At 40.7% G+C, this 144,179-nt stretch overlaps 6 protein-coding genes and 1 long non-coding RNA gene across 9 annotated transcripts; 4 read left to right on the top strand and 3 right to left on the bottom strand.

Annotated features, from left to right (window-relative positions):
* Positions 1–32,931: 32,931 nt before the first annotated feature.
* Positions 32,932–43,449, top strand: LOC127354603 (uncharacterized). The gene is made up of 3 exons (XR_007881594.1): positions 32,932–33,025; positions 42,858–42,939; positions 43,382–43,449. It is a non-coding gene; the product is annotated as an uncharacterized LOC127354603 (long non-coding RNA).
* A 2,893-nt stretch (positions 43,450–46,342) lies between these two features.
* Positions 46,343–50,738, top strand: LOC127354328 (retinol dehydrogenase 14-like). The gene is made up of 2 exons (XM_051384186.1): positions 46,343–46,694; positions 47,869–50,738. The coding sequence occupies exons 1-2, from the start codon at positions 46,452–46,454 to the stop codon at positions 48,484–48,486; spliced, it is 861 nt and encodes a 286-aa protein (XP_051240146.1). The 5' UTR covers positions 46,343–46,451; the 3' UTR covers positions 48,487–50,738.
* A 15,572-nt stretch (positions 50,739–66,310) lies between these two features.
* On the bottom strand, positions 66,311–70,939 carry zgc:123321 (Protein YIPF5-like). Its single transcript, XM_051384284.1, has 6 exons — positions 70,779–70,939; positions 69,474–69,596; positions 68,697–68,842; positions 68,204–68,349; positions 67,919–68,100; positions 66,311–67,321 (listed from the first exon to the last, which is right to left on the bottom strand). Exons 2-6 carry the CDS (start codon positions 69,593–69,595, stop codon positions 67,159–67,161), a joined length of 759 nt encoding a protein of 252 aa, XP_051240244.1. The 5' UTR covers position 69,596; positions 70,779–70,939; the 3' UTR covers positions 66,311–67,158.
* Positions 70,940–71,933: 994 nt separating this feature from the next.
* lamtor3 (late endosomal/lysosomal adaptor, MAPK and MTOR activator 3) lies at positions 71,934–75,416 on the top strand. Its single transcript, XM_051384371.1, has 7 exons — positions 71,934–72,073; positions 72,293–72,342; positions 72,628–72,662; positions 72,757–72,815; positions 74,271–74,404; positions 74,557–74,620; positions 75,046–75,416. The coding sequence occupies exons 2-7, from the start codon at positions 72,334–72,336 to the stop codon at positions 75,117–75,119; spliced, it is 375 nt and encodes a 124-aa protein (XP_051240331.1). The 5' UTR covers positions 71,934–72,073; positions 72,293–72,333; the 3' UTR covers positions 75,120–75,416.
* Positions 75,417–76,223: 807 nt separating this feature from the next.
* On the bottom strand, positions 76,224–89,758 carry dapp1 (dual adaptor of phosphotyrosine and 3-phosphoinositides). The gene is made up of 9 exons (XM_051384296.1): positions 89,587–89,758; positions 85,179–85,301; positions 84,231–84,364; positions 82,511–82,641; positions 80,726–80,773; positions 80,524–80,586; positions 80,277–80,362; positions 78,055–78,142; positions 76,224–76,745 (listed from the first exon to the last, which is right to left on the bottom strand). The coding sequence occupies exons 1-9, from the start codon at positions 89,643–89,645 to the stop codon at positions 76,722–76,724; spliced, it is 756 nt and encodes a 251-aa protein (XP_051240256.1). The 5' UTR covers positions 89,646–89,758; the 3' UTR covers positions 76,224–76,721.
* A 568-nt stretch (positions 89,759–90,326) lies between these two features.
* On the bottom strand, positions 90,327–130,296 carry atp10d (ATPase phospholipid transporting 10D). Of its 3 annotated transcripts, none has more exons than XR_007881443.1 (25): positions 130,281–130,296; positions 129,205–129,309; positions 118,494–118,831; positions 117,443–117,637; positions 109,720–109,924; positions 108,021–108,106; positions 107,655–107,761; positions 105,879–106,010; positions 105,613–105,725; positions 105,216–105,468; positions 104,014–104,234; positions 102,940–103,131; positions 100,923–101,604; positions 100,697–100,803; positions 99,854–99,980; positions 99,580–99,764; positions 99,061–99,361; positions 98,610–98,686; positions 98,018–98,143; positions 97,707–97,907; positions 97,456–97,536; positions 96,671–96,775; positions 96,323–96,510; positions 91,901–94,998; positions 90,327–91,854 (listed from the first exon to the last, which is right to left on the bottom strand). XR_007881443.1 is itself a non-coding variant. In XM_051383616.1 (24 exons), exons 3-24 carry the CDS (start codon positions 118,778–118,780, stop codon positions 94,803–94,805), a joined length of 4,167 nt encoding a protein of 1,388 aa, XP_051239576.1. In that variant the 5' UTR covers positions 118,781–118,831; positions 129,205–129,309; positions 130,281–130,296; the 3' UTR covers positions 90,327–94,802. The 3 variants fall into 3 exon arrangements, 1 of the variants encoding a protein (XP_051239576.1); XR_007881449.1 differs by having other exon boundaries at positions 91,913–94,998; XM_051383616.1 differs by having other exon boundaries at positions 90,327–94,998.
* On the top strand, positions 129,781–134,946 carry commd8 (COMM domain containing 8). Its single transcript, XM_051384334.1, has 5 exons — positions 129,781–129,887; positions 130,857–131,012; positions 131,385–131,537; positions 132,089–132,244; positions 134,723–134,946. Exons 1-5 carry the CDS (start codon positions 129,843–129,845, stop codon positions 134,741–134,743), a joined length of 531 nt encoding a protein of 176 aa, XP_051240294.1. The 5' UTR covers positions 129,781–129,842; the 3' UTR covers positions 134,744–134,946.
* The last annotated feature ends 9,233 nt before the right edge of the window (positions 134,947–144,179 follow it).

Genomic DNA, 144,179 nt, shown 5'->3' with positions numbered 1-144,179 from the left:
TGACAAACCATCTGCGCAGTCAGGTTAGTTCAATGGTGGGATTAAACAAAAAGCCACGTAAATCAACCCAGTATCCCTTCATTCATTTAAACACATCTGCAGTGCACGATTTACATCCTAGAAGTTTCCTTCTCCTCCTCACTCCCATGGTTCTATAATACATCCATGATATCTCCACACAGATTTGAGGGAACCTTACTCACATAAATGCATGAAACAAACAGAAATGTCGTATTTCCATGTTGTTTTCCTGCTTCGACTAGCGCTATCTTAATCTTCATCTTGTTGGGCCCTCTCCTTCTGGTTTTCCATCTGGAGAACTGACACTTCGCACTGCATCTCTCGATGAACCAACTCCTAATAATCGCATAACAGCATTGGATGGAAAAAGCATTCATTAGCATTTAATTATTTAAAATTCGGTTACGGCTAATGTTACGATTGCTGATAATGGACAAAGAAATTAAAATAAGACCCAAGTTGTAATTAACCAGAATTATCCTCATGCATTGATACATTCCTATGGTGTGTTATATTTACTGAGCAGCATTTATGATCTCAGGTCAAGCCCAGATTAATTTTTAAAATGTGTATACTGGCAAGGTCATTAAAGAGCCTGATGAGCCCTGATAAGATGACCTTTGAGTCATTCAATTCCCTTTCTCTGTATCAAATATTCTTGAGATTTTTTATCCGCTGTCTTAAGGTGTACTTCCCTGTGTCCCCTTCAAGTGTACAAAGTGTTCCATTGTTGAAATTATGGTCAGGAAATGAGATGTCTTCCTTCCAAACATAGACTATTAGGCTTCCTGCCCAAGGTAGACAAACACCTGTTCAGAGGGCGTCTCCAAAGCGCACTGAAAGCCAAAGCTATCAGGATCTGAAGGAGACAAAATGTAGCATGAACAACCTTTCAGTGATTAGCTATGACATTTTACTGGAGTGTCACAGAGTGAGTTACATGTTTTTACAGGTTGATTTGATTATCAGAATCACAGACTCATATTTCCATCATCCCAGTGTCACCTCCATTTCAGTTCTAAGGCCATGAACCAGATTGTGTTTAGGAGTAGAGAGCTACACTGATGACATGTCCTTATGAGACCTCAGGCCACTGAAATGAGGGGGGAAATTAATGGGATTCCCACATGCTTGCAATCAACCATCAAAACAGGGAAAGACCATTTTCCACTGCTGAAAGTAAAGAATCGCACAAAAGACAAACTTCATGGCACGATGACTTTGGCTCAGTGCTGGTATCCCATGTGCCCTTGCTGCTCTGAGACTACTGTGTGGAGTAATGAGGTGTGACAATGAAATTGGAAATGCTTTGAATTTTTTGTGCTACCAAAGTCATCAACGCTGCTGCTGATGAGTGCATGGACACAAGAGTGGCACAAGCTTTACATTCCTGATATGGGATGTGTTTGATCGCTATTACAGGAGGAAGAATATTTTAGATTTTCTGATAAACAAAGCACACTTGCATGATGATTTGAACAGATACCATTTGGTTGCATGGATGAACACTATAGGCTTTGTGATTTTAGGAAAAGGCTTTGAATTACTCAGTGAGCGGGAGAGCTGAAGAGTCAATGAAGCAATGATGATGACAATGACAGAAATACATAGTCATTTACCTCACTGCCAAACTTACCATAAAGCTCAAGTGTGTACCATTTCATCTGTTGGCAGAAATGAAATATAATATTCATAGGTATGTTTTCATTAGTGTATAATCACCTTAAAATAAGCATTGTTGTGTTTTTCTTACCTTATATTCTACAGATGCTGCAGTTCACCTTCCATCTACGGTAGACCAGAATAAACAATCCAAACACATGCTCTAGATAGGGCCTTTCACTATTTCCGCATGTTTCTCCTTTATGCTTGGGAGAGGAGGGTGTCTTCTGACATTTTTAATTCATCAAAAGGCCCACTTTCCATCCAGAAAAAGAAAAGAAAGCAAAGCAGTAGAGCATCAGGACCAGAATCCATTTATTTGTTAAATGAATCAACATGTAACTGCAGATGAATTACCAACTTTAGCTGATGACTTATTAGTTGACTTTCTAAAGACAATGTCAAATACTTTCTTTAAAATCTTTTGACCTGCATTTATTTAGGGGAGTTTAGCTGAGAGCCAAGCTTTCTTTATCAGGACACTCTGATCACACCAACAAAGGTCCACATATTTACACCCGGGCAACACGTTCTCTCTCCTAACTCAAATACTGACACTGTAGGTGCCCTTCTAGTGTCATAGATGAGAATAAATATGAATAAATATGCAACGTCCGGCTAGACGTTGTTAAACGGATGAGTTCGGTTAGGTTTAGGCAAAAAAACTACTTGGTTAGGTTTAGGAAAAGCTTGTAAGTTACGTAACATGCCAGATATAACTTATGTACGTTACGTAAAATGCATTGTTCACTTTTGGTTTCATACAGGGCACCAACAGCAGTCTCTATTCCGGTGTTTGTTTGAGACATCCATCTACTCCCTCCATCTGCAGACTTTCTTGCTCTTTATACTACATCATCTGGCTTTGACGGTGGGCCCAAGCAGCAGTCTTTGACAACTTGGGAGTGAGGCTGGGTTGAAAATATTGATTGTGGCCCTGAATTTTTCTCTCCCATACTCGGGTTCCATCAGTCTCCATTTTGCTGTCTCTGCCATCCATATTGACACATAAGTTTAGGCCTGTATGACATTAGATACACAGAGGTCAATACTGGTCAGCGTGCTGTACTTTTCCACAAGTGTTTACGTGACAAGGCTAACTCAAGCAGCAGCCTGTTGACTGCCACGTGTGTGTTATATGTAGCTCACATTGTTGTCTGCCTTCAAAAGGAAACATGTTTGCTGAACATAAATGAAAACTGTATGTTTGATATGTAAACAAGACAAAAGAAAGACACCATCAATGAATTGTCTTTGCTTAGGAAAGTTCCAGAGTCCCAGAGCATTATTCACGTGTTAATCAGTAATGAGATTTGTGAAATGCAGCAACTGATGTCAACAGTGAGCTTTTGAACGGGTTCAACCTGGACAAATGTTGTTCTTTCACCAGGTAAACACTTGATGAGTCTTTTTTCTGTGATTCATTGTTGGCCAGTACTGACAAATGCATTGATCTGGTGGTTCCCTCTTCAGGAGGTGACAAACATTTTTACACATTGATTCCCGGCCTACCAGTACTCTGAGTTTTGTATCAGAAAACTTTGAACTTTCAAAGTGCATGCTTTTAGAGGTCGAAGAAATGCATTAAGACTAAGTCATATTTAGTCCACTGTTTGACTGGAGCAGACTGATACAGGTGATCTCTATCTGCAGTAGTTTTGAACACATAGTTGAATGAGATATGAATTTCAGTTAGTGTATGACAACTTGTCAAAACAGCGCTGATTAAACCACAGAGGGAGCATCAATTAAGAAGGTGGTCATGTTTATGTTCTATCCTGCACATGCAGCCAGACAGGAGAGCAAAGATTTTACATCGCTTAGCTGAGCTAGAAACCAATTAGGACTAGAGCTGTATCTGTAGGACGCGGGTTTAAGGGAATTATACTGTAACTTGCTTTTATTTCCACCTGTGAGAGGAGCATCTCACTCTTACTCCTGCTCCACTATCTTTATATACCAGGTCTATTTTTGTTGATGCAGGAATATGCACTTGTGAATGTATATAAATGCCTATAATTATTAATAATTTACTTGAAATGGCCACAACATATGATACAGGATGAACTGTAATAACCCAAATACCTGCTAAACTGATGACATTCACCTCAGCCTCACTGTTTGAGTCACTATTAAAAAATGAGTTGAACTGAACTGAACCTAATTGAGCTATCTCTACCACTCTGTTTAGCTCTGTTCTGCTAAGAAATTCAAAGAAAATTAAAGCTGCAAGCAGCGTTGGGCAGGACCTCGCCATCAACCTACGTTGGGGCCTGCACGGCGGTCGCCCGTCGCAGCCAAGCCGAGGGAGACCGCTCTACGCCGTCACATGTTTCAGACACTGTGCAAAAGACTTAGACATTCAAAACTTCACGTAAATCAGATCAAAGTTGTCATGCAGCGCATACTTCCTGTTGCCAGTAGGTGGCGCTATCACTATATCTGAATATCGTCATATAGTCATGTTCAGGGCGGGACTCTTATCACACGTGAAGTTTCATTGAGATTGGACCATGTACACTGAAGTTATGAGGACGTGTTCAGGGTGGGACTGTTTGAGAATATGTGAAGTTTAGTGGACATTGGACATTGTACACTGAAGTTATACTGAAGTAATCTGTTTTATGGCCGATCGGTGGAATTTGACACTTTGATCCGATAAATTCCCTAGGAGGAGTTCGTTTAAGTACAACGCAAAAAAATCACAGAAAGTCTGAGAAATGCCGGAAATGGTATCACAATTTGACATTCGATTCAACCTGGCCAACTTTGAGGGCACACCACGGACACGCCCTTCAACGTACAGTCACAAGTAGCACAACTTTTAATCAGCAACATATGTTAACTGTCCTGACCAATTTTTAAGCAGATCTGATAAATGCCCGAAGAGGAGTTTGTTCAAATACAGCGCGATAAGTTCGCCGAAAGTGAAAATTAAAATCAAAATGGCTGACTTCCTGTGGGGTTTGGGGTATGGGTCCAAGAGGCTTTTCTGTAAGTCTCGGCATGTTACACGTGCCTACTGAGTTTCATACATATCGGTGAAACATGGCGCCGGGGCTGCTTTGTTGAAATACTGTAGGGGGCTCTACAAACATGACAAACACAATTTTCAGTATGTGAGCTACAAGCACCAGTCTACACGTGCCCTGTGAATTTCATATTCATAACTATTATGGTCTCCGCACAGTGATTTACCCTGCCACCAGAGCGCCACCTAGTGGTGAAAGTGGGCGTGGCCTATATGGGGGGATGCAGCTCCATTCACCGAACGCATGGATATAAGGTGTCTGAATGTGCGCCAAACGATGCGGGAGTTATTGGCCTAAATGCACTTTTTATGATAGTAGCGCCACCTAGTGGTCGACCCAAAAGCGACGCATAGAATATCCACTTTTTCACCAGGCCTGACCACTTTGCCAAATAAAATTTCGTATATGTTCAGGGGGGCAAAAACGCAGTCAAAGGCGCTAAAAATAATAAGAAACATAACAAATACAATAGGGACCTCCAGCGGTCGCTGGCTCGGTCCCTAAAAATCAGCTTTTTCCTTAATGAGGACATTAAAGGCTTAGGCATCTAGCTCAAGCTTTGCTTATCAAATAGAAGACATTCTGTGACATTTTGTCAAATTTGTGTTTGTTTTGTTAGACAGCAGAGTTCCTCATGACCATATCACAGTGAGGAATTTTTTCATGTGAGCACAAGAATTTGGCAAACAAAAAAAAGGAAGGAATGCTGCTTCGTGTACATTCTTTGACAGTCATGTAATGTGCTCTCAGCACTAGAAAGCCACCGGACGAATATTTAAGCAGGAACAACACATAAACATTAGAGGAGAGTGCAGATGGGTTACATGTTTGGTTAATATATAATGCTTGCTCTAAGAATGACGTTTTTTAACCCAAACAGCATTATTAACCTCATAATCACTGTTTTTGTCCTGAGGAACCTCCATAAGTAAACAACCCCAGCTGCTAATTGAGGGTTAATAATTCCATAAGTAAACACAGATTAAACTCATCGCTGCTGCTGTAGCTTACACAGCTTGTGTCTGTCCGTAAAGCTGGGGCCTTATCTCCGTGGTGCGCTGTCACCTCGACCCTGAGACTCGCCCTGAGATTTCAACATGTGCTCCATCATTGTCACTACACCGTCGCCATGTTTGCTTTCCTGGGAGGAACCATGGGCCACGGACGATGACATGTGTTACTGTGCATCCACACTTCTGCAGCTTGGCCCATACATTGAGTTATAGGCTGAACGTTTGTTGAGGCAGATCATGCATGTTTTGCTAGTTTGGTCTTGTCTCAACATTAAATATAGTTTTTTCTAAGAACCACTGTTTAGCATTTTTCATTCTGCATTCAAACTGTCCAGGATAATTAGCTGACTTCTAATTGAAGAAACTAGCCTTGTGGCGTTGCGAGTCCATTCTTGACCTCGGGATCAGTGTATGTGACAAAGAAAGACTAAAGGTCCAAACGTCCTAGAAGGCGTTTTTAACTGCCTATGAGACTATCTTGGTTTAGTTCTGATGCCTCTATATGATCTACACAAACAGACAAGGCCATCAGTGTAATGATTATCAGCACAGTAATGCTTGGCACTGGGTCAAATTTGGTCAGATTCCTCTTGTAATCAATCGCTCGCATCTGCATATGACGACCTGGGAATGAGAATAGGAGTGTGTAGGGGAAATTATGATGCCGCGAAAACATGAAAGGCACTACCTTCCTTTCTTTTACAGCAACAGCTTTGCGTGCATGGACAATTTCTTTTTATGTTGAGATGAAACAGTCACTATCTTGTTGCTGCTGTTTACATTCAACTAGATTCAATTCAAAAGATGACTTGTATCATTTCCTGGCTGTATACGTGTATGTATATAAATAACTGCACATTTTGGTTTATTTTACATTATTCTATAAATGTGATTATCTTTTTCTATGTGTGTAGCCTGAAGGAACTAGAACTTTCATTTTGGAATACAATATTGTGTTGTATAATGATAAATACATTTCCTTGATTCCTTGATCTTCAGCCAGTGTTTGTACCTTCTGGGCTACTGTATGAAACAGTGGAAACATGGCAGCTCAAGATGGCAGACTCCATGGAAGGCAACCCGCGGCGTCTGTAGATAGAAAAAGCTCATTTTACGATAAGAAGATTCAGAGTACCTGAATATGGACTGAATGGAACCAGAGGCTGGAAAAAGCAGTTGTTGTGTTTGCTCTCTGGGAGCCTCTGGAGGTATTTAATGGTCTTATGATGACCTCCTGGCCGGGGCAACTATGGGCTGCAAAGCTTTGGGTTTAGACAAACATTAGACTCTGGGGAGCATTACAGCTTTGAGGGGCGCTGACAAGCATGATTGGCTACATGTGGGATATTTATTTAAAATTTCACATATTGTTAATTCAGCTCTCGCATGTAACAGCCAAGAAATGTTAACCATTTGAAAAGCAACATTCTTGAGCTTGGCTTTGGCAGAGACCATCAAAATGAGGAAATTAGCCTACCCAAAACATTACTCTGTTTAGTTGCACATGTGAGGTCGCACTTGCCAAATGACTATTTTCTTAACAATTTCTTCACTTAGCAACGTCCCAGGCTCTGCTGCCCCCTCTTTAAACACACACACACACACACACACACACACAGACGGAGAGAGAGAAGCTACTCAATCAGTCATCAATCATTTCGCTCGCCAGAAAACAATTATGAGCAAGCGCTGATGGTTCAAACATGAAACAAAAGTCATAGGAGCATATGGACTGACCACTCGCTCTCTGCATGTTATCATACTCCAGTAAGGCTTATGATGCAAAGAACAATTTAATGATCCAGAAGACTACAAGAGAAGTAAAAAAAAAGAAAGGCTTTCCAAATTGAGAGAAGAAAATACACAAAGAGGATTGGCTTGTATGCAGAACAAAGTGGAGTTGGAAAGTTGTAAAATAGAACTTACATAACAGTCGGAAAAACACACTTAAGGCTGCAGTAGGTCTTTTTTATAAAAATTATAAGTACAGAAACTTTCACTATATCCTGAAAGTGGTACACAGATAATACAAAATGTGGTTTCTCAGGCACAAGAATCCACCAGGCCTGAACAGAAACAACCAATCAGAGCCAAGAAAGATAGTTGATTGTTGAGTCTCATTCCCAAGTTGTCAAATACAGACGCTTTTGTTTTGTGGTTTGAAGCACTAGGCAGTCCTTCCAGGAAGCTGCGATGTTGCAATCACAACAATTTAACCAATCCCTGTGAATTTCGCACAACATTGCAATTTCGTCCAGTCTCCCAACTTTTCTGCAAATACAACCAATAATTGTAGTTCCATACATCACTAAACTCACTTCCTTGTTTCTGGTTGTAAAGATGCAGAGCATAGAGAAATGTGCAATCTGCAACTTCACCGCTGGATGCCACTAAATCCTAAACACTGGTCATTTGAAAACAGTGGCTTAGTTCATTATGCAAAATGGCAAACAGTTTTTGTAAATCATCCAGTGGCTGCTGAGATATTTCAGACTGGACTAAAATGGCACACCCACAGACTGACACTGCCACCCCCAGGGCCACGCTACCAGCATTAAGGATTTCATTACATGCAAAACAAATATTATTGGTTACATGATCCAGCACCCAAGTGCTAAAATATACTGTAGGTGAAACATCTCTAGAATCACAGAACACAGGGGTTCTATCAAAAGGAATGACAAGGTATTTCATTGTTATTCAGCATCACTTTGCATCTTTATTTGTTCTATGAATAGAAGTGACTGAGTCATAAATGGAAATGTCGATTTCCATGTATTCATTTGTCAAGACTTCTAAAGTCAAGCACAAATTGTTTTCATATCGTGCCACACTTAAAAGGCACGATCTGAAGGCTTTCTGTCAGTCAGGGTAGCTCCTCATAGATGCACTTCTGTTGTTTATGGACCAAGTATAGTGCTTCCACCATTAGTCACACCATTCGCCTCTCTACCAGTTTAGTAATATGACTGGCATCATATGGCCATATACCAAACCCATCCAGCTGTGAATACTGCCTTAGCTGATATGTATGTGTAAGTATATGATTGGTTATCTCTTTTTTTTTTTTTTTTACACTACCTGTAAACCAGTATTTGGCTAAAGGTTGCACATTTTAACACAGGCCTCACTCTAGGGGGTCCCAGAAGACCGTAGGCAAACTTTTCTTTGGGGGCCGTCCTTACTATGAAACAAAACTATAAAATATATATTGAAACTATTAACTTGGATGAGCAAGTACACCATTATCTGTATCTGTTCAACCAACCAAATGATTTTTGCTCGTATCCCTACTTGGCATGGGTGGTGCTTAAAGTACAGTGTAATGCAATATGTTTTTTTATTCTTTTTAAGTCACACAAACTCAATTTTGTAAGTTAAAAAACATTCCTGAATAAGTAGTTATTACTAGGTATTTTGTTTCACAGTACAAATAAAACTTTCAAAAATAAGTCAGTGTCACTTAAAATGACTAAAGCTACTTGAGCAAGAATGTTTTTTAACTTACAAAATTGAATTAGTTCTACCTAAAATGTTCAATGTAATAATTTTCAACAATTTTTTGGGTTAGATTAACTTATCTGTTTTTTTTTTCTTCAGAAGTATAGAAGTAGTATAAAATATATTATATACAACTATTATTTGTTGTTCAGGACTACATGACAACCCTTTGCTTTTGTACTACCACAATGTGGCAAGAATATTTCTGCAATCTATAAAGTGGGCATGACACTATTACAAAACACTCATTTGTAATAAAAAGGCCTTCATTCAATAGATGTTCTAAGAATTATGTCTTCAGCCCTCATCCTCTATCCTCAAGGCACAGAGTCTTTCTAAACTGTCAATGAAAAATGAGGGTGATACAACTCTTGACGACAGGCATGTTGGCAGGAAAACAACACGAGCCAGCCAACACTCAGCAGCAGTCCTACAATTCAAAATAATGTTGAAAAGAAAATTAGATCATTGTTGCACTAATAATCTGAATGGTTCATTCATATCTGGTGTTAATTTTAAGTGTGGTATGATAGATGCCTCAATAAGTATAGATTAATGTAAAGATATTTTTCAAGGTTCATGTGGATGTAGAGGGGCTTGTCAGGTATTTATTTAGCATACATGCATGACGTCTGTTGCTGGCAGTCCCTTTCAACCTCTTGACAGAATGCAGCATGAGAGCAGGTTTTCGTTACCTTAGAATGAGCCGAGAAAAAGACAGAGAGTCTTGTTTGCACAGACATTTTTAATCTTTGATGAAAAACAAAGACAAGAGACATAGTACCTGTAGTACTAATATTTTGGGATGGATCCACCCACCTTACATGCTCTCACCAACTGAAATGTTAATTGGCTTGACTCGATACATCCATTGGGCAGGAGGCCCCCTGTAAAGCCATTCATTGGCTTTATGTCTCCCTGCAACTTTCTTTATTAAAAAGTAAAAAAGGATTTGCAGGGCGAGACACAATTGCATTTTCAGAGTATGGGGTGGCCTGGGGCTGTTTTGAAGAAGCAATTTACAACAATACACATGCACAAAGGGCATCGCAAGATCATTTATGGGAGTCGCCAAATGGGTTTTAAAAGAAAATCAATGAGAGACAGGAAGCAGCTCTCTGTTATGTTGTCACTTTAACACGGGGGACAACAACTCAAAAAACACAGTATACTATAGGCTATATATTCTGTTTTTATACATGTTAACAGACCCAGTTAGCTCAGTAATATGAAAATGTATTGCTATCTACTATTGTGCTTTCAGGCCTAAAACATGTTCACTATGAAGGTTCCTTTATTTCAATAAAAAATCCAAATTAATCTAAAAGCATGAATTAGTTAGGGCTGTGTATTGGCAAGAATCTGGTGATCCAATATACATATCACGATACAGCACTGTAATGCAATGTTACTTTAACTCAAAAAAAGTTTGTTTCAATGTAATCAACCATTTGGTTTTACAGTGAATGCTGACTTACAAAATAAAGGCAACAAATTTTTATTAAATGGATTTAAAGTACTAAAATTAAAATTAAATTGTATTTAATATGATACTTGATATGTGTCATATGAACATTTTGTACTTTAGAAAGTTGTGAGGCAATGTTATTTTAACTCAATAAAATGGATAACATAAAAATGTTTAATTAATACAAAGTCAAGGTTAAAAAAGTGCCCGGATAGCTCAGTGGGTAGAGCTGGCGTCCCATGTACTGAGGCTGAGTCCTTGCTGCAGGGGCCCAGGGTTTGAATCCAACCTGCGGCCCTTTGCTGCGTGTCATCCCCTCTCTCTGTCTTCAGCTGTCACTATCATAAGCTGTCAACACATAATGTTTTCACAGTACAAGTAAAAATGACAAAATTAAGTCAGTGTCACTTAAAATTACTAACAATTACTAATAATTACTTGATCAAGAATGTTTTTTTTAACTTACAAAATTGAGTTTGTTTTACCTAAAACAAGGGGGATCATTATTCTGGTGGGCTGCAACTCTAAAATGTTGAGAAGCACTGCTGTACCAGTATTATTAATACTATGAGAGTAGTATAATAAGAATCAGTAACATATCTAACACTATTTTATTTTCATATTTCATATTTTCATATATATTTATTACATTGGGTTATATATCTGTATATCACAATATGATTATCAGGGTTCCCAGTCATTTTAAGAAACCATTTTCCAGGACCTTCCCAGGACAATTTCCAGGGGGTTTCTATTGAAAATACAGGACAGCACTTGCTCCCAGATGGTCTTATAATTCACCAGCAGGTTCATGTTTAAGTGTCTCAGGTTCATTACAGGTAGGTGGTCAGTGTTTTACGTGGGTTGGCTGTTTACCAGAGATTTTTACGCTGAGGTCTCCAGTGAACCAACTATAGTTAACTACAATCTCCTCTCACCATAACATTACAGCCACAGCCCAGAAGTAACAGTTCAAATCAAATCAAATTTATTTCAATTTATTGAAACTAGTCTGAGGAACTAAAATACAATTAGAAATATTCAGCACAAAATACATTTCCAGGTTTTTCAGGACTCGTGGGAACTCTTATTATTTATATTCTTGTGCTATTAAATATGATATTATTATACCCTCCATATAAGGAAATTGATACATATATAAATCCCTACTCAGTTATCATACATAAGCCAGATATTTCAGAAAGTGATTTCTACCTCTCCCACTGCAGCAAGAGAAAATGCTGTTTTCGTTGCCAATTAGATCATCTTAAAATCCTAAGCACTAAGTCAATGTTTGACAGTTTATACTACTATCATACATGCTGGAACCGCACAGATGAAAGGGAAAACGATGTTGCCTGCCTTCCATTATGCACCCATTCCGAGAGCAGGAGCAAATGTTTCTGCTCGAAAGAAAACCTTCTAAATTATGAGCATCAGTCAAAGTGTCATTTACCCCGTTAATGTCTGGTAATGACGGAAGCTGTGTACTAAGAAAAGCTCTCCCTGTCCACACGGCTCAAACTGTGCTGAGTAATGGCATGTTTAGTGAAGAGAATCCAGCCTCGCCCCGGTGCATTCACTGTGAGCTCAACTGCGAATAAAATGCCTGACAATTAGAGGAGTTGATTGCAGTCGCGGAGGCTGCCAAGCAGCAATTTCCATTGTTAATAACCAAAAGAAAACATTTATGTCTGATGTTGAAAATTGTTTTGCTTTTAGTGGCAGTGGCCCTCAGCCATTCATGGTATTTCATTATAATTAGCTAGAAAAACATCATATGTTTGGACCAGAGGTACCTAGAGCTGGAGTGACATATTTTTTCAATTAGGTAGTGTTTCATGAGCCCTTAGAAAAACAAATAACTGTGTACAATCCAAACACACACCATGTCAGACTGCAAACATATATGACCACTTTTCATGAGAAAAAAAAAAAAGTGGTTGCAGTCAAGGCTATCAGTTGAGTAAACAGGTGCACTCCATCTTATATTCTGCCCTATCAGTAGCCCTCTGTGTAAAACTAATGAATGTGTTGGAATAGTAGCAGTCCACTCTGAGTAGCTCTATGAGAAGTTACAACAAGTGAAGACTTGTATTCTGTACAAAAAATGACCAAAGTTAATGAAATATCATCCTTTTTTTACAGTAGTTTTTCCCATCCACCACAAACATGATAAAGCACACAAAGAAGAAGCAGGAAGAGATGGCCCACATGGGGGACCTGTGTCAAAAGTGGGCGGCCATTTTTCCTACTTTCTGTACACTGTGTATGTGTTGTGGAAATTTGATTGAGCATGAATCTAGCAAAATGTACCAAGTAATCACAATATATACTAAAATAATAAAGGCATTAACAATAGATCTTAAGTCCGGGCCTCACACACACACAAAAGCAATTTCCAGTTTTCCAAAGTCCAAATTACAACAAAACAATTACCACACTGTGAACATCACCACTTGTTGGCCTCTGAGGGTCTGGCAGTTGCCCACTATGCCTGCTTGCCAATCCAGCCTTGTTATTTGAGAATACTTACCACCTGTAGGCTTGAAAAGTGACAAGTTCGTATCCAGCTCCTTCTTGGAGGGGGGCAGCTGAAGATTCACAGAAGTTCCACTGGGAACCAGTGGTAATGTGGAATCACAGCAAAACAATCCATCAAAACGGTCCTAGAACTCTGAACTCTCTTGACGATTTGTTTTATAACCAGTGACCAACTTGCTCAAGATAAAATGCCACTTATCTTCTGGTTGAAGCACAGTTTGTGTTCTTATCAATGAGTAAGCAGTCTGTACCCCGAATATGGCAGCTTGGTCAGTGGCCCTACGCTTCAAAATCCCTAACAATATTTTCAGTGCTGTTGAATTCAGGTGATGAAATACAAAGCGTGAGAACATCTGCATACAGAGGAGGTTGGGTTAAACAAACAACAAACACAGGACTCTGACCTGTTTTAAACCAAAAGTTAATACCGACTTCTTTTTAACTTACATAAGTTACGTTACTTATGTTACGTATGTAACATATATATATATATATATATATACTCAAGAATCCGACCTGTGGCCCTTTGCTGCGTGTCATCCCTTCTCTCTCCCCCCTTTCCTGTCTATCTTCAGCTGTCCTATCCATTAAAGGCAATAAAAGCCCCCCAAAAAATAAAAATAAAAAAATAAAATAAAATGTGAAATGTTTCTCAGCAAGCTTTATTTTGAAGGTCTAACTGGACGTTGCATATTGATTTTTGCTAACTTGATCAAATGTTGCAACACTAATATATTTATCATACTTATTTTCAACCCAAACCACGATATGTTCCTTTATTTTGATAGTCCAACTGGACATTGCATATTTATTTTTGGTAACTTGACCACTGAGCCCTGCACTTGGAAAACTGACACTAGAAGAGTACCTACATCACCCCTGTTTGAAGCGTAGGGCCATTGAGCAATAAGCTGCTGTATTTGACAAGCTGGGAGGGAGAATGCGTTGGGGTAAGCGTGATCATGTCCCCATGCACCAAGAGATATTACCACTTATAGGGCAGAGTATGAGTGGCCTAATCCCTGTCTTGTCTAGACTCAGTTTTCAGTGATGCCCCCCACTTTATAGAGACAGCTGTTTTTCCTCCAGTCCAACAGCGAGGGAGAAGAAAAGCTGAGTGCTCGCGCCTCTCCAACATCAATACTGAGGCAGTATCTGCTGTCATGATAAAAGAGCGAGTGAAAGAGAAGAGCTGGAGCCTAACTACCTCTTAAGAGACTATCAGAGAGCGAGTTCCCTTCTCCTCTCCGTCTCCCCACTACAGTCATGGAGGCTGGCTTTTATCACGCCGACACACTGAGAGCTTTTAAGCAAGCTGTAAAAATAATAAATACGCCCAAAAACACCAGCTGCAGGCTCCAGAACAGGGCAATATTGATTTCAAAACAAATAGGCAAATGTCAAAGGCATTATTCGTAATTGCTTCATCAGCCGGTTGTAATGCAGGGGCTGATGGGCGGTCCGAGGCATGCTGGATGTTCTGTAACGGTAGACTGGTCAGTGCGGCGCTGCCAGTCACAGCAGCGGTACAGTTAGCAATCAAAGTCTATCACAATGCCAGCCGCCTCGTCGAGCACTTCAGGTTAGCTCATGTAACATTATACAGTTTGCTTTAAAATCTCACGAACTGCACAAACTGCTTCCACAGCAAAGCCTTACGAATGCAGGAAAAATTTAAACCGTTCCTCTCACAGAGATGAAAGCAAAGTGTTTCCTTTTCTCCAGAAACAGATGGGAAGGTTGGAAATGCTTTAAAAAATACTCAATCAAAACAAGATTTCATGTTGGAACTGCAGAGTGTGGAAACAGCAGTGGTGGGTTCGCTGGGCTCCAAGTTCACCTATCAGCTCACATCCGAGATACATGCATGTTTTTTGAAATGATTTGTTCTCCTGCTTTCCCAGACAAGATTTATTGCGCTGCATTACGCAAATTTTTGTGTCAGAGGTTAAACATGCGGCTGACAGACGAATTACACAGGCCTAATCTGTTTTCTCCTCAACCTTTGTTCCCATAGTAACGGGCTCAGGATGTCAGGGGGTGCTCTGAGGCCCCCCACCTGTACACAAGGAGGGGATATCCTCCGGTTCAGCAGCCAAGCCGCCATCAACACATCAGCAGCTTGACAAATTGTTTCAGATATGTGAAAATAATAGCCACGGTTGTAATGATAATATAGACAGATGAGTTGTAAGCAAAAGTAAACAGTGGTTGGATGCTGCACAAAGTCCTAGAGATGACAAATGTCATTCAACGGCCATTACTTCTAACTTCTGATGAAAAGTTTGATTAATTACAGAAATGAATGCATTTGAGAGTTAAATAATAATAGAAAATATAATTTAAACCTTCTGAATCTTGGGCTGTTTGTCCTCGGATGTTAATTATTAAGATGCAAAATGTTACTAGGATCCAAATTCCCTTGACTGACTTCCTGCTCAAAGTGTTTGCTCCCATAATGAAAAATAATTAGGGATCCTACACATTTAGAGAACATTTTTACCCCACAAAAAATCGAAAGCATAAACAGTGATTTATGTAGATATTTTTTTTTCTAGAAACATCTGGCAGGTCAAATCAAACTTTGGCCAGCCCTGACTTACAGCTTTCTGGCATAGTTCCTACATGTCTTGGCTACACAAGCCATGTATTTTTATCTTCAGGATAGGTTAGGTTACTCCATGTCAGAGCCGCTGTCCATGTTCTAGGATGGTTTTGTAGTCATTTTCTGTGGTCATATAAACACTTTTGATTACACTGTGGTCGGACAACACGTAATAGGAACTTTACTTTGTGTCAAGCTTTCCTTCTTTTTCTCCCTGGGGTAAGTAAGAGAGCTGTAGTAGGCTATACTTGAGCCTGTTGTTTGTTGGTGAATCGGCTTTATGAAAATTAATGCTGCCCTAGCTGCTGGCAGTTCCACTGTGAAAGAAAAGGTTTCAGAATGCTTCAAAATAACTTTTAAGGGTCATTCAAACATGTATGAAGACAAAAATATATTATACCTGTTTCTATGGCCATGCACGAGGGTGGCTGGGAAAAGAAAGGCAAGATGCATAGAATCTTACAAATAGGGATCTGGCCTCCCTTCGAAGACTAACATGGTCTTCCACTTTGCTGTACACACAAACAGTGATGGAAGTATTTGTGGTGAAAACAGAGAGCTCAAGAGAGAAGTTATGTTACTTTCTCACCTCAGCACTACAAAAATTGCATTAGATTCCAGCGTGGGTCAGGTGTGAAAGTAATGTGTTGGATTAAAAGAATGGACTTGTAATGTAGGTGCACATCATATACCAACTGTTTGATCACATGAACAATTCATATCTAAACTAAACAATTGTAATCTTACAAGTGTATACTATTCCAGAATAACATCAATAAGTGCTGTTGGACACTGCAGCCATGTTTCCATCAAAACTAACACATATATATTAACCAAATTTCAAGTAATTCTGCAAAAGAAAATACAAATGAATGCTTGTTTACATCCAGTATCGTTCTGTGATTATTTGGAGTTGGTTCATCGAGATGAGCAGGTTGTAAATTCTTCCTAATTGTGCTGTTTCCATCAAGCTCTTATAAGGGGCGGCTCACAGAGACACATTGCTAGAACCATTGTTTTCCTGTGGTACAGTATCTTGGCCATGTGTCACATTTTTGTAGCCAATAAAAGTTCAACTATCCCCAATATCTCAGTGCAAGGCACAGAGACGCCGTCTCGTGTCACACTTGGTCCAGGGTGCAAGCTTTGCTGCTTAAACACTTCCTTCCTGTTCTGATGCCGGTTACTATGTAGGTAAATAGGTGAGCTAGCTAGCTAGTTAGCTGTTGGACAGTGAGAGAGCTATGAAGCAGGGGTGTAGAGGGGGTAAACCCAAGTAAACTAGTTATCCACCTCTTTGAAATTAAGATAGACTTTACTCATCTGGAGCTCAATGTCTGCTTGAATCAGTTTTTTTCCGTTAATGATATTTGATCGCCCGGTTGCGCAGGAAGACCCACTATGCGCTTTGCCAGCTAATGCAATACTTCAAAATACGATGAAAACACAACTACTGTAGCTGTTATGATCAAGAAAAGAGTATACATAAGGCCAATCAAAAACAGCAAGAGTTATTAGTAAATGGGAGACATGTTTCAACTTTACCAAATTTATCCATTACTAAATGTTACATGATGTAAATCATTTGATTGTTGCCCTGCCTGTTTCTTCATGCTTGTCATGCAGTATCGTGACAGTTATTCTGTTTCAAACTCAACTGATGGCCTCCTACCCCACCCTCCACAGCCCCATCTCCTCTGCAGTCCACGATACATTTCCACCCAAAAAAAAGATGGTGATGAAGTAGATGAGGGAACCAAAGCCTCCCAGCCCCATGCTCTGGTGCTTTTAATGTTGTGTTGTGTTTTTTGTTCTGTTTTTGAGGCACTAGGGACATTCCTGGCACTCAGCTCTTTGGTCTCAATTGCAAGCAGCTGCCCACTCCCATTTCCAGAGAGCAGACTCTATCTCCCACGGGGATCTGCAGCACATTTATTTCTATGAAATCATTCCAACAGGGTAGCTTTTAAAAGATGTCATTTCACATTTTCGTTGCTGTCCATGGGCAGATCGCACAAGCCTACACGTAAGTGGGAGGGAAAGTCAACGTGCTGCCCCCTGCTGTTACGGATTTAAAGGGGAATTTAATGGTTTGAACATTTCAAATTACTCAACATTAAGTGTTATTATGCTTCTCATACCTGTTGAACTGGTTGTCATCTAGATTTTCACTCAGAATATTCCAAAATGAACTACAAAGGCAAACTGATGACCTCATTGCTAAGGACAAGCCAAGGGCAGTCATTTGTAAATAACCTGACGAATGAGTATGTGTAACATTGAGGAGCATCTATTGGTAGAAATGGGATATAATATTCATAGGTTTGTTTTCACTAGTGTATAATCACCCAAATGCTGGCAGGATATTCCACTGTCCACCATGTTTCTACAGTAGGCCAGAACAGACTAACTAAACGCTGGAACACTGTAGATTGGGCCTTCCACAGCCACCAGTGCAGCAGTCTGCAAAATGCATCAATATTTTCTATAAATGTGTCTCAAGAATTTTTAAAAGCCAGCCAATCCTTTTTGCTACATGCTTTAAAAAACAGGAGATACACAATCCCCTGTTGTCATGTGACAGAATACACCAGAGCAACTACATAAAGACAGAGAGATGCAGTTGAAAGGTCAGAATTGCTAGCAAGTGGACATTTGAGCTATTATGATTTTAACTGCACATAAGTAAAAGGAGGTGGTGTGATGTTGTGGGATGTAGGAGCAACTTCACTCAACAATACATGAATATCTACTGAGGTGAAAAGAAAAGACTTTCCAGTGACCAGACCCCATATATGCACAATGAACGGAATCATAAACCTGCATATGGAAAAAGAAATAATTACACAGTTGAGTAAAATATAATCGGGATCACATTCCACAGCACAGTTGACACTGATGAAAGGAAAGGCAGCGAGGCATGCAGCAGTTTTTTCAGCAGCTCCAGCACACACAAAAAATACAATTAAGTTCTAGAAAATCAAGCCAGCAGTGGTTTAGTGCTGTGTGACCTAGCAGTGACATGGAGAATTGTTTCAGGGGGTCTGACAAGAGGAACATTCTGGATTTCTGTGAGTGTAAAGCAGTGGGAATGTGAACCATCCCTGCTTCCATACCTCTACACACCTGGCCAATCACTGTGTAAAGAGGGCGTGGCTTGCAGTGGTCTGTTTCAGAAAGTTACAAAAGCTGTCGATGGTTGGCCCTTTGTGTGAATTTACACGGACTGGATGAGTCAAGTGGTCAAATACACATAAGTAAGGCAAGCTTCTGTCTGATCACTCCGTCAGATCAGTGGTTCCTTAACCAGGCAGTTGGGACCCTCACTAGGTGTGTGTGTGTGTGTGTGTGTGGGGGGGGTGCTATTTCTCACAGGATAAGAGCACAGTGATTACTTGAAAATAAAGTATAGCTTAATAGAGCAATGGCCAACGATCAGAGAGAAGGAAAGCCCTGAAATTGTCAAAATATAACCCTGTTAAGTGTGTATGATTGTTAAAAAAAATAAGAAAATACACAATACAGACAGAATCGTATAATAACTAACAATATCAGGAAAACTCATCTCATATCCACAGGAAATAACCTGCTAAAAATGTATCCAAACCGCTCCTTTTACACAAACTTCCTGCAGTTATTGTGTTCACTGTTTGGGTTCATTGTACAGTTTATCAATTTTGGTAAGAAGGGACACAATTACCAATTTTGTTTAGAGAAACAGGAAAGTAACATAACTAACTAACTAACTAACTACTGTTCGTTGGGAGTGATAAATAAATTAATATTAACAATAACTATACCAAAGTTTAAGGAAAAGGTTTGGCTACAAAAATAAACAATTCCCTTATTTAATTGTCCCGTCATAATACAGCTGCATATCACAAACTGCAGAAGAAAGGCTGCAGAAACCCCGCCTTACTGTAAAATGAGTAAAGCTAACTGCGATGGGTTTCTATACCATTTTATGCTGTAGTATTTTGTGGAAGTGTCAGTTTGGATCCGCTGCAGCAGGCAAGCTTTGTGAGGGATTTATACAGCCCCCTTCATCAGCATGAACAAGCTGCTAAAGTTCAGATACAGTCTCCAACCAAGTTCAGGTTAAAGTTGAGCTATGTGTATCAATGCACTGCAAAGAAGTCAAATTAGTAATAGTGGATCCATTTTAGACATTATTCTTGAACACCTGATCATTTTTAGAACCTGAGCAGTTGCTGTATTGATTGCTGAACAGGAAGGATTTACCTCTCTTCTCCTCTCTGCCTTTGTGCACCCCGGCAGATTTTTTTTTCTCTTCACAGAGCTTTCATCACTGTAAAGATTTACATGCTGGCAAATGTCACCATGGGGCGGCCTCCAGTTGCTGTCTACATTCTGGGTAAAATGTGGAGGGAAGCAGTAGGGAGAAACAGGAGTTCTCATCCTCAATTGAGCATCAATCTTGTGTATAAATGGAGCAAGTGAAAGGGATACTTAGTGAGAGAGATCCCCCCCCTTTGGACAGTCCTCAACAATAACAAATAAAGTAGAGTGCTGCTGGCAGCTCGGAGGTGGAGGAGAAGGGAAGGTTGGGGGTGTCGAGCTCGCTGGAGATTCTGCCGCTTCATTCTTTACAACCCAACCTGCGCAGTTTGGTTCACAACACGGTCAATTGCATTGGTCATTGTTTCTGACACTGTGTATCGGAGAGAGATGTACAGCCTCACTCAATGCAGTCAATAAGAAACAGGACTGTCCTGCCGCAGCTCTACACTGGTGTTGTCCATGTTCCCTTTCAGTCCCAGTGCATTTTGACAGCCTTCAAACTGTGGGAAAGGCTGCCCTCAGCTGTTGAAATGCAACATGCCTGACACATCAGCCATCAACTCTCAGACAGCAGCACTTGTTGATGTAGATGGAACAGAAATAGACAGAAATAGCAATAAACGGAGATGGTACACCTGCAAATTATTTTATAATGAGTTTGACTTGTTACATTATAACTTCTGTGTATTTGTCTTAAAGCATTATTCTGGGGATATTCTTCTGTCAACAAAGGGCACAACTATTTCAGCTCTCTGAAGGATGATCACGCTCCACTGGGTATTGAATAACAATAGTAATATACAGAATAAAAGAGTAAATCATGAAGCAGATAATTGTAAAAGACAGATCTATGCATACTGAACATACAAATGGCTGACAAATGAAGGGAAAGATTCAAGGATAGATTTGTCACACACCCCTATGTCTCAACATGCGCAGTGAAATAGGGGGTTTTCTGAAAGGTTAGTGTGCAATGATAATAATAATAATCCATCAACCCATGGTTTCTGAGAGAATTAGCCTTGTAACCCTGCATGAATGGAGAATAACAATGATCTACTGCTCTGGTGGGACAGATAATGTCTTGATAAAAAATACTGAGGTCCAGACCTTGGTGACGTCAGTGCTTGGTACGACCACGCTCACCGGTGGGGGTACTCAATGAGAAGTAAGGGTACTCTTGGACAAAAAGCAGAAGTGCCGATACTCAGTACTGCTGAGCATTGGCCCATTTCAGGCACTCAGTGACCTCAATTTTAATTACTGAGAATGATTTTGTTTTGATAGAGTGTTTCTATTTTAACCTGTGCAGCTCTAGCCTATACCACACTGGTTTAGCGGCCAAGGAAGGTCACAGACCAATTGCATGCAATATCATTTATCTCACGTGAAGCTACTCAGCCAATAAAGTCTGTGCATTCTGATAAGCATTGTAACGTTAAAATCAGGAAGGCCTTGCAACCCCCAGTGAAGCTTTGGCAAACCACTGGATTAAGTTAAGTGTACTTACCTTAGGGAGACTGTGGTTTGATCCCTGTACAAGGCAAGTTTTCATATTTAATATATATTTTAAGTGACAATAGGCTATTACTTGCACATTGTAGAAGATGAAGGATCTCACTATTGCAAATGCAGGTGATATATGGTCTAAATGTGAACATTCAAGCAGCACCTTCAAAAACGTTTTGAACCAATTTGTTTGTCTTTTCACAGGTGACCATAGTCGTTATTTGAACATATTTCCAACTGAAAAATGTCCTCTTGGTACCATCAATGTTTTTACTATTATTAATGCAGCTAATGACAGTAAGGCCACAGCGGCAAATCCAGCCTTTACTAGACTCAGCCTCATCACATCACACAGTCGTCTTAGAGGAGTTGTTGGTTATTGAAGCCTCAACATGTGGCCCTCAGGAACAAACACAGTGAAAACACAGCTGTGGATGTCCAGTCCGCTGACAGGCCAGACCTCTACCGCGGAGGCCAGAGCATCCGTCTGCCTGAGGGGTCCAAACCCCACGCTGCATCCCCACCTCATGCCGTTCACTTTATTTACTCTCTGGTCACATGTTCCCCGCTCGGTCGCAGCGGCTCTGGCAGAAGCAGTTAGCTTCCCCGTGCCTCCCCTCTCTCTTTCTGCAGATGTTACAGAGGTTTATTTGTATTTAGAGGGCCTTTGTTTTCTTCAGTTGCATCAGTAAGCTGTTCCTCCACCGGTGGGTTCACATGCCTTTGTGTCAGACTGTTTCTAGCGGTTGGACAGCTGAATCCTCTGGGGCCGGAGCGCTCATGTGCTCCAGCCGGACCCTCAAAGGGGTCTCACTGCCTGTGATGCTCTGATTCAAGATCTGATGGTGAACTTGGAGTAATACACAAAACGTCTCTGCACCTGGGCAATGTTTTCTTTTTATGTCAACACTATGAATGGAGACAAAGCAGTAAATCATGTTTGTACAGAAGTAATTCTTGAGATTTGTTGTTAATTATAGGAAAATTAAACTATTGCTCATTTCCCTGGGATCACTGGACCCTTCAAAGACCCGTTTTTGGTTTTTAAAAGTAGGCTTTTTTTCACCTTTTGTGAACAATAATACTTCACTGAAACTGAAAATAAGAATTAATAATACATGTGCTTCACCTACTGGTCTGCAAAAAGGAATACAATTAATACTTTACTGTGGGATGCATCGGTTTTGGTCTTCAAACTGTTGACCGGCTGCAGACCTGCCAATCCACTAGAGCATACTGCAACAAAGATTTGCCTCACTTAGATATGAAAAGTACTAGGACAGGACTAGGACAGTCACCTAGTTTCACCACAGTTTAAAAGTTACTATCAGTATAAGATACATACAGAAAATCACAACATGTGGTGGATGGGATTCAACTAAAGACTTGCCTTTTCCTACGGGGAACTGACGTCGTTATATGTTCCTGTTCTGGTCTACCGCTTCCTCAATCAGTTAGTTTGTGTTCTTGTGTGACCTTGGTGTTAACACCTTAAAACAGCTCCAAACTAATGTTAGTTGCTGCAGATCGAGGCAGCTGTAGACCAGAAACTCCTGTGTTCTGAAGTGAAATGACTGTTTTTGTCAAAGGAGTCTGGTGGCTTTGGAGAGAGCATGGATATCACGTCTTCAGTTCCCAATCATAAAGGGCTGTCTGATGATAAGTGGTGAAAATATTCTAAATTAGCGTACACTTAGATTTTTTTTATGTTGTGCTGTTGGCCTGTCCACAGAAGTACTCACAAGCTGTTTTTTCTGGCGTTTTTCTGTAAATTTCTTGCATTTTTCCCCCTAATGAACAACAACTTTTGGTACTCGATAAAAGCTCCTTGAGGTTTCTGGATTTGATCTATTTGAGAAACTGTAAATGATACAATACAGACATTTTGAGAGTTTGTGATAGTGCTTCCAATGTAGAAAATCACTTCCTGCCCTCCATCTGCAGTCTGCGCCATAGGAACGTGACGTCATGTGCAAACAAGACAACATCACTACGGCTACTAAAGGTCGCTGCCTCGCAATAAACACAAATATGGGTCGTAATAAGCTGCTTGCACAGACGACCTATATAAACGATTTTCTGGTGAGGACAGGCTGAAATTTGTCACCCTTTATGCACTCTCTCTTCCGCCTTTGTACTGTCTCAAAAACAGCAGGGATGTTTTAGTAAGCTGATACACAAACCAATGTAGGTAACTGGCTTAACACTGTACTGGCTGTACTGTAAAACAAATACAGCAAAGCTCGCCCTCACTGGATGTCAGTTGGTCGCATTTGGACATCATCAAAGACAGACGGTAAAAGTTGACCGACTAGACTGAGGGAGTCATGTCCAGTAGAGAACATACACACACACACTCAAGCCTCCTGGACCCCTCCCCCTGTTCCTCTGTGGGGCATCATGTCACTTCCTCCTTTGAGCTGAATGTCATAGAATCTTCATAAGTTTTTCCACCTGCTCCTCTGCCTCTGGTGTGAGGCCCGCCGGAGCAAACTGACAGGAGTTAAAGCCTCCATGTTGATTCAGCTTCCTCTCATCCAAAGCATTCCCTGAGGAACAGATCCTGTGTGTGGGACAGGGGGCGGGTAGGGGGTGGATGTGGCCTGCGGCGATCCAGATGCCATGTTTGAGTTCATGAAGAACTGATTAAAGTAATGCTGTTTAAAGTTTGTTAATTCAAAGTGGCGAGGCTGGTGGAACTTCGTCATCTGGAGTCAAACAGAAAACTGTATCTCGTCAGCTGCTGCGCTCTCTGTATCAGGCCTGGAAACCAGAATGAAGCAGGGCATTCCCACTCTGTTCCCACAGGACCTTTTCAAACACTACAGATGCCACGCTGCAGAGGGAAAGGGTTAAGAAAACATACACACATTCACTTTGATGCCTACTGTTTAGTCACCTATGTATAGCCACGCAGGACCACATAGGAAAATATTGATGCATCCAAAAAAAGACCTTGCTGGGTGCAAGTTACATGACATGAAAAGCTTTCTGAAGAATGAAGAAAATGGTATCTTTGTCATAATGTCTTAATGAATGGATTTATTTACAATAACTGGTACCAGTGTATAGCTCTTCTTAGATATCTAGTGTTTACTACAGAATCCAGTCTCTTTTACCAGCAATTCTACTGGTTTTGTAGACAAAAACAGTAATTTAATCTCACAGATAAGCATAACAATGTAACTTAATTCAAACTGGACAGAAACAATCAAATAATTACCAACTCTGGTTTGGTCTAAATAAATCCTAATTAAGCATTTTCAGCCACTCTACTCACAAGCAGTGCTCACAGGTCAACACAGGGAGAGGGAGAGAGAGAGAGATCATATTTATATAGCAAATAGTTGTTAGTTGCTTTATTAATGTTCTAAATCTTGTATATATAATCTTTAAACACAAGAGGGTCTTATTTGCTACACTACACTTTCTTAACAACAGTTCTTATAGTAGCAAACCATTACAATAAGTGGCTCCTCTCAGCGTCTTCTACGAGTATAAATTGAAGGATTTATAGTGTAAACATTGTTATAGCGCTTGTGTGATTTTATCAGACAGTCTGATTTTGAGGCCCACCTGTTTCAGGCAATCCTTTTGTTCCGTCTTTGTATTTTATGTTTTTGTCTGTTGTCCATGGAATTGTCAAAGCTCTGAGGGGGCTTGGAGAATTTCAACCGTCCATCTTGTCAGTGATGGATTCACTGTTTGCACAATACATGCCATTTTTATTCCAGACACTGCTCTTCTGATTACCGCTTGCACATCGTCCAAGATGTATTAAAGGAAACTTGGTATGTCATTCCTACTGGTTCATTTACAAACAGCTGCTTCCTCCATCTCATCCATCCATGGGAGCTACTTCTCATTCTTCAAGAGTTTTTTTTAGTGTTGGAATCCATCAAGTTCAACCTCTTTTGCAAATGTTTGTGTCATTTTTGCTTTTCAGAGAACAAATAAATTCATTTTTGTGTAATGGAAATAACTTGTGACCTGACACAGCTGAGCGGGCTTGGTCAGCTCCATCCTCAAGATAACATGAGTGTTTTTATGATCAGCGCTGTTGTTTTTGACAACGTAATGATTTAGTGGAGGAACAATATACTAGCCCAGTTCACATCTGTAGTTGGGAGAGGTGAGCCCTGTCATGAGGCTAGTTCTGGAAAATATGGGGTTTTCAGATAATATTTTAAAAATCTTCTTTCTTATAATGTCCTCTGTGTTTTGAGTTATTTACCCTACTATTTATGTAAACTTAGAATTGCTAGGATACAACCTTTTATTGTTAGCTGCACAGCTAGCATAGCTCTATATGGCAATGCTGGTCAGTTAATCGGTTGGTCCACCACTTTGGTCTAGATATCAATGTCTCAGTAACTAATGAATGTATTGCCATGGTATTTGGCCCCAGAGGATGAATCCTATTAACTTTGCTTAATCTTTGACTTCCCATCTAAAGCCACAAACAGTTTTTATTTTAGGCTGAGAGTGAAATGTCTTGACAACAATTGGAAAGGTGGTCCAGATATTCATGTTCCCCACAGGAATAATTGTAACAGCTAGGGTGATCCCCTGACTTCTCATCTTGAACCATCATCAGATCAAAATTTCACTTTAGTCCTATGCAGGTCCAGGACATAGTGGTAGCAGGCTATAGGCCAAACAAACATTTGAATTTTGCCTTCCAAACATGTATGACTTCATGACCTATAGGTCCTTCAAGCATGCGCATGTGCTGAAAAAGCAAGCTGGATGCTTGTTTTGTGCACTGTGTATGGGCTTTATGCTTCATCCTTCGTCCTATTCTCAACACGTTCTCACTTCCAATTCATCAAACACTGCCGCTTGGTCAGTACCCTCTGCTTCGAAATATGCTGCAGTAGGGAGCCCTCTCGCATCATTTCTGGATGCACAGGGCTATAATAAAAGAATAATCCAGTTAAATAAAGACCTTGGTTAGGTTTAGGCACAAAAACTACTTGGTTAGGTTTAGGAAAATATTGCAAGTTACATTACGTACCTGACATAATGTAACTTACCTAGCCAACATTTACTTTTGGTTTTAAGTGGTACACAAACAGCGGTCTCCTGGTCCTATGTTTGTCTGACCGATCCAGCCACCCCACCTCCTCCATATGTGGACTTTCTCGCTCATTACAGGACCTTGACGGCACATGAAACCATTAGGCTACATGGGTGCATCCAGACATGATGCTAGAGGGGTAAAATATTAGTCTTCGTCTTGTTTGCTTCTATACAGCTAAAGTGTTATTTAGACACTATTCAAAGCTTTCTTTGTATCTTCGTTTTGTGTACAAATTCCACCTGGTGAGTTTACTGGTTGTCAGGTTGGTGTTTTCTTGCCAAACAAGGCTGGTTGGAGTCAGATTGATGTTTTGTTTTTTTTTTTCTGACAGCACGCTGCTGTCATGGGAAGTGCTCTCTGGAGTATAATACATTAAATGTCTCAGTCAAATAAAAAAGGCACACACACAGGAGAGAGTGTGAGAGACAGACACACAGAGAGACAGGAGGCAAGTCTCTAGTCCACATTGTCCAAATATATGAACACCTGCATGTGATAGAGGTCTGCTTTATGAGGAAAACAGTGTTTGTAGGGATGTGGTTGCCAAGCCACTACATGGGGTGTTGAGATATAATCAGAACAGGTGGATGGAGAAGAGCCTTGAGCATAAGGTCATCACACAGTAGTCGAGAGGCAGTGGAACACGATGGTCGCACTGGAGTGTAGGGTTTGACTTAACCCCACTTGGGACTAACATCCGCTGTCTGGGAGACATTCCCAGATGCTTCCCATTACAAAGCTTGGGGAAGCAGCTGTGGTGTCCTCTTAATCAGACTTACATTTGCAAATCCAATCCAGTTAGTCATCATCCCTTCTCACTTGTAAAAATACTTCCAATAAAGCATAAATCTCACCTGTGTGTGGCTAGTGCAAGTAAATAGTCAAATGCAGCATCTTCTTTCCCTCTATCGGGTGCAGCAAACAGGAATGGGCTCTCCAGTTTGTTTCACTGCGGAGGAGAATGGGGTGGGGGTTAGCATTGTTTTAGGTAAGGCCTTGCAGTAAGGGTGTATGTTTGATAGCTATTCAGAACAGATATACACCTCTCCCTTCTAAATGTGTTTGGACGCCCTAGTTCGTGTTAACATTTTAGGCTTCATCAGAAGTGTTTTCTGACAGTCTATTTCACTTTCACAAGAGTGAAGGCTTCAAGGATGAGGACAAACTACTTGGTTTGGAAAAAGAACATCTGGTTAACATTCCCACCTCTATTAGAAGAGCAGCACACAGCCGCTTCCCCAAGAATTTCTATGGGAAGCACATCTCCCGTGCAGTGCGTGAGATTGCCCCAAACGGGGCTAGGTTTGACCATGCCTTGGAGGTAGGAAGGAGCTGTCTTGGTGCTGCTTTCATTTGAAATATAACCCAACCCAGCATGTAGTACCTCTCAGATATTAGCCACCCTCTCATCTCAGTGAGCCATCCAATGTTGACACAATGCTGCTGAGCTGCCTTGTTTGGAAAGTTACCTACTGATCACATAGACACTATGAGAGGAAACCAGTCACTGAGCTGCCTGCATGGACTTCACTTTAGACAATGGACCCACTCTCTGTCTCCTCTCATCCAAATGGTTTCAATAATCCTTGGTGGATATAAAGGGGCCTTTTAACAATCCTAACTTTGATCTAATAACATTCATCTCATGGAGCACCAGCAGCCACTCAGCTAACCGACAGACGAGAATTAAATTCAGCTGCATTTTTTCTCAGCATTCTTGGATTGCTCCACAGCAGTGTTGCAAGCAAAACTCTTGAGATTAGATGATTGTGTTCCATTGATGATGATGATGTCAGCTTGTTTTATCACATCCTCCCAGCTCCCTGCAGAGTGCCAATTTGGGATGCTCTTATAGCATGAGAACAGAGACAGAAAATCAGTCTGAAATGTTCGCCTGTCAGCCCCCTTCCGTGTGATCTAACTCTGTAGATGATAAAACCAAATGAGAAACAGCCCGACATGTGTCACTGGATGTCAGACAGATCCATTTGGCAAAAAGTAGTATTTCAGAATCAAAAAAACATCCAGAATGGACAGAATGCAGAAACCTTTTTTTACCCGAGATTGGCTTTTTCTGCCCCCAGTTGCAGATAACAAAGTCACAAACGCCGTCTTTTTCTCACCATGTACTCTTCTGAAACCTCAATTGTGAAATATTTTGGATGTGTAGGCAAAAGCTTCAGTTCGACATTGGAAGGAACAAGTGTGGGGGGTTGAGAGGTTGGGGTTGGGCTGCATGCTTTGCTGTTGAGCTGAAAAGCAACCTCTGCCATTGTGTATGTAGTGACTGTCTCTCAGCGCCAGAAATAGAGGTAGAAAGATTAGAAAACCCTTATAGGAGTAGATTTTGGACTACTGCAAGGCTGATTTACTAACTAGGCAATGTGGGCAACTGCCCTTGGTCTCAAGAACTGAGAGGCTTTTGGGAGTCTCGTGGCTTTCTGTGTGTCCACCAGTTTGTGCTATGTTTTTTATAATGTGTGTGTTTACAGTTTTTTACAGTTGTTTACACACTAAAATAAAAATTTCCACATAATTTGCGAAATTCTATTCCAAGGAACAAAACACCTCCACAGATTTGCACAACATTACACACAGTGATTTGTAAAACTCTACACACATATTCACACCTTAGACACAGATAAGGATTGTGAGGTTACTTCCTTGTCATTACAAAGCCCCGGATTGCCAATGACCACACTAATGAACAAATTGGATAATCACATCCACCAGGTGTGGAAGCACACATGTGCTAATTTGAAAACGCAGCACTCAGCCAGACAGAGAGATGATGAATAGTTACAGTATTCTTGTTGCTTTTACAGTAGTTTTTCTTCAGAGTCAAAGTGTATGTACTTCATGCAGTAATTTTTATTTGTCTACAGATTTTATTTGTTTCATTGATTTCATTGTTGGTTGATTACTGTAACTGATTATGGTAAGAAATACTGTAAGTATTGAAATAAATACTTGAAATATTCAGTCTGCAGCATCAGTGTTGTGCAGTGCTTGGTAAGTTTATAGTAGGCCTATTTGTGTACATTCTCCCTATATCTCAAAATAATCATGAAGAATGTTGTGGGTTTGTCACTATTTTTTTTTTTACATCTAAATTATCCCTTATATAACAATCTCTGGCCAAAAATCTAGCACATGCTATTTCCTAAAATTAGCTTTTTTACAAATGTGTTTTTTATTTATCACAGCAGTGTGAAACTGGCTGCAGTAGTGTCTGATCATTGAGGACTGTGTTGATTAAATGAAAACTAATTTTCACAAATATGTGTATATGTTTTGACTGAAGTGTGTCATTTTGCAACCATCCATGAATTATGCAAATTGAGTGTGGTGTTTGGATAATTGTGATTATATTTTGAAAAAAAGAACCCGGTTTTCAAAATTGCGTGTAAACAATTGAAAAAAAATGTAATTCAAATGTCAAATTACCACGTGACATAATCACATTTGCAAAGCATGAGATGACTTGGTGAATTTTTTGTGTTTTCTGCAACATACAACGTGGCAAAATTGGTCTGGCGTTGGTCTGGCTCAGTGAAAGCCCACTTACATTCAGCCTAGATACAACAACAAATTACAGATCTCACTCATAGTGCATGACATAGCCATATCTCAGCCAACTGTCTCTCACTCTCCTCTCTTGTCAGCACTGCATGTGTAGTAATGTGTAGACAAATGGTTAAATGAGGGAATTCAACCAGTGAAGACTAGGCCTGAACACTGGACACAAAAAAAGGGTGCTGAAACTTTTCTAGTACAATATAGGGCCAGAATAGGGCCAGCTATGATCATGCATTTTCCGAAGATATGGTTACGTCAAAGGCCATACTGTATGGCTAGTGTATGTGGGATCATGCTTAGGAATCAGTAAAGCACACAGGAGGTACTGGGTATTGTTTCCACCTGCCATCACAAAAGCAGAAAGCCTTTTTCAAGGTAGTGTTACCTACGGTATAGACTGGTATCAAGAAACATAAGTGGCTGTGTTTGTAAGTTGTAAGGCTTCTGAGGGTTCTAAACCTTGTTGCTCCGCGAGTTACTCTTACTGGTTGCACATGCATGATGGAGTTTTGAAACCTGGGTGGTTGGAATAATGGTGGTTTGTGTGTGAACCTCCCACTCATTACACTCTTCTAGTTAAGGTCATTGCTCGCAATTGGGAGAAAAAACAGGAAAAAAAACTTGCAATGAAAAATAACTGCACAACAAGAGAAATTGTATGGGCTCTCTCGTGTCTTTGGTTTTGGTTGATTCTCACAAACAAAATTCCCTTACATGTATAGTACCTACACATCCTGTTCTCTCACTCTCAACTCCTCCTCCTTCACCTCTACACATCATTTAACTAAACAGGAGGACTGCCAAAGCCAACAACCTGACAGGACCAAGCAAAAAATGAAGCAAAACACACCTTTAAATTAACAACGTGAGGAAAACAGTGGGAAACATTTGAAGATAATTTCTCATGAATGTTATTTAAAGAGCAAGGTAGAAGTTTAGATTTATAACCTTTGTGTTTCAAGTAATTGAAGTTTTCCCCATAAATCACTGACTGTATTTTGTGGGGTCTCCACACTCCATATCACTTTGCCATTTTGTCACCCTCTACTTGTTATTACATCTGATATGCAAGTGCAAATGCTTGCCTGGCATGGTAACATGGGAAACAAGAGCGAGCAAATGGTGCGTTCCACCTCTACTAGACTGAGACCTACATCTAAGAATCAGATAGGACTTATCTGTCAGAAATGACTTAAGTGGCTTCTTATAAAGGCATTTTTCTATATGAATGCTTGTTTGCAAAACAGGCACTATAGACCCCTGAAGGCATTTGGCAAACTCAGATTTTAGATTGACAAATGCAAGATGCAAACTAAACTTGCTCCTCATTGAGGGACACTGTTGGAATGTGTCCTTTTCCTGTAGTAAGACTAAAATGATGCAGGAGTTGTGAAAGTTTTTCTAAATAAATGGCTAAACTGTGATTTTAAGGAAGTTAGGGATTTTGGAAACTCATATTAAGCATATTACAGGGTCTAATTGTTTTTTTTCTCTGATGTCTCAGGAATTGTTTACTTCTGATTTGGTTTCCCATGTTTACAAGTTCAAGTTTATACAATGTTTAAATGGAGCTACAGTATATATGATATATTTTTGATGTTATCTAAAATCATCAATAATCAACAGAATATGAAGAAATAACAGTTTTGACGTTATGTCACAGGCCTCTATGTACTGTGTTGCAGAGATACTTCAGTTAGCATGCTAACCAGCAAGCCTCAGCCCATCCTGTCTTGTCATACCTCTCTGTACCTCAAGAGACGATAGCAAGTTGCTGTATCGCCCAGTCTGCCCTAACCCTAACCCTAACACCTAGGTGGCTTTCTTGGTAGGTCGACTCCTGCCACTCAGGGGCTAATCCCTACCTTAACACCTGCTCAGGCGTTCAGAGGTGGGCGATGACTGATGCCTGACCTCTCTCTCACTCATCTCCAGCTTCACGCCTCTCTTTTCTCTGCCTGAACCTACCATGTCTTCATCGTCCCCGAAATCAGAGACCTGGTCGGAAATCTGGTATGTGGAGTATTTGTCCACATCCTTTGTCCTGTCCATCCTCATTTGTGAAAGTGGAAGAAAACAGGAGTATTTACTTCTACAGTGAACCAGCCTGCTCCACTGGTACATCATCTATCAAATTAAGTCAAGCTGCAAAAACATGAGATGTTGAACTTGGAATGAAGGCCAACAGTAAAATTACAGGTGTAGCATGATGTGATGGTGACGTATTCAAAACTGCAGAGTGCGATTATGTGGAGGTGTTATTTTAACAGTAAGCTCATATAATGTGCACACTGCTAAATGAACTTTAAATTGTCACATCAATATAGCCATTGGCTGTATTTGTTTCCCACAGCTAGAAGTCGGGTTTGTTGTTATGATACTATTGAATTGCTACTAATTCTTTTAAAAATACATTTAGTGAGGTTTTTATTGGCCCACAGCTCTAAATGAGCATCATATATTTGCCAAGGTTGATAGGGTTGTTAATCAATAGCGATGACTCATTTACTTCTTGGCCAGGCACTGAAACTCCCCACCCACTGGAATTTCAACAGACTCCCAATTCCCCACAACCTCCTGGTATTTTCAGCAGCTCAGCCGTGGAGGACAGTGCAATGAGAGAGGGAGCTGAGTTGCAACACATGTCAGGCTAAAAAGCCTTGTTTTCTGGTCCTTATCCATCTGGATAACAGGAAGGTGATCTATGTGAGTAGGCCTATACTGTTTATTGATCAACACCATAGTCCACACTAGGCTCATCACCAAGCTCATGGACCTAGGACTTCACACCACTTTATGCAAATGGGCATATATTACCATTCCTAATAGTAATAAGCTGCTTGCACAATTGAATTATACTTCTGAGTTTCTGGTGAGGAAAGGCTGGTCATGAGACCCATCCTCTACCCCCTGCACACACGACTAAGGGGGCGGCTGTGGCTCAGAGGCAGAGTGGGTCTTCCACTAATCGATGGTTGCTTGTACATACTTGTCAAATAATCCTTGAGCAAGATACTGAACCCCGAATTGTGTGTGAATGTGTATGAATGCGTTAGTTTCTGTTCGATTGGCTTTGCCATCACTAAGTGAATGTGTGTGAAAGGCCGAATGTGGCATGTAGTGTAAAAGCGCTTTGAGTGGTGGAAGACTAGAAAGGCGCTATACAAGTACAGGTCCATTTACGACTATGTGGCCGCTTGTGACTCAACACCCTCTTAAAGTTTGCTGATGGCCATTGACCGTATATATAATGGACACAAGTCCTGGTTCTGTAAAGTGAAGCCAACGCGAAAGTGTCTTAAAACCTGCATATGTAAAGCCCAGTCGGGGGCAGCTCCATTAGCTGCAATAAAAACCGATACCATGCATTCTTATAGAGAAATGAGCAGACTTCTCAGTTGATTTATGAGCTCAGTAAACAGTTTCCTAATGAGTGTATGGTCTCAATCTCTAGTTTCAGTCTTCTTCCATACAGCGTGATGTTCATTTAGTAAATGATGGTCCCATTTAGAGTAAAATAGACCATAAAGCAGGGTATATCAAACTTTAATATTTGATATTTGTTTGGTATTTATGTAAGTACAGTACTAGATATGTCAAGTATGTGATAAATACAACTTGAAGATATTAACAGAAATGAATCCATTGGTGCCTGACAGCAGTTCCCAGGATGCTGACGACTACAGATTGATAAAATTAAACTTGAATTTAAAGCACGTCCTTAGTATATATATGTCTCCAAGGAGAATCAGACCCCTATACTGTTGATGCGCCATATTTTGTATTGCAGTGATCCATGAAATGACTCTTGTGAGAGAAATAGATCAGTTCTACTGAACTCTGTTTGGATTTTGTTGTACTCTGAATTTAATGAGAGATGCTTTTAAAATACTCTGGGGTCCAATTTCAGAGGAATGTCTTTCTAAAGCTACTGAAGCCACAAGACATGACCTAAACAACTAAACTCTACTAAAAATATACTATCATCATTTAGAGATTTCTCAAAGGTCAGCTGTCTGGAGAACTTCACCAGATTCTAAGGAAGACTGCTTATAATCCACTGTTGACCAGTTGACTTATTTCTCATGTTTGCAGTTGAAGTAAACACAGAGAGCAGCTTCTTCACAGGCTGTGAGACTGATGAATTCATCCTTAGCACTGCACCATGTAAAATAGGTTCATTTTTATAATTTATTCACCCATCTACTGTATATCATTTTTGCATATTACATCTTTGTGAGTAGCATAAAGGGAACCACAACCTAATCTCTACAATCTAAATTCTACAATCCTGTTTTGTAAAATGATAAATCTACATTGTAACCTTGTAGTTCACCAAGCAGTTTCACTCAAAACTAAATGATACTATGAAAACTCTATGTGACTTTCTTGGCTTGCAAAATTATCTTTTAAATATGTCCACTTCATAGCAAAATTCAAATGGAATCAAAACATTATTTGTCTCCCGCCACTGACTTTTTCCAAAATAAGGTCCCATGGGGGACACTGGAAGGGGAGGGACTTTGCCTCTATATACAGTGATAATATGTGAGTTTTTTGGATGATATATTTTTTTTATCATGACTTAGGTGCAGAGTTTTCGGACCTCTGCATGCTCTTTATTCTGCCTTTGAGTCAGTGTGTGTTAACAAGAATGCTGTCATGGCCAGACTGGTGTAGATCTGACACACAGCATCAAAAGCAACTCTCCTCAAAGTGACATGTATTTGTCTTTTATGAAGGTATAAATACAATAGCAACCTGATTACCATTTCTGCTGCTCCAGATGGGGAATGTCAAAATTTGACCGCACTGATTATATGACAGGGTTTAAAATGGAGTGAGTGAGCTCCAGAGAGAAAATGTAGGAAATTATAATTCATTGCTTGTAAGCCACTGGTTGTGCCAAAACAACCAAGCTTTGAGGGGCTATAAACAGAGCAGCACCAAGGGAGTCGACACAAAGTTCAGGGGAGCCAGCCAGCATCCCAATGTTTCACCCGCCGCTGTTTCATCCAACCTCAGAGCTGTGAATAACGATGAAATCTTCTCGCTAAGTGACTGTGTAGACCTTCGCGAACTACCACAGAGTCTGCACTCTCCTGGACTCCCACACCCAAAATCTCTCTCTCTCTCCTTCCCCATTTCTCTCCCCGGGCTGTAAACCTGATTAACATCAGAAGCAACAGTGAGTGCGGGGGTCAGAGTGTTAATGCGGAAAATGGCTACCACACTTTTTAGTGGGTCGCACTTCCCTTGCATTGAGCTCAACAAGAGGGAGGGAGAGGGGGGAGATTGCAGCGTCTACCGGAGGGTAGGGTGTGGGTGGGGGGGGGGTTTCAAGCGGACCGTGGCCCCGTGCATTGCATGAAAGTCAGTCAAGCATAATCAGTCATCCACACAGTACAGGAACATGCCTGCTGTTAAGTTGTTTACATATCCCTGAAATGACTCTGGAGTGGGTAATAAGTGCAAATCAATGAGCAGAGAGGGAGAGATTTGGGCGAATGCTGCAGCCCCTGATGTAGCCCAGGCTGACAGTATATACCCATATGATGGATTAGTGCAGCTGGCAAATTACATCTCTCTAATTGTGCTTTGCAAAGTGCGTTACAATATATCACTCTTGCTTTAATCTCTGCTAAACACAGGGCTGATGTCTGATGAGGAAAGCAAAGGTTGGACGCAGCACAGGGCTGAACTTCAACTCTGGGAAATTATTTTCTGGTGCAAAGTAGGATGAGAATAGGCATGGGACAATAATAATATAAATTTCATGTCACCATTATCTTATTATATTATCACGATAATCATGAAAATATATTTCATACTTTTAAATCGCACTAAAACATACTGCAATCACTTTATATTTTGTGAAGAAACACATATCTTTTGCAGCACAGATAGGCACCTCATCTCCCTGTTCTTTATTTTGGAATCTATACAATTTCCACACATCCGGTTTAACTTTATTTGTGAAGGGATACAATTGGCAAGCCAAGCCTTCAGATATCGTGACAGGATTAGGATTTTTGCCCCCCCCCCTCATAATTGATCAGGAAATCCATATAGGACTGTATGCTGACAAGCTACACAGTTTTTTTAAATCAAACAATGTGAAGATATTGACAACTATCACGATAATGCAAAATCAGTGTTCAGTATTTTTTATCACGATACGAGATAATATCGTATATGTTCCCATCCCCAGATGAGACATGCATAAAGATAATTCCAGTTTATCAGAATTGATCATAACATTGTATTATGATGTTCTAAACTAGTGGTTCTCAAACTTTTTCACATCAAGGACCCCCAAGCTGACACAAATTAGACCTTAGACTCCTGTTTTGCCCCCATCCTATAGAGTTTTTCCTTTATCACTTCATCCTTTATTACAGTGTATGAAACCCAGGAGAAAAATAGTCAAACATTCTGTCACTGTATTACTTGTGGATGGAATTATAGTGAAAATATTTCCATTTTTTGCGGGGGACCCCTGAAACCCTCTTATGGATCCCTTGGGGTCCCTTGACCCCACTTTGAAAAGCACTATCACAGTTTAGGGACCCACTTCTTTCTGCAGCTTTGACCCACTGTACTCAAGAGTATGTCTCAAACAACTCGTATTCACAAGGTGTCATCCAAACACAACTTAAGGCCAAAGTGTTTATGCTAATGACCATGCTCAGAGGTGGGGCAAAAACCCTGCCATCACAGAGAGGCACACAATGAATTGTACCTATGGGGATACCTGCAGACCCTTTCACACTGATGGTAGTGATGGTGTTGCACTTTGTTCGCACAAACACTGAGCGAATGATGTGAAGAATAAAAAAAGAGGCGGGGCCCCAGCAGATAATAATTAATAATTAACTATGGCATATATCACATACCCGCCCCTCTTTTTACCCCTCTTTCTCTCTTCCCTTGTTTCCTGTCTGCCCAGTAAATGGTGAAAAAATATAGAAATAGCAATTGTCCAGAATGTTCCTTTTTCTTTGCATTCCTTTTCCAGAACACATAAATAACAGTTTAAAATAACAGTTTTGTGAAATTTAAAGGGAAAATATGGCTTATTACATCTGGGGTTATGTTTTTATTATCTCTGATCATCAGTCCTATAATTGGTGACATCTGGCAACTTGGTTATTAAAAATAAGCGAGTAGTAGACAATCATGTTAACAGTTACGCTTACGATAAAAAAAATCCAAAGGGGTAATATGAGGTGGGAATTATTCCAGGAAAAATTCTGAGATTAGAGTGATAAATTAGTGTAGTGATCCTGACCATTCAAATGAATGCAAAAACTATGAATGTCTGCAGCATTTACTATGATGTCATTATATAGAATTATTGTTTGGTTTTTTTCAAAATATTACCTCCCTTGGCCCTGTAATTTATTTTTTCAACCTACAATTGCCCTAATATGCTGTCATATCAGCTCATCTAGACCACTTTATTTGAATGTTGAACCAAAAGTGAGTGCACCCACTCTCCTACATCTCGACAAGTATAATAATATAAAATTGTAATATAATATTATTCTAACTGATAGAAATATTGTCAAAGCTAAGAAAAACAGATTAAAGTTGTAATAAACCAGAATGTTCTGTTATACTGCTTAAAAGCACCTACTGCTAAAACATAGTGTAACACAAAGTCAGCAGTGACTCAGTATTGTCAGTTACACAGAAATATCTCATTAAAGTAGCATTAGCCACCATAAGCCTACAAGTAACATCATCTCACTTTTACAAATAAAGGGTGTTTGAAATGCAAACAAAATAAGATTTAACTAAATCAACAGTAAAGTCAGAAACATCATCATCATCATCATCATCATCAGTCAACGCCCTGATTATCCTATAACAATTCAATTCTTTAGACTCATCTTCTCTGTAAATCCATGACATCCAGCATGCTCTCAGGTTTCCAGGGGCTCCTACTACTGGATGGGTAATCACAGGCAGGGTCAGCCGAGGTCAGGCCTGTCACTGTGGCTCCCAGGAGGAGCTCTGAAGGCCAAAAATCCAAACTATTTTTGAATTCTACTGGGGGCTAAAGCTGAGACCAATTTGAGAATGACTGTAGAACAGGAAACTAATCAGCTGAATGCATTTAGGTAGAGTTTGCGCTTTCTCAGAGTTTGGTTAAAGTGCTTCACATCAAGCGTTTTATCTGACATTAAAGAACAGCATACCTCTCTGTTGTCTCATGTGAACAACACAAACTGGGCTGTGTGTGTGTGTGTGTGTGTGTGTGTGTGTGTGTGTGTGTGTGTGTGAGTGTGTGTGTTAGGGAGTTGGAAGGCTGGTACCTCCTGCAGGTGGACTGTGCGTGACAACAACTACGCATGTGTAGAAGGAAACTTTGGTACCACCTTTTGGTCATGAGTGGGAAAGTTAAATGCTAATTCTTCACAATACGATCCCTGAGCCTCTTTCGAAGGCGGACACAAAACTTTTTGTGGTTCTAAGCCCCCTCTCCCACCCCGGGCTAAAATTCTAGCACCTGAAATTTGTTGTTGATCGTGACAGCTCTAAAAGCTATTGCTGTACAGTAATATCTTTAATAACATCATTTTGTGGGAGTACGTTGGTATTTTTGTAAGCTACCTTGTTAGCTATAACAACAGTGCTGATTTCTATGTGTGTATTTGTTTACTGAGGCAATCCTTAATTTTTTTTAAAAAAAAAAAAAAGGGGGGGGGAACCCCCTTTCCCCCCCAACACTCGGCCAGTGACATGTAGAACACGTTTGTTTCAGAATAGCAACGGTGTCACTGGGGCCCCCCTCCTGTGGCCAAAAACACAACCGCAACTTCTTTCTGTTCCCATTCTCACACAGTTTATCAGGACTTTTGTTTACACTCAGATGTAACTTGACATGTGGTACAATACTTCATATAAAAAAGTACACCAAAAAACTTTGTTACAGTGACAAGAGTAAATGTCCTTTGATACTTCACACTTTGGTCGGTGGTATGAAGTGCAATTAACAAACGGCCGGTTTTCATAAAGAAAAAAACAATTAGCTGCACTGACACACATACAACAGAAGAAGAACAACTGGTGTATCTGTTTACAGTGCAGCCAAACAAACTGTGAGCTGAGAGCATTCATTGGTAGGGGCACTCTATCCATCATTTTGAAGGAGACAGATACTCTATTTATTTTAGTTTTACACAATTTGCAAATTAACTGTAACTTTACGAAAATATTACACAGATGTCATTAATGACATAATTTAATAATGTTTTGAGAAGAAATCAGTAAACATTTTTCTGTGATGGTTGTTTCTTACAGTAGTTTATTTTTGGGGTCCCCAGGGACTCCAGTCAGTAGCCCTGTGTGTTTAGTATGCTGGAAAAGACAGTTAACAATGTTGTCAGACTACATCATACTGAGCTTATAATCAAATTAAAGTCATGAAATTGCATGACAAATGCATATCGACTTTTGGTTTGTGCAGTCGTGTAGTTGTGCATATAAGGAGGGAGACTACACATTTGTAGTTTGCTTGTTTAGTCATCAAGTGGCCTTCAGTCCACCTATGCCTCAGTCTAGCTATGCTGTGTCCTAGGACAGTATCATCTAGCTATGGAGAAGGGCTGGTTAAGGTTAAAGGCTCAATATGCAACCACTTCTGTTGAGGCACTGTAGGGCAAATGGGAGTCACACAGCAGATTTTACGATATGCGCCTGAAACCTGAAAGCTCAAAGATCACCAGATCACACACAGATAGTTAAAATACAATATATCTTACTTATTTACCCTGTTTTAATATGAAACATTCCGATATTTGAGCTGTGAGACTGCTGAACACTCCGCTGTAGCTGTTAACAGCTGAGGGTTAAGGCCAGAGCTGCCTCTCATTTAAACATCATGCGACGTGTAGCCGGGGCCCGAGGCAGTCACCTGGAGGGGCCGATGGGTCGTGCTGGTCAGGGCTGTGTGCAGACGGACATGTGTCCTGGGAGCGCTTGGCTCTAAGTGTTGAGCTTCGCAGCTGAGACAGACCGATCCCTATTTCTTCACCTCCACACCGAGCGCCGGCCTCCATTTATCAAAGCCAAGCCTTGGCCCGGGCCTAGTGACACACTGGGGCTGCAGTTGTCATCTAGGCCATACATTATGTCAGTTAAAGCTGTTTTTTATTAGCTGGATGACAGATAGTTCTTTAATTGTTTTGTTATTTTTTTTCTCTTCATGTGAGAAAACACGGGCTTGAACGTGGGAATGCGTGGACTGTGCTGTTGCTGTGTTTGGATAGAAAAATGGGAAAGAACATGTGTGATAGGATTTCTATTGTGGTGATATACATACAGCTGATAGCACACTGAAGTGTATCCAGTTCTTGGGACATGGTTTTAGTTAAATGTGTATGATAAATCTAAAACTCGGAGTTGAATCTCTCAGGACTGGTGGTGGTGAGGTTATGGTGCTGTTCGCTCTGACACAAGTCAGAAGGTGAGAGGTGGAGGCGCCACCTCAGATTTTAGGAAACAAGACCTTAGTTTAGATATTTCAAAACACCAACGCAGCAGTGCTTAATGGTTTTTGCTTGTGACTATTTATAATGTATTAATGACTACTTATGACTTGCCACGGCGCTGATTGCACCCATTCTAGGGACTGCTCGTGATTCCACCAGAAGCTCCATGGTGCACCCTAGATAGGGTTGGGTACCATTTACAATGGCATAAAGGTACCCAACAGTACCTTTATGGCATCTCTATATAAACAAAAATGTAATTTCAGTTGTAAAGAATAAGTCTAACCTCCACCTACTAAAGCTATTCAAGTACTATTGGGTTCGGTAGCTAATTTATTACTTGAAGATGTTAATAAAGTTGTTGATGCCTGGCTCGTCGTTTCGTCGTACCCGGAGAGTTCAACTCCAACGCCGGCTGCAAGCGTGCTAACATTAGCCGCAGCTGCTGCGGGGGACTTAATTGGCTTAACTTAACATGGTAACGTTCCACTCTTCAGCTTGTACATATATTTTGCGTTTGACCAGGTGAGTCCTTAGGTTAGATATGTTGGGGCCAGCTTTGCACTTTGCGTTACACAGTCCACGTGCCCTGACTCACTGTGACTTGAACAAACTGCCGGCACTCTCTTTATTTCTGTCTATACCGTAATCTCTCGCCCATATGTGCTCCCATGTATCGATATTCGGAACCGAGTGATTTAACGTTAATCTGTACTCTGTAGTACAGAAGGAATTTGGTCGGTACCCCTAAAAGTACGGAGTTTGGTACCCAACCTTAGCCCCAGAAGAGTCCCTCCACTCCATGGAGAATACTGGTCTGGTCATTTTTTGACGCCACGGCCTATCTGTATCTAGCAGAACAGAGCAGTTTGCATTGGCAGGAAGTGAGACACAGAAACCGTATAGATAGATAAAAAAATTTAAATAAAATACCCCGTGCAGTCAGTCAGTGAAGATTTGACACCACGGACGATGAGAAGTTCATCTTGAGAGTGGAGAAACACACTGTTTTGTATGGTAAATGCTAAATGGACCTGTACTTGTATAGGGCCTTTCTAGTCTTCCGACCACTCAAAGCATTTTTACACTACGTGTGCGCCAAACCTCATCATAGACGCGACAACATAAAGCCGTGTCCGGTGGAATTTCAGCGGCATTGTACACTACCTTCTCAGCACCAAACAGCAGACAGACAGAGAGTTAGAGACTTATCTGATGAACATGGTGGATCAATCAGCAGCTAAAGAGTCAGATATTTTTCTCAGGGGTTAGTGAAGACCAAAACAGAGCGAGAAGGAGATTGAGCATTGGACTTACGGTAAATTTGTATTGTTTTTGCACAATATGTTAGCTAGCATAGACCCTGCGATAGCCAAACTAATAACTTGTTGCTAAATTGATGACATCCTCCTGACAACGTTTGCATGATTATGGTGCAGTGTACAGTATAGAACTTTTTTTCATCCCAAATCACCCCAAATGATCCTACACCAGCCCACACTTTATTTACCCATGCAACAGCAGTTTCACCATTGTGCTGCTCAGTATGAAAAGTGTAGCTGTTTTGAATATTTTAGAAAATGATGTGTATCGGCTGCATTATCATATAATTATTTGCGACCATGCGAGCCGGTGATTAAAGCCTGGCAAGCCGCCTGAGGCTCACGAGCCGCGCAATGAGTAGGATCACCGCCAGGACGTGTCTGGACCAACACTATGATTTTGGTGACCCCATGACCTTTGCTCTAGCACCAAAATCAATTCAATATTTCCACTAGCACGCTGAAATAAGAGGCAGATGGGGTAGACATAAACAAATGTCACTACACATTTGTACATCGTCTATAAATCAAACATATTTGCCTCCTAATACCATGTCTGTCAGTTTTCATGCAGCTCTTTGCACACACTGACACATACTATACTAGGTATTGTTAAAGAATGATTCCAATTTAATAGAACTTCGATATGAATTTTGTTGTTACATTAATCATTTTTATCATTAATAATAATACTGCAATTTTCTTAATTGTACACAGATACTGTAAGTCAAACGGGTCAAGAAACACAAGCTCAGTTTTAGTGATGTCACCATGACCCCGAAACTCAGCTATTAACTTGGTGAGTACAAAGTTATTATCACTGACAGAAATGATGAGCAAAACTATAAAACTGCAGTAACGAGTAATTGTAAGTCTGTTGTCAGGCGTCATTGTATTTGCATTACTCATTAAAATGTAATTCTGCATTAAAGGAAAGGTAATATCTTGCAGTTCTGTGCTGTTCATTATAGTGTAGAAATGCATGTACAATACAAAACTCAGTTGTCATCAAGCATGTGTTATTAAAGCAACTTTATGCTTTTTAAGGGTAGTATTGATGTTTTCAGCTAACTGTGGGTTTGATGAAAATCTGCATTTTTCAAACAGTTGGACTGCTCCTTGAAAGTGCTTTGGACGGTTTTCATTCTGCTCCCCATGCGTTCCCCTGTGCAGCCGTAAATGTGTTCATATTCTTGTGATAGTTTGTATAAGGGTATAGCAGGTTTTATTTGTCTCTGTAGGAAGCCCTGCAGCAGCTACTGGTGTGATGGGAAGCTTCATTCTCACCCGGCGCAGAGCTGAAGCGGAGGAGCGGCCTGGACCCGCCATTATTTGTTCGTTACAAGCTCGGCTTTAACTCCGATGTTTTCCAGATGTTACAGATGTTATTAACACATTATTGCTGCTGGTAGAGCCCCAGCTGTGAAACCAACCATAACAGGCCCAGCCTCAGTACCAACGCTGGAAGCTGAGGAGCTTGACTTGCTGTTGTTTCTTTTGGTTACAAGCCACCAGGGCCTCTGAAGGATTTAATTGATTTATTTAGGAAATCTGAGACTGCAGATGATGAGGTTATTCAGTAGCATGTTGAAGGTGTAGAGACTCTGATATTTTGTGTGTATATATCTGCAGTGCGACACTAATGTCTGCATAATAACGATATGTAACATTTAATATACAGCTGCTTCCAGTATGTTTATTGTCAGCAAATTGGCCTTCTGGATGCTGTTGAAGCAGCCTAAACTGTAAAGTTATTGTGTGTTGATGAAGAGATTTTAATTCTTAAGTCTCACTGATAAAAACAATTACAAGTTACAGAATAACAACATTACAGACAGAGCAAAATGCATGATCAGATTATAAATTATCCTTAAAAGCCAAACATTCCTACGTACAGTATTTAACTGTGAACACTGGATTCTGAGTGGCTGCAGTGTGTCCATTCGTCCCTCATATAGGACACCTAAGGGTGAAAATAGAAGATGCATATCAATCTCATGTCTGTGTGTTAAGATGGAGATGGAGTCAGGATGTGGTTAGACTAGCTTGGCATAAAAACCAGAAGCAGGGGCAAGCAGCTAGCCCTGCTCCGTCCAAAGTTCAGAAATAAAGCGAACTACACTGTAAAAAAACAAAACAGTTGAGATAACTTATAAGTTCAAGGCAAGTGGCTTCACTAAATGTTTAAGCTGTCAGTCAAACTTAACTTTTGAGTTTTTAAATAATCGAAAAAAGGTTTTCCCAACTTTCTTTTATTGAGGAAACATTCTACTTTAGAGAATATTCAGTGAGCCGTCGTATTAGATAATGAGATATGTTGTGTGAAGATAAATGAGGGTGGCACAAGAGGAACTTTCCAACTGAAAGATGAATCTACTCTGTAAACTTGTAAACTTCATATTATCCAAAGACTTTATTATAGACTCAAATGTTTATCCTGGGAAACCTTTGAGCTGTGTGGACCGTGTGTGAATATCTACACTACATTTGTGTTAAGATACATAGCTCTGCTTCAAAGTGTTGGACAGAGAAGACAGACGGATGGATCAGTGGACCGACATCGCCACCTCTGGGTCCTGCAGTGGTCTCTCTGTCCTCAGCAGTCCATCACACAGATGGTCAGTGCTACTACTTTCCTGGAAATGGTATCTGCATTGTTTATCTGCCTTTAAACGGGCAAGAATGTGTGTACAGTGTAGATTGTATGATAATGGCTGATATTCCAACTGATCGTAAATAGCCCTTTATTTTCTCTGTGGTCTGAGCGATGTATAGAATGTAAAAACGTTATACAGTCCTAATTGTTGCCAGACTAATGTTAGTCTGCAGTAATTCAGTTCTAGCAGGGCCCACAACTGTCCTGAGGTCTACTTTCCACTGTCCCACACTCTACAACCATTGTTTCACACTAAAGTTGTCATTTTCTTTCTAATATTGCTGCTGATTAATCCTGTCCTTATGACAGTACCTTTCAAACTGCGGGGCATTGAGCACATTTCACTTTCACTGGTTAATGTGCAGTACTTGCTTCATTCTGTCACTAATGCAATGTTTGAAGGATTCAGCTCTCAACACTGACATTATCAGTACTCATTATTACTATTTATTCATTACACTTCTGTCTGTCATATACTGTAGCATACATATACTTCTATTTTCTATGTATATTGTTGTTAGATATTGTAATATAATACATCATTATTATAATGAATAATTAATGAGTACCTTGAGCAACTGTAATGAAACAGATTTCCCCTCTGGGATCAATAAAGTATTTCTGATTTTAATACATGATCCCTTTAGGACAAAAAATAGAAAACAGTCATTTACCTTTTAAAAGCCTAACAAAAAAGCAACTTTATCTTGCCGGCAGAAAGCCCTTTACAGGCTGAAAGCATTTATATAGACCTAAGCTCTCTCCAAAGCCACCAGACTCCTTCTACCAAAAACAGTCATTTTACCTCACAAACACAAGGTCTCACTATAAGGCTGCAGGTAGAAAGGGCTGTCTGACGGCAAGGTAGAGTGGTGAAAATATTCTAAATATAGGGGGCACTTAAACTGATGTTGATCTTTTTAGGTGGCTAAATAAGTTTTTCTGCAGCCCCCCTGTCCACGGTAATGCATTACATAGCTTCTGTGCCAACCACTGTATACTGTACAGTGTACACAGCCAGCAACTGAATGTGTTCTTACAGTATGTTGTTATTTATTATGTTACAGTTGATGGTTGGTGTTTGTGCTGTATTGAGTTGTAACACTTGGCTCTATATTACTTTTGATGGTTGTTTTGAATGAATGGGTTCCCCTGGCTAAATAAAGGTTGACTCCAAAAATGAATAAGCAACCTGGAGTTTCTTTGGTTAAAATTAATTCTATAATATATTCAAATCTGACTACTTTTGAGGCCAAACAAATCAATTATTTTTTCCTCCAACAGAATTTTCGGTGTCATTCATGTTGGTTAACACTAAAGTAATTTATGGGTGCATACTTTCCTAATAATTGGGAAGTTATGTAATGAATAAATGTTTATTTTTTTTTATAAAAGAAGAAAATATATTTAAACAGCTGACTAAATGCATACACCCTCCATGATAAGGTCTACACTGTACAATGGCAGGACAAACGATAATAAAATACTAAAGTGGTTGAAAAGCCACTTTTACGAGTGTCCACGAAGGAAACGGCCGCCCGTTGTGAATTCTGGGTAATGAAGTATTCCTGCCTTGTACAGTCATGAAGCTAGTTAGCTAGCCTCTGAGGCTCAGAAGTGCGACCAGCGGCTCAGTAGGTATCTAACCCAGCACAATGATGAATGGAAAGACGGTGATAGTGACCGGCGCTAACAGCGGGATAGGGAGAGCCACAGCAGCGGGCATCGTGAGGCTCCAGGGCCGTGTGATAATGGCCTGCCGGGACATGAGCAGGGCTGAGGAGGCGGCCCGGGAGATTCGACAGGAGACTGGAGCCGACAGCACACAGCTGGTCGTCAAACAGCTGGACCTCGCCTCGCTCGCGTCCGTACACACTTTCTGTCGAGACATAATGAAGGTAGCTGCTGCAGAGGGCTTTCTGTTCCACAGCGGAGTTTGCTTTGCAGGCGTCGCTAAGAAGTGCCTGCACTAAAAGAACGGCTAGCCAAACGTCATTCAGAAAATGTGCATTTTTTATAAATCTGACCGATTATTGTAGAAAGTACCACGCGAAATTCAACTGTTTATTGTACGCTTGGGGAAAGGGGATTTGGCTTACATTCGGCTTTACAAATTTCACGCATTTAAGTAACAATTTTCAACTCAATTCTTCATCCAGTAACTTGAGATGGAAAGCTAATGTCGAGTAGTTGTATCAGGTTTGAGTAAAACAGGTGCTGCTCAGTTGATTTTATGAATGCCGAATTAAAGAACACGCATCCATTTACAACAGTACATTTAAAGCACGTCCTCCTTCACAAATAAACCAAGGTTTATCACGTTAATTTCATAGAGGCAGATTTATGAATGGCGTTCTTATAGTTTAGGACTAACAGTACCTGTCATTGTCAACATTGTTTGACAGGTTTCTGAATTCTCAATCCACTCTATGGATAACTTATTGCATTATACACCACTGAATGCTTGAATTTAATTAAACTACAGCAGTATTTCTGTCTGCTGGAATATTATGGAACACTATAATGCATCTAAGACATTTTGATATCTATTGTAATAATAATAACAGGGTTGGTTGTCACACTGCAGCAGGTCATTTATTAAAATATATTTTTGTCATATTTGCTGAAACTTTCACTATATCCTGAGAGTAGAACATGAGACAGATAATCTGTGAAACAATCAGGTTCCTCTGGTTCGTTCCAGCGCTCCTCGTTGTATTTTTAAGAATCCACTGGGTCTGAACGAAAACACAGATTATCTGTCTCATGTTCTACTCTCAGGATATAGTGAAAGATTCAGCAAATATGACAAAATATATTTTTATAAATGACCTGCTGCAGTGTGACAATCAACCCTGTCCTCCCCTACACTATGCTTTAATACTGACTGTTAGCCTATAAAATTGACTTCATGACTGTACAAGAACGTTGTTATTTTTAGAGAAGTTACCTACTGCAGCTTTAATCCCTCAAAAACAATTCAGGTAGGGATGAAGTGACCTTACTGTCTTTAGCTTATTCTGTTCTAAAGATATGGCCCAGAATCAGAATCTCCTCTGTGCTGCTGTACAGGAGGAGCCTCGGCTAGATGTGCTGATCAACAACGCCGGCATCTACCAGTGCCCTTACACCAAAACAGAGGACGGCTTCGAGATGCAGTTCGGGGTCAACCACCTGGGCCACTTCCTGCTCACCCACCTGCTCCTGAACCTGCTCAAACGGTCAGCTCCCAGTCGCATAGTGGTGGTCTCCTCCAAACTCTACAAGCGCGGTCAGATCAACTTCGAGGACCTGAACAGCGAGCAGAGCTACGACAGGGCCTTCGCCTACAGCCGCAGCAAGCTGGCCAACCTGCTGTTCACCTGCGAGCTGGCCCGTCGGCTGGAGGGCAGCGGCGTTACGGTGAACGCTCTGACTCCAGGCATAGTGAGGACTAATTTGGGGAGGCATGTTCACGTCCCGGTGTTAGCTAAGCCCCTGTTTAACCTGCTCTCCCGGGGCTTGTTCAAGAGCCCTGAGGAAGGAGCTCAGACGTCGGTGTATTTGGCCTGCAGCCCAGATGTGGACGGCGTGCAGGGCAAGTGCTTTGCGGATTGTCGGCCTCAGGTTCTGCTGGACAAGGCCACCGACCAGGAAGTGGCCAGCAAACTGTGGGACATTAGTGAAGTCATGGTGGGCATAACCACATGAGATCTAGAATGAATTCATCCAAAACAGGCTTATCATTACAGAGGCAAATGAACTGTCTGAAGTAATGAAAGATTCCAGATACTTAGTGCCTTGCAGCCACAGAGAGTGTTCCAAAGCACAATGGTGTCACACATTTTATTTTTTTTTTTCCAGATACAGATGCTTCATCCTCAATCAAGTGCTTCACAAAACAGTAGGAGTACAGCATGATAGAATAGTTTGTCTGAGGTTCTTATCTACAGTGTGTTACCTACAATAGATGGCGGTCAACACGCAACAAATTTGGAGCATACAGCATACGGGGATCCCCGGCCCAGAAGCAGAGCAATGTACTGCTGTGGACGAGGGATGCAGAAAAATGTACTTTAGCCACCTAAAGAAAATCTTATCAGTTTAAGCGTATATGCTTCATACATTAAGGATATTTTCACTGCTTTACCTCGCTGTCAGACAGCCTTTCTCTGTAACCGTAGAATCTGCAGCGCGTGCCGGCAGCTTGCTGGTGTAGGTACCAGATCAGCTCAGGGTCCACTTTGGCTAACGTCAGCATCTGAAATCTGCCTGTCTCTGTAGTGTATGGTTCCTGTATGTGTCACACATACAAGTTGGAAAATGAAGTGTTTCTGTCAATCTTTGGTCTCTCTAAAGCCACCAGACTGCATTGGAAAAAAAATTTAAATTGTGATTTAGCAGAACTCTGGAGTTTCTGGCCTGCCACTATAAGGCTTCAGTTTCCTGTCAGAAAGGTAAAGCAGTGACAATATTCTAAATATAGTGTACATTTAAACCTATATTGATTTTTTTTTTATGGGGCTAAAATATGTTTTCCTGCAGCCCCTGTCCACAGCAGTACATAGCTGAGCTTCTGTGCTGATACTCATGTCTGCTTCTTCAAACTAGAGGCTTACCACCGTATACTGCAGGCCATGCACTGACTATGTATAAGTAGCTCATACAACCCCACTTTAAAATAGCAGAACTAAGCTGAAGTGTGGTTTCCTGCAGCCACTGGTTACTGGTGCGGCTGCCATGGTATTAGCTTAAAGCGGTCACATTATGGCTGCAGGTCAGAGCACGGAGCTGACAGAAACATCTGGGAACATCTTCATCTTCACTTGCGTGATCATCAGTCATGCATCTGCTTTCAGTCAGCGCTGCCATCTTTGTATTTTCCAATTGTAAAGACGACTGACAGAGTGCCCCACTCCCTCTATGTTAGAACTGTCTCTGATTTAGGTAAGGGTCGGGTCTTTTTTTCATTACTTTGCTTCGAGTTACATAAACATGTTTTTTGACAAAACCCTGTTTTCATTAAAGGGCCTGAAAGCACATTTTCTAAATCAGCTTCTTCCAGTGAGTGGTAGGCTCGTATAAGAGCACGCTACTTCCTGCCAAAGTGTTTTTTTTCTTTCTGCTCTTTTCCCCAGTTTGTAGTGGGCGGAGCTTAGTTGGAAAATGTGATGTAACATATTTCCGATCATGACTTAGTTACTTTTGAAATAAAAATGTCATGACATTTGATATCAAATGCAAAATGCTGTCTGAACCATTGACAGTATATATAATGGACAGAGCTTCCGGGTATGAAAGGTGAAGCCAACCCAGAAGTGTCTTAAACCTGCATTCTATGTAAATTCATTTGTAGAGCCCAGCCGATATGGGATATGAGACCAGTACCGATTGTAGAGGGTAAAAATTCACGGATTACCAATATGGTAGCCAGATGAAAACAGACCTTTTCTTTGTGGATTATGCACTGATGTGACTCTGCAAAGGCACCCAGAATGCTGCTTTCTTGAACAAATAACTTATGAAAGATTAGTTCAGTTAAATATTTCTAATCTAGTCATTTCTGAAGCGGCTTCTTCTCTCTTACTCTGTGCTGCTTGCCACAGCATTTTAAATCACAGCTCACTCTGCTGGATAAACTTTGCAGTGAAACCAATATATCACCATAAGCATTCATTTCTGCATTATATACCGGGGAAAAATACCGGTTTTCATATTGCGGTGTATTGGATAGCATATATTCCGATACCGATATGTCTGCGAGTATCGGCCAATAATATCAGCCAACCGATATATCAACAGGGCTGTATTCCTTTACATAGATAACAGCTGAATGTATGTTTTAAATGGAATACTGCCCAGTTAAAATGGAGTATGAAGAGATCCATGGTCATGCCATGACACTGAACAATGTGTAGAACTGTTCTGAAGTGATTTAAATAAATGATGTATCACAATCTGAACCTCATTGATGTTAATAATACATGCTTTTACTGTAAGGAAGCAGTGCTGTGATTATCTCACGTTCCTAGAGTGCAGGAGAAACTACTGTGGCCGTGGAACTCGCCAGTGGATAGAGTTTGTTTGGCAGTGGGCTACATGGCGGACTCTGTAAAGGAGGACCTGCCCACTCTGTGGACATAAAACGTCTCATTCTAAGGTAACAAAAACACAATGATTCTTATTTTCAGGTGATTATACACTAATGAAAACATACCTTTAAATATTAAATTCCATTTCTGACAGTAGATCCTCCTCAATGCCACCTCACATTTTCTATATGAGAAAAGGAACACAATCTAAAAGCCTTTTAATAACAAGTGTAATAACATTTGGGTCAGAGCTTTAACTGAGAAGATTTTCTCTTGCGTTTCCTTAAATAACCGAGCTGTCTGAAGGGCTCGTACTCAGAGGTAGGTCTGTTATCTCATTGTGCTCTAAGCCTCCATAATCAGCGGTATATAATAGAATAATGCCCAGCGACTTGCTTCATTTACGGACTGCCTCATTTACACACAGGCTCCAAGGGAGGAAGAGGTGGATGAGGACGAGGAAGGGGGGTTTGAAATCAAATTTCTTCAGGGGTTAGTTAGGCCTCAGTCAGCCATGCTGGTTGCTCTGAGAGCAGTCATTAGCCGGGAATGTTTTCTCTCCAGGTCACCCACAGATAGAGCACTTCTCCCTACGTGAAGTGGTAGTGAGACCCCCAGGATTCATAATGACTTTCCCACCTGTACTCTTCATTAGGACATTTTCTGGATCATTTATAGAGAGCTGGAAAACAAGGTAGAAACACAGCGGCAGCCGCTTTATCAAATCCATCTCACACAAAATGCTCCTGGGGCGTTTCAATGGCAGCTCCATTCTATTTGTTTTACAAATAACTCCAATTAGCGCAATTACAGAGTTTAATGTCCTTAATCGGTGCAGTGATATTGATAGGCAATGCTAATATAGATGTGAGGGCCTCGCATGGGCTGCCCCAAAGGTCCAACACATAATGGTTCAATTAAAAGTGCATTAAATCTGTCTTTTCCTCAGCTTCTGTTGGACTGACTGCAGGTCTCCAGAAATAACCAACTAAACTGAAATAAGCACAAAATGTTCAGCACTGCACACTATTTTATAAGTTACACTGTTCTCCTTACATGTTGATATACTGAGCTGTCATACTGGCTGTTTTAATGTGGTTTATAGCCACACAACTGCTGCAGCTCGAGAGACAATGTGTCAGTCGTCCACCCCTTTGGTACGGACTGAAATATCTCAACAACTAGTGGATGGACATAACAATTTAACATACTACCTTTTTACGCATTATAAAAGATCAGAGCTGGACATAGCACATTTGGTGCCCTAGATTTAAAAAATAGTTCAACAGTAAAATTTCTGCACATTTATTTGTTATTAACAGGAGCACGAAATCAAAAACTACTGTGCTCCTTTAAATTTTAATTAAATAAAAAACATCATTACATAATAAGTAGTTAATTCATAAAAACAGCATTTTTTTTAAATAATCAATATATAACATGCAAAATAAAAGATTGTTATTAATAATAAGTACAAAATCACTTTCTCAAGAACTATCTACACTCCACTCCCTATCATCACACCTGACTTCAAGGTCACTTATTATAGCTTCTTACTTTTGAAAAGAGTAATGAGTAATAAATTAAATGTTTGAGTAATTAGCCCAAAACTGCTATCTTACCATCATGTTTAAGCTTTTAAATAGTCATTGATGTGTGTGAGTGCAACATGCATGACGTGAATTGTAGCAGGCTGCTAGTGAAACTAAATATTACAGGATGCGAAAGTTCTTTTAAATTACATTTCAGCAATGTCATAGTTCAAATATTTTCATTTGAAATTATGTAGGATTTGGTATATGTTATCCGCGTACCACTAGAGGCAGCTCACGTACCACCAGTGGTATACGTATCATAGTTTCAGAACCCCCAACTGGGTGGCGCCCTAGCTCCTGCCTATGATGCCAATAGTTCATTTAAATAAACAAAAAATAGGTATTCCATTTGGACTCTTATCAGTGGAGGTTTTGTTACTAAAGCCTTGCTTGTTTTTGCAGGTTAACATCCAGCAAAATGTCTGCCGTTTGGGGAAAGAAATCACTTTGCAAAGCATTCACTGTGGTAATAATACCCACCCAGAGACCCAGCACACGAGGCTGCTCCACAGCCTACTGCTCTCCAGTGGCTGGCCTTACATCACAGCTGATGTTAGACATGATGGTGCAACCGAGGCCACAACAGTCTACAGCAACACAATTAGAGAGGGTGATGAAAATCTTGAAAGAATGTGTGAGAAGGTTATAGTTTTACATATCAAGATGTCAGTGTTGATAGTTTCATGCCAGAACGCCCAGCTATCCCCCAGATACAGCTCCAGCAGTGCAGCAGTACAGACCTCCAGAGAGCAGCTGTTAAGATGTAAGGAGCCGCAGTTGAATATTAGACATTAAATAATGTGTAGAGTTTAAATGTAGTCTCAGGAACAGAGTCAGACCAGCTTTATGCTAACTCCTAATCAGTTTTACTATTAATTTAATCTCGCCATGTACGCTTGATGGCAAAGCATCAAACAATAACACTATTGTCCTCAAAGTGCTGCTGATAGCAGGCCTGTTAGGTTTGCTAACATTGGTGGCAAAGTGTTAAACAAGTAGTAGGAAAACATGTTAAACTGACTAAGGTTCACTGGACTGGTGGTGAAAGTGAATGAAGGGCTGCTGGCAGGTGTGAGATGTTTCTGTCATGAACAGTTATGACAACACATCCACAGATGTAGAGGACATTTGCCAGTTTTGAAACACCAATATTACTGTCATCCACTACCACAGTTGCAATGGTTCCCGGAAACCCTTCACACCAAACTCATACGTGAGGCCGGGGCAAATCACATCCAGCGCCCAGACAATAAAAACTGGCACTCCACAGGGATATTTACTCTCCCCATTGTTCTTCTCTCTCTACACAAACAACTGTACCTCAGGAGAACGGTCTCTTAGGCTCCTGAAGTTGACAGATGACAGCAATAATCAGCTTCCTCCTGGACAGGGATGAGTCTGCATACAGATGGGAGGTTGAACAGCTGGCCTTCTTAGTGCGGTCAGAACAACCAGGCAACAATAATCCAGTCTCTTATCTGCACATCCATCCCTGTTAGGATCTGCCACCAAACAGGCCAGACAGTCAGTACAGCAGAGCAAAATCAGGATCTTTATATGTCCAGAGTCAGGAAACCGGCAGGGAACATCACTGCAGACCCATCACACCCTGGACACAACCTGTTCGACATTCTCCCCTCTGATAGGTTCTACAGAACACTGTACGCCAAAACAACCGAACATAAGAACAGGTTAATTCCACAGAACATCACTCTGATAAACAGTTAAATCATACAGTCCACTGGTTCTAAAACTATGGTGCATGTACCACTGGTGGTGAGCAAACTACCTCTAGTGGTACACAGAGGAATCTCTGAAATATATTTTTTAATGAAATTAAATAATTTAAAACATTATAATAAGGGTGTGAAGATTTAATGATACTGATACATTTAGTGATTACTGATACAAGTCGAACGGTTTTAATGTTATAGTTGCAGCTGCAACGGTACACGGACCCCTGGATCGATCTAAATGTACCACAAACAGGTCAATGGTCCGATTCTAAAGTTATCAATCAGTTGACTGAAGCTGCTTACAGTCTCCACTCTTGTGAAAGGTAAAAGGTCAACGTGAGGAGCGATGAGAGTAACCCTAGCGTAACCCTGGCTCGCGATGTCGGCACATAAACAAACATGTCCAACAATACCAACACGATTTCCAGTGCACCATCAAATCTAAAATCTATAGTTTGACAGACATTTGGAAGGAAGAAAAATGGACAAAAGTCTAGCCATTTCTAAGATCTGTCAGCAATGAAGTCCAGCGGTAGCAAGACAAATCTTAACACTGAGCTGGTGAGACGGCATGGTGACACCTATGCAGGCGACGAGGGGTCTGCGGATGCTAATACAGCTAGCACATGCAAGAAGACACAGAAGACTTAGCTCCAACTGGGAGAGGTCTAAGGTAATCACTGCAGAAAATCTTTTTTGTGTCTATTGGAAAACTACATGTAATTCTGAAATAATACATTTGTTTTCCATTTTTCCTCATGCCATAAAGAAAACAAATACTTGGCATTCCCTGGTTTTTAATAAAATATATGTATTTGAAGGTAAGCAATGTCACTTTTATAGAACTGGCTTATTCTAATTTATTGTATTGTTCCATTATAAAATGCATTCCTGAATCCTATCGTAGCCCATGTATTTGGATATGTATCGGATCGTCTTAGCAGGGAGAGACACACACCCCTAATTATTATACTTTAAAAATAGTACAACATTTCAACTATGTTTTGTCTTAAGGGGCTTTGCAATCTGTTTCATTCCTTAGATCCTCAATTTGCATTGGAAAAACTCCTACAGCAGTTCAGAAGGACGAGAAAAGGCTGAATTACCACCCTTGAACAAGTCCCTGAACCCCAACTGCTGGGATGGAGCTTCTCAGTGGCCAGCAGGTGTGCTACAGTTGTCACAGGGCTCCTCATAATGAAGTTCATAATACAAATAGTGGGTTTTTTCTCCATCTATTACACCATAGGTGCTACGGATGACTTCATGGCCAGTATGGAGAAGAGGAATGATTACAACGACCAATAACTCTCTCAACTTACATATTACAGAAGACAAACAAGTAAAAATCCAAACCTATTCTTTAAATTCTCAGCTTTTCAGTTGCTACACTGTGGAGTTTTTCATTGAGTGATTTAAGCACTAACAGGTCTTGACTCCGACATCTTCTACTTTCACCAGGAACAAAGTGCCAATTCTTTATCTGCGTCTTTCATCTTTCCAAACACTGGCTGGAGCAGCACCAGGCCAATGGCAGGCTGAAGGAAAACAGCCCGAGTATTTAGTTTGGCCCAACTCTCTGCACATCCAAATGTGTTCTGTGCTGCTGTAGTGCTGCCTCAGACCACCATACTGAACTTTTCAACTTTCCCCCGAAGTCTAAGAAATTATTGCAAGCTTTATTGCAAAATAATTACAAAGCTTAGATTTGAAGCAAAGTAATTGATGAGTGATAAAGTACATATTTGGATTTGCACATAAAAAACATTAATTCTTTTTTTATTTAATGACACAAAATGGGTGAAACAAGATATTGGACAGTGGACATAACAGCCCGCATTGGGTAACTTGACAAGGTTGACACGCCATGGTGAAACATGCATTGAGGACATACATATGACAGCAAAAAAAATGTTAGGTTCAACACACACACCGCAGCAGTGTTATCATCCATTACCAGCAGTTCCCTGCCATTAACATAGGCCACTTCCAGTGGCGGACTCAGGCTGTTTGAGGGGCACAGGAAAATACATGAAAAGGGCACCAGCCCCCCATGTGCACCAGTCCTCGCATCAGTGAATACAATACCTACCATATGTGGGTTTTAAACTGTAGGACATAAACCCCTGCTTGTTGCTATACGCCAAAGTTTACATAAAAATACAATGAACATGACTTCAGTGTCCTCAATTGTAGCTACCCCCCTCCAATATCCACTATATGCCAAATCAAAACTAATTAAAACCAAACTGATGATAAAAACGAACACTTGAACATACATCAATAAGAACTACCTACAATGACAGGAAAATGTGTTTGACATGTACTTTGAGTTTTTTAGTTTGGCCCATCTGCTTACATGGAGGCAGTGGGCTGTATGACCTATACTGCAGTCAGCCACCAGGGAGCAATTGAGATGTATTGGCTTCACTATTGGCAAGCTGTCATGTCGTCCATCCTTATGTATGTCGATGGCCAAATGGCTGTGATTGGCTGGTTGGCCATTCAATCAATCTAACTTGTCCAATAGTTTGTAATGTAATGGGAATTCATTCTCTGAAGTACTACTTTGACAGATTTTAGTTTTGCTTCATCTCTGAAAGAAGTGACAGGGATGGAATCATGTTTCTGTGAAAGTGCAGGTGTCGCAACACCTGCTCTGTAGCACCTGCGGGGGCAGCACCCCTGAGTATAACCTCCGGCTCGGTTTTCAGCTCCACTGCCGGGCTGAGATAATCACTATGTTGCTTGTTCCATGACTTTAGCCTGTATACTGATGCAACCCTCCAGAAAACCCTCTGGGCCCATCAGAAGCAGGAACTCAGTGTATTCCAAGCATAACTGATCCATATTGCATCCTTGGAAAATGAAACATGAATACTGTATAAAACTGCTGCAGGGCGTAGGGAGACGGTTCAGAGCAGATTAAGCAGGTCTCGCTGGTTAATGATGGGCTGCAGTGCACCGAGCGGAGATCCCCGTCAGCCTGTGCTCTGACGAATGAAAGGTGAGCGGGAGCGAGTTGCTGAGAGGAGAGAGCCCATGAATCATCTGGAAGAGTTTAGTGTAAAGTAGCAGGAGAGGCGGGGGCCCAGGGAGCGCTTGTCTTCAGCCTACCGCTTGGCCAGAGGGATTTGTTTTCTTAAACCAATCCAAACAGTCAGGAGAAGAGAGAGTGGGCCTGCTCCTCACAGTCCCACCGTGGGACTGTCCTTCCCTTTCCCTCCTCTTTCTGTCAAACATACACACATGTTCCCTAACATATATTCTCTCTGTACGGTGCTGTAGTCTAATATAAACACACTCTTTGGCTGTTGTTTATGCTATCACTTCAGCTAACTGTCTTCTTTTCTCAGCCTGTCGGAGGGTGAATGTAGAGTCGAGAATGTTGCATGCTTCCTCGGATACAAGGGCTTGAGCAGAATTAACCAATTAAAGGGTTATGTTGTGGTTTAGGTTACACAGGGTTAAGGTTGAGGTTGGGGCCACACTTAGGGTTAGGCTCTGCCAATCCCAGCTGAGGGTTACAGCCTGGAAGGAAGTTCTCTTTGAGAGTTCCCAGCAAAAAAAAATGCCCTGTGAAGTATTTCAGCATGTACTGAAGTTCACAGTTCTTACTGAAACTATAAAATTAGATCTGTGATCACATCTACCCTCTACTGAGGTGTATACTTAGTATAAAAACAGGTGGCCTAGATCCAGGAACACCATAATACGAATCACTGTCCTGCACTGCCTCCCAAATATTTTAAAGGACCAGTGTGTAGGATTTAGTGTCATGTAGTGGTGAAGTTGCAGATGGCATTTAACTGAACACCACTTGCATCTGCATCTGATGACCTGGGAATGTTAACAGGCTGTAGGTGTGTAGGAAATACAAAATACCCATTCTGGGCTACTGTAGACACATGGCAGTTCAACATGGTGGAATCCATAGAAGAGGACCTGGTTGCTATCTGTATGCTTACCACTAGATGCCACTAAATCCTACATAGTGCTCCTTTAATCAGTTAAACAAAGCCCCACTGTTTGTAAGTACAGCCTCAAAGAGCGGAGAGCATGGTAGACTCCTAATCTTGCTCGGTTGGATGGCTGGTCTTCAACCCATCTCTGACCTTATCACCAGTTCTTGTACCCCGGCCCTCAGCCCACCCTGTTCAATGTGCTAAGCACTTAAAGTCCATCATTTCTGTCAGTCACGATAACATTTTACTCACCCAAGCAATTGCTGATCTGGGAACATAATGACGGGACAGACACTGCCCTTCCAAGAAACACAACAGCATCAGTAAGTTGTTAACTGCCTACACATGACACATGTTTAGGTTTAACTGAGAAGGACGTCAGTGGTGTATGACTAGGTGCATTGTTATAGTAGCATAAAACTAGTACTCCGAACCAAGGTTTTGTTACTAAACTTAAATTAACCATAGAGTTTGTTATGTTGGTGAGTAGGGATGTTACGAGAACTGATACTTGAGTTCTAATTGATACCACAATTCTCAAAGCCTGACGGCGCTAATTTTTTCTACAGAGGATGCAATAAATAAATGCCATGGGATGAAGAGGGCCTGTTGAAGGCCGCAGCTGTACAGGTTCTACTTACAAAACTGCCAAACTGTTGACTACTTCAGCAGCAGCTAACAGTGATATGGTTTGGCCTTTGGACTCATTGTAGTGTATCACTCAATTCTTTCTTTACATCTTTACTGCAGTTTTTTCTGTGTATGGGTAATTTTTAAAAGAAATGGAAAACAAAAAATTAGAAGTCAGATGATCAGACAACAAACTGTTTATCCACATTACCTAAACTACTTTATTTACGAACTTCCTTTCGTCATTGCATTGAAATGTTGCTAATAATCCCCCATTGTACAGGGAAACTGCACGCACAAAAACACAGTGAGTACAGTTGTAAAAATTGTTACGGAACTTTACAGGTGCCCAGGTTGAGGCAATGTTAAAAAAGTTCAACAAAAAAAAACAGTGCTGAAAGTTCTTTATTTATAATCTGTAGACATGAAAGATGGGAGAAATAAAACTGGCATAAAACTGCCATACATCTCTTCAGACTCTTTTAGGAGAAACAGACGTATAAATTGATGCATAGTGGGAAGCTGGATCAAGTGTTGAGTCTGGAACAACGGACATCTGTTTTCCTTGCCGTTTAATCGTATACAAAGCAAAAAGCAGGATTTCATAATGAGGATATAATTCTCTGCTAAATTTGTTTTTTTTTTCATGCAATTTGAAGCAAATATGTGAGTGCGTTAGCTGTCTGTAGATGGAGCTCTTGTGCCTGCTTAACCCCCCATACTACAGGAAAATTGTGTGCACACGACTACAGTAAGTACAGTAGGTCAAAGTTGAAGCAGGAAATGGGTCTGGAAACTGTGAGGGATGTTTAGACAGTCTGAATTTCACAGTTCAGCTTTGTTTTCCCTTTCCAAAAGGTTTGACCAACCAAGGTTTATTTCCAACCTGTCTGATTCAGGAATCTCTGGTTACCACACCAAAGAACTTGATTTAAATCAAGGTGTTGCTGTGCTTTTAAGGGTCAATTACAGATTAATTAGAGGTATTTTATGGATTGTTGCTTTATCGCAGCTTTAGTAAATGAAATAGGGTTGTGGTGCCACTGCAGTCTCTCACACAGAGCAGAAACACAGAGAGAGATCCCAGTCTTGGTATTCCATCCCTCAGAGGTCGACCCTGTCAGCTCACGCAGCACCTGAGGGACTGGATCCACCTGACTGATTGGACCAGGACCCTTTAGAAGTAACCCGTTGTTAATATCACAGTGAATTGTGTCGACATCCGCGCCCTCCCCCGCCCGCTCTCCCTGCTCTTAAAGCAAGTTGTCTGCAGAACATCACTGACTCTGCAGTTGTCAGAGTCTGCTCGGACATCCATACATCACCCAGGCTGTGTGAAAAACGAGTTCCTTTTCTTCCTCTGAATCCACAGCACTATGGACTGTGACTGTTAACATCCTCCTCTCTTCATGTTTACACCCACAGCTTGTTCCCTTTTTAATACTGAGCTTAGAACAAGACCCGGTACAGCAGTGTTTCTGCAGCAAAAGGACAAAGCAGTGTGATGGAAGAGGCTTAAAAGACTACAAATGTAACCATATAACAAGTTTCTGTCATATTATCGGTCCGTAACACTGTTACACATGTGGAGCTGGGGAGAAATGTGTCCTCACTCTGCCAGTGAGAACGGTTTTGAAATTGCAAAACTGTGGCTTAATGTTGTGGCTCCCTCTAGTGTAGCTACTTTGGAGTAGTGGAGCCAAAAAGCTTTAATTTCTATGAAAACTCTGATGAACTGACAGACCAAACTCTCTAAACAGAATGCAGAATTACTATCACACCCCCATCCACACCTGTCCAGTGTACACTGGGTTGCTGATCAATGAATCCTTCATCTAAATTGAAAAGATCATAATCCAGTCTGTCACTGTGAGAGCCTGGTCCACATCGCAGAGAAAGCAGATTAGTTAAAAAGTTAAAAGGATAATCTTGTCATGGTAAAGAGATCCTGAGAGTTTCTTGGAAAAATGTATGGTTCTTGTTTGTTTGCAACAGATGTTTAAAATGTAACACTCAGTACAAACAAGTGAAGGAGACAGCTGTGCGTTTAAGGGCACAACACATACTCATGCTGAAGGTGGACTTGTTTTGTTGGACAATTTGTTTTTTGATGATATAACTTGATATAACTGATGATATTTGATATAACTGGATATCATCTGCATAACAGTGAAAGTTAATGGCGTGAGAAAATCACAATAAAACTCAATATTCAGTTGTCTTCCATAAATTAGCTGTCCTGATCCCTGGCTGGATCAGGACAGCTAATTTATGTAAGGACAATGCTCATCAGACTGTTATGGCCTCCACGTAATCCACTATTTACTGATAATGAACACCTCAAAGGGCATTATCCCGCTTTTACCATCGTCACTTGCCAAAGAAAAAAAAATCTGATCATTATTTCATGATTTTATCTAAATGAAGGCCAAACTTTTCGGCTTCCTTTATAAGATAGAGAACATCGCCTGAAGCTCTGTGATATACAGTCGTTTAAAGCTGTGGTTCTTAACCTCTTTTCACCACCATTCAGTAGTATCTGCGAGCCAAATTGCCCATTTTTTCCCTAGGATGGTGAAGCCATGACCTACGCTACTCTGCCTGTAATTGGCTAGTACTCGCTGCCTTTACTGATTAGATTGGTTAACTTTAGGCATGATGAAGCCAATCGGAGGCAGAGAAGGGCGGGTCATGCCGAGGTAAATATTGCTCAAGACAAATTCACTTTTACAAGTTTACTTCAAATGATTTGCTTTTAGGATTTGTAATGAACCGGTAAGATGAAGCGAGCTATCCAAACAAAAATTTAATTTGACAATTTCAAACGTCCTCCCGAATCAACATCAGCCAGCAGCTCAGCTAATGTTAGCGATGCTACACCGGTACAGTTAAGACCAATGTCGGCGCCCACTCTGCCCCCCACCCCCGTCGGAGAGGAGGCTGTCAGTGAAGGAGATGCTGCCTCTTCGCTCACAGCCTGAAACACCATGTTTGCCTCATCTATATTTTACATTCATGCAGGCTGCCTGTGTGACCAGTAATACCTATATATCTAATATAAATATAATATATCATATAATATCTATCTATCAGCTGTTCAAAGACAGTTTACAAAAAAACTACTGACTTGTCAAGTGAGAGAATAGGTGTCATTCCAGGAATAAGGAATAGTTCACTCAAAATGCATAGTTGTCTCTCACTAGTCTGTGGGCCAGTATTGGTTCAGTAATTTCATAATCCTTCCTCCCTGAGATCAAGCAGCAGAAATTATGTGACAATGAGCAAATACTACTGACGGATTAAACTAAATAGAGTAGTCTTACATGCCACTGTTTCTAAAACAGGGTGTTTTTCTGGGCTGCGTTAAAAAAGGGTAAAAATTTAGAGTATACCCACTTTTCCAGGGACCGCTACACCACTGGAAGGGACCCCTTTTCTATCATTGACAGGGGGGCCATGGCTCATTGCAAAGGGGGCGAGGAACCTTGTAGAGCCTATTGGCTGGGAGGGTGGAACAGAGAGAATTGCAGATTACAGTGACGTGTTCTACTTCATCACCATGGACAGCCAACACAGCCTTTGATCAGGACCAAAAAAATCAGGCCCGACAGTATAATGGACAGAGCTTCCGGGGTCTGTGAAGTGTCTTAAACCTGCATTCTTTCTAATGGCCAGCAGGGGGCAGCTCCAAGGGTTGCAAAAAGAAAGTCTGATAGCATTGAGTCTTTTGAGTTTATGGTCTCAATCTCTATATGTGAAGTGTCTTAAACCTGTATTTTATGAAAAGCCCAGCAAGGGAAGCTCTATTGGCTGCAATAAAAACAAATACCATGCAGTTTTATTGAGAATGAGCAGACTTCTGAATTGATTTATGAGCTCAGTAAAGTTTCCTAATGAGTGTATGGTCTCAATCTCTAGTTTCAGTCTTCTTCCATACAGCATGATGTTCATTTAGTAAATGATAGCCCCATTTAGAGTAAAATAGACCATAAAGCAGGGTATGCTTTGGGGCGTGGCTACCTTGTGATAGACAGGTCATTCTCGGTGAGTCTGTCCAGCTCAACGCACCAAACTCAGATCAAACTGTCAAACTAGGCAGTGCTGATCGAATATGGATCCACATTCTGTTACTGCGTTGACTATTCATCTCCTAAAATCCTTTCAGAAACATATTTTAGTGTACTGTTTATCTGTAATATGAGATTGTGTGTGACCAGGCGAGCTGCCATTTTGTTTCCTGCAACAGATGAGTTGAAACATTGCTGCCAATGAGAGCAGCTCAACTCGCAGTGTGTTACCTCCACTGGGTCTGTCTGTGAGTGGTACTGTCATGGTGACGGCCAAAACACCAAACTCAAGGCTTGGGAATGGGTGACGTCAAAAAATAAAGTAAATAAATACTTTAAAAATGTAATAGTTTATTACAAGCTTAAATAAACTATATTGTGTCTATAATATAGTGGAATTTATTATCAAAATTATGAAATAACAAATTCACTCATTAATTACTATGGTAGCCAATGTGACGGAAAAAAATATTCTGTAAGTCATTATAATGAGAAACTACTCAAAATATTGACTTTGTGATACTTGTGATACACTTTTATTGTTGATAAAAGCAGCGAGGTAAACAAAAATGCAGCACACAGGCTTTTAAATCTCCCAGTGCTGCGCCTGCACCCAATCACCTCAGAGTGGCTAACGCGGGCCCTATCAAGGGGGTACTGAGGGGGTGGAATCAGCGACAATGCATCCAATGACAAAAATGTATTGTCACTAATGGTCACTGAAATGTTTTTAAGCTCACCATGTCCAGTATTCAAAATTCAAAACATTAATTCACAAATATGTTCTATTTTTTGCCAAGCGGAGCCAGCCAGTCCTGTGCCCATATGCAAATTAGCCATGTGCGCCAAACAGAAGAAAGACATAACATGGCTAGCAAGTGAAAGCTAAACCAGAGTGTATCACTCACACACTTTGGGTTCACATCCAAAAAGGTGGCACTCAGAGATGAAGAGGCACCGAAAGACGATGCTGGTGCAGCTAGCACAGTGGGCCCACTCGCTACCAGAACAGAGGATCCTCTCCCACCCAGTGACTCCCCAGAAGAACAACATGAAGTTGAGGCTGAGTGCTCCGAGGACGCAGCAGGTGCTGAGCTTAATGGAGCCGAAGTTGGTAATATCCACAAATCTGACCATGCATGCGCAGAAATAATCAGTCACATTGCCAAGGAAATGCGCTGCAAATTCGTCTATGGGTGTCAATCACAATTGATGAAAGCACCATTCATGGCAGTCCCTATCTAATAATCTACGTAAAATGTGATGTCAGCGGTAAGGGGGATGTAGACAATGTTTTCCTGGATCTAGTGGAACTTACAGATGGGGTTGATGCTGAATCCATTTATAACTCAATGATGGCAAGTCTACATAAAGCTGGAATGGATGATGACTTTTTGAAGACGCACCTGATAAGCATTGCCACCGATGGAGCTGTGGTGCTCACAGGAAAAGCCAGTGGGCTTGTCGTTAGACTCAAAGAAAAGTTTCCCAACGTGCAGTCTGTTCACTGCCTGGTGCATAGATGGAAACTACAGGGCACTGCACCGGGGAAAACATTGGAAAGACTGTGCACAGCAAGTCGCATGTATCTCCCCACGTCAGCTGAGTGCGAACAAGGCTTTTCCGCAGTTAATAACACAGGCAACCAGACGCGCAACAGGTTGCGCAAAGACAGCCTGTCTTCACTCCTGTTTGTGGACCTCAGCGGACCTCCTCTGGACAAATTCGACCCAGTTCCATTCGTCAGAAGCTGGATTAAAGCAGGACATCGCCTCTCTTCTTCCTGGAAACCAGGACGACAACCACAAGAAGTCGAGCCAAGGCATCTTTGGTCTATTCTAACTTAAGAAAAGAGGCTATTTTTTCAATCTTTGCAGTGACTGAATTGTGATGATAGAACTGATTGTTGTGCATAAGATGAGTGTGTACAACTGTGCGTGTCTCCTTTCCGGCTTCGGCATACTGCATGGTTATGTAGGCCTTGTGGTTGGTTGTGGTCTTAGTGAAGCAGCCTAGCCTTGGAGTTGGAGAAGTTGGAGTGATTGTGTGCGTGTGTGAGTGCGTGTGTGTGTATGTGTGGGCATGTGTGTGTGTGAAAGAGAGAGAGAGAGAGACAGAGAGAGAGAGAGAGGCACCCGCCTTGTTGTCTGTCAGCGTCCGCCGTGGTGCTTTTTTCAATTTCAGAGATGGCCTGTTTGCACGGTTAGGCGAATGTGCTTTGTGTATGTGTTCAATGATGTATCTGTCTCATCGTATTTGCTGTAGATGGAGGGTTAAATAATGTCACGCGGTCATACGGCTCTCATTTGCAAGTGCACTGATTGCGTGCCAGTCTCCGATAGGCTGTACCTGGCCTTTATTGAGTTGATTGCTCTTGTAAGTGCCTTATTGTTGTGTCTGCATTGTAATGCACAACTTTGCCTCTCCTTTAGCCAATGCAACCTCCTATGTCAGTGTTGCTTTACAAATACTATAGCATATTGGATTATCAAAAATTGTTAAGTGTGTGCGTGTGTGTGTTGTCATGTAGGCTATAGACTGATTGTCTTGGCTTGTATCCATGAAATTGTGTAATGTTATAGGCCTACTGCATCGGGAGATGGGGACCCCCCAGATATTGACGGGTATTTCTAACACTGCATCCAGGTGAGACATTGGGAGAGGCAGCGGCGGTAGGCTGAATGACGTCCACCTTCCCGGTCCTGCTTCCTTCCTGAGACTGGATTTACCTCAACAAGTCCGCAGTCGGCACAAATGAAACCCATGCAGGTGGGTCACACCAGCCTCACGCCGGAGGAAGCTCGGCATGTCCTGGACAACAACCTCATCAGGAATTTCCATCGCCACAACCCTGACCAACCCTCCAAGACTGCCACTTCCGCCAGGGGGGCTTCAACCGTCCAAAACGCGATAACGACGACGATGTGGGCTCCTCCTCTGACGTGGATGAAGCACAGCAAGGTACTGAGATGGATACTTCTCGGATGAGTATTATACATATTATATACATTTTAAAATAATTATTAAATAATAATACATTTTAATTTTGTCATTTTTATTTGTATTGTGAAAACAAAATACATATAAGATTAATTAGTACTTCATCAGGAATGTTTCTGTAACTTACAAATTATGTTAGTGTCACTTAAAATTACAGCGTAAGCTGCTTCCTCAAGAATCTTACTTTAAGTTTATTTACATATTTCTGTTGGTTAAAATAACGTACTACACTACAGTGCATGTAGAAATTGTAAAGTATGCAATGTTTGTATGTATGTAAACTGTAAAACTAAATAATAATAATAATTGGATCACAAAACAAGACATAAAAGAAAGTCAGACACACCTCAGTGCAGAAATGACAGAGACTGATATTAAAACCAAAGACTAATGCAGGGATACTAGTATGTAAATGTAGTAAAACAAAGATTATGTGCTGGTCTGATTCTGGTTTTTTTTTTTTTTTTTTTTTTATTGCCACAATCAAGACACACAAACAAATCTCATTCAAAATATTCAGTTAAACAACAACGATGCATGCTCAGTCAGGCAGATTGGGTCAGCCCGGGGCAGTCACACTATCTGCACCCTGCTTGCTCTGCTACAGATCACTGAGTAAATTATTACTCAGTATTGGTTCTTTTAACTGCATACTTTTCTAATGCAAGGACTGTTTAGAGTGTGAAGGCTCTGTGAATTTTGTGTTCAGGTCTTTAAAGTTTAGATCTTTAACAACAATCAAAAGTTTTCTTCACAGAAATTAACAAAATAAATTGGCCAAATGTGTATATTTGTATGTTTTCTTATACCCCTTAAAAGTACTCTCAACCCCCCGTGAAGCTTCGGCGACCCCTAGTTGGACCAGCATGTAGGATTCAGTGGCATCTAGTGGTGAGACTGCAGATTGGGATCAAAGACTCAAGGGAAGAAAAGAGAAACTAGGTCACAAAAAAATGTGAAAGGCCCTCTCTGTCTCCAGTGTTTGGTTTGTCCATTCTGGGCTATTGTAGAACAGGGTGGTTCAAATGATGGACTACAGAGGATCCACTCGCTATGTAGTGATTACATACTGATGAAAACTTACCTATGAGTATTATATATTATATATATATTATATTCCATTTCTGCCAATAGATCCTCCTTAATGTTACACACTGGACCTTATAAACAAAGTGAAAGCGTTACCTAAACAGACAAATAGAAAGGGGTAAAAACAGAACTACCCTTTAACTCTGAAAAGGAAGTGAAAAAACATTTTGAATTATAAAGATTTCCTTCTAGGTTCAATCTGGTGATAGCTAAAATACAGTGAGCAGTGCAAAGAGCCCATAGGACAGAGCGCAGGGGTACGCCACCAGCAGCTGCTGGCCCTCCATAGCCAGGGTGGAGATGAAGATCTTGGAGGCGGAGAAACTACACCAACAAATCCCTACCAAGGCCAGAACTGTACCCAGGATGCCTCTGTGAAAACAAAAAGAGCAACTTAACTATTAAAGTCAACCTGCCCTGAACTCTCTGACTTATTATTGATGAGGATGCTGGTGCTGGTTAAATGGTGGCATAAAAGCATTTTAAAGGTGCAGCTAATAGAGTTGCAAAGTGGGAGGAGTTCTTTAATGCAGCTCTGGTTCCCGATATAAAAGTCATTATAACCGAAGACAGTGTCTGTGACTCACAGTTGGACGCTTCTACAAAATGAATTTTCTGTTGTAACTCTCCTGGTTAAATCATTTGTCCCAAAAGCTTAACGACGATGTTAGAAAAATGTCTGGTTATTTGATAAAAAAGTCAAGGTACAAGTGCTGTGCACAAATTTTAAATTTCTCAGCTAGAGTGCTTAAATATTTGATTGTTCTTGGACGTGCCACGGCGCTTCGGGTGGATTAACAATAATGACCTCCAGACAGTGGAGGCATTTTCTGGAGATTTTCTTTGCTCTGAAATTAAGGGTTTAACGCGACAGTCGTCACCGTTTAATTTTTGCGGCAACTCCCCCAACACTCATAGGCCTACACATTACCATTTACCATTTAATGCACAACCACTGAATGGACTTACTGTAAAGAGTAGAACACAGCGAGTGCAGAGAGGGCCACCATGGGCAGAAGGCAGTAGCCCAGGACACTGGCCACACAGCCGAAAGACACTGCCAGGGAACTCATCAGACTCAGCAGAATGTACATCCCAATGCAGGCTGTAGCACTGGTCCCATACACATAACCAAAGTGAGCTTTACCTGCCTGAATGTATGAGAATAAAGAAACAGAGACTTGTTAAATCTCACTGAACAGGGCTCCAAGTAAGGGTCATATACTCGGTTGAGAGAGACAGTAACATACGCACCATCATTAAAGTCCCCCCCAGTGCAATGCAGAAGACGACGGGACCTGTCAGATCAGTCTCATTCATGATGCTGCCATCTGCAGTCTTAAAAGGGTTCAACACTGTCAATGCCTTCTGCCAGATGTGGTCAAAATTAATGCCAAGTTCTAGATGATGAACAGAAAAGAGAGAAAACACAAATGTGAAAATCCAGTTTTGTACTTGGTGGTACTTGGCTGGTCATCGAGTAACTCTTTCTGGTTATTAGTATGGAGTGAAGCCCCAGTGCCATGTGGCTTTTATTTGAAGTGTGTCTACAGGAATGTTGCTTTTAGTGATTAGTTCCTGGTGGCTGGTTCCCCAGCTGTTTCCTGGGGTCAGCACATCTGACCCTTTATATGAACGGACGACTGCTAGCTAGATTTAAACTAATACAACATGGTTAGTTATGATGACCCAATGAAAACATACATTGTCAAGCATTTAGCTGTGAAGAAACAGATGACCTTTTTACCCTCAAGAAGGGGAGGTTCCTCTTCGTAAGAATCTGTGCCCGTGCTTCCTACAGTCCCAGAAGGCATTGCAGGTTGGTAGAAGTGTCCAGTGGACTGTTGCTCCATGGAAGGATCCAGAGTATCTGGCATGAAAGCCTGTGATCCACTGAAAACAACACAGTAGCAAGAAAAAATATTGATATAAACCCTCACTGTAAAAGTATAGAAAAGAGTGCTTTTCAGGTAGGAACATTTATTTTGTTGTACAGCCTTGTGTTGTGTACAGTAATCATACATACTCCCTTGGTCTTAGGTGTAAGCAATCAGTAATGTTCAAGTCATTCCAGGATTTATTTAGTGTAAGAACTACAATTTTCTTCCAAAACCTGCCACCCTACTTATACCAGAATGCCTTTGGACAGCCCCAGTGAAAATACCTCAACTTCTGGCGCCCTCAAGTGGACTTAAGTTTACCACGTTCATATAAGGATTTACTTTATGATCTACAGCAGGGCTGCCAAACAACAAGTCAACACAGTACAATAGGTATTTGACTATTAAGTTTGGGCTGCCCTGATTTACAGCAAAATTCATATTTTGTATTGTATTTCAATGAGAAAAACCAACAAGATGAGAAAAATAGCTTCAGTTGCTAGGTTACTGACATAAAGATAGGCTAAGCAATATTGAATTGAGTATTTAGGATTTCCTAACCTGAGATAAGATAGGATGCAGTAAGATAAGACAGGTAAGATAAGCCACAATCTATAGCTATCCTCAAAAGTCTGAATACTTACTCATCGTAATATGCAGGACTTGAAGAATTATAGGTCTCGTAGTAGGCCACAGCCTGACCCTGGTCATCTATGAAATATCCTGTCTGGTAGAAGTCCTGCTCAAACTGCTGGAAGTCCCCCATGCTAATCAGAAGAACATAGTCAAGACAAAATAGCACACAATACAACAGAAATAAAGAAAACACTCCATTAGTGCAGAGAGAAGAACAGAGGCCTCCATCAGTCATTCAGTCCTCAGGATGTGTATAAGTAAGGAATAATGACTATCTATGACTATAATATGAATAATAATATCAGGATATAATGGACGATGTGGAGGCCAAAACCAGCCAATGCACAGAGGACCATGAAGCTCATGCTATGGTCACTTGGCAAAGCAAGAAAAAAAAAGATCATTCATTTTTATTTTCATACGTTTTGCATTCTTTTACAAGTTGTTTTCCTGGTATCACCTGAGGGTTTGACTAATACCTGGAAGAATCATTACCATCCCATAAAATTATAATGCAATGGAAACGTTGTTCACTACTCCAGTGAATAGGAAAAACCATAGGTACAACTTGGCAATAGGAGATGTTTCAAGTTCCCTTCGCTCATAGAGCATTTCAGATAGGAGACAGAGAGCTAACCTGATGCTAACAAGATTCAAAGTCAGTAACACTGCGTATGGTCGACAAAGGGTTAATATCATTTGACACTATGCTGAACAACAAGACTAACTAGCTATCAGACATGTCATTGTCCCCAAATCAATATCAAGACTTTGACAAACAAAGGACTGGCAGCAGATGGAAGTTGCGAGTCGAACAGTGAATGGGATGTGAGATGACTAACAGAAAGTATCAGAAGTTCAGTTTTCTTTCAGTTCATTCCAGCGCATTCATTTAGAACAGACAGTTTGACTGGTGCATCCTTCACAGCTGCTCAATGCTTCCTAATTCTCCCTGTTGTTAGTCTTGTTAGCGTCACAGCACTCATGTTTCTTTATCGTTCCCAAAATCAGTGAATCAGACTCTTGGGCTCACAGCAGGAACTAACATTAATGTCCCAGCAATTATTACCTAATCCTAACCCTGTGAGAAATCTCTTCTCAACTCAAGTTTCTATCCTCATTCCCTCACCCTGCAGGCACACATAACCACTGATCATCAAAATAACAGTCAAATTATTAACATTCAAAATGATTCTGACTGGCTCTGGTTGATGGAAAACAGTTTAAAAGTATCTGAGTATTAGTAGAAGTATTAAAGCATGCGGGCGTACAGGTCACACCACAACCTCTTCTGGGCTCCTCAGTAAGCTCACCTGTTTACAGGTAGTGTAGAACACAGCCAAACAGTGCGGAACACTTCCTCCCAGCCACTTCAGAGTTGTGTAGTGTCGTCAGGGCAGAGAACATGTGAGGCCCAGTCTGTTAGGATATTCTATTAATAGTTGGCTATATTTAGGCCTGGTCTCAGGGATGTGACAACTGCTCGGTTCTTCTTGGTTCTGTTTCTACAACTGAAAGTGCAAGGTCTCAGTGTATGCTTGATGTGTCTTTACTTAACAACAGGTACTGTCAGAATATATTACAATATACTGCACACAGTGTACAAGTAGAATCAACCAGCAGAGGTGACGTACCGCAAATTGAGCTGCTCTCATTGGCTGTGCAGTTTCAACTCATCTGTAGCAGGAAACAATGGAGGCTGGCCTGGTCAAACACAATCTCGTATTACATTTATATCTGATCAGCTCTGCCTAGTTTGACAGTTTGATCTGAGTTTGGTGCGTTGAGCTGGACGGACTCACTGAGAATGACCTGTCAATCACAAGGTAGCCACGCCCCAAAGCATACCCTGCTTTATGGTCTATTTTACTCTAAATGGGACTATCAGTTACTAAATGAACATCATGCTGTATGGAAGAAGGCTGAAACTAGAGATTGAGACCATACACTCATTAGGAAAGACTCAATACTATCAGACTTTCTTTTTGCAATCCATGGAGCTGCCCCCTGCTGGTCATTAGAAAGAATGCAGGTTTAAGACACTGGTTTCACTTCACGGACCTGGAAGCTCTGTCCATACTGTCAGTGTGCTACATACATAGACAAGACAATTCAATTCATAGAATAACATACAGAATAAACTAATATACAGTTATAGTATATGTAAGACTGCTTAACTTTTCCATGGCAGTCGATCATTTTTATTTATGTATTTATCATTTTTATATATTTTTATTTTATTTATTTAATTTATTAAATTATTATTATTATTAAATTATTATCTATTTTTTTTACAAGTAACATAAAGGGAACTATATCTAAATTTCATTATACAACTCTGTGATGTAAATGACAATAAATAACTGTGTTTAAATTAAATGTAACTAACGTTTGACTGTTCTACGTAGTGGGGTACGGTAGGTGGCGGTATGCACCTTAAAAGCTTAGACGGCACCAAAAAAAAAAAAGCAAAGAAGAAGAAGCAGAACACGTCAGAACACGTCAGAACACCGGAAACAAAACAAGTGTGTCATGTGATTTCGCCCCTGCCTGCTGACTGCTGTGCAGCTGTTCGATGTGAAGTCAGTGAAATAAAGAATCAAAGAAGGTAACGTATGTGAACGGAGGTCCGGTTTTAACGTTGTTCTTGTTTATCTGTTACTTTATCATTTCAAAATAAAAGCTGCAGTGAACGTACGCCGTCGGCTGACTACAGGAAGTAACGTCACTTATCTTACCCATTAGTTAGCATGTTAGCATAGTGGTCTACTCTCTATTCACTGCAGCACTTCTGTTAACACACCGGTTAACTGTGTTCTCCCCACAGCTGCAGAGAGCTCTGGATAACACGGTACAGCATTAGCCGCCATGGCGGATGTAAGTATGGCCTGTCTGCCTGTCTGCCTGTCTGTCTGCCTGTCTGTCTGTCTGTCTGCCTGCCTGTCTCTCTGTCTCTCTGTCTGTCTGTCTGTCTGTCTCTTCTTCCAGTTAACTCAGGAGAAAGCCACCGACTCACAGCCCTGTGTCCCCCACCAACCTACCCTGAGATGATATTGTACAGACTGCATTAAACGGAGAGATTGTTCAGCTGTGTCTCTGGCAGGGACACTCGTGTAGCAGCTTGTCTAACTTATTCTCTGTGGATCGTGTTTTTCTTTGCAGGATTTGAAGAGATACCTGTACAAACAGCTGCAAAGGTGTGTATGATGGCTGCTCCATAATGGCAAAGCTACCAGAATGTATAGTGTCTGAGCAGTTTGTAAGATCTCCAGTCTGTCTGTCCTCCCTCAGTGTTGAAGGTCTTCATGCCATTGTAGTGACGGACAGGGACGGTGTCCCAGTTATCAAAGGTAAGGAACTATTTCTGAGTCCTGCTGTCCTCTGTATATTGGCTACTGCCTGTTCTCTGTCACATGGCTGCATGATCTGGATGTGAACATCTGGTTGACTTGTTGACTGACATCAGCCTAAATAAGATGGTATTCACAAATATCAGTGGCGGATGTTTATCTATTGTGTCGCATCAATTTTGAGCTGGCTAACTGTTGTTGGTTATTTCCAGCTCAGATGTTAGACAAATAATCACCAACGCTCTGCAGCGCTGGCACAAAGAATCCCGCTGTGCTCCGTGCAGCAGCACAGATCTCACAGCTCGGACTGGAGTGGGAATAGGTTGAGCTGCAACAACGCGGAGATGCTTATCTTTGTAGATTTCTGTGTTTCCCTGGCACAAAGGGGTAAATAAATAACAACAAAGAAACATTGGTATCAGCCAAACTGCTATTTTAAACATCAGGATCTGCCCAGAATTTCCCAGCTGGTGATCCCTACTGTATGCATCTGCACTATAACCCCGCAGCATAGGGTAACCACAGTGATCCATGATGTTGTGTTCTCGTTGGGAGCACGGGTGTCTCCCTGGGACTGTGTCACTGTAATCTGATTTGCTTGACTTGCTGTGGATTACAGAGAAAGGTTTGTATTTTCAGGTATGGAATCAGTTGCTGGCTCCCTATGTCAAAGTTAAACTGGTTCTGTAAATATTCCACAAAGACTGAAATGTAACAGGACAGAACCAGACAGAACTGGCACCTGGTTTCCCTGAATATCCTCTAATACATTTTATTAATGCTCATACTACAGATGCTTATTAATACTTTTATTGATGTTACTCGCCATCATTCGCTGCAGACATGACATAAAAAGATGTGAAAACTTATTTTATTATTACTTATTTTGCAGAAATACCAAGTTAAATGATTTCCTGAGTTGTTGCATTTAGCAGCATTTTCATTTAATTGAATAAAGTGAGCCCACATATTTCAGCTGATTAGATATTGTTAGATAAATACCAATGGCAGTATCAGTACTGACCAGTCAGGAACCTGTGGTTTGGTTTAGTACTGGTTCTAAATACCAATGCCTTTTTATTAGTTAGGATAGATCATTTTTGTTTCCTAGCCTGCAATCCCCAGAATAATTAAAACTAGCATATGGAGACTCATTTAATTCTAAAGTATAATATCCATCCTGTAAGCAGTTGGCATTAATGAAAGCTGGAAATGTTGGGAGACTGACGGTGGGGTGATTATTTAGCTTTTCAGAGAGTATTTCCGTCTGTTGCTTTGCACTGTGAGGGTATAAACGTGAGTAAAAACACATGATCATACACTGATTTGATACGAGAAATAAATAAGTTACATACGCGTATAATGATTGAAATGAATGGTGTGGGCAGAAAGGAGGAGGAGCAGCTTTTCACCGTCTGGAGAGTTGTTGTTAACGTTACCTCCGTGTCCCTGCAGTCGCCAATGACAACGCCCCGGTCCACGCGCTGAGACCCGGCTTCTTGTCCACTTTCGCTCTGGCCACGGATCAGGGCAGCAAGCTGGGCCTCTCCAAGAACAAGAGCATCATCTGCTACTACAACACCTACCAGGTCTGACGCCAGCTCTCCAATACTGTCTGTATGTAGAATTAGCTATGATTCAATGAATTATGTAAGCGTTGGCCCTTTCCAGTCCCCCCCCCCATCCTTGAGTCTACCCAGTTTGTGTCCTAACATGTCTGCCGTGTCTTTGTGCTGAACAGATTGTGCAGTTCAACCGGTTACCGCTGGTCATCAGTTTCATCGCCAGCAGCAACGCCAACACAGGTAAAAAACATCTCCCCTTTACTCAAAGATAAAAAGCACAGGCTTCATGATGGATGAACAGGGATGGGTTCCGATAGCTGGTTCCACTTTGTTTCCGCTGGGTGATTTGTAAAGCTCTGCAGCCAACAAATCCCTTATTAAATCTTTCATTCACAATCTCTGTTAGATAGTGTCTTTTGGGTCTGTGTACTTTGTGGCCAACAGACAGCTTGTTTCCTAATTTTGGTTTTCTCTATACTATAAATAAGGGAACAAAAAATGGAAAGCAACCAATTTTCCATTTGTTTGGAAAATGAAAAAACAACCCCTTTTCTGTTTTTCTTCATCAGAAGAAAGTTCAGACATTACATTTTATCCTCGCTTTATTTTCCACGTATGCCTCTCTCACTCGTTCTAACTAACCGCTGCGCTTTGTGTGTCCTCAGGTCTCATCATGAGTCTGGAGAAGGAGCTGGCTCCTCTAATAGAGGAGCTGAGGCAGGTGGTGGAGGTGACATAAGCTCCAGCTGACAGGACAACCCCTGAGCAGGACCCCCGCCTGGATCACACCCGCTCACTGGAATCTCTCGGTCTCTGATGGTGCATTCAGTCCCGTGGGAAAACCTGTCTGGAGGTTTTTACACTTCCAAGTACTGAGCTGAAGTGTAAACATCTTCTGACCCGTTTGTACTTTGTTCTACACTTTATGTTCTTTGCTTTCTGCCATATTCTGTAGAATTTAGGTGCTCCCCATCAGCTAAGACAGTTTATATGTCAAATCAAATGTCCGAATAAATGTTCATTTTTAGCACCTAAAGTGGTCTCTGTGCTTTTTCATTGTGATTGTAAATAAAAGTATGTAATGACAATATGATCATATATCGAATGCAAGTTCACTGAATGACACAGAAACACAACAGAAGAAAAGAGCCACTGGAAAAATATTGTACTCATTAGCTAGAAATCACCCAGCATGCATCCCTGAATTTGCAGCCTTCCATCTCCATGATATCCTGATTGGCCACTTCAAGTCTATAATCGTCTTTTCATATAAGTGGCCAGACCCATATTGAGTTTGTATAGAATGTATATCAACAAATTACTTTAATTATATATATTTTCTCACACTAATATTTTATTTTCACACATCTGATGAGCAAGTGTTAAAATTAGTAACAAGAAACCTTTTGCTGTATTCGTGCCCACTTCGGGTATGACATGCAACAAAAGTCCACTCAACATTGCAGCTATGTGGTGTGCACCTTACCCATTAGGCTATCAGGGTTTGCACGTTTGCTCTTCATTACTACGTTTCCCTAACAACACTGCACATATTCAAACCCTGTATTGAGAACCAGACCAGAGAGCAAGATTTCTGTCAGAGTTTCCCAGATTCAGTTGACTCCTGCAGCCACATGGAGCTGTTAAAGGTAACTAATTCAAACCTTAGTTACATTCCACCACTTTATTTATTATTATATATTACATTTTGAAACTTCCCTGTCTTTTCCTGTCTGTGGCACAGCAGCGTTCAGTGTCGACTATAATGTGATGTGTAACCAATCAGATCAATCTGCTGTGGCAGGATACTGAGTGAGACTACAGACACAGACAGGGCTACATCTAATTTATTAAATCCATTTATTTTATTATAGAAAAATAACAATTCCTCAAATTGGAAGAATATTGGATCCGATCATCAGTCTATTCCTAGCCATCGTTAATGTAGTTTATTCTGACTCAGGAAAATTCTCCAAAATACAGTGTGACAGTGACCAGCTGTTTTTCCTCACTAGCAGCGGAGAGTCACAGACAGGGAAAGTACTGAGAGACGCACCAACAATGCTACAATCCCCTTTAAATAACTGTTGAAGTAAATGTTCATGCTGAAAGGAAAGCAACTGTTCAACTCATGAGAAATAAAGCATCTTTGTACTAAATAAATATACAGCCAAGTGGAGTCACATCCGTGTTGTTACGGCAGTCAGTCCGTGTGTCCCAGTATTCTAAAGTTTACTGTTCAGTTTAAAACGTTGCTGTTCTTCATCGTTCGCCCAGCTGATGTGACGTATTCCATGAGGGCGGGGCTTCTTTCCATCTCCAGTGTCTCCGCTGCCAGCAGTCATCGACCTTTTCTGATCTGTGACTGGAAACAAAGAGGGTGTCACTGCTGGCTGTAAACAGTGCACTGAAAGAAAATGATCCTTTAAATACTGTGCGTTTGTTTTAAAGGCCCAGTGTGTGGGATTCAGTGGCATCCAGTGGTGTAGTTGCAGATCTCCCTCAGGAGTTGGAGAAACTACAGTGGCCACAAAACACGCGAAAAACACAAACGCCCATATCTAGAATGTGTTTGGTTTGTCCCTTCAAGGCTACTGTAGAAACATGGTGGTTCAACATTGCAGCATGGAAAACGACTCGCTCTCTGTGGGTAAAAACAGCTCATTGTAAGGTAACAAAAACCCAACGACTCTTATTTTCAGGTGATTGTACACTAATGAAAACACTTGAGTTCAAGTTGTCTTCTTATGGAAGCCCATTTCAGCCAATGTGATGAGAAAAAAATGAATTCTGAATGTCATTTTGAGAAACTTTCTTAAAATATTGACTTTGTGCTACTGAGCCATTATGACATAACTGACTTTGAGTTGAACAAATGTCCCACTGAGCTTTCCCTAAACCCATCAAATTAGTTAGTTTACATTATGAGTTTATTAATTAACCTCTCAGCATCCGCATTTGGGTTCCAGAAACCTTCCGGTCTTCCGCTTCAGGTAGAGTTTAGAGCATTAGGTGTTAGACTGCATGGTATCTGTGTTTTATTGCAGCCAATGGAGCTGCCCCCTGCTGGCAGGTATAAGACACTCAAGACACGCAAATCAGTAGGAAATATGAATTGTTTCCAGCACTAGGTCTGACTGTAGTACCACTTGTCTATGGCTGAGCATCGCCTGAACTGAGTTGTTCCCTATAGCTCAATACATGTTACATTCATTCATGAAGGAATATACTTTATAAATGAAGAAAATAATACAGCAGAAGTTTAGTTAAAACACACCAACCTTTTCTTCAGGGCCACAAGGATACAGGGTATCAACTATACTACTAGAACTAAATGTAAAGTTTTACATTTCAAACTGGTGCTATCTGAATCTGAAACCAGCAGAGGACCAGCAGCTGAAGAAACAGGATTTTTCAGTAATAAGGAAGTGGGTTAATATTACACAAGCTTATCATGAAGTCATATGAAGTGTTGTAATGATCAACTTTCCCTCAACCAGCCTTGCATTCTCCTACTGAGCTTCAGTTGATTTCCCCTTTTTCCCAGAATGCTTTTCGAAAATCTCCATGAATACAGGCTCTTGCTCCAGTACGTCCAGAGCTTGGCAGCACATTATCAACAGTTCTTTAAGTGTCTTTTGAGTAAAAATATCCCACTTCCTGCCAGCACTCACCAGTTTCCACTGGAGGATCTTGATCCACTCGTCTGCCTCCACACCCGTCTTTGTACAAAGATAAAATGTTCGCTCAGGAAACACCAGGCTGTGGACACACACAGATATGGACAGTTTTAATGGGAAAGGAAGGGTGAGTTCACTATGCATCATAGTATATTATCTAGTGGCGTGTATCCAGACTGTGTCTCAGTGTAATTACATTTTGTAAGTGAGTTTAATGACAGGTATTATTGGATAAGCTGACAGTGCAGAAACCCTGTTGGTCTGATAGAAAGATGACCAGAAGACGAGGGAAGGACAATTAGCACTTCCTGTTTGGACTGATAAGTGTGCACACTAGGCATTGTGTAAAAGGTGAAGGGTGGTCAGTGGTTGCAACCTCTGTATAAAGCCACTGCTGCCCTTCAGTTCATGTGCACTTCTCCTTCCCTCCCCCTCTCTCCTTCTCTTATTGAACTGCTTGGACTTCCCCTTTTTCGAACAACACAAATGTCAGATTTTGCTTGCATGGGGAAGTAGAACCACGGCCTCAGACTGCAGTGCTGTGACTGATCTCGTCTGCTTTTTCTTCATATTGTTGCTGTCATCTAATACATATTGCACACATTGTACTTTTGATATTTGTGTCAATATCAAATATTCATATCTCTTCATTACATCATATATACATGTTTTTACTCATTTGGTGTGTGGCTGTTCATATTATGTTGTTATAATTCTGTATTTTTAATGATAAAGGGCTCAAGCTAACAATTTTTTTTATTGTTGATTAGTGTTCATTATTTTAAGGGTTGATCAAATAAATCATTTGGTCTATAAATTCTCAGATAATAGTAGAAAAAGCCCATCACAATTTACAAAAGCCTGAGCTGAAATGTCTTGCTTTGTTCAACCAAAAGCCCCAAACCAAAAGATATTCAATATACTGTCATAGAAGATATTCATGTATGAGAAGCTGGAACAGATGACCTTTTACCATTTATGCTAGTAAAAATGTAAGTATTATTGAAATTGTTGAAAAATGTAATTTCCTCTCAACATACTGATTATGTAACTCAACAAAGTGCATGGGATTGCATGGAACTTGTTAACTGTTTCAGAGCTTTAAATGTTGCTTCATTAGTCATTCAATCTGCCCTGTTAACTTCCCCCCAGCACTTGCCCTCGAGGAAATCCCCGCCGCCATCGTAAGTGTCATTCCATTCGCCTAAAAAACTGAAGTGAGATCGACCCTGGGGGAGTGAGCCAACAACAAGGGTCACTACAGGGGGGTATATCACCCACAATGCATTGCAGTTTGCAAGGTCTTGGTTGTTCTCACCACAGCCGATTTTTCCGCTTGTTAAGAAAATCAATCTCCTTGATATTTTACTGAAAAGTGTCATAACTAATTGCGGTAATATTTACTTAGATTGTTATACTGTTTTTATTGCCAACACTGAACTGAATGCATGGGAAAATTGTTATTTTGCGAAATATCATAAAACCATTTTAAATTTCTGAATCAGAAACTGATGCAGCTAATTACCAAGCTCCGTTGTATTGCAATTTTCCGCAGAAGACGCCTTTGCCATAATTGGAATTAGTCTGCAGGTTCTGATGAGTTGTAAAAAGCAGTATAGCGCTATGCTTACAACTGATCCATCAATCTTCTTTTTGACACATACTGAAGACTAAACATTAGTCTCCTGTAATTCCTGGAGTTGCATCTGAAAGTGATTAAAGCTGCAGTAGGTAACCATTATAAAAATAACTTTTTGTCATATTTGCTGAAATTTTCACTACATCCTGACAGTAGAACATGAGACAGATAATCACAGTTTGGGTTCTGCGGTTGCGTCATGAGCCAGTGTATCACACATACACCACATGATAAATCAGATGATGATTGCCATCCAAAGCTTACTTATTGTTGCCAGTAGGTGGCGCTATGGCACGCATATGTATTCAGGCCAGGGCTCTATTCCCAGACATGTTAAGTTTTGTGCTGATTCGAGAATGTATACTGAAGTTAGGCTTAGTTTAGGGCTAGGGCTAGGGCTAGGGCTAAGGTAATGTGCTGCATTTCATGAGTTTTGGAGCATGTTGCGGCCGCCAAAAATACCATTCTTTTGGATGAACACAGACACACAGGTGGTTGATTTATAATTCCCAAGTTACGTTATTGATGCAAAATGACACATCCTCTCAGCGCAGATCACTGACTGACCATCACTTACCAGAAACAGTTGACTCTGTCCTGAGAGTAGTCAAACTGGACTGCGGAGCAGGCTCTCAGATCCAGGGTTCGAATGGGCTCCTCGCACTGAAATAGAGACACTACAGTTTACACACCACAAGCTCAGACCCTGTTGTTTGTCTGGTGTGACTAGAAGCATCTGAAACTTAACTGCTCTATCTTCATACTATGATTGTGTGAAGTTGTGAAAACTGCAAATTTAGCACACAAAGCGACGAGAGACCCACCACTTTGTCTTTGAAATACTTGAGTTCGTATCTGTTGAGCGTGAACCACCTCTGTTTCCAGTTCTGAAAAACATATTTACATTTAGAATGTGTTGTAAATATCTCCTCAGTGTTCAGACAGATAAGATTTTCAGCTGAAAAAGCTTCCTGGTAACAGTGGATTTATGTGAGGTGTAACTCCCCTACAGTTCACCGCTCTTACCTTCACAATTGCTCCTTGTTTCACCAGATAGCCTTCCTTTGTGCCCAGCTGAAAAGACATGTGTTGTTTTAGTAGACACATTATTCTACATTGAGCCCAAAATAGGTCTTGGCCAAAATAATCTTAACTCAAGGTCTAGTTACAAGGTTGTTTTTTGGAGCTTTCAGCAACATCTCACGGTTCTTCATCAGTAAGGTTGCTGGCTCAGTTATTTCAGTTTAGTTAGTATGGTCTGGTGGTCCCTCTTGAGTTAGCTGTGTCATCTTTCAACCAGGGTGGGATTCTCATCGTGGCAAAGAGTGCCCACCTGACAGATGTTGTGCTCTGTGTCAGACGGTCCTCATCACTAATTTTATGCTTTTTGTGGTTAAAGTGCCATAAGAGCGGGTTTCCAGTACAATGTGGTACTTAGGCTGCTGTCAGCCTTCTCATAAACCCAGGTGCCACTCTCTTCCTGTTTATTAGTTACACTGAAGTGTGGCTTGAGGTTACTGATGAGGTTGGTGAAGCTGCCAATACTGAAGCAGTGCAGTTTGAAGACAGTGTTAAATCTACAGTGGGGTAGATGTATGACCCCATCGCTGTTCCTTCAGCCTTTGTACAAGAAACAAGCTATGTCAAGAAATAACTCCAACTGAGCCAACAACTCCATTTGATGTTGAAGACTGAGAAAAGTGGTTGAAAGCTTGGCTCCAGCTTAGGATGCCCTAGTAGCCAAATGGTTAAAGGGACAGTTTCTCTTGTCCATCTGCTGTAGATTGTTTTGGTGTGAGTCATGGACCGCGGAACGCAGCAGCAGCAGGCTGGCAGCATTTGCATGGGGGAAGTTAAATTCACGTCAAATGACACAATCAGCCAACACACGTTTGGATAGCAGAATGTATTGCTTTCTCATATGCTGAGTCAACTGAAGAATTTGAATCTGGCCCTACTGGCCCTACCAGTTCTGTGGTCCTTGATGTGAGTCGCTGAGTTTTGGAGATATCGGCTGTCTGCCTCTCTAATATAATAAAACCAAATGGCGCTCAGCTTGTGGTGCTCAAAGTGCCAAAAGAATATATTTAAAAAACTCAACAACAATGTCTTTCTAGAAATCGACTATTCCATGAGTAGATGCACATTTCCTTCTGTGCAGTGATACATAGAAAGACAATAGAATAGAGCATGAAACTGCTCAGAAGGTCTGTGGATTATCTTGAGCAACCGAGGCATACTTTGAGTGCCATCTGGTTCTATCATATTGGAGAGAAAACTAGGTTACTCACACCAAAACCACCTGAATGGATAAATAGCACTGCAGGTAAGAGGACAAGTATGTATAGACAGATAGATAGAACAGTAGAACTGTTCATTTACCTGTACCTGATGGCTGCATACATGATATAATTAATAAATAAATAGATATTTATATTCCTCCGATATCGAGATTTGCTCTTACTAAAGCTCCATGCACAATCAACATGTGGAGAAATACAAAACTTGCCTGCCGTGCCTAATTAACAGTTTTTATGTAATTGGACAATTGCTGTTAAGTGGTGGGGTTTAGCAAACAATCAGTTACACTGGTGAGTAGAGGATTTACTTAACTGTTAGAAATTATGGCCAAAAACTATAAATATAATACCCATGCTGTAATAATGTAGAATTATCTTTTAATGCTGACTTACAAAGAAAGTTGAATTTGAACCTCCTGTAGGTTATTTTGATCATATCACATCACATGTCACATCACAAAGGTACTATTAATCATCAGCTGCTTGCAGGTGTGTGCAGGAGGTGTCATACCGATGGGGCATTCGGCACCAGATCATTCTCCGTGCGGCCCGTTTGTATGGCTGTGTGAACTCGCACAGACTCGTAGATGGACGGCTCTTCCACACGCCACGGGTACGGACACTTGAGCACAATGAGGGTTCCTGGTTGAGAGGCAGAGGGGCGGTTACAGACTGACTAAGAGAATACAACACAAAGGACATGTGGGACTTTCTTCTTGTTGAATTGGAAAATGTGGAGTGGAGATCTTCTGACAATGCTGGGAAGTGTTGTAATGTTTCATGCACATTATGTCATGTGTGCTACGCAACACGGGGAAAAGGTGTGTAGCAATCCTGTAATGCCTCAGCCTGACAGCTGGCCAGCAGCCCGCACTGTGGATTGTTCCTGATTAACCTGAAATCTTGTTGTTGTTTTTTAACCAAAGACTTATCTCTGAGTTTTATAATATCTTCCTTTTTATTAAATAAAAAAACATTTCTATTTGTTTAATTATATGTGCATTAACAAGGATACTGGGCGTCTGCTAGTTTGTGTGAGGTGCTGTACATAATAAAGTAAAGAATAGACATCTTTTTCATTCCTCATTAGATATTAAAATAAATCAGGAAAATAAAAGTCAGTCAACTAAGTTAATAAGTCAGCTTCCAAGTGTGCCCTGCCTCTAGGGCAGTGATTGTTATTATAGTACAATCAACAGTGCCTATTGTGATGTCCCCCATGCTCAAGTCCATCCGATCCCTGCAGACAGGAAGATATTAAAGCTCTGTAATCCAGTTGTGAAGACATCAAAAAACAACAACAGTGAAGCTATGGAGGATCTCTGTGCGTGCTCGGACTGTACTGACTAACAGGACTGCTTCCAACAGTCTGGACGAGTACACAGGCTGTGACATCATAGATTAGCTTCTTTGGAAGTTACAACAATGACAAACCCTGGTTCACAGCTTAACTCAGATAGCTTAACTAGATAGCTACGACTGCAAAAGCAAGTAGTGTTCAGGAGTGGGAACAGAAACAGGTCAGAAGCATCAAAATGCAGGTTTAACAAGGCAGTGGGGAAGGATGAACGACTGTAGTCTGAGAAAAGTTCAACAGCAAATGAAAGTGCTTCTATCTGGAGGGGTCTCGGACACTTGGCTATTATTACTTGTGCCTGTCCAGAGACAGCTTGACAATTTTCTAACCTACTGAAAACCTACTTATATAGGCAATAAACCTGATTCTGACTCTGACTGGGAGAACAACCTACTGGTCAACGTCAGCAAATCCAAGGAGCCCTTCAAAAACGGCAGAAAGGCTGTGAGTGACCTGAAATCTGAGCCCAGGTCTTTGCAGCTCATAGTAAAGATACAGTTTCTACTATTCTCTATTTTTATAATCTATTTTCTCTCACTTTGACTAGTGTAACTATCTTTACCATGGCCTCAATCTCTTGCCTGCGGCTCTTTCAAAATGCTGCCTCTAGGCTTTAAGAAATCACATCACTCCCATTCTTGCATCTTTGCACAGACTCCTAATTTCAAACAACTTCCTGTTTATATGTGAGCCTTACCTACATTTGTAAGACGAACTTGTGCTGGAACAAGTTATTTCTAGTATAACCACAAAGGGGCTCAAAGAAGCTGTTACATTTGTTGTGTATCACTGAACCAGAAAGACAGCCAACAGTGCAATCTGTTGTTTTACAGTATGCGCTGGTAACATGCAGCATGCTTGTTGGTGAACATACCTGTGTCACTGCCCAGCAGAGGCTGGTTAGCAAAGTGGTTGACAAAGTCATGAAGGGTTGCAAACTCGTTAAACCCAAACACGTAGCCGTTGTCTTTGCGTGTCACGTGAAAATGTTTGACAGAATCCTTTGCCCTGTGTGCCAAACGACAAACATTTAATGTTGCACTTTCAATGCTGTTCACATGCGAAAAACATTATACAGTGACAGAATGCAGTTTAAAAGACGATACCAAATAATTGTTGTATTGTTTCTTATCTTGGTTTTTAATTAGTGCCGATACAATACACAAATACAACACCAAAAAAATACCACGTTCAATAGCTCCCTGTAAAAGATATGTTTTTTTTCTTCAACACTACTCTTTTTCATTCAACAAAAAAAGCCAAAGTTTGTGTCAAATGTTTTGCCATGTATGGCTCTTAACTCTTCCTTAATAAAATGCTGTCAAACGATTTAACTCTAAAACTATTTGATCAAACAATCAATGAACAAGTAGGCCTGTGAAGATTTGCTGGACAATATATTGTCCCAGAAATAATTATGAACGATCTTATTGTCATTTTAAGACCATTTCATGCCTTTATGACATTATTAAAATGTCAAAAAATGGTGATTGGTGTTTGCCAAAGAAATGTGACTATTCTTCTTAAAAATGACTCAAAATGATTAATTGATCATTGTTGGCAAATAATTGAATAGTTGACTAACTAACCGATCCATACTTGGTGCAACATACACATTTTGGTCTGTACAAATAAGGTACTATAAAGAGCCTTACACTCACTTAAGCATCTGTTGAACTGCATTAAACTAGGTCCACCATTAAGTTCTAACAACAGTGATCTATTGTGACAAGAGATGTTCATGGTGTCACCATTTATCAGTTAAATTGACCAAAATCAGTGTGTATTTCTTCCATTTAGAAAGACGGTGTTATACACTGACCTGACAGACAGGGCGAAGCAGCCTGGTCCCTCATTACTGTTCCTCAGCAGATAACTTCCATCAGTCCCATTGGACAAGAGAAGGGCCTCTGCAGCATGGCGGGACAGGTCATAGTGGTACCACCTTCACCAAAAAGAAGAAATAAGCAGTAACTCAATACTGTATCTGTTACATTTCTTGTGGGAAAAAGAGGTTCATCTAAATTGCCATCTTCAGGGAAAACATGATAGTAAAAAGACTTCATGTCGAGAGATGTACAGTATAAGGGCTGTTCCAAAGCTTTTGGTGCTCTGTTTGTGTGTTTGGTCCACATCAACCACTAGAACACTGAGAAGTGACATGCAGCACCTGGATGCTATTTGTAGATGCTATCTGCCTGAAACAGTACTGAAGAACAGACCTTATAGAGGTTTTCAGAGGAAATGGGGATGTTTTTTTTTGCAGATAAACAAACCTCAGTGTAAGACAGATGCAAAGGAAACTAGTAAGAGGATGTGAAAGTTGATTATTTGCATTAAGAGTTGCTGATAATACATTAAGAAATACTGATGTTCATAGCTCAAGAGAAGCGCAATATACAAAGGAAAATGGCAGTAAATGTGACATTTCAGTCCCTGTTTCAAAAGCAGCTACAGGTTTATCAGCTCACACCGCCTGAACATGGGGAGCTGTGTCACCCTTTGGACTCCTGGCTGAAGTGTTTCTGTGTGTTTGCTGGGTTATGAAGCTCTCATAGAAAACTGTTACACATTCTCACCGCTGATTCAAGTCAGTAATGCAGTGTAACCAGACCTGCCATAAATTCATATTTAGTAGCAGTTATTATCTAAAAAGATCTGCACTCTAGTTTTATAATGTGACCCAGGTTTAAAGTATACCTACGAGCACTGTTTATTGGCAAGAATCTGGCGATTCGATACGTATCACAATACAGGGGTTATGATTCAATATAATATTGCGATACTGTAACCAAGGTGATATATTGTGATTTGATTTTGAAATTTTTTTTTTTATGCAACCAGAACAGTGAGATCTGTATTTAGACACTGTGTTTTTGAGAATCGATATACAATATCACAATTTTCTTACACCCCCTAACAGCCACTATGCCTCTAAAATAAAAACAGGGAACAGTTAACCAGGTAGGCAGGCAGAGGCCGACTCATTTTGGTTCTCAATGTTTATCCTTAAGGCAGCCCTTTTGTAGCACTGAGTAAACTCACTTAGTGACTTATTTTATAGATATTTCATATTATATTCAGTGTATAACAATAACAGTAGAGAACAAATAATAAACTGTACAATGAACCAAAACAGTGAACACAATAACTGCAGGAGGTTCGTGTAGAACAAACAATTCATTTTTTAACAATCATACACACTTCATTTCTTCTTTTTTGACAAATTCAGTGTTTTCTTCTCCCTGATGCTTACCCTGTTGTTCTATCAGCTCTTTGTTTTAACTGCGTACTTTCTAAAGCAGGACAAGGCTATCTTCAAAGATTAGATCTTGAATAATAATCTAAACTTTTTTTTTACCCCCCCTTTTCTTTCTCTTTCTCTTTTTTTATTTCGAACATGTTCTTCTTGTTAAACCATGTGTTTGTACCGCTTTTTAAACTGGATCATGCTTGGACATTCCTTGAGCACCCAGTCTGTTCCACAACTCAACACTCAACAAACTGAAAGACAAAAACTTTTTAATGTTGTACGTGCCCACAGATGTTTTAAGTTGAACTCACCCCTCAGATTATTACCCCCAACTCTGTAAGAAAACTATTTTTGAATATTTCCAGGAAGTACATTGTTTATTGCTTTGTACATGATTTGTGCAGTCTGGAAATTAACCAGGTCAGTGAATTTTAATGTTTTTGATTTTAAGAATAGTGAATTTGTGTGGTCTCTATAACCGGTATTATGAAATCTTCTTATGGCTCTTTTCTGTAGTATGGATAGAGATTGTATTGTACATTTGTAAGTATTGCCCCAAACCTCTGCACAGTATTGTAAATATGGTAAAATCAGTGAACAGTAGAGAATGTGGAGAGATTTGTGGTCCAGAATGTATTTTGCTTTGCTCAGAACTGAAATGCTTCTTGACAGTTTGCTTTGTACATGTTTTATATGAGACTTCCAGTTTATTTTATCATCAATTGTTACCCCGAGAACCTTGTTTCCATATACTCTTTCAACGTCCATTCCATCTACTTGTAACTGTACTTGTGTATTCTTATTGCAATTGCCAAATAACATGAATTTGGTTTTACTTAAGTTTAACGATAATTTGTTTCTGTCAAACCACATTTTCAGTTTGCACATTTCAGTGGTGATCCTCCCCAGTAGTTCATGTAAATCCCCCCCAGAACAAAAAATACTAGTGTCATCTGCAAATAATACTAATTTTATTGTTTTTGAAACTTTCGTTTATGTAAAGTATAAATAGTTTTGGACCTAATACTGATCCCTGTGGGACGCCACAAGCAATGTCCAAGCATGACGATGAATGTTCCCCACAAATTGTTTTCTGTTGCTTAAATAACTTCTCACCCAGTGCAATACTAACCCCCTGATCCCGTACTGTTCAAGTTTATTGATTCATATGTTATGATTAATTGTATCAAAAGCTTTTTTGAGATCTATGAATACTCCAACTGAATGCAGTTTGTGATCTATAGCGTTTGTGATTTCCTCAGTTGATTCTGTTAATGCCAGTGATGTTGAGCTGTTTGCTCTAAATCCGTATTGACTGTCTGAAAGTAATTTATGTTTGTTTATGAATTTGTCTAATCTGTTATTGAATACTTTTTCTAGAATTTTGGAGAACTGTGGAAGTAAAGAAACTGGCCTGTAATTTGTGAAGTGGTGTCTATCCCCAGTTTTATACAGTGGCACAACTTTAGCTATTTTCATGTTGTTAGGAAATTTTCCGGTTTGGAATGATAAGTTACAGATGTAGGTAAGTGGCTCTGAAATCCCCTCAATTACCTTTTTTACAACTTTCATATCAATTTAATTTGAATCAGTAGATGTTTTGTATTTACATTTATTTACTATATCTATTATTTCTTTTCCTTCCACTGCTGTGAGGAACATTGAACTGGGATTTCTCACTATGAGGTTATCATTCCAATCCTCAGATAACAATGGATCAGGAATTTTTCTTGCCAGGTTTGGTCCAACATTTACAAAGAAATGATTAAAGCTGTTGACCACATCGTCCATATTGTACTTTTTAATATTGTTATCAATAAAATATTGAGGGTAGCTCTGTTGTTTAGCACTATTTTTAATAATACTATTTAATATGTCCCATATTCCTTTAATAATATTTTACTATAGTATTCTTTCCTACATACCCTTATAATATTGGTTAACTTGTTTTTATATTTTTTATATTTATTTTCTGCCTCTTTAAAATCAAGAAAGCCTCACCACCCCCTGTAAAGCTTTGCGACCCAACATAACATTTTCTTGCACATTGGGCAACTGTAAAGGGCACTTTATTATGTTTCTTTTACTATAGGGGCATCCCAGAGGTGGAGGATGATTTTCTGGTTGGCCGATTGCGTCCTTCCCCCAAGCCCACCAGTGGCGAACGCAGGGCTGTCTCTGGGTTGGGCCTACATTAAGTCCTGGAATATTCTTTATCAAGCTATTATCTTTCTGGACAAATCAGACAAATCAATAACAGATATTCTATAGGTCTACACTTTGCAGTGCCACAGCAGTGTTCATTCAGATATACAGTATGTATCATTGATGTAGCTGTAGTTAGTGACAGAATATTAAACACACCTCAACAAAAACTCAACATTTAAAGCTTCATATTCATGACTGAGCTGTACTGTGTTACATTAGACTGTATACAGGTGTACCTAATAAAAAGGGCCCTGAGTGTATTTGTAAGATGAATTTGTTGCCTTCAGGATTATTTATTTGTAAATCAGATTTTAGAAGTGGAACAGCTGCACAGTGAAGCAGCTTAACATTCTTTCAGACAAGGAACTTAATGCTGCCTGTGTTGTGAGACAAAAGATACTCTTTAATACAAGTTAAAACCATTTCTTGATAATTCCTAAGAACAAATTATATTTGTATATAAAAACTATGTTTATGTAATTATTCTATCAAAATCTACTCTGCAAAGCAGCAGTGGAAAAGGCTGAGAAGTCATAAGAAGTTATGGCAGTGTTACTAACAGATCATTATAATGCCGGTCTCACCATGACAGACTACAGTTTAGTAATTACTCCCAACACATGTTCTAAAGAGCGCATAGGTTTGTGAATAAGTAGGAATTCTTTTAATTGCATGATTTATGCACGGAGTCTGGTACAGGGCGTCATTAGAGCCCGGAACTCGTTCGCCTCTCGCGGTTTCCTACAGCAGGTGGAAGGTCTCCTCTTACCCCAATGTCTCCAGCTCGTCGCTCATGTCTTCAGTGGACGCATCGCTGTAGAAACTCATCTCTCCAGGAGGATTCAGCCTCCAACATCCAACCTCAGAGTTTGGGGCAAAGTGCAGCAGCCACGCAGAAGTGAAAGCTCTGTGCCTGTCAGACACGCCTAAAGAGGAAACAACGCTTTGCTGAGGGTGGATTAATGTGTGTGTGTGTGTGTGTGTGTGTGTGTGTGTGTGTGTGTGCGTGTGTGCAAATTCGGGTGGGCTTTCATTTTGTATACTGACTGGTCTGAAAATATAAAAAAAATCCAGAGGTAGAAGAAGAGTCACCTGGCTACAAAAAAAGCCCTGAAGGAGAACCGGTGACTTATTCCACTACATTAGGCTGAGATAGAGTGACTTATTAAAGCTGCAGTAGGTAACCTTTATATCAATAACTTTTTTTGTCATATTCACTGGCTCCTCCTAGTGCTCCTAATGGTATTAGCAGGAATCCACCGGGTCAGTCAGTCAATGAACAGTCCTGGACACCAAGATCATTTTAATTAACTCAAACTAAACTAAAAACTTAAACTATGTGTAAAACATTTGTAACAAGTGAAACAAACATAAATACTAGACTTTAGAACAACAAAAACTGACACAATAGTGGACACTTACAAATCTAACCGTAAATAAATACAAATATCCATGAAATATATAAAGTTTTTATCAATTTGGTCAAATTTGTCAAAACATGCACAAAGAGGCGTTGGTCATATGTTTATTGAGACTGTGAGTCAATACGTTTGTATTATAATACCTATTCTGACAAATACATAAATACACTGAAACTAATAAAAGCTCTGGAAACTAAAATTAACTGAAAAAAATAAAATATAACCAGCTAGGGGGCAGGACCCGCTGGTTTCAGGTTGTGAGTCTTTTCAATAATGTTGGCTGCATGCTGCTGTCATATAGAAACTGTTTTCCTGTAATTCTGACGCACTTGAACTGGTCAGTTTGGGCAGAAACATGTGGTTTTCCAGAAATGCGCTTCATATCACCCATCAGTCATCAACAGTCACACAGTTATTTCAGCATACATGGCACAGTCTACACTGATGTGAATCTGTTTATTACAATGTCTGAAACAGTACAGTCAAATGTTTGCATCATACATCCAAACAAACAACACAATTATTACACAATATAAAAATCCTCATCAGTGAGTGCTGCTGACTGCGCTGCAGTCTTTAAGGCTTCTCTGTGTGGAGAGGCCCACATCTTAAAGTATTGCATTAAAGTTAAGGCTTCTTCATGTTATCACCGGTTCCCTGCACAGATGTGCGCAGAGGCAGTAAGGTCACTTCACTGAGAACTACTGCTGCTGCTGCCTGCTTCGATAAAATCTTGACAGGCCGGAGTGGTTCCTCAGATTCCTCAGCTGGGCTGCTCACACAACGACGAATTGAAACGACCCAACATTTTTTTGTTTGATTGATTGATTTAATTAAAACTACATCAATCAAGTTGCACACAGCTGAACTGTCTATTAACAGAGTTATTATAATCATATGTAATGGGGCAATCGCAGGACCCAGTGTGCAACCGCTCTAGGGTTCTCTACATGCTGGAAAATGAGTTGACGTCTATGTGCCTCTAAATGGTTAAATAGTTCCCTGTGTAGATAATAAATAATTGTATAGTAATCCAGTGTTTCCTCTATGTTGACTTTGGAGCGGCGGCCCGCCACTGTTAAATTTCTGCCACCACGGTATCAGAAATGGGGCAGACGCACAATGTAGTCCCGGTTGCCTTTTAAATGATCCTGCCGACATAATGCACCCCCGTTGGCTGCCGCTCACATTGCAATTTAATAACAAGTAGAACTATTCAGAGGTTATTGGGGCTGTCCAGTTTAACTCCACATACTGTTGTGTTGATGTAGCTTATTGTCAAAACGTTCGCTTTCTTCCAAGTCGACTATTAAACTAACAGCTCCACCAAAAACGTCACCGCGGTGGGTCCGTTTTAATTGGACAACGTTCAACTTGTCAGTTCTCAGCTCAACGTCCTGATATCAAATATCTGGAAACATTAAAACGGTAAATATATTTGTTTGTGTCGCAGCGAAGTGTCACTTCTGTTTCATACGTAAAACGTTTGCCAGCGTGACGGGAGGGGTTCGGAAGGGCCTGCCCCCACTGCTAAAAAAATCCTAGAGGAAACACTGAGTAAGTTAGTTTGGAACGGTTTCACCATAAATGCGTCATGATTATTGCTGGTTCCCTCACTGCACACACACACACACACACACACACACACACACACACACACACACACACACACACACACACACACACACACACACACACACACACACAGGTGAAGCTACCATGCCAGGCGCTGTGATGCTAACTCATTAAACACCACATTGACACTAGAGGGCCATACCAGCGCTTCTGCATGTGTTAGTCTGCATATACTTTACACCATTTTGAAACCATGTCGTAGAGTTGCAGAGATGTGGATATATTTTTTCTATCATTCCAGATATCCTTAAGTTACCGCTCATTTTTATTCAATATTTTGCACATGAGGTAGTCAAAGCAGTCTCTAACTAATGCAGAATTTATCCTCACTGCACGACCCAAGCCCTTTTAAAGAATCTGCTAATTGACTTACATCGTTAGAAAGGAGTGGAACCCAACGACGCCATAGAATGACAGCAACAATACCCCCAATATGCATTTGAAAATAGTCTGCAAAAATGTCAAGTAAACACAGCTTGTAGTTATGGAGGTGTAAAGTGTAAACAGAATGAATCACAGGATATTTGGTGCATATGTTGCAACCTTGTCAAATTGTATAATCTAATCTAATATAGATGAGAATAAACCAAATTTCAATTGTATTTGGTTCAATCAGGGACTACTGGGGACAACATCACATTTAAATCCAGATTCAGTCTGATCCCCGTTAACCCTTGTTAGTGCAGCTCAGCCTAGGAAAACCTGAGAACCAGCTCAGCCTCAGCGTCTTCCATCCATGGTGTAGTACTGTCACATCCTTAATGTATAGGTGTAAACTGCAGCCTTTGTTGATTACAGCGACATGATATCCAGTCCAAAATTGACTCAGCAATTATTAATCCTTCATTTAAACCAACTGACCTGGTCTGCTCCGGTGTCAGCACTGCACACAGAGCAGCTGAGCAGGTAAACAAAAACAGGCTGCGGCTCATTGTTACAACTCTGTGAAATTCCACCTGTCTAACCCAGGACTGTAAACACATTCCAACAGTTGTAAGCATTCCTGTGTGTGTCCTCAACATTAAGCAGTGTCAGCTTAGTGTAGTTAACAGGAACTAATGAGACCATGATCCAGACATCTGGATCACACACACAACAGTGGTACTGGTACTGCTATGGCTGTATTGAAATAATAATCTGATTGTTGCTTCCTGATCCCGCCTCCTTCATACAGTGGCTGAAGGCCTTCAGCACCCTCCTCCTGCTTTGTGGCTACATCCACACTGCAGCATTCTGTCAACTGACTTAAACAACACATTATCTAGAGTTGGGACCGATCTGATCTAGTATAGGTATCAGTGGACGACACTGTAACTCACATATCGGACTGATGTCACCGATCCAGATTCCATAATCTCTTTTGATAGGGTTTTTTTATTAGTGTAGATATATATTTCTCTACACAATTCTTCCATGTTTATTTTGAAAATCACTTTATAAACCTTATGAAGGAGTTGTCAATTTGCAATTCCACTGAAATTCTCTTATTACTTTTTGAACTCACAAAATCTACTTATATCAGCTGATAATACATCAAGAGCTGTGGTGTCCCTGTCCACATCAGCAGATCTCCAAATGCAGGAATCAGAATCGGATCGGAACTGAAAAAAAGTGGATTGATGAGTCTCTAATATTAACAGTGCATAGTAGATAGTAACCGCTGTTTCAAGGGTCAATCATCTCCACGACAACTGAGCAACTCCATCCACTGAGGAAGGCCAAAAGCTGTGGTTGAAACCTTTGGACACAACAAGTCCTCTGAGTGGACGTTGCTCTGATTCATTTTTTTGTCAAGCTGCTTCAAAGAACAAGAATGAACCTTCAAGCTCAGATTTGAACATATTTTTGTCTCTGTTTTTGGTTCTCCAGCACGTAGACTGTATGTTTGACAACAAAGTGGCTTGCAAACAAAGTCATATAGCTACAGTAGCAGCTAAAAAGACAGATTTTGTGGAGTGAATAGACTCAGGTAGACAGGAGCACAACCCTGAAGGTATGCTAACGTTCTTCCTTGCTGTGCAAAGAAATAGTTTGTTAACATGTCAACCAGAAGGATATCTTTGCTGTGCTTCTGTCAGTTTGTTTCAAGTATGTCTGCCCCCTTGTGGTCAAAAATCTCTTGTTACAGCTTTAATGTTCAATTCTCAGTTTTTTTGTCTTAGTTGTTCATGACCCATAAAATAACACAATACAGCTGTGACACACATATACATCTCAGAGTAAACCAGTGAAGTTTGACTAATTCCATGCATGAACAGAACATAAAGTCTGAAAAGAGTGAGGAGGCAAAAGTGGGCCAAGATTTGAATTTTGGCTATTAGTGAGGTCTGCCACTTCACTGTCCTCCCAATGAACACCTCTATGTGCACACAGCGCAGAGCTGATCAAAAATATTAAGAAGGAATATTAGAAATAATTTCTGATTTGGTCACTTCTAGCTGCAGTGTGAATGTAGCCTCGACCAGCGGATCCTGGTGGCTCACCGTGCCGACTGCGGCACACACTGAAGGCCAGTACTAGAAGGCTGATCCTGACGAGTGCCAGATGATTGATGATTTCCTGATGTTCAAATGATACACACTGTATAGCTCCTTTAAAAATAGTATTGTCTCCAAATATCTACAAGATCATGTTTCACAGCTTCTGTTCCCATAAATGCTTGGTGGAATGTTTCAACTCATACTCACCGCACTATTCATTCAGTAAGTACATGTCCAATTAAAACATGGTTTTCTTTGGAGCAAATTAATCTCACCAAGAGTCCTTTGGCTACTGACTTGTAGCCAAATGAGCTGTCTTTCAGCAGAGCCTATAAACAGCTGGTGAGTGGAACATCCACACAGCGACATGCGGTTGAATCCAGCATGTCGACAGACTTTTAGGGTCTTTCCCTGAACAGGTCATACACCTGTGTGTGCGTAGAGGGGGGTCAGGACACCACTGAGGACGCGCTGGGCTCCAGGCCAGGGTTGTCGGCGCACACCGGCAGCCTGTTGACTCTGGAGTGAGTCTGGTTCCAGCGCTGCATTCTCCTGCGGTACTTCTCTGAATCCACTTTGTCCATATGAGCTGATTTCAGAACAGCAGCGGGGTGCAACGTGTTGTACAGAGCTCGACACAAAAGCCTGCGGAGGACAGCACACAGGGCAGTGAGAGTGAGAGAAGGAAGGAAATAACTTGACAAGCACTAACTGGTAAACAGGCCAAGCCAATCAAATCAGCTGATTTTACATGAAATCACAGTAAAATGAAAGACTGCGGATGAACAAGCATACCTGCTGCTGAACAGCGACTGCAGGTATTAAACTGACTGAGAACAAAGAACTTTAATACATTTTACAACAAAGCGTGTCAATGGCAAGGTTGGGCCTACATTAAAATGTCAATATGTGGATTAGGCAAAACTCAACATAAAGAGCTTCTCTGTGATTTTGGTGAGGTCTAAGAGTGCCAATCTAAAGCCTTTGTGTTTGAGATAGGTGCTGATCTGACAATATGAGGGGTACTTCTGCATATTCAATCTAAATATATCACTATTTGTTTCTTCCTTTACTTTTCACATTTGTTTATTTGTTTGTGTGTAATTATTTCCCTGGCTGTTGTATGTCTCTACAGTACCCTACTGCTCCTAGCATCTGCCTGTGTTTCCTGTGCTACCAGCTGGCTCTGACTGTGTGACTTTGCCAGTTAATGAGGAGCACTCGTACGCAGAGTGAACAGCACACATTGGACTTTGGGACACTGAATGCTGCAAAGGATACACATTGACATGTGTGCTTATTATTATTATTATTATGCGTTCTTATGAGCCATAAGTGCTACTCTTCCTCTCAGTACACCTGATGATCAATAACACTGATGAGGTGTGAGAAACTTACTTTGCTGCCTAGAGGAACATTATTCTCCCATCTCGGATCAAGGCTGAGATGATTTGCTAACATACACTACCCAGAAATACAAATATGCTGCAGCTTCATTTCACAGACAAAGACTTGAGTGTGTTTATATATAAGCACGTGGTTCTATACAGTGGTGTAATGCAGGGTATATGCAGGTATATGGATTATTTTTCAGTCAACATTGGTTGTTTTTTTCTTTTCTTCCTAGGATGGCGAAGGCATGACATAGTTGTACAGTTTCCATGCGTGGATGAAGTCAGGAATACAGAATACTTCACTGAAAATGCATTAAGTATGCAGCTGTATCACCCGTCTGTGGGCTAGCACTGATTGTAAAATCTGCACCTCTTCTGTGGCTAATGTTGATTTCATAATGATCATTACTGCTGTGACAATGTGCAAACACTTTTTCACTCGACGGGCCTCTTTAAAAAAAGTTAGGCCATAAATTAAGAGTCTACCCACTTCTCCAGGCACCCCTGCACCACTGGTTGTATAGGTTTTGTGTGTAAATTTACCACAGTGTACATGAGGGCGGGGGTGTGTGTACCTGGGTAACAGAGCCATCACAGTAGTGAGAGCGCACACGATGTAGAAGAGAGGCTGGGACATCTGCAGCGTCTCCACCCCCAAAGGGTTGGTGGGGGGGCTGCAGGATACACAGAACAAACTGAAGAGCAGCACAAAGCCGAAGTAGGACCCACCGCTGAGGACCAGCACCAGCATGTGAATCCACGTCTGCAAAATAACACAGAGGGTTAGAGACTCTGCACGGTCTTTTGGTATCCTTAGATACATAACATCCAGGTCACATGTGAATTAATTACTCCCATGGCAAAACAATGGAGGCAAATCCAGTTAGAAAGGAAGTGATTTTTAACAGCTTTCAGTGTCTGACCAGAGTACGGCTCTCGATAACTTGGTGCAGCAGGATGATGAGGAGAGCCGAGGCGTTGATCGGAGAGCCGAAGGACAGCGCCCCGACATCTGATCCTGCCAGCGCCTGAGACAAACATCACAGCAGTTATAACAGTGAGATGGGAGCAGGGCTGTGTGAGTCACTCTGTCATATTAAATGTGATGCTATCTGATAACAGGGTTTCTGCAGGTTTAAACAGGTTACATTTAAGACTTGTTAAGACCACTATGAATGTAATTTAAGACCTATTTTACATCCATACTGATAAGGAGTAAGGATATGAAGAAAATTGGGTATTGGTTCCATGTTGATTTCATTCTGTAGTTGTTACAGCGTGATAAACGCAAATATTTCCCAAAAACAAATTTAAAAGAGAGACAAAATGCAACTTTAATTGAACTTTTTTAAGACCTGTCAAAAGCATATTTAAGACATATTTAAGACCCCATGGATCAGTTGTAATGTTAGAGGGATATTAAACATACTACAGGGAGTTTTTGACTGGTTAAGAAAGTTTCTGCTGCCTGCCACCAGGTTGTATTCCCACTGAAATCAATGAAACAAGGCAGTAGAAACAGGGGCCGACCAATCAGCACAAAAAGAAAGTTCCTCATAGGGGTTTCATACCAGTGTTGGTTGAAAAACAGTACACAACAGCAGTAGAGCACATATAAACTCCGACACCACCACACGTAAAGTGAAGCAATGGAATAAAAACAGCAACAAAGGACCTATTTGACAGAGCAGGATGATCTGACACTTACAAAGTAAGGCACAAAGAAGCAGACCAGGCTTTGGTAAAAAGCATCCAGGACGGTGACCCAGAACATGTAGGGGACGTAGACCTGCAGACAAATAGGATTCATACGTTAGTCCTTCTAAACACAGCCACATCAACAGGAGTGACTCACTCTTCCCAGAGGGAAGAAGAGGAGACACGATGTCCATCTTTATACACAGTCTACGGTTGTAGGTTTCTGTTTGTGTGTGTATGTGTGTGTGTGTGTGCTGTCACCTTGGAGGTCTGTGCAACCCGGTAGAGCTCAGGCAGCTCCATCAGAGTGTCTGCAGGCGTGTCTCGATCCAGGACGCCGAAAATGAGAGGAGGGACGGAGGTGAAGAGCAAGTTGAAGAGGATGAGCACCCAGGAGTTGCTCATGACACTCCCAGAGAAACCACAGAAGAACTGATACCAGAACAGCAGATTCACGTACATCTGCGGACACAGACAGACACACAGGCAGCGGTGAGCGGTTGTTTGATTGATTGATTAGTGTTCCCCAAAGCCAAAGCTGGCGTCCTTAAATGTGTTGCAGCTCTACTCACCACATTCTTGTAGATGAAGTAGAGGATCATATTTGCGAGGCGAGAGTAACACCAGTGGCCGTGGACCAGCAGCAGCTTACTGAGGTGTTTAAACCTGGAGATGGCAAAGTCACTGGACATCACGGCCTGGGGAACGATAAAGCCACAAAAAGATTAACACATTAGGACAGAAAACCACAGCAAAAACATGCTACTTAACTGTGTTGCACTGACACTGCAGATATGAAGAAATACATTAAAATTAATAAAGAATCTGTGTTAGTTAGGCCCTGTTAGTTCATACTGGCAAGTGAAACCATAATGAAATCAGCTACTATAAGAACTCATAGATGCTAATATGACCACAAACTTCTTCTTCTTTACAGCTTCCAGTTGCATCTTAGTCTGGCAGTGTTTTACATCAGCAAGGTATATTTCAGTGCACAACTTGCAGCCTATAAACAGTCCTTGTCTCAACTGTGCCAGCTCATAGAAAGAAAGAAATAAGGACGACATGATGTTGTTGTATGTTCATGTGTTCATGTTTCTCCCAATGATATCACCAGTGCACGATGGCAGCGGCCGAACCCGGGATTACGTGGTGGTCACTCACCTGCATGCCCTCCTGACCAGATATCCCGATGCCCACATCCGCCACCTGAATCATGCTGACGTCATTTGCTCCATCACCTTAATGAACAAAAACAGCTTTAATTGTCCTCCATGTTTAGGTATGTACAAAGCAAATCACATACACTACCGTAAAAGGTTTAACAGTAACTGCTGCCCCTGTGCTTGGGCCTTGATTCCACCGGGTATGGCTCTGTAATGTTGTTACTAAAACACTGTTTTGGTCCGTCCTGTAAACGGCTTCATGCACTACCAGTTTCAGAAGTTGAGTGTTTTGCCTGCCAGATTTAATTCACTTGATTTTGATTTGAAATTGAAAAGAAATGCCATGGCAGAAATATACACATTCTCTTGGAATTCTTTCAAATTATTCATTAACATGTCACACATGGAAAACTTCCTGGCAGTTTTCCTACAGGCTTTGGGTCCCTTACCCACAGCCAGGGTCATGACGCCAAGCTGGTCCCGGACCAGCCTGACCACCTGGCTCTTTTGCAGCGGGGTGGACCTGCAGCAGATGACTGCGTTGCATCTGCAGCTCAGCTCCAGGAAGTCACTCTTCAGCTCCTCCTGCAGGGCCCAGTCCAGAGTGCGGCCGTCTATGACCAGAACGAAGCCGGCCGCGCTGCCCAAGGAGGATTCCTCATGGTCCCCCGCTGCAGTCAGTACCGTCAAGCTGCCTTCGCCACTCTGCACTTCCAGTTTGAGCTGCTCGAGCAGAGCTGCACACGCATCCTGATGGAAAAGAAATCCATTAGTGCTGCTGCGTAGAGTTACAGTACATTTACTGCGTTGCATTTTAGGGGTCCTGGTGTTTTGTTTTGTGATATTGTATCTTTGCATCGGTAAAAATCTGATGTATTTATAATTATCAGTAGAGGCCCTGTGCCTTTATTGTTTAGAAATGTGACCAATAAGCCCAACAGCAGTGTTACCATTCATCAGCTGCTCACCTTGCTTCCACAGCTGGCTGTCAGCAGCTGGTCGTTGGGACGGAGGAGTTTGCAGGCATAGGCGATGTTAATGGCCGTCTCCTTTTTGTCTCCTGTGAGGACCCAGACTTTGATCCCGGCCCTCTGGAGAGCTTCAATGGTCTCCGGGACTTCCTCCTGCAGTCTGTCTACAATCCCTGTGGTACCTGAACCCACAAAGACACAGAGACACTGTAAGCACCCCCAGCTCATATAAGAGGGTTCCATGTGTGAGCTGCAGCGATGGTTCTCCTACCCAGCAGGGTGAGGTTGGTCTCCAGTCTCTGAGCAGACTCTAGCAGCAGCTCCTCTCTGTTCTCTATGCTGCTCTCTGCCAGCAGTTGTCTCTTCAGCCACACCTCATACTCCTCTTCCTCCAGAATCTGCTCCAGACACACAGAACACACAGCCACTCAGTAAAACACACACACACACACACCTTCTTACATACAGGGGTGGATTTGCTCCTGAGCAAACACCAGTCCATCTTTAGGAAGAGTGGACGTGATTCTAAAAGCAGTGAACAGAACAGAGTGTGTGTGAAACTTAATCAACTATCTTTCTTTGCTCTGATTGGTTGTTTTTGTTCAGGTGCAGTGGATTCTTGCAAATGCCATTAGGAGCACTAGGCGGAGCCAGAGGAACCTGATTTTTTCACAGATTATCTGTCTCATGTACTACTGTCAGGATATAGTGAAAGTTTCAGAAATAATGACAAAAGGTTATTTTTATAAAAAAGGATCTACTGCAGCTTTAATTTTCCCAGTTAGATGTGAATATTTAGAAAGGAAAGGAGCGAGCATCAGAGAGGCATCGGGGAGAGACGCTGTACGGAGACGGAATATTTTCACATCTAACTCTGTGAATTACTGGTGATTGATGGTACAGTGGAAAGACAAACCAAGATGGTTTCCTTTAGCTCAACCCCCAACCCCCAACCTATCTGTAATTCCAGCTCTTGGGGGTGGAGAGGGCTGAGTGAAGTTGCTTTAATGAGCTGTCCTTTCAGTTAGAGCCACAGGACTTCATCATAGAAAATCGTGTGATGAAAATGTGTATTTGGGATAAAATATACAAAGTTATTCTGTTTCAGTGTTACCTTTTTAGAAATGCAGAGAGTCCGGAGTCCATCTCTGGCGTAACTGTCTAAATGTTTTTGGGTTTGTTCTCTGATGTGACTGTAGATCTCCTGAGCCTGCTCTGCACCTGAACAGAACAGAATGACAGTGATACACAGTTATTATTACCATTATTTGTCTTTAGATCAGTCAGGAGACAAAGGTCTTCAGTCAGGGCTGTATGTCCAGATTCCTTCTGTTGATTACCTTTAGGTGTCTCGCTTAGGTCCATGATGACGGAGTCGGCTCCCTTGGTGTAAACCACCACCTGTCCTGAGAGCGGGTGGCGGACCACTACTGACATCCTCTTCCTGTTGGAGTCGAAGGGCAGGATGTGAAGCAGCTGGACGGCCAGAGAGCCAATTCCCGGCAGGTCTACCAGCAGGCTCTCTGCGGACCGTCCCCTCAGGGTGCAGTGGTACGCCTGGGCTGCGTGGACCAGAGCCGCCTCGTCCGGACTCTCTGCCTCATAAAGCAGCTCATCATCAGAGTCACTCTCAGAGTCCACTCCTCTTATCACGTCCTCCTCTTCCTGCCTGGCCCCATTTGTCTTTGTGTCCTTGATATTATTATCCTCTGATTCCCTGTCCTCCGCCTGTCCAACATCTCTTCCTTCCACTCTGGAGGATCCAGAGTCCAGTTTGCACCTCAGGTTGGAGGTTTCCAGGTTGCTTTCTTGGCTTGCTTCTGATCCATCTGTGGTGCTGTTGGTGGGAGTGGAGAAGTTGCAGGAGCCGGTCTTCCCCCGGGCAAACAGCCTGCTGGTGAAGCTGCGAGGGCTGCCTTTGATCAGTGGAGGGGAGAGCGCTGAGAAAGGAGAGAAACTGAAGCGCTGGAACATCAGCTTGATTTCCTCCAGGGACTTGAGGGGTGTTCGTGCTTCAGGCACCTGCAGGGAAGAAAAAGAGAAGAGAACATGGAGTCAGTTTCTGTACTCCTGAACTGAACTGCTCAGTCAGGAGTAGTTTTTTATTAAAATGCTAGTTTTAAAAGGTTCACACATCAGATTTAAAACATTAATAAAGCAGCAAACAGCTATTTTCTATGTAAAGATACAGTGGAGTAAAGGTGTCACACTCCCTCTGCCTGTGTTGCTATCGCAGCCTCTCTGTGGTCCATAGCCAGTCTGCTCTGTGTGCACCTGAGTAGAGCCACTGAAACTGCTGTTTTTATCGTCTACGTCTGTGAATTAAACTAAGAAATACTGTTTTTGTGAGTCTGGTAGCTAACAATAGCGAGTTCTAGTCAGGCCCATGGCAGTTTCTGGTTAAACAAAAGGACTGTCTCTGTAGGGATCCTTTCCTTAATGTTGTTGGACACTTGGAATTGAACAATCTGAATCTGTTAATAGCAAAAACACTTTTAGTGGCCGTACTTTGACAGGTGCATTTGTCCCCAGTGATTAGGTAACGTTTTGTGGCTATTTCCTCTTGGTGAATTATCATTTCAACCAAACCAGTGTTGGTAACTGTGGGAAGACAAAGTGTGTAGTGTGTTTTTATGATTATTACTGGTTTTGTTAATGGAGTCTTGTCGGCCGTAACGCCCATTGTTCTGGTCTAAGATGCTGGTGCTCTAGTGCAGTGGTTCTCAACCTTTTTCCTGATCTAACATTGAGTAAACTGATTCATATTATATTCAATGCATGCAATAACAGTAAAGAAAACAACAAATAAACAAGTGAATTTTGTATATATAAACTTTAGGAGAATTTCTGAAATTTCAAAAGCATTTGTGTTGCTACTGTTATTACTTCATCTCAACTGATCCACTCTGGTGACATTATATCAAATAATACAGGAAATAACTGAAGGAAAGCTGTAACTGAAGCTATATTTTCTAAATACACAGCTATTCAGATATCAAAGTCATTTTATCTGGCTTTATTAACTTTACGTCAAGTGTGGAGCTGTATTATATGGGAAATGGCAGACAGACAGAATACGGTAAAACGTTTTTGGGCTGAGGTTTTACAAATTAACACAGATTTTCGACTACACCTTGACGTTGCAGCACCTCCTCCTTTAATTAATGCCTTCATATCTTGTAACTGTTACAGGCTTTCCACCAGACAGACCAGAAAATACAGAATAAGGTTAAAATAAATAAATCTATTCAATCAATGCAAACAAATGAACAAGCTGTACAACGACAAATATAACCTCGACCTGTCAAAATACAGTCTTGGAGATCCTTGGAGTCTTTGTAGATCTCATCTACTCACCATGTGTCGAGGCTGGCTGGGCGAGGAGACCACCACGCTGTTACAGATGGCCAGAGCGAGGAAGAAGTCGGTGATGTAGGTGACCTCCAGGCTGGACGGAGTCCCGGAGGAGCCGTCGCTCAGAGGCAGCGTCGGAGAGCAGAGCCAGCTCAACTTCCTCACCAGCTCGGGGTCTGGTACCACCTCCCTCGCCTGAGCAGACAGACACACACACACACGGGAGAAGCAGGAGCTTATCCATCATGCCTACATGCCAATATCCCTGCAGCAAAGGCCAACATATTCTGACTTTGGAAAACACTTTGGATCCTTGATTACCCACAATTCTACCAATAGCATATTTTCATTAGATGCTCCCTGTCTCTAACGCAAGCTAAGATCACCCTGATGACATCAATAATAATTGATTTTGCTGGAGTACTAACTATCAATATACCGTCAATTTATTGTAAATTTGATGGAATGCCCCTTTAACTGTTAACCTTGGTGAAACATTTAAATCTGAATTAAAGCTTTCACTATTGCTACTACTATTTTCTTATCTACATGTTTTTGTCATATTGAATTTATTTATACAAGGGGGAAAAAAATAATAATTTAGGTTTCTCTAATATTTTTTTTTTTTGCGCCCATGTCCCCTTAGGGACTCCTCAGTTGTATGTACATGTAATTCTTCATGAACTGGATTCTGTTTGATTCCAGTACAGTAACACTATATACTACTAATGGGACGGGGCTCTGTTGGAAAAAACACAACCAACTGTATCTGTGATTTGTTACATTTTGTGTGACTTTAAATACCAATAAAAAGACCGTCAAAAAAAGAATATGCTTCACATAATGAAAAAAACAAGAAAAATCTTTATCTTATATTATGTGACTTTCAACTGTTATTATATATAATATTCAAGATGAGCAGAGATAAATGATGCATTCCTAGAACTTCCTAAAAACATTCTAGGTAATCAGTGTTTATCAGCTTGCAGAACAAATGAATAGGCTGGTACACTTCTAATGTGTCTACGGTGTGTGTGTGTGTGTGTGTGTGTGTGTGTGTGTGAGAGAGATTCTGACCACGCGGCTGCAGAAGGCACTGGTCCTGGGCTGGATGTGATTGGACGGCTGGTCCTCCTCCTCCTCCTCCGACTCGGCGGTGAGCGTGTGCAGAGATACGGAGCTGCGGTTGCAGCTGAGGGAGCGACAGCTGAGAGATTTACGGCTGCAGCCCGACTTCAGAGTCACAGATTGACCGGCCGCATCGTTCCTCTCCGCCTCGTACACCTCCAGCCTCCGAGCTGACACACACACACACACACACACACACACACACACACACACACACACACACACACACACACACACACACACACACACACACACACACACACACACAGACACACACACACACACACACACACACAGCAGTACAGGACAGATCACTTACCGGACAGAACTTTCAGAATAATTTTTTGCTTGTTCTTCTCAAGCCTGTTTTGTCTTCATGTATTTAATGTTTTAAAATGTTCAAATGTTCCATAATCCTGATTGTTTTTTAATCTTGATCTTAAAAAAAAAAAAAAAAAAAAAAGATTAAAGACTAGAACTAGAACTAGAAAAATAAAATTCTAATTGTAATGAACCGGAATAATCCTTCGATGTCATATGACTTCAAAAAGACTGGAGGGCGGTGAATAAGACTATACAAAAGGTTCTGACCTAATGTCCCAAATAGTTTTTTGGCCCTGATCCCAATCCAACTCTTTTAATATTGGGTGTCTGCCAATACAGACACACTGTACTTACATAGAGGCTGATTAAGTATGAAGCTTATCTGCAATGCTAAAATTACACCCCATTTTTCTCTTCTTGATCCAAATACTGATTTTTCTGGGTTCCAAACTATTATGTTATTATGTAAATTATTGAGAGCTTTTCAAAGTGTGAGCTGCCTCCCACAACGGAGTGAGAGACGTGAGGCATAAATGTAAGGTGTTCTAAAAACAACAAGAAGTTAGGTATAGTAGTAAGACTCACTGATCAATGAGAATGGCTCCCTCAGCACCTATAGCACCCGATTGCAACAATTTGTGTCATAATTCATACCAACTCTGAAAACACAGACATGATGCTCATATTTTGTGCAGGATAGGGATGACAACATCTCTATCCTGTAACATCTCATTGTTCTTGCTGGACCTCCACTCTAATTCTGCGATTATTCTATCTCTGATGGAGGTAAATGAAATCAGTCTAGCAGTCACATTATCAGCTCTTACCATTGTCCTCATGAGGATATTCAACCCCGTAGATACTGCAGCGGCGGAACACCATCTTGTTCTCCGTCAGAGTTCCCGTCTTATCAGAGAACAGGTACTGGATCCGACCCAGGTCCTCGGTGATGTTGAGGGCCCGGCACTGGATCCTGGAGTCCAGCTGCTCGTTGTACAGGGCCAAGTCGTTGTGGATGAAGTAGATCTGGCCCAGTTTCACAATCTCAATGGACACGTACAGAGAAATGGGGATCAGCACCTGTTGGATAGAAACTGATTACATCTTCTGCGTGATGTGTTTATTGACATGACAAATGCTGTAGTTGTAAAACTGTAAACCGACCAAGTCACCAAAAACGTTGACTCGAGTTGAGTCAGTCCACATCTCTGGTTAACACTTTACCTGCAGCACAATGATCATGGTCCAGAAGACGTAGAATCCAGCCAGGGCAGGAGACGTCTCCCCGTCAACCTCAAAGACTGGGTCTTTGAGGTTTTTCAGCCAGAGGCCGTGACCTGAAAGACACCAGAGCATCATCACATTGCACACACTAGGTTACCATGGGTAGCTCACCAGAGCTCTACATCTAATATTACACAGTCAGCTGTACACTGCGATAATCCTGCTGCTGTTCTGCGCTGTGAGACCACAGCTGTGCGGGTACACACCTATAGCACCAGTCAGACACATGATGATGAGCAGCAGCACGCACCACAGGACGTCTGTGTTCAGACGCCTCTCCAGGTGGCTGCGCTTGTACCTCGGCCCGCTGTTGTTCATCATGGCTTTAGTCTCGTGACCTGAGTCAGGGAGAGGAGAACAGACCACAGCCACGCTCAGTTACACAGAGCATTACACTGCAGGAGGTACATTAGCAAAACGCAGGAGTTTATATCATAAAGCTTCACTCTAGTTCATAGTTTCATCACTTTTATAGTTCGACATAGCATGCTTTACAGCTCCACTTTACAATGATCTCAAATTCTGTTTTATTGTTTAGCAAAAAAAAAAGGATTCTTTCACTCCTAACGTGTAGGATGGACAAAACAGAGAAATTAGTAATGGTGACGGTATACAGAGTGAGTGGGACAAAGGAAGATCTTTGAGTTAAAGTGAGTGATGTTTATGAAATTGCCATCAAAAGGTGTTGGCAAGAATAGCATGCATGCCTGTATCTTTATTTAATTAGTGAGTAATCACCCTCATGCATGAATTATACATCAATAATATCCTAATTTTACACATGGGCCATAAATAGAAATGCATGGAAAAAATGACATAAGTCCATATTTTAGAGACCCCCTTCCCAATATGTCCCAAACCATGTTTTAAGGGGAGCTCATTTCATATTAAGAAGAGCCAAGATCCCCCCGCGCTCCCCTGTAGTTCGCAGCCTGGTCTTCCCCAGCAGCCAGAGAATGATGACTGAAGGATGGGTGTCATGTTCAGACTGTGTACTACACTCATGGTGGGCGTCCCTCTTCTGTGGACAGAATGAGTATTGTAACAATACCTGCATACTGTTCTGTGCTGGTGGTAGGGGTGGAAGCCTGCTCCCACTCACCTGACTGGTTCCACTTCTTTCTCTCTACTCAGAACAGACACAATGGAGCTAGATTTTTTTTTTTGTCACCGTGTACAACATAATAAAATAATCGTTTTCCTGTTCTCCCTCACAGTAACCTTGGCTGGAAGCCATTAGAGTTATACATGTATGTTAATAAGAGAGAGAGAGAAGTGGTGGACAGTAGCATAGGAACTTGCAATACAAGATTTTTGGGGTTTGGAGCTGGAGGTCACATGTGGGGTATTTCGGGTATTTCAGGTATTTTAGAGAAAGCACCATGACATGATAAAGCATACTGATGGAGATCAGAAGATTCAATCTCACTCAAACTCATCACCAACTGTTGAACTGTATCTGGACATCTTTTCTGGATTATAACACATGTTCATTCAGAACACGTTGCAGTCAGAATGAGATCGGATCAGGAGGTGGGGTCTCGCACACTGCCATCACATCTCTGCCACGTGTAAGACATTTGCACAATGTGACCACATTCTTTAGGTTAAAGTTAAAGGTTACATAATTCCACCTCCTGCTAGTAGCTCATGCTGCTTGTTCAAAAGCTACAGAGAAGCCCTCTCTTACTGGCTCTAGATATGGGAATTTTTTGAGCATTTTGAGGCCACCGTAGTTTCTCCTCCGTGCTTGGAAAGCAAGCAGTATTCAGTTGGTTGCAGTCTGCAACTGGATTTGTTTTCACACCACAAACCAGACCATGACCCACCTTTTCAGGCAGTCCGTTTAGTCCACGGGAGAGTTGGATTGGCAGCTCTCACATCAGCCCACATGAACCACGAGTTCATATGAGTAGAACCAGTGAGCAGGCCAGAGGCACTGCCATTTGTCTGATCTTTTGGAAGTGATGTTGTGCTCTTACCAGCGTAGACCACGATGCCCACTACAGTCTCAGTGTTGCGGATGGTGCAGCTCCTCAGCAGGAGGTTGTTGTTATGGAGGCCGACACGAACCCCGTTGGGGTGCTCCCTGTGGGACATGCAGACACACAACAGGCCGGAGCTCAGGCTCAGCTGTACAACAGGATCCAACAGGAGGCTACTGCAGCATTTCCACTGGAAACATGTCAAGATGTTGTCCTAATGTGGTAGCCACACAGCAGCACAGAATAAGGCACAGTTTTACAGTGCTAATACACACCGATCCCATATATTTACCTCTTTACACTGTGTTCTTAAGTGTACATAGACAATGTGTTTGATCACTGTAAGACAAAAAGGGAACTCACATGTAACCTCTGAACCTGCTGAGGTCATTGTTGGGGTTCTCACACTCAATACGACTGTGGAAGCTCTCAAGGTTCAACTCTGCTCCCTGGAAAACACACACACACACAAACACCAAATTCATTCCAACCTGTAGATGAATACACATACGGACAAACAGATATGAGATAATACAACCCCACCTGGAGTGCTGTCTTTTTCCACACTTTCCATGTTTTACTAGCTGTTCTTTTATGGCAGAGCAGGGAAGTTCAAATAAAACATGTTTATCAGAATGAGACGTAACGGTCACACACTTTATATTGAAGTTTATCATTTTGTGGGTGTAACCAGAGGCAGACAGCTGTTTTATCTGGCAAAGAGAGCCAACTGCCTTCTTGTTGTTGCATTGTGTTCATTTCTTTCTTCTTTTGAGCGTGCATTCTGCAGCTGCTTTTAATTAGAAGCCAATTAGCTTCTTTTACGGCTAATAAAGCTGCGCATGTCAGTGCTTTATTCATTTGTGCTTCTACACCTGGAGTGAGACAGCCCTGATCCAAGTCCTTTAATATGGAGGACATTTTCCTACATAACACAGCTGCCCAGGGCACACTGTCTAAAATAGACCTTTATTCAAATCAGGAATATTATTGGTCCATTAATGTAAATGAAGTGTATAATACAGTCTAAAACAACACCACCATAAAATCCAGCCTCGAGGACTAATTCAGAAGACAGACACACATCCAAACATGAGTGGGAGCAAATAGGCTGGAGTCTGCTGGCCAAGCTCCTCATCACTTTTGAACAGACAACTTCTATCTTTATCAAGGAAGATGATATGGTGTTTTTCGACCACACAATACAAGGTGGCCAGCAATCACATCCGGCCATTAAAGGAGAACTCCACTTGATTTTACACACAAAGTGTGTTTCCAGGTGTTGGGAAGTACTGCTACATGGCAAAAGTTGTATAAAGCATTTGGTGTCTCCAGAGGGAGCTATGAGAAATCTGAGCCTCAAGTGATCACGTCAGCTTCAGTTGGGGCTGAAAAAATCTGGGGATGTGGATTTAGAAAGACGTACCAGACCTCTGGAGCCCTCTCCACATATCTGGTTGAGGCCAGCAGCTTGAGGCTACATTAGCCACTACTAGTATATCACACAGATACAGAAACATAGATACCTCACTGCCTGCTGCTGTATGCCGCCGCTATGCGTCTGAGCAGTCCCCATATTGCAGAGGTCAAAATCCGCTGGTTAACAATACTGAGAGATGCACACTTCTATACCCGATCAACTGTAACTTGATTCATTCTGAATCTACTATCATGAGATCTGGTTCGTTAGAACGATTTATAACAATATTTCGGTGATACATTTATAATACACGTCAAATCGAGAATGTGGTAACTACGTATCTATGGCATAACACACCCGAATTTCTGACTTGACTCTCGTGGTCAAGTTGCATTGTGGGTAATGTAGGTGCCAGGTTGACAAAAAGCATATAAATTACATTAGCTGTTGAACAACTTGATCTTACCTTTTATCTTAATTGTTTTACCATTAATAGGATGGTTAAAAATATTGCTCTTTGTTGTAAAATTACTAAATTAAAGGCAGCATTCTAATCTGCTGCGAGTCCTTTGCGAGCAGGAACCTTAGTGTATAGAGGGGGACAGATGCATATTAGACCTATAAATCCACTGAATATATTACCTGCAGTGGGAGGTCTAAAACGACCTGTCTCTGTTTCAGGTTGGTCTCTCCGTCCAGGTTGGCGGTCTCAATGTAACAAACCCCACGAGGGTCAGATGAATACAGCAGCAGCATGTCAGCAGGGATGATTTCATTGCAGGACAGACGGACAAAGTCTCCAACTCGCACATCCTTCCAGCACTGGTCAATGTAGGCTTTCTGCTTGCTATGGGATAACACAGAAGAGACAGAAGATTGAAAAAACATCTCAGGCAAATTAAATGTGAAAAAAACAAACACATTTTTGGTGAACTGGAGGTCAGAGTGTAAAATAATACAATGACATGACAAAAAGATCCAGAGTATTTTACACTGCATTGTGCATTGTGAGGCATTTCTAGCGATCAAGGCACAGAGAGATCCCTGGCAGTGGTGGAAATAAACATTTACTTAAGTACTGTATTTACTTGAGTATTTAGATTTCATTAATTTAATTGCATTAGTCCCTAACAGGTAAAAAAAAAAATCCAATATTTCACAAAAGGCAAGTATCAGAGAAAAATTATGGAATGAGCCCAGTGGAAGCATACACCGCCATGGTAACCAGATAATCAGTGTTATTCACTTCACCGTCAGTGCTCACAATCTTATGGCTGATCAGTGTATATACAATGGAAATAATATAGGGCCTAAGATGGAGCCTTGGGGTTAAACACAGGAAGAAAAGAAGACAAATTTTCAATCATAGATGAAACTGATCTATACTGCAGATACGAATGAATCCACTGGATGATGTTAAATGTCTACTACATGTCTGACACAGTCCAAGATATGCATTGGTCATATCAAATGGCACAGAGAGGTTTAAAACTAATTTAAAATGATGATTTTCAGAGTCTAAAGAACTTTTTACAAGGCCTTGTTGAGGTGAAATCTGTTGCCTAAATGTTGGCAGAACTGTGGTATCACAGTTTCTGTCACAAGGATATCCAGGATCGCATTATGCATTATTATTATTATTATTATTATTATTATTATTATTATTATTATTAAGAAACTGCAGACAATAACTCCTGTTTTATGATCCTGACCCTGATGCTGTAACCTGATTACACATCTATGTTTTAACATCCACCAATAACATAGTACACAGGTATGCAAAGGTGGAACACAGAAAGCATTTGGTACAGTAAAAAACTAAACCAAAGGACCTCTAAATGCTTTTTGTGCTGATCCACACACTCACATAAACCCAGCAGGTGCTACTCAAATTTGAAACATCACATCCTACAGCTGCACTGCTTATTGATGATTTGGCTCCAGCTGATTGCAATCAGCTGCTGATCACACAGAACCACATTATTTTGTCCCCAGATCAAAGTTTTGATATCTTCTTGTCAATGACCAACAATTTGGGGGTCAACGATGAATAACAAACTTCAGGACTAATTCATTCCCTCAGGTGAAAAGAAACAGAAAGACAACGGAGGTGAACATAAGTGAATGATAAATACTATTATTGAACAGTATATATTAAGGCTATATTGTATAACCTTTAAATAGGCTTCTTACCATGGAAACAACGCCAGCCTTTAAAAAATACATTGTACTGTATATGTGGTATTTGCTGACAGAGGGCCTGCATTGTTCTTAAAAGTTCAGAGAAAAAAAAACCTTCCCTTTGATTGACTGGTATTATTTACATGTTGGCTGAATACAATCAGTGGTTAATAATTACACTTACAGTCCAACACCCTTTCCAGGCAATGACTGAAATACAGCGGGACAGAGCCAAGGCATTACTGTACAGTTAGGTACAATGTGAGGTCATGAGGTTATCCAAGATAAACTACTCCTGTTTAACTGCAATCCAAATATATCACTGACATAATGTTCAAAAAGTTACCATAGATAGATGAATTCATGAAAATGAAAAAGCAGGATCTAATAATAAGTTGTGCTAGATCAAAATCCAGCTTTTTTATATAAGTAGTGTGTTGAATATTTGATATGTGACCTCTTAACAACTGAGCAGGGTTTGTTACCATTTTAAATTATATTTAGTTTTTTCAGCTCCAATTATGTTTTATGTGGTGTGGATGTGCGGGATGATTTAAGGAGTTTAAAGTGTACCTTTACTTGTTTAGACTGTTATTTCACTTAGCTGAATAATTGATCATGTGCTATCATGTGTTCTATCAACAACGCCTTCATTATGTGCTCCAGTTGAGAAGTTGTTGGAAAGGGTTTGTCAAGCAGAAGTACATATTCAGTTGCAAGAAGTGACGTACAATCCCTGCTCCTGTAAAAGGTTTATTGACTGATTGATTGGTTGTTAAACTTTGTTGTCAAGGAGCAGCCTTACTGAAAGTCTAGACCTGAATTTTCTTTGACCACCTTTGACCACGTATACTATGCAAAGATGATGAAAGAAATCATTGCTGTAACTTGTAGTTTTTGTTTTTGATGTAGTACAACTTGAGTTTCAGATTTTTTTTTTGTCAAAAGTTTTGTTCTCATTTTCAGTCATCTATTCTTGTTTCTATTAATATCACTTGTGCCAACTACAGGTTACTTTAAACATACAACAATGAGTTTTTTAACTGGTTATGAAACAGTCTCACTTTAATACTTATGCATTTATATAACCTACATAAACAAACAAGACCATCAGCAAGAAGATTGGTTGGATTCCTATGAATCAGACGAAACAAGGTGGTGGAAACACAAAAGGCTGCCGAAAATAAATTAAATAAGTTCCTTCTTGGGGCTTTAAGGAGAAGAACAAGACATCTTAGATATTGGTTGTTGTCACATCAAACCGACTGAGAGCAACATTTACACACCTGCTGTAAACTTGGCAGACAAGCCTGTTGATAAAATGATCCGACTTGAACCTGCGGTAGTCTTCCCAGATATCCTTGACAGCCGTCACTGTCAGCACTAGTATGATAGGAACCAGAGCGATCTCTGGCTGGAAGGCCTCCACCACAGTAAAAAAGTTGAGAGCAGCAAGAAAGATGAAGTAGACATTGGCAAAGCGATGGAGCTGTTCAAATAGATTCTTGGGAAGGAAGGAGAGGAGAGAATACTTTGTGGTTCGGATCTTGTTGTTTTTATACAACTTCAGGAGTTGACTCAGTTCTTCATTCTCTGTGGAGGAAGGAGCCACTGTCCTTTTCTTCCGCAGGTGCTCTTTGGTTGAATGAAGACGAGACGGACATTTCAAGCTATACATGAGTCCACTGCTTCAGTGGATTCAGATCCGTCTGCCGGTTTTTATCTCCACATAGAAGTTCTACCTACCTGCAACTGTTCTCCGGTTGTAATTTTACTTCTGTGCTCATGCTGTCCTTAGTTCTAACCATTCTAAGTCTTTCGTTCTGTCCCTAAAGGCATGGACACCGCAGACGAAGTTGGAATGGGAGGGTTGAGTGGATAACTGACAACCTAGGCAATGGAATTCATTGCCACTCCTCTAAAGGGCACTCACGCTGTAAACAAACTCAAGGTTCAACTTTTACAACTGGCTCAAAAGACTGATTGTGTACTCAGGTATAGGAAGAAAGGAGGGTGACCGAGCAGCAGTAAGAATTATGATTATTGATTTCCAGACAATCCTTAAAAAACAGAGTAGTGGACAGATTCATATATCCATTAGTCAACTGGAATGATATGGTTTAATAAACCACTGTTAAAAAAGTCTTCCTGATAATATGATGTACTGTTCATTCTAATGTACTGAAATTATGGCTCTTACAACTGACAAATTTGACATAAACACACCAAAACAATGGTTATGCTGAGGCAAAGTAGATGGTATAGAAATATGCCATCCATGGTCTGACTCCTAAAAGCTAAGTATTTCCACTCCTAAACAGTTTTGTTAAATGTGTTTTGGAGGAAACATAACGGCTGCCTGGATTACTGGCAACATTATTCCAGTCCAGGAAGCATTTCATTCTTATACCACACAGTCATAGATGGGGTGGTCAGGGTGGATAGGTGGGTGAAAAAGCATTACAGTTGTTCTGATAATGATAGAAATTCCTGCAATAATGCCTAAAATGTGGTATTGGGTGTCGGCGAGTACACATCTGTGCACCGATCAGATACTATGTAATTTATGAGACCTACTGTTTTTCCTAGGATAGCAAAGTCGTGACCTGCCTTACTCAGACTCTGATTCTGACAAAGGGTTTTAACCTGATCCAGGCCGCATAACAATGATAGCAATTATACAGGCTTAGCAGTATATGCCTGTTGGGCAAGGGAAGGAAAAGATGGTATCGAAACATATCTAAAAAGTATAGGACTTACTAACACTTGACGCTAGGGTTGGCTCTTATGTTCCATGCGTCGTTAAGGTTAGGTTACTAAAAAGTTTTTTGGTTACGGATAGATGGTGATTTTGGTCAGATATTGTGAAAAGTAAACTCATCCATAACTTATCAAACACCATCTTTCCCTGACAATAACTGAGAGTAAGGGTAGAGGTAGAGTGAGCCTCTAATCGGAAGATTGGCAGTTCAATCCCCAGCTCTCTCCAATCCGCATTGTAGAAGTGTCTTTGGGCAAGATGCTGAATTGCTCCCAAAGGTTGTGCCATCGGTGTGTGAGCATTAGATATTTTCTTTTTTTTTTAAGTATTATTTTTTTGGCCTTTTATGCCTTTATTTGACAAAGAGAGAGATAGACAGGAAAGGGTAGCAGAGAGAGGGGGGATGACATGCAGCAAGGAGCTGCAGGTCGGATTCGAACCTGGCTGCTGCGTATGTGGGTTGCCAGCTCTACCGACTGAGCTAACTGGGCGCCCCATTAGATACTTTCTGATGAGCAGTTGGCACTTTGGATGGCAGTCTCTGTCATCAGTGTGTGATTTTGTGAATGTGACAGGTAAAGCTATATAAACAAAGTCAATTTACCATTTAACTAAGTGACTTGCCTAAAAGGAACCATAAAATATTTATCATTTAGTTGCCACAAATATTTCAAACAAATCGGTTTACAGTGAACGTTTTACAGATACATTCATTTAAAACATTTATTATGTTGATTAAAAAAGAACAAAAAAAACCAAACAATCCAGGCAGCATTGCATTCCTTCTAAAACATGCAGTATATATTCATATGAATATATCATTTAGGAGACAGGGTAAAGGCACAAGACTATTCTCACCAGAAAAAAAGTGTATTAATCATTATTTCAAATGCCTAAAACAACCTATGTTCCAAACCTATCAGGGAGGAGGTCGGGCTGCTGTAGTCTTAAGGTGTGTGACTTTGACACAAGAGACAGTTGTTTGTTTCTATTTTACTGACTGTAACCAAACAGTTCTTTTAACTGTGACCACAATCATAACCACAATCTTAAAAGTAGTCTTTGTGCCAAAACTACACATTAGTGGTGACAGATCAGAAAACGCTTGCAGGAATCTTTCTTTGTAACGGTCATTTCTAACAGGTTTGGACGCCAATGAAACAATGTCCTGTTTATAGGGAAGCAAGATTAAAAAACGGTCAGGAGGCCTGTTGTGGTTGGCAGTTACAAAAGATCTGTATTGTTGTTTACCTTTGCTGTTAAGCTTCTAGTTAAACTACATTCACCAGCAGCGGTCAAGTAGCGTAGCCATTATATAAATAGCTCCAATGACAAGCTATTTATTCCTCCAAATAGCAGTGTAGTGTAGCTAAACACTACATTGTGACATTTTATTTCCTCTTGAGCTAAGCAATGATGCAGCATCCTGGGGTCTGTTGCTCAACCTGTGCCCTGCCATCTGATTTAGGATAGAACCAAGGAAGCATGAAACTGTAATTCGTTCATTCTACTACCAACTTAAAGCTGCAGTAGGTAACTTTTATAAAAATAACCTTTTGTCATGTTTTCTCATTCTAGTGCTCCAACTGGTATTTGCAGTAATCCACCAGGCCTGGATAAAAACAAAACCACAAGGTAGCCCTAAAGCATACCCTGCTTTATGTTCTATTTTATTCTAAATGGGACCATCATTTATTAAATGAACATCATGCTGTATGGAAGAAGACTGAAACTAGAGATTGAGACCATACACTCATCAGGAAACTCTTTACTGAGCTCATAAATCACAAAGAAGTCAGCTCTTTTTCTTATAAACTTACATACACTGACTTACTTTTGCAGCCAGTCGAGTTCGCCCTCTGTAGGCTTCCACATTGGCTTCACTTTTCAGACCTGGAAATTCTGTCCACTAATATATATGGCCAGTGCTTTACCACACTGAATAACCGAGAGAGGTTTTTTAGCATCTCACAAGACAAGAATTAATAATGTAATCTGTAAGGTAGTGTCCTGTCCATTTGAAGAGGAAATGTGTAGAGGCTGAATATGCCAGAAAGAAAAGCCTGCCAAAATAATGAAGCTAAGTTTCAGTTCCTTCTCCTGCTCACCCTGCCTGTCATGCATCCTTTTCTCGTTGTTCTTTTTTATTTTCTTTTTTCTTGCACTAGTCATGAAGTCACTACATAACTGAAATTCCCATCTAAAGCACTGATATCGACAAGCAGTGCTTGTGTGCAGTTTGAATGCATGAGACAAGTTGTTGCAGTCTTGAGGCTCGTGCTTGACTGGTCAGTACTGCAAACTCAACCTTCTAAATCCTACCGGGGACTTATGGCCCTAAAAGTTTTGGGTATGCTCTAGGAACTAGTGGTATGTAGTCATGCAGATTGTTTGGATTTTATTTTTGTCCAGGTTTTGAGCTTCTACTCCCATACAATGGTAGGACTATTCTCAGTATAGAGCCCTACATTGTTGCTGTTGCGTGCTAGGAAAGTGGGGATGTTGCTTTGTCATTAGCTTAGTTTTGGTTGGCAGATTGAAAAATGATGTCTGGAACTGCTGTGTACTGTAGCAATCTCCTAAATGCCAGTAGTGGTCATCATATCTGAGCTTTAACTTAGACCTGCTGCATACGTGGTTTTACTGAGGTTTCAGGACATAGACCTCAGTATATGGTCGGATTTCTACAACCCTTCATTTGATTAATTTCTGAAAGATTATCACTAATGCAGTAAGGAGCAGAGTTGTAGGAGCAACATTTTCTATAATATGATGTACGTTAGCTCATCCATTACATCTATTACAGAGCTAATAAGGAAAGTCCATCATATATCAAGTTTAGCTGTGGTTCAGATGAGCATGTTTAACACTCAGATTTCAATTTAGCATGCAGCTGTAAACTCATGTAAGTTCCGATGCTAAACTAGTCAGATGCTAAGTGACACAGCAACGGTACCAGTAGGTATTGTTTCATGGCTCCAAATGCCTTGGCAGCTTTAGTAAAGGTTTCAATCACCTAAGAAACAATCAAAATATAACATTATTTGTAATCGGTCAGGCAACAGGGTCAGAAATACACCTGCCAATCATACTTGCCCGTATTATTTATGAGCAGCTATCAAATAGCAACAAAAACTAAGTTAGCTGTCAGCTCTTGTTATGGCAATCCAGCAATGTTTTTCAGAAATTTGATGTACCTTTGAAACAGCAATCCAGATTAGGTTATGCTAACATCCTCTATTGCCAACCCTAACCCTAACCCAACTGAGCTTCTGTTTCCAGTATAATCGAAATGCTCACTTGCATTTCAGCTCATGTCTTGCTACCATTTTTTCAAACGCCCGATCACACTCAATGGTCTTACATACCAGTTTATAGTCCAAGTGTCTCATAGCCATGCTGAAACGTTAGAGGTTCACTCACCCACAGAACACTTGCACTACATTGTTGTTGACCTTCTTGTCGAACAGGTAGCGTCTGTAGTCTTCCAGGGCATCTTTGATGGCGATAACAGTGAGAACCACCAGCAGAGGAATCATGGTAATTTCCTTCTGAAAGGCTTCAACAACTGGCACCCAGTTCAGTAACGCCAGAAACAGGAAGTACAGGTTGGCAGCCCTATAAAGAAAGGCCCAGAGCTGCAAATTAGTAAATGCACAAAAGAGGCTGTGGAAGTGCAACCAAGTGCTACCAAACCATTTCCAAAGGTGTACTAGCAGAGCAGCATGCGTCTCCTGTTTGTCAGTTGGTCAGTCAACCACTGGTTCGGACTGAAATATCTCAGCAGCTGTTAAATGGATGGCCTTCTCCCAAGTGACAGTACATACAGGTTTATACAAGGATACTGGGTAATTCAATTGTCATTTTACAGCGCAGGGTTGTATAAAGAAATTCAGATTCTCTATAGCATTGTCATCATTTCCGCTCATTTAAGAGACCAAAACTAAACCAATGTGCAACAAATTCTGGGACAGTGAATACCTAAAAGAATACAATGGCTGTGTAAATGTTGACAAAAGCTGCATGTGGTGGATTTGATCTTGAAATGAGGACAAAGGCAGAGAAAGTCACCTGTGAAATGGGACACAACTTTAGGGTTGTTTTGCAGGATTAAATGTCTGAACTGTGGGTCCATTCCATCGGAAAGAAACAAAATGAACGATTTCATTCACATTCAGATGTTTAATCTGCATCATTATCATCTACAGCGACTTGGAACATGATGAACCTCCAACGTGGGAAACCAAAAGGCTGCCTAGAGGAACACATTCCAACATGCAGAACACTGCATTCTTTGGAAAGTAGTTAGCATATACGAAAACTGTATGCTTCATGAATGGCCTAAAACTTGCAGAAACACTGGTACTGTATAGTTTCAATTTAAATAAGCTTTATCAAAGTTAGAGGGTTTCCTGCGTAATGGAAAATGAAATTAAAATGTATTTTGTGCTGCTTGTACAAGTAAAAATCTGACCTGTGGAACTGCTGGAACAGGTTCATGGGGATGAAAGTCAACAAGCTGTATTTGGTAGTGCGGATGGCATTGCCCTTGTAGCTTTTGTAGACGGCTTCGTACTCCTGCTGGTGGGGCCCGTGGCGGGCAAACACCGTTCTCCGCTTCCCGATGACTCTATGCGGGGAGCTGTGGGCGTCCAGTGAGCTTTTGTTGGGCAGCCCATCGGGAGCAGAGTACCAGCCTCGCCCCGAGTCTCCTGCCAGCAGCTGCCGACAGCGATGCTGCACCCAGTGGAGCCGCTCCATCTACGCGGCAGAGGCCCTAGCTGAGCTGCGAGAGTTCACAATGTCCTCATCCTGCAGAGAGAAAACCACAAAATCATTGAGGGGCTTGTTATCCATGCTGTCTGCAAGTTCCAAGGATCAGTCTGGTGTTCTATATGTTTGTAATTGTCAACAAAACCCATAAAAAGACCAAAACCAACAATGTTTTAGTCTGTCTTCATTATTATTAAATTCACAATTAACATTCAGAAGTTGGTTTACAGTATTTATGTTGTTCACAATCCAATTATGCAAGAAGAGGGTTGTGTTTCTGTATGAGAGTGATACAACTGTGAGAACTAGAGATAAAGTCCTGTCTGGCTGTCCCTGAGCAGTGCCTGTGGCAGGCAGACTGCACAGAGAACTCTGTATCCTGTTTGTGTATCCTGTGCACATCAGTGATTAGCTGTGTTTCGAATGTATCACAAGATTTTGAGTAATTCAGCAGAAGAAATTTAAACCTAGAAAACAAACTAATACACCGGGAGAACAGTGACAGATTTGAAACTGTGTTGGAGAAACACTGCAAAAAGACTGCTGTAGTTGTGAAGATGGAAAATTCGTTTGCAGAGATCTGAAATTTTCTTGAGCCTATCAAAACATTCTCCAAGCCTTCAAAACTTTGTTTTAATCTTGCATAACATTTTTTATTAGATTTGAAGCTTTCAAACAGTTTTAGCCTTTCAAAGCTTCTTTTTCTTCTGTTTTGAAATATGACTTTCACACCAACTAACTACCTAACCATGACAATATTTTAACCATAACTTATTTGCCATAGAAGTAATCTTTACCTATAGCCGAAACCATACTGTGGTTTCCATGCACAGATAATTTATATAAAAAACTATAACGTTGGGGCTGGATGTTAAAATTTTTTTATCAACATTGTACCTGGAAATAAGGTTCCAAAGACAAAGAACGGTGGTGAACACACAGTAATAGTGTGAAAGACACTTTCTTCCAAATAATTCATCCATGTCATGTCTTTTGAACAACCCACAGACCATGTCAGTGTAACCCTGCCTTGTTTACAACACAAACCCAGAGGGGAACGCACATGCAATATGAAACACAGAAGGGCTAATGTTTGAGCATGTGATGCAACAGGCCTCCAGTAGTTCTGGGAGGAAACTTTTCCGACACGTTTCCACAACGCTTTTGTCTTGTTGACCAAGCCCTCAAGCAGAGGAAGTAGGAACTGTGACAACAGAACGGGAACATGTGAGTGGCCTTACAGAGAGACACCTGACCTAACAATGCTTTATTCTAATGAGCTGTCTAACATTACACTGACACAAAAGCAGGTATACTGCATGGTTTAGTCATCTCTAAGTGACATCCAAACTTACATTTATAAGGTCTTACACATTGTTTTTCTGAACAGTTGATAGCAAAAATGCAAAGTGGGGTTAAACGCATGAGTGGAATTACAAGAACATGGGGTGGCATTGGAAGAATCTGCTGTCATGCATTACAATACATTAAATCAGCTCCTCCTAAACAGTCTGAAAGCTATTCTCTCACTGTGATGTACTGACAGTTTGGAAATAGATAATCTGGATAAGCTTTTTCCAAGAAGAAACATGTTTGGGACGGTAAGTGCAAATATACAGCAGGACAAACATGCTGCACAGGCAGGTTTCTAACTCCTCATTTTCTACACTAATTCAAGGTCTGAGATAACCACGAAAAATACTCCACACAAGAACTAGATTTGCAGTAGGCCTCTTCCTAACAAAAAGAAAATTAATGCGTGAATTCACAATAGCTGTGACCATGTGTTCATGCATTAATGCCAAAGGGTAGGGACATTTTTGTGGACTGACAAACAATCAACTAACTGACTGACCATTAAAGTGAGCTACAGACCTGCTGGTGGCAACTGAAAAAATAAAAAAGCATATCAACTCCTACAGCTTCAATGAATAACACGTATTTAGACTTTTTCAAAACTCTTCACACAGTCAGCACAACAGCAGTCAATGTGGACTAAACTGTGAATCACAAAATAATCACATCTTTCAAAACCGTTTTCTCACTCAAACTCAACCACCAAACCTCTGGGTATTTACAGTCCATTTTATACATTTACATACACTACTCTTTTCAAAACTGTTACATTTACATTCAACATAACTAAAAAGGAAATTGCGCTCCTACTTGGGACACTGAATGCCTATTTTCATTTCTTGATGGATTTAAAGAAAGACCTGTACCAAGTGAGGAAAGAGGGCAAGTCAGGGGAAATCCAGAGTCCGATGTGGTATTTCACTGTTCTCTTCCAGTCACAGACTGGTTTACAGTCCATCTGAGGATAGTGTCACTTTTCCTTCCCCCTTACTCTCCAATCCTCAACCGCACAGAGGAATTCTTCTCCTTGTGGAGGCGGAAAGGTTACGACCACCAGCCGCATGATCCGATGTCTCCGTTGGACACAATGAATGCTGGATGTGTGAACCCGTCTGCAGAAGATTGCCAAGGACAGATCAGACATCAAAAAGATTCTTTCTCAGGTGGATTTCAAGAGAAGACAAAAGGTGTCAAATTCGAAGACGGAGTTAACTGTGTAATTCTATATCTGCAGCTATTCTTTACAAGTATGTATAGTTAATATATGTGTGGTTTTGTATTGCATCACTGGAATTACACTTCCATAATAATACCTCTACAATTCTATAACCATGTTTTATAACTCTATTATTTAATGCTTTCACTGACATCAATACCACTCTATAAACTATCAGTGAATCATCAATTTTCATGCTCTGCTTTTTCTTGTTTTGTCTTTTGTCTTTTGTCACATTTAGTTTAGAAATCTGTGTTTTTATTAAATCCTTTGTTTTTTTCACAAAAGATTTCCACTGTTTCATTTTGTGCACTTGGAATTACTTAATGGAATCTTGGTTTATGATAGATAAATAAAAGAATAAAGAATAGAATTGTCAGTATAAAATGACTGACATAGCTTTGGGAAACAAATGTTGTATTCTGGCACGAGAATTGATCCTGAGTTGTGTATCAGGTGTACAAGTGAACTCTGTACAGAAATAAGACTTAAACTGCCCTCCTTCCCATGGAGCTCTCTCACAGAGCTCTGTGACATGCCTAACCTGTCATTAACTAACTGTCATTCTCAGCACATGGGTGAGATAATGACTTACACTGATAGGAGATAACAACTGAAGCTACGGCACATACTGTCTTCTTTTACAATGTCAAAGCAAATACAGGACACAGTCTTGCAGGCAGCACAAATATAGGGGTTGATGATCAGGGCCGGATCTAGGGCCTGTCCTCACGAATACGTTTTTCTCGATTCCGGATGAATACTTTATCATATCGGCCTCGCGTCCAGACGGATACAGCGTTTTTGGGGTGTGAAAACAGTATTTTTTGGAAACGGGTCCCAGAGTGGGAAAATCCGAAAACGCCTGACTGCCCGGAGTTGTCAGGACGGCGAAACAGATTTTTTCCGAAACGATGACGGATTAGCCCCGCCTCTCTAGCCTTTAACCTCAGCCGCCGCCGCTAGAAGCGTCATAACAACAACAACAATGACGGACTTAAAGCACCAGTGTGTGAGATTAAGTTGCATCTAGCTGTTTAGTTGCACATCACAACTTTGTCGCTTCACCCTCCCCTTCCAAGCATGTAGGAGAAACTACGGTGACGGTGAACCGTGCAAAAAAGCAGCCCCATCTAGAGCCAGTGTTTGGTTTGTCCGTTCTTTGCGACTGTAGAAACATTGTGGTTCAATGTGGTGGACTATGATATTGCTTTTCTGCCAATAGATCCTCTTAAATGTTACACACTGGACCTTAAGGTCAATAAAAAAAATTAAATAAATATCAAAACATTTGTAAATAAAACAATTTATTGATATCTCACCTTTAGATATTTCTATTCAGTGCTTTACTGATGTGCCACAATAATGTTTTTGAGTTCAAATATCTTCATTGGGGGCTTTCCTAAGCAAATATTGATGTATGTGAATGTTTATGATTAAATCAGCAAATATTTCTGCCACCCCTTAAAGTCTCCATGCCACCCTCTGGCTCATGAATATTTCTCTAGATCCACCCTGTCGATACTTCTGTAATTAGCTATATAGAAATATTGTTAAGTCTGTTCTAAAAATGTTCCTGTTTTTACTGTAGATGAAGTGAACTTGAAAAAGTCCCAGCCTGCACTGTACATGGCATCACAGGTCCAACACTTCCTACTAATAACTAGTTCTAAACATGTTTTTGGAGAAGTGAAAGTAAAATCTAAGCTTACTTCATCAAATCAAAAGCAACAGGGGGTTAACCACGCACTGTGTAATAGAATAGCTGTTTTTTAGTGGTTACTGATCTTCAAAGCTCATATACTGGTACACCAGTCTCTACGGAAGAAGATTAGAAAAATCTGAGTTCTGATTTTAAAGTTTAAAAAACCCAAGTCAAACACATTTTTCATATGTGGCCCTAATCCTCTTCCGTAAGTCTCTAATACTGACTTCCCAACAAGGAAGTTGGGCTGGTTCGGAGCTGGGGTCTAATATCAAACCAGTTCTTTGTGTTTCAACAGCTAAGCTAAGAGTCGGCTCCGGAACGGGAAAACTGGTTCCAGCATGGCACCACCATTTTGTTGGTCCAAGAACCACCCACAACAGGAGCTGGATACTCCTTGTGGCCAGCTAGCTATGTATTTATCAGCTGTTTAGCACATATAAACAGACAGTAACACTGAACTACATAGCTAGCCAGCTAGCTGTTGGTTATTATGCAGGAGAGCATTATGTTTCGTTTGAAAGAAGTTTGTAAATGTATTGTTACTTCAACATTAGTCATATTTATGTGACAAAATAATACTACTAAGTAAGTAGCTATTTACTTAGTAGTACTATTAGCAACAATAGCTAATGTTGGAGACATGTACAGTGGCTCTGTGGTCGCTCTCTAGCCCGTGGAAAAGTAAAGCAGTTCTTAGAAGGTTCTTAAACCAACTGACACTAGCATCAGTCCAGAACTAGCACTATGTTCTGTTGGGGGAAAGGGCCTGCTGTTTGGTGCTAAGTAGGTAGCGTTCATTAGTGCTTATCAGTGTTTTTTGGCAGGGAACAGCTGCCTGCTTCCTGGGACCACGCTGATGACTCGGACTCTGACAATGGGCCTTAAACAGCCTCCCTCCACTCTTCTTCTTCCACGCTACCCGCCACATGGTGGAACCGGCTGCAAGGGATTTGCTCCTATTCAGCCACAAGACATTAGTGAGCTCCGACACTGATGTTGGCTGATAAGGTCTGGCTCACAGTCAGCAGCATTCCAGTTCAACCCCAAAGGTGTACAATGGGCTCTGTGCAGCCCAGTCGAGTTCTTCCACGGCAAACTGGGAAAAAGCATTTCTTTATGGAGCTTGCCTTGTGCACACAGGCACTGCCATGTTGAAAAAGGAATGGAAACAAACTGTTGAGACAAAGTCAGAAGAAATACTAGTTTCTGTATAACTCTGAATACATCCAATTTGTAATAATGTTTGAGAAACTCTAATATGTCTGACTTGGGATGTCATAATATTTAAAGGTTCAGTGTGTAACATTTAGGAGGATCTATTGGCAGAAATGGAATATAATATTCATAGCTATGTTTTCATAAGTGTATAATCATCTGAAAATAAGAATCATTGTGCTTTCATTACCTTAAAATGAGCCGTTTTTATCTACAGAGGGAGCAGCCTTCCATGGAGTCCGCCATGTCGAACTACCATGTTTCTACAGCAGCCGAGAAGGGACAAACCAAACACTGGCTCCAGATAGGAAGGTTTGTTTTTTTCGGGGCCACTGCAGTTTCTCCTATGTGTTTGGAAGGAGAGGGTGGAGCAAGGGAGTTGTGATCTGCAACTACACTGCTAGATAAATCCTACACACTGGACCTTTAAGTACCTAAAAACGCAAACAAATATGGACAAGTCGCAAAGGCCAAAGTCAAGCTTTAAAGGATACAGTGCTATATTGTCAGTATTTTTAACCATCACACAACTAACTCTGCAGTTTTCACTTGTCATAAACAATAGGGTGCCCGAGTGTCCAGTGGCGGAACTAGACTTTTATACAAGGGGTGGCGAGAGGGTGGTCAAGGCTTCATGAGGGGGCCATATACTAGGCCTAATAAAGGAAAATCCTGGGAATACCGTACATGGGTCGCCAGCTCTACCGACTGAGCTAACCTGATATTATTTAACCTTACTTAACATGGCTTCTTGACTGTTGAGTTAAACTCAGGAAAAAGAGCTTTATGACGGACGGAAGTGGCTGGAGGAAATGGACCTAAGTTGTACATTCAGTTTCTGTCGCACCGTCATTCATTCAGAAAATTAAAAACACCCGTGGGAAAAGTCGGTTTCTTGGCAAAACAAAGAGAAGGCTGCCACTAGACGCAACACTCAGCTCAAGGATCAAATAAAGACGCCATTGGTATGAGAATTAATGAATGACTTGCCTGGCTAGTTTCATGTTGGGAGCTGCCCGGGCTGCTGATATCTGGGCTGGGGTCTGTCTGTGCCTGATCTGTGCCTGGTTAGTTTTTTTTTAGCAAAAGAGTTGGAAATATCTTCCTTCCTCTTCATTGTTATCTGTTTATTCTGCCTTCTCTGTTTGTGTTTAAAAATCTCGCTGTTTTCGACGTGACGTGCAGTGACCTGTCAATCAACTGGGGTGGCACCCAGGGTGTCCAGTCAGGGCCAGTGCTACCCCGGCCACCCCTCTAGCTCCGCCCCTGCGAGTGTCCTATTTTTTGTGGGACTGCACAGCATTTTTATCCCCACATTTATTCCCACATATCGGCACTGAGTCCCTCATTTGATTGTTTTTCAAAAGTCAAACCCTTGCAGGGCAGACACTTTTCTAAATTTTGGCTTTCATCCAAAGCAGTGAAGGCTGTCATCTCGGGGCTGTTTGATGTCACTCAAACTACGCACAAGTAGGTCAAGTGGAGGTTACCCTGTCACCGTTTTGCTACGCTACGCCCAACGGGAAAACTGAGAGTCTCCACAAAGTCACAAGCTATGCAGACTCAGGTGGCATATAATGGAAAGTTCCACATAGAAAAGGAAATGGTGGAAAGCGACTAATGCGTAAATCCTTACCGAATATTACAATTGAACTTCCTTTTATGCTGACTGGATTTAATGTATTTAGCATAAACAATCAAGGTAAGCACCATACAGGCCAGGCTTGTGGTTCCGCTGTTTTATCTGAACGCACAGAAATGGGAAATATATGGGCTGATTTTTGTGTCAGTAGAAACTGAATCTGAACTGCTCAACTTGAATAATTGCATTAAAAAACTGAATAGCATAATTTGAATTTGTATTGTTAAACTTGAATAACTGTATTGAAAAACTGAATAGCATCATTTGAATTTGAATTTATGAGTTTGAAACTGAATTTGAGCCTCACTAAATATTCAACTTTGTATGTACTTTCAAATTCAGTTCTCTAAATTCAAATGTCGTAATCTCAACTCAATTTCAAACCACTAGATTACACATTTAAGGTCACAGACGGGTCAAGGTGTTCAGGAAGAGCAATCGAGTGCAGATGCACAGAGCTCCTTTTTGGCTAAGCAGCACGTTTGTTTTGACCATTTCCTGCTAACGTAGTTATTGTTTGTTCAAACATTTAACAAACATTTAACAAACAATAACTACGTTAGCATCACTGAGGCTCCTAGAGCTAACAATGGTTAGCATGTGCTAGCGTTACACGAACAATGAAAAACAGCATAAATTCTTAAAAACACTTCCAGTGACTTCCTCTGCTGTCTCTCCACAGACAGTTGGTACAATCCACAGTGACTTCCTCTGCCGTCTCTCCACAGACAGTTGGTACAATCCCTCTTTCAGGAACAGTCTTTCAGCCAGTCCACTGTTGTACTGACCGAGGTTGTGAAAACAGTCCGACACAAAGTGGTTCACACACAAAACCAAAATAAAAAAAAACACCAAAATACAATTATGAACCTGAAAAGAGGAATAATATGTCTCCTTTAATCATGTTGTTCTCTAGCCAATGTCTACAGGTCCAGGAAATGGTCAAAACAAACGTGCTGCTTAGCCAAAAAGGAGCTCTGTGCATCTGCACTCGATTGCTCTTCCTGAACACCTTGACCCGTCTGTGACCTTAAAAGTGTAATCTAGTGGTTTGAAACTGGGTTGAGATTAAGGGCGTTTTCACACATACCTCATTTGGTCCGGACCAACATTGTAGGTGAGAAAGGTGCCACGGACAACGGTCCGGATCAAAAGACCAACATTTGGTCCGAACTAAAGAGGTGGTCTCGGTCCGGATCAAACTGAACCATGGTTCGGTTTGTTTACAGTATGAAAACACTTTTTGGATGGTTCGGACTTTCGGACCAATTACAGGAAGTTAGGCATACGTACCATAGAAGAAGAAGAAAAACGGAAGAAAACCCCCGCCAGAACAAGCAAAAATGAGTCGTGGAAGTACGTGGGGAGAGGAGGAGATTATATGTTTAATTTCAATTTGCTCAGACGAAAACACTAAAAGTCAGTTAGAAAACACTCACAAAAATGCCGACATTTACAAAACATTTTCTGAGCGGATGAAAGAGACAGGGTACGTATTTTGCACTACGAGAACGTACATTTCTGGCGAGTATTGTGCTTGCAGTTGGTGCTGACGTTGTTGCTGCTGGTAGTAATACCATAATAATGCAATTGGGATTTACTCATTCATTTGTTCATTCATTTTCATTCATACGGAAAAGACTACCCGCCAAAATGACAACACGCCAATGTCAGACGCATGCCCGTCTACTCACCAATCAAAGGGAGACGCAACACACGTACGTTGTGACGACACGCTGTAGGTATGTCATGGAAATTTCTTTAGTTTATTTTACCGAAAATAACGGGATCAAATGTATTCAATGTAATTAAACATGAACGTTGTGAAAACGCCCTAAGACATTTGAATTTAGAGAACTGAAACTGAATTTAGAAAACTGAATTTGAAAGTACATAAAAAGTTGAATTTTTAGTGAGGCTCAAATTCAGTTTCAAACTAATAAATTCAAATTAAAATGATGCTATTCAGATTCAGTTTTTCAATACAGTTATTCAAGTTGAGCAATTCAGATTCAGTTTCTACTGACACAAAAATCAGCCCATAGACCAGATGATAGGCTTTATGTTCGGAAAAAATATCACATTGCAATTATTTTATATAGATTATATATACATATAGATATATAGATATTAGGTTTGTGATATGACATTGGAGATTTGTAGGCCAGAGCCTCTCTGCAGCCCTACAGTACTTCATTATAATGCTGTTCTATGACACTTCTGTGATTTGGATTCCCATACTCTGTTTGACCACAAGTAGTGTAACCTTAATTGGTATCATTGGTTGGCTGCCGTGGAAAAGCTCTACAGACTACAGTTTTCCTCTAGCAACATTAATTTGGCCACAGCACAGGCTAAAACACTATTACATTTTCCCAAGACAATACAGACTTTTTCCAGGATCTTAAATCATTTTAATCAATTTCCAGGTGGTTCACTGAGCAGAAAACGAGTCTCTAAATGTCCAGGTTTTCCAGGATGTGTGGGAACCCTGCACCTTTGTGAAGGTTCTGATGTTCAGTTCTTGTTGAAACTGTATTTTACCTACGTCATTTACCTCAATATAACACAACAAAGTTCAACCGGAGCAAAAACTACACCAGATCCTTCAGAAATGGAGGATTTGACAGCAGGACTGTCACATTTGACTGCATTAGCCTTCAGCTACATGTGGACCTAATAACCTGAGTTTTACACCTGCCTTCAAAAAGCTGCATGTTTATGTTTGCCTATGTTGTGTCAACATTATTTGCAGTATGTGTGGCTAATCTTGTCTCAGCTCCAGTATCAGTGATCTCTCCCACAGTGGACTTTGTGTTTGCCTTGCACATAGCAACTGACCCTTCCCTTCCCATAACCCACACCCTATATCAGCACCCACTGGGTGCATGATCTGAGGCCAACTTCTACCATTAAAGTTAAACTGGACACACAACTGCAGCACTGTATAAGACTGAGACTGCACTGTAGCCTGGCACCACGCCCGTTTGTCCAACTTATCTGAGGGTCTCCACCTGAGTCTGCACTAACCTCTCACTGCTGTGTCAACAGTAGAAGCTGAGGAAATAGAATGTTACACACAGCTAGGATTCTTTGGCTTTTTAGCGCTCACAGTTGTATGATGGAGGATGAACTGTTGACCCTTCAGTGTCGGTAACGCCACAGAATAAAAACAGAAAGTGTCTCTATTACTGCTCAGACAGGAGCGTCCAACAGGAAGACCCTACATTGTTATTCACCATTACTGCGACATGATAGCGACATACAACACTTACCCTGCCGTCTCTCTCCATACGCTGCCTGTTGAAGCAGCAGCTAGCCGAGCTGTGAGTCGCTTACTCGGTCACATCGCCGTTTTCACGGTGAGACGGTCTGACTGCCTGCAACACACAAAGCAGGATGTGCAATACTTCCGCTTCCCCGTGTGGCGACTTCCAGCAGAACCCCATTGACAAATTGTTCCATTTTAAATTTCCATCGGTATCAACGATAATGTATGCATAGTTTAATAGAAGCTGATGGACAGTAAGACTTATTGTGTGTTGGTATTACATTCGGCATCAACATGATTCATCGTACACATTTTATTAAGTACATTTACACATTTGGTGTTAGGTCCCTCTGCCTGTTGCCCAACTCGCCAACGACATCAAGGTCACACTAAATAGGTACATTTTCAAATGGAGTTCGGTATTACTCCATTTAATTCTCTATATAGTAGACAGTTTTTACAGAAGTTCACGGCAAAACACAAATATATGCGTACAGCACAGAATTCCCATCTGCTTACGGTATATGTGCATAGTAAAATGTCATGGGATTGGTGAAGTTTATGTTTCCAAGGCACATGAACGCAGCGTAGTCTACCACGTGACTGACATCAGCTGACCAGCAGGCGGAACCGAATGAAAACATGGTGGTTTTACTCAGCAGGTTAGCTGTCACAGACTGTCTGAGAGTAAGTACCGAGCGTTGTGATCGCGTATAAAGAGACTCATGTAGGGTTCGAACTGTGTGATGGAGCTGCTTTACACTGAGAGCTTACCTCAGTGTGTCCGCCCTGCTCTGGTCATACAGCCAGTCCTTCATAGGGATCTGTTTTCTCTAACTCTTCCTCACCAGGGCGGCGGTGAAAATGATGGGTCATGTGTTTGTGTATTAGAGATCAGCTCCTAACCAGCTACTGGTCTACAAACAGGCTGCTGGTACAGTGCACATGTTGTATAGTCGCCTCCAACTAGATGTGAATTGGGAGTATTTACAGTGTGCCACCACAGTTATTATAGATATCAAATCCATTCATTCATTCATTAACCATTTCGTTTTAAAGGGACTTAAATACACCGTTTACCTCTCACGTGCAGTGCTGTGCGTCCATCCAGATGGTTTTGGTGTGAGTTGCTGAGTTTTGGAGATATCTGCCCTCTCTCTAATGTAATGGAACCGGACGGCACTCAGTAACGGACAAACTAACACATTTGAGAAAACATGATATTCTACCTAAATGGACAGAAACCATCTTTAGGAAACAGTATTTGACGTGTACTGTTTTCTGCTACATGTTGGCAGTGGGCTTTATGGCCTATACTGCAGTCAGCCACCAGGGGGCGATAGAGATGTTTTGGTTTCACGTTTGGAGATCTGTCAAGTTGTCCATCTTTATGCCTTACAGCATCACTGCACAGATTGATTTGGTGATCATTTTCTCGATTATTTGATTAGTTACTTGGTCCAGCACGTGGTGAAATGTTCACAGAAACTAGTCACATTTGAAAAGCAAGTGTTTTTTTTGTTTTGTTTTAAAGACTTGGAGATTTATATTTGACAACTAATGGATTAATTGTTGCAGCTCTAATCCAGATCTTGTCTATTTTTTCATAATACCAAATGCCAAGTTACAATCCTGACAGTTCTGTCTGCTGTGTAGCTGTGTCACAAGGTGGTGGATGGACTGTGTGGGCGGGAGCCCCCTCGCAGGGGGGATTACAGCTCCACCTGGAGCCTGGAGGAGTGGCTGGAGCTCCTCAACTCCCTCACAGCCCTCTTCAGCCTGGCGGTGGGCAGCAACAGCTCTGATGAAGAGGTGAAACACACAGAAACAACAGGTTGAGGTTGTAGTAGGGGTAGAAGAAAATATTGATGTGTTTGAGTATCGTGATGTTTTAGATTTCACAAGCAAAGATTTGTGTCAGTGTTTGTCTTATTTATCTGTCATAGCAACATAGATTCCCTAAAATTAGATAATAAATGCCTTCCTTACAGCAATATATTACTCTTGTATCTTGTGATACATATCGCCAGATTACTTCCAATAAACAGCCCAAAGTCATAGAAAAGAAAGAAAGTTCCCTTTATTAACAGGATTGTTGCATCTTGTGTCCAAACTGTATTTTATTGCAGCAATTGGCTGCTCTCAGGTCAGATTCTCATGTCTTCTCCCTCTGGCGGTGTACAGGTGCTGGCCGGGCTGTCAGGTGTGGGCAGCAGTCACGCGGAGGCCGTGCTGAGCGTGATAAGAGCGAGACGGGAGGAGATCCGCCGCGCCCTGCTGGACAGAACCAACTCCATCTCTTCTGCTACTCTGCAGGACTTTGACTGGCAGCTTAAGGTGACTTCATGCTTTATACTTCAGCGTTTTCACTGGCTAGTTTACTCGTAATTTCTAATGTGTTTTTGATGCAAATGACATGAATAGATTAGCATTGTATCTTAAAGCTGCAGTACTTTTTATAAACTCTCACTATATCCTGACAGTAGAACATGAGGCAGATAATCTGTGAAACAATCAGGTTCCTCTGGTTCCTCCTAGTGCTCCTAATGGTATCTGTAAGAACCTACTGGGCCTGAACAAAAACAACCAATCAGAGCAGAGAAAGATGGGTTGTTGTTGAGTCCCATTCCCAGGGTGTCAAATAGAGAGGCTTTGGGACCCTGGGAATGAGACTCAACAATAAGCTACCTTCTAGCTTCCAACCCAAAATGTCTTTCTATCTTTCTTTGCTCTGATTGGTTGTTTTTGTCCCTTGCAAATACTGTTAGGAGCACTGGGAGGAGCCAGAGGAGAGAAGTAAACACAGGTATTGTGAAACACTGTCTCCAGCTGTGTGTAATTTTCACCTCTTCTGTTTCCTGTTCCTGTCTCCCGTCCTCTCCCCGCAGTTGGCTCTGTCCAGCGATAAGATCTCGTCTCTCCACACTCCTCTGCTCAGTCTCAGTCTGGACGTCAGAGAGAACAGAGCCCTCCGGTCTGTCACCATGGAGATGAACAGAGAGGAGTTAAATACGCTCATCAGTTCACTAGAGGCTGCTAATAAGGTAGACACACACACTAAATACTGTGTGTGTGTGTGTGTGTGTGTGTGTGTGTTAGGATTGGGTCTGGGATGGAACCAGTGGTGCAGTGATTTGAACTCCAGCAATATGAGAGTTGGCTCATGTGAATTTGAGTGCTGAGGGTGTGTGAATGAAATTAAATAAAAGTGATGCTACCTGTTTAAATAGACCTTTTTTCCAGCCATTTTGTGATTAAATAGTAGGGTAAACACAGGTGTTCCCAGTGATACCAATTAAGGTTCCATTCCATTTAGGTCAGGAAAGGCTCTGATACACTAAATGAATGGAACCTTAATTAGTATCACTGGGAACACCTGTGTTTACCCAACCCATTTTAAAGTAAAAATGGCTGCTGTAAAAAGGTGTATTAGTTTTAGTTACTTGATCAGTAGAGTAGTTTATTAACATTTTAAAACAATGTTTTGTGGGTAAACCTTACAGAAATGAATATTGTTTGTTTTCCGTAGCTGATACAAATGAGTAAAAGATCCTAAAAGAATAGACTAATCTACTAATCTAGCATAGCACTCCTGTGACACTGTCAGACTCACAACGGACATTTTTTAAAGAGAATATATAAACAATGTTTTTTTATTCCACACATTCTTCCTCCATGTCAAACCCCGGAGCACACATTACCCACAATGCCGCTAGTTCAGTCTAATGCAGCGTGGAGCCTCAAGCAGAGATGTAAACTCACTTCTTTCTGACACCGTTTCTGAACTCCGGACTGAGCGTGAGAAATTAGTGTACACACACACACACACACACACACACACACACACACACACTACTAGGCTCCACACCCCCAGCTTTTCACATTTTCAAACAAATAGTCTTCAGCCCCAACTAAAATCCCTTGAAGACATTTATTTCTGCTAACTTGACACAGCTTTGTCTGGAGCCACAACGTGCTTTTATACAACTTTGTTTACACGATAATGCAATAAGTTAATTTAGCAAAAAAAAATAGTTGAAACAGATTACATCAAAAGTTTTACATTTAAATTTGAACACAAACTTAATTTTGTAAGTGCATAAAGATGATGAAGCAGCTCTTCCTCTTAATTTTACGTGACACTAACTACAGAAACATTACGTTAAGTACTTATTACACGATACATTGTTTTCACAGTACAAATAGAAATTACAAAAACAAGTCAGTGTCACATTAAATTACTAAGGCTACGTGATCAAGAATGTTTATTATTTTTTAACTTGCAGACGTGCTCCCCAACACCTGGAAACACACGTGTGTAAAATAGGTGTAGTTTCCCTTTAAGGTAAAATCATGTGTTCTTAGAACCTTTTGTGCTGTTTCCATTTTGTGGCTTTTTATAGACTAAATAATGAACTGAAAAAAATAATGCAGGCCATCATTTTAAATACAAATGAATGAAGTTAGTCAAATGAGTCCTGGTAAACTCCTACAACGCTGTGTGCAGATTAAGTGACACTGCCAGGGGCCCTGAACCCAAGGTTGAGGATAACTCTGGGTCTGACTACAACAGTTTAGGCTGACTCTACTGACTGTTTATTAGTGTTTAATGTTGTGTTTAAAGAAACACTGCGTTTGTGAATCACTGCCACTATATAGTCCACAGTGATGGAGGCTGAACACTAGGTGGTGGCATTGTTACAGTACACAGCCACAGCTCTCCAGTATAATAGAGGCATACATCTTGTCATCACTAACATGACTGTCCGGATGCACTAAAAGCTTCACATTAAGGTACTGCGTTAAAAAAAACAACATACACACTCATCTCTGTATGAAGATACTGAACTCAAAAGCAGATCCCACAGTAGTTGGAGTATGAGTGACCGTTTTTTATTATTCCTCTGTAACAAGCAGAAAGAAACTGTTCAGTGTCCAGCTCTTTTAGAAAATTACTTTTTTACTTGAAAACAAAAAAAGAGGAAACTAAGTATTTGTGAGCTGTTTATCAGCTTTTCCACCAAACACTGCATGCTGCTGCTGGAAATGAGACTAATGAGAGCAGTGAGAGTGAATCGTATATTTGGGGGGCACGAAACCAAAACAATGACGTGAAAAGGCGCTAACAAAATGAATTATCAATTATCATCAGCTCTGTAGAGCTGCAGAGCTGATGATAATTCTCCATCACTACGAGTGTCACCTTTCACATTTCACACAATCATTTGATTTATTGTCAGTATAACAATATTGAGCAGTGCAGCTTTAAATATCCTCATTGTTATATTAACATTAATAGATTGAAATATATAACGTTTTTAAAATGTTGGCCCTGGGTCATTCAATCCAAAAATAAAACGATAATAGTAAAATGCCTTTAAAACACAGGCTGACTTTTACCACATTTTTACCAAACATCAAACCATCAGTAATTAATTTAGCTACAATGTCCATTTTTGGTAGTGGTAAATCTACACCGTATCAGTAAAGTGAGACGCTGATGGTGTATTTGTGTCTTTCAGGTGGTGCTGCAGTTAAAATGATGGAGAGATTGTGGACCACTGATCCCAGACAGGAAGTCCAGTGGATGGATGTTGTGCCAAGATTTTGCAATGTTGGAGACACAGAAACAGTTTTTTGTAATTCAGTGTTGAATATGAGCAGTTGAACACTCTCACTATTGTTTTTGTAATGCAGTGTTGCATCATGAATGTGTCAATGAAGTAAATGTTCCTTTGCTTTTTTATTACGTTGAATTTAATTCAACTAGTGTCCAGTTACATATGGTGCTCAGTGCTGGGCGGGTTGGTATCATTTGGAATTCTTTTTGTACAATTTGCTAATTCTCTAATTAGTTTGATTGAGATTGACAGTTTAAGTACTCTAGACTGCTAACTAATAACTATCAAAACTAAATGTCATAATTGAATAACAGCCATAGGTGCAAAATAAATGACATACAGTAGGAAGTAACTGTGGGTGCGAAGCTGCACTCATCTGTTAAGCAGACTTTGTGCTGGTATAAAGGCAGAAACTTAATATTAATGTAGAGTAGCCTACATGCAGGGCCAAACTGACACAATATTTTTTAACAGAAATAACCCACTATGTTTGCTGAATTTACAAGAAGGCATAAATAATTAAGAATATGTTGTAGGCAGCATTTCACAAAGTTAATAAAGTTTCCCCTGACTCAACAACTCATAAAAATGTGAGATTTTTCAGTGGAGTCTGGGGACTTCAGGGACACAGGAGTATGTTGCTGGTTAATTTGCCATGTTTACCCTCTACACAATTTTTTATTCTTCAGTAAATTTTGTGTAAATGGTACTTGCAAAATAAAAAAACTCCCTTTAAAAACCAGCAGCACATAGACGTTCAGATATATCTCCCTATGTCTCCCTAGAAAATGTAGAACAGTTTTCTTGGCTGCAAGAGTCATCATGTCTAATCACATTTCTATCGGACCACATACAGTACAATCTTATTAAAGCTGCAGTTGGTAACTTCATATTCACTGAAACTCTCACTATATCCTGACAGTAATACATGAGACAGATAATGTGTGAAACAATCAGGTTCCTCTGGCTCCTCCTAGTGCTCCTAATGACATTTGCAAGAATCTACTGGGCTGAATGAAAACAACCAAGGAAGCAGGTTTTTTCACAGATTATCTGTATCATGTACTAGTTTCAGGATGTCGTGAAACTTTCAGCAAACATGACAAAAAATATTTCTATAAAAATGACTTATTGCAGCCTCTCAGCATTCACTGCAGTTCACCACTTTATTTTGGGGTAGTGTGTCTAAAATGATGCACAAGAAATAAATAATATTTTCATCAAAATAATAGATCAGATCAAATGGTGTATCCATAAACCATGCAGTATTTGATTTCAATATTTCAGTCAGTGTGAGTGTCATATACTGTATATAACATAACAACTGAGCTGCTTTTATGACGATTGGAGGCTGGGCTACATTTTGGCGACACTGATGGTGTTAGATCCCATAGTATGTTGATAGTAGGTAGTAGTGATGTTGCTTTTGTTTTATGCCTTCATAATGAGTGGTATCATCAACACTGGAAGTATCAAAGAGACAGTTTTCCCCAGTTTCAGCACACCTGGCTACCAGCGCAGTAGAGCAATAACACATGGACATTTAAATGATGCAACAGAAGAAGGCCACGTTAAATAATTTGCTACCTGTTTCAGGAAGGAGCTCATTAACATTTATGTATGTACTATCTGGACCTGGGAAAGCGAACATAAGGTTTTATCACACACTCTCAGACATTTATTAGGTGCAGAGGAGCACCGCATGCAGTTGGTGAGGTGGAAACTGGTCCAACGTGCAGAGTGTGATGATGGAGCTCCATCAGACGCATTGTGTCTGAGAGCAGGCCAGCCAATTACATTCCAGGAAAAGAAATCATTAAAACATATGAACACATCTGGATCGTAACCATTCAACTCTTTAACCCATTAATGTCCACAGTGGAATTTTACTAGCTGAGCTGAGCACAATGTTTACTGACATTTTTCAAAGTATAAGTCTACATCATTTTTTTATTTGTTAGTCACTAGGGGTTGCTTTGTTTTGGAAAACAATTTCAGATCTTAATACTTTTAGATGCACGCATATTGTGGACTGTTAGAATATAGATTAAAATAATCACAGCTACAAATAGGGATGAACGGTCCCATGCAGGGGTCGCGTTATGCGCCAATGTATCACACATGAGTCATGTAATGATGTTGGCGATACAAATCCTACTTCCTGTTTCCAGTAGGTAGCGCTATGAGTATGACTGAATATTGGCATGTAGATGTGTTCAGGGGACAAATTTGAATCAGGATGGTCTTTAGATTGCACTGACCAAATCTGAAGTCAATCCAATCCATTCCCTAGGAGGAGTTTGTTACAGTACAACACATGCAAATCGCCAAAAATGACCACTAAATTCAAAATGGCCAACTTCCTGTTAGTGTATGGGTCTAAAAGGCTGATCATGATACATATACGTACCATTTTTCATACTAATATTGGTGAAACATGCCATTTTTCTCTCTTAAAAATAAGAATCTGAACAGTTTCATATAAATGCTAATTTGTGGCTTTTTCTTTGTCTGGTATTGCCACTGTGCAGACCTTGGAGACATTTTAAAATGTATTCCTATGGGATAACATGAGTAACCCCTAGTGACTAATGACTGTACCGTATGATCCAGAAATAGTATCTCAAAAACTACTAAGGACTAAGGAGTTATAACAACCATGGTACCATTGGATTCAGAACAACTCTAGTTTCAATAATATGCGCATGATGCAGATTAATATATGTTTTTTGGTATGTATTCATTAGTGTATAATTGTCTGAAAATAAGACGTGTTGTGTTTTCGTTACCTTAGAATGAGTCGTTTTTATCTACAGAAGGAGCAGGTCCTCTTTTACAGTAGCCCAGAACGAACAAACCAAACACTGGCTCTAGGCCTTTCGCATTTTCTATAGTTCTGTGGCCAGCTTAAGACTGCTAAAGCTTCATAATAACTTAATATAACCTTTGGACTATATTTTTGCACAGAATGAGGACTGTGGATTTTGTCCCTCATCACTTACATTGAAAGCATATTGGAATGGCCTGTAAGGATGACAGCAAACAAAACCTGTTTGGATGTACATAAGAGCATGATAGCATTGTTTTAAGAAGACTTGAAAAAAAATAACCTAACCTAAAGGCAGCCATATTTACTAATTAAAAGGAGCACTAAAATAATGCAATCTAAGAGAGGTCCCAGCATGCTCTGCATAAGTCCAGGTGTCGTTTGAGTCCATGCTGTGGCCTTGCAGTCGATTAGACAGCCAGCTGTCTGATTAATAACAAGAATGGGCACAACTGCCGACAGACACAGTCATGCTAAATGTGTTAATGGCATTCGTCTTCACTCCGGAGCTTCACGTTAATCATGAGAATGAGCGCTGCTGCTGTCAGCCGTGGACATGCTAACTGGACTAATGGCATTCTCCTCCAGCCACCGCAGCTTCAATCCAGACCTCCAGTCTCTATAAAGACCCTTCAAGTCTGCAGTCTACAGCTGGATATAAAAGAGGCAGTCAGTGCTGTCCTCAACCAAAGCTCTTGGAAGAATATGTGCATTTGTCTGTTCTCAGAGAGATGATCTTACAGTGTGCTTTAACAAGCATTAACAGGCTTTTCCCACTCAAAACTACAGGTACATTTAATGCAGTAAGAATATGGTTGTGTTAGCAGGATAAACTGTATTCATAGTAAGGTGAAAAGTGGACCGGGATGTGCGGTTTTGCAGTTGTGTATATGACATAAATTAAGGTTCTGTTCCATTCAGGTCATACAGAGTCTGGGTGCTGCTACTTTACATGTCGGTTCTTATAAACAGAAAAAATGACAAACGTGCATTTATTTTGTAAATGTTTAAGACTTCATACCTTTTCTTCAACTGAATTTAATTTAGTAAATTATTTTAAAACATCAAATTCTTCATCTAATTTGGTGGATTACAATGCACTAATGCTAACAAGCCACCCATCAGTGTTTGCTGTAAAGCAGTCTCCTTCAAGATCCACCATCATCAAACTTAAATCTTTGAGTTTTAGAAAAATAATTATGATTAAAAAATTGTTCAGTGAGCTGTGAACCTAAATCTTTATTATTTGCACCGTAAAAAAGTTGAGATAAATCATAGGGCGGTTCCGGTGACGTCAGCACAGCCAATGGCTGCTTGAGAACACAGCTCCTCCAAGAATCAATATACTATTTCACCCCAAAAAATTCTCAAGTAATATTCGTTTTTATTTATACACGGTCAAAATGTCTGGGGCGAAAACAAGAACAAGGGAAGCACCCGGAAAAAAAGGTACTGAACAGAAACCGAGGTAGTTGGCCGAGGTAATCCTAGCTCACCTGGTGTCACGGCGGCTAGCCTAGCTAAAGTTCTGGAGGAAATTCGGGATTTTCGTCAAGATATGAATAAACAGCTGAACGACATCAAGTCTGAACTCACTAAAGTTGACCAAAAAGTTGAGAAGGTGGAGAATCGCGTTGGTGAGGTAGAAGACCCAGAACATGGAACAAGTGGTAACGAAACTGCTAAAAGAAATGACCCGGCTCGATAATAAAGTGCGGAAAAATCTCAGAATATTCAATGTACCAGAAGACGCAGAGGGAGTCTAGCATGTCTGCATGGGAGAGAGTGGAAGCCCGAGGGCGGAGACGGGTGACCACACAGCAAGAGCCGGAGGACTCGTGAACGGACGGAAGATGTGAAACGGTGGTAACTGTCCCAATTCTAAAAATTATCTCACTATCTAAAAATAAATATATTCTCTTCCCTGACAAATATAAAAATATAATATACAATGGAGGGATTAGACCTTAAGTTAGCCTTTGCACTGATGGACAAAGACTTTTTTTTTTTGTTTCTCCCATTTAGAAAATTTCAGCGGAGGCCCTCAACCTATGAAACGGAGAGGCTTTCCTCCCAAGCTAGATGTTCTTTCTAGCTTAGTTAAGAGTCATTTCAGGACCTAAGCCTTGGAATCTCTGTTATCTTGTTTTTTGTTTTATTGTGTGAAAATGTCCTTTATTGTTGTTTTTTTAGGGAGTAAATCACTTGAAATCTGTCAAAGCATAATGATGCATAGACATAATCTATGGTTAGTGACAAGGTTAAAATAATTTCTTACAATGTTAACAGGCTGCTAAATCCAATCAAACGCTCTAAAATTCTAACTAAAATGAAGAAAGAGAGGGCACATGTGGTATATTCAGAAGAAACCCAAATGATATGGAGCATGAAAAACTGAAGAGAATGGGCTTTACTAACTTGTTTTTTTCATCATATAAGCCAGGACATAGGAGAGGAGTAGCCATTCTTATTTCTAAACAGGTCAATTTTGAAAAAATATCTGAAATAAAAGATAAGGAGGGTAGGTATGTTTTAATTAAGGGAAATATAGATGGAAATATAATAACTTTACTCAATATCTATGCACCCTCAGGAAGTGATATAGGATTTTTTTCAAAAGATAATTGATCTCATAATAACAGAAACAGAAGGCCTGCTAATATGTGTGTGTGTGTGGGGGGGGGTTAATATCCATCTACAACCACAACTTGATTCTTCAAGTGGGAAAACATACGAAACAAAATCTCTATATAGAAAAGTCAACACACTTTTCAAGGATGTGGGACTTATTGATATATGGAGAGAGCTATTCCCACAAAAAAGAGACTACACCCACTACTCATTCCATATATACAAGAATAGATTATTTCATAACATTTGGAAGGGACAAAGGTAAAATACATACATGTGATATTGGGACAATTGATTTGAGTGACCATGCACCTATATATCTAACTGTTGACCTTGATCTGCCACCCCGAAATTCTCTATGGAAACTAAACTCTGGCCTACTCAATAATCTGTGTTTCAAACAAGACATCAGAAAAGAAACAAGTGTTTTCCTAGAACTTAATGATAACAATGAGGTCTCACCTCATATATTGTGGGATGCTATGAAGGCTGTTTAAAAAGGTAAAATTATAGCAATAGGCGCACATAAGAAAAGACAAAGAAAAAAGGCTTTAGAGGGACTCCAACAAAAATTGAAGAATTTAGAATCAAAACATAAGAGCAGTTCAGATGGAGATACATTTCTGGAAATTGAGAAAATCCGAAATGAAATTAGAAGTTTAACCACACAAGACATCAAAGGTAACCTCATGTATCTGAAACAGAGACATTATGAAAGTGGCCCAATATCAATGAAAATACTAGCATGGAAACTGAAGAAAAAACTAGCTGAAAATACAGTTCATAAAATACGAAACCCTAAAACAAACTTAGCGAGATTCATGAAGCATTTGAAGCATTTTATAAATGTATATACAAAAGTCCCAGGAGGAAGAATAGCTCAGATTGATACTTTCTTAAACACCTTGAAATGACCCACTCTTAATGAAGAGCAAAACCAAAAGCTAATGGCTAAGATAACAGAAAACAAACTGGAAGCGGCAATTAGCAGACTTAAAGTAGGTAAATCCCCAGGTTCTGATGGTTATACAGCTGAGTGGTACAAGGGGTTTAAAAATGACTTGATTCCTATCATACTTCCTGCACTAAACTGGATCCTAGAAAAGGCACAAACACCTCCTAGTTGGAATGAGGCCATTATTTCTGCCATTCCAAAGGAAGGCAAGGATAAAACGGAGTGTGCCTCATTCAGACCAATATCTGTTTTAAATATAGACTATAGGATGTTCACTTCTATTATGGCCAGAAGACTTTAAAAGTTTATAACTAAATTGATCCATAACGATCAGACAGGATTATTAAAACCATACAAGCATTATACAATAATCCTACTGCAAGGGTCAAGGTCAATGGTTATTTATCAAATAGGTTTACCCTAGAAAGGGGTACAAGACAGGGCTGTGCATGGTCACCATTATTATTTGCACTTTCTCTTTAACCACTTGCCCAATATATAAGACAAAACAGAGAAATAAGAGGCATTCGCCTTGCGGAAAGAGAGCATAAGCTAGCAGGCTACGCAGATGATGTACTAATTTATCTTAGCCAGCCAACACACTCTTTGCCCCAGTTGATGCTGGCACTGAAGAATTATGGGCAATTATCAGGATATAAGGTTAATGTGGGTAAAACCCAAGTGCTATCATATAACTATAATCCAACATCAGAAATGGAGAACAAATACCCATGGTCATGGCAAACAAAATCCTTTAAGTACCTGGGCACAACTATTCCAAAAGATCTCTATCAACTATCAGAATATAACTACTCACCTATACACAAAAAAATCAAAGAAGATATCACAAGATGGAACCTTATCCCTTTCTTTAGTTTCAGCTCAAGATTACAATCTGTTAAAATAAACATATTACCCAGATTGTTATATCTATTTCAAACCCTACCAATAGAAGTTCCTCAAAGCCAGTTTAATGAATGGGACAAAATATTGTCTAGATACATGTGGCAAGACAAGAGACCAAGGGTTCGTCTGAAAACACTGCAGTTAGTGAAGGAGAAGGGAGGATGGAGTTTGCCAACCTTCAAGGAATACTATTATCCACCCAGACAAGAGCTATAATATGCTGGTGCAATTCTTCTTCATATTTTGCACAGTGGAAAGACATTGAAGAAAAATTATTTCCCATTCCAATACAAGCAATTATAGCTGACTCTAAACTGCAACACTACATAGAAAGTTCTGATAATCCATGGGACAAATTGACCCTTAAGGTGTGGAAAAATATCATTAGAGAATGTAAACTAGAAGGAGATCTACTGTCTCTTAAATGGTGTGGATATGACTCAGACTTCACACCAAATAAAATGGACACCAGATTAAAAAAATGGAGAGCTAATGGAATAACAGCTCTATGCAATATTATGAATGGAAACATACTGTTTAGTTTTGAAATGATTCAAGAAAATTATCTGTTGGAGAAACAGGATTTCTTTAGATACTTACAGTTGCGGCATTATGTCGACAAAAATATAAAAAATGTAACATAGGCTAATTCCAGTCTCATAGAACTGTTGATATCAGCCATATATAAATGCTTTCTAGATCTTAAAACTCATTCAACAGCATACATTAAAGCAAAATGGGAAAAGGAATCTGGGATAGATATTTCTGAGGAAGAATGGACATTAATATGGGAGAACCAATGGAAATGTACCAGCTCAAGGAGCTGGCGAGAGTTTAACTGGAAAAATTGTATAAGATATTTCATTACACCATCTCAGACATGTCATTATAGCGTTAACATCCCTGTTTGCTTGAGAAAGTGTGGACACCAAAACGCAAACCATTACCATATCTTCTGGGACTGTCCCAGCAGTAAGAATTTTTGGAAGGTGATACACAATGCTTTACAGGACATCTTTCGTGAGGACATTCCTTTGGACTCTGTATCTTGGAAATATACCTCAAAGTTGGCTGAAAGGGGACAAACTCTTGATGATTGCAATGCTGTTGGCCAGTAAAAAGACTATTACCAGAAAATGGCTACTACCAGAGTGTCCAACAATTACTTCATGGAGAGACATTGTAACATAAATCTACAGAATGGAGCAGATTACAGCTCATGTTAACCAAAGAATGGAAACATTTCTTGAGCACTGGCAAAAGTGGCGCAACTATGTCACAGAAAAATGGCCTGACTGTATTTCTTTACTCTATTAAAAATGATTTCTCCCTGTTTTATTTATAGTTTTGTTACTATGGTATTGTTTTTGTTTGTTCATTTATGTTTGTTTGTTCATTCTATCTTTTAATTTCTATACTTGAATAGTAAGAGAGTAAGTATATTGTTTGTCATATGCATAGAATCTGAACATTTGAAATATGTGTAGGCTATGTGAGATTCTGAACACTAATAAAATACAAATAATAAAAAAAGAGATAAATCATAATTACGTTCAATTTTCTATCTTAAAGTCAAATTCAAACTCTTAATCTAATAATTTATTTTAAAAAAAATCTTCAGAAAAAAAACAGTGTTTCAAAAATTGTTCATGAGTTGTGAAACAGAAATTTCATCATTTGAGAGAACATAAAATTTTGAAGCAAGCAAGTCAAACTCAAACTCAAACAAAAACTAATCAGTGGGCAGAGAGCATAGGCTGCATTGTACCTTCTGCAAATGTTGGTGGACCTGATTCAGCACATATGGAGTTTAAAAAACAACAACTTGTTGACCAATTAGCTTGGCGTGAAAAATGCATGCAAGTAGTAGTACACCATTATCTCTATCTGTTCAACCAACTAAATTATTTGGGCATAAGTTTGGATGTGGTCTTCCTAAAACCAAAAGTGGGCAGGGACAATCCATCAATTTTTTGTTGTTAATTTGGGGAAGCTGTTCATTTAAGCCTGGTTGAAATAGGTTGAACAGAAGTTGCTGT

The sequence above is a fragment of the Dicentrarchus labrax genome, unplaced genomic scaffold (genome assembly GCF_905237075.1).
Source record: "Dicentrarchus labrax unplaced genomic scaffold, dlabrax2021, whole genome shotgun sequence".
Classification (NCBI taxonomy): domain Eukaryota; kingdom Metazoa; phylum Chordata; class Actinopteri; family Moronidae; genus Dicentrarchus; species Dicentrarchus labrax.
This window is presented reverse-complemented; position numbering and strand designations above follow the sequence as displayed.

What these genes read in the sequence shown, in the direction of transcription:
- commd8 (XM_051384334.1), top strand. Translation starts at nt 129,843, where the DNA reads ATGGTGGTTTTACTCAGCAGGTTAGCTGTCACAGACTGTCTGAGA. An exon ending in CTGTCACAGACTGTCTGAGA is followed by an intron (nt 129,888 to 130,856) that starts GTAAGTACCGAG and finishes TCTGCTGTGTAG; the next exon opens with CTGTGTCACAAGGTGGTGGA. An exon ending in GCAACAGCTCTGATGAAGAG is followed by an intron (nt 131,013 to 131,384) that starts GTGAAACACACA and finishes GGCGGTGTACAG; the next exon opens with GTGCTGGCCGGGCTGTCAGG.
- dapp1 (XM_051384296.1), bottom strand. Translation starts at nt 89,645, where the DNA reads ATGAGTTTCTACAGCGATGCGTCCACTGAAGACATGAGCGACGAGCTG. An exon ending in GACGAGCTGGAGACATTGGG is followed by an intron (nt 85,302 to 89,586) that starts GTAAGAGGAGAC and finishes TTTTTGGTGAAG; the next exon opens with GTGGTACCACTATGACCTGT. An exon ending in AGATCCTCCAGTGGAAACTG is followed by an intron (nt 76,746 to 78,054) that starts GTGAGTGCTGGC and finishes CTTTGTTTCCAG; the next exon opens with TCACAGATCAGAAAAGGTCG.
- LOC127354328 (XM_051384186.1), top strand. Translation starts at nt 46,452, where the DNA reads ATGATGAATGGAAAGACGGTGATAGTGACCGGCGCTAACAGCGGGATA. An exon ending in TCTGTCGAGACATAATGAAG is followed by an intron (nt 46,695 to 47,868) that starts GTAGCTGCTGCA and finishes GCTGCTGTACAG; the next exon opens with GAGGAGCCTCGGCTAGATGT.
- atp10d (XM_051383616.1), bottom strand. Translation starts at nt 118,780, where the DNA reads ATGGAGCGGCTCCACTGGGTGCAGCATCGCTGTCGGCAGCTGCTGGCA. An exon ending in GGGCATCGTGGTCTACGCTG is followed by an intron (nt 106,011 to 107,654) that starts GTAAGAGCACAA and finishes TCCCTGACTCAG; the next exon opens with GTCACGAGACTAAAGCCATG. An exon ending in TTATCGAGAGCCGTACTCTG is followed by an intron (nt 96,511 to 96,670) that starts GTCAGACACTGA and finishes GTTATTTTGCAG; the next exon opens with ACGTGGATTCACATGCTGGT.
- lamtor3 (XM_051384371.1), top strand. An exon ending in CTGTACAAACAGCTGCAAAG is followed by an intron (nt 72,663 to 72,756) that starts GTGTGTATGATG and finishes GTCCTCCCTCAG; the next exon opens with TGTTGAAGGTCTTCATGCCA. An exon ending in GCTACTACAACACCTACCAG is followed by an intron (nt 74,405 to 74,556) that starts GTCTGACGCCAG and finishes TGTGCTGAACAG; the next exon opens with ATTGTGCAGTTCAACCGGTT.
- zgc:123321 (XM_051384284.1), bottom strand. Translation starts at nt 69,595, where the DNA reads ATGGGGGACTTCCAGCAGTTTGAGCAGGACTTCTACCAGACAGGATAT. An exon ending in AGTCCTGCATATTACGATGA is followed by an intron (nt 68,843 to 69,473) that starts GTAAGTATTCAG and finishes TGTTGTTTTCAG; the next exon opens with TGGATCACAGGCTTTCATGC. An exon ending in GCTGTGTTCTACTCTTTACA is followed by an intron (nt 67,322 to 67,918) that starts GTAAGTCCATTC and finishes TTGTTTTCACAG; the next exon opens with AGGCATCCTGGGTACAGTTC.